The following is a 139,381-nucleotide window of genomic DNA, read 5'->3' as shown; positions in this document are numbered from 1 at the left end:
CCGCTCCACTGGCCACTCTGATTAGTCTGACTGATAGATGCTGGGACCCAGTCTCTTCAATTTGTCTCATCCAGTATTTAATGGAGACAACCATCAACAGAACTCCAGGAAGCAACACGAGTCCAGCCTGCAGGATTGACCTCAATGATGCTCCCCGAGGTCCAGCATCAGACAACTGTGACCACGTCGCGGGGGGAACAGTGGGTCTTATTTTATGCAGCCAGGATGTGTCTACAACCCAAGCAAGCGAGTTTAGACGGACCTGCGGATCTTTGGTGACATTGCCGATAATTACAGGGAGCGATAGATGGGCCGAAAAAGAAACCTCCAGCCTCAGTGGATAGAAACTTTGTGGCCCATCTTCCCCCACATACGAACATGTAACCTGAAGGGACACAGAGCACCCCAGCTCAGGATTTGTTGTGAAACCCACCTTGGATCACCAGCCACAGATTTGGCTGAGGCACATGGGCAGTGGCACCAAGCAGGTGCAGCCTCAGTTGCCGTACATGGCACAGCCCAAGGATGACCAGGTGCCGGGGGAGGCACACGAACTGAGTCAGTCAGCCTGAATCAAGGTTTGTCAGTGTGTGTCTCTGCGCACATAGGAGGGAGGCGCTGTGGACGGCATACCCACACGGGTTTCCTGTTTTCACAGCAGACAGATGAGGATGACACCCAGCAGCAGACCTGAGTGTCAGCAGCAGCTGTTTCTGGACTCAGGCGGCAGTGCTGAATCCAGGGGACAAAGGGAGCACTCACTGTTTTCCCCTTGAGTACTGTGCTCGGGGGCCTGTGGTGTTCCCTCCCCAAGCACTGAGGTTATTGTTGCCCCTGCACGGCCACAAAGTCAGTGTGTCCCCTCCAGGAGCTATAACTTCACCCTTTTGTTCCGTCCATCCCCTATTTGCACCCAGACCTTTCATCCAGAAGAGTCAGGTGTGAGTGGAACAAGGTGATTTTTACATTTTTTGAAACTCATTGTATTTCCTCCCTTGCCACCCATGTGACCACAAAGGGGGTAACTCAGCAAGCAGTGTACTCAACCAAGTGGCCATTATCTTTGTGATCTAGGACCATATCAACCCAACGAGAGAAGCAGGGGGCTGAACCAGAATTAACTTGGAATCTCCAAGGCTCCTGTGGGCTGTGCCAGAGGATGAACCAACCAGGCCGGCCTGGAAATGTTAGTAGGGGAAACGAAGACGCATCATGCCCAGGCCTGGTCAAGGTGGGATTCTGAATTGTCAAATAGGTCTGTATAACCCCCATGTATAGTAAAGAATTAACTTCACCCAGAGACAGGTCTGCCCCTTGCCTGGCTCCTGGGACGTGATATTTAAGCCTTTGGGCTGTCCTGCCTGATAAGAGCATCTTTGTTTACCTGGGGGCTTTGGGATGGGCCAGATAGTCTATGGGGACAATGATTTACAGTGGTGGCTCTGGGCCAATGGTATCTGCTCAGCCTCCAGAGGGGCTGAAGGCCGAGGTCAGCCACACAGGCTGTCAATCATGTCTATGTGACCAAGTGTCAGTAAAAACTCTGGACACTAAGGCTCAGGTGAGCTGGTTGGAAATACTCCGTGATCGTCGTCACACATCCTTGCTGGAAGGGTTAGCATTGTTCACGACTCCACGGGGAGAGACAACTGGACGCTCACGCCTGGTCTCTGCTGGACTCTGCCCCATGCGCCTCATCCCCTGGCTGATTTTAATCTGTTCCTTTCTCTGTAATAAACCATAACTGTGAGTGGAACAGCTTTCCATGAGTTCTGTGAGTCCTTCTAGCAAATTGTCCAACCCGAGGGTGGTCTCGGGGACCCCCCAGACTTTACAGCCCATAATCCCCCACCATTTTGTCGTGATCATTGTCCAGGAAATGGCCAAGGAGAGATGACCCCTTTCTGGGAACTGCTGCTTTCAGTGGTCAATCTGTCTTCCTCAGGTGTAGACGCTAGGAGAAGTTGAGGGGGGTGAGTGGGGACTCTTTCAGAGCTGGTTTTGAAAGCTGTTTCAGCACTTAGCACACCGCAGGCCCGTGGACCACAGGGAGGGAAGGCCCACCTGGACTGTCAGTCCACTGTTGAGTGAGTTTGCAGTGAAAGGTGCTTCACCGTCAGACTGAAGACAGTTGCAAAAGCCACCGTGTAGTGGGCAGAGTCAGCAGGTCAGGCTGGACCAGCAACGCTGTAACCTGAAAAAGTGTCAAGAGCAGGGAGGTGTCGTCATGGGTTGAACTGTGGCCCCCAAAATTGTGAAGACCTAACCCCCAATACCTGTGAATGTGACCTTGTTTGCTAACAGGGTCTTTGCCGATGATCAAGTTAAGATGAGGTCGTTAGTTCTCTATATCAATTACACCTAAATAAAACTGTTTTTTAAAAAAGATGAGGTCACTTGTGTGGGCTCTAATCCAATATAACTGTTATCCTTATAAAAGGGGGAAATTTGAGGAAAGATGGAGAGTGACGTTACCAATGTGACAGCGTAAGAATTTCCTACCGTCCACACCCAAAGGCGCTGCTTATGACTGTGAAAGATGACGAGAGTGGAGCCATATTAAAACAGAGCCAGAGCAGCCACTTCAGAGGAATGGCCTTCCACATCTTGTTTTCTTTATCTTCCAAACTGGACCAAACCGCCAACATCCCAAGAAGTCAGTAAGGACAAGAACATCCTGTCTGTGAGAAGTGATGGAACTGGACTTTGCTGATGGCTGAATCGCTCACCATCCATGGGGTACCAGCCTAGCCTCTTGCCTGATGACTAAATCTCAAGCCAGTCTACGAAGTACAAACCTAGCCTCACCTCAACCCGCACCAATGAACTCTTCCCTAATACAATTTGCTTCATCTTCCTCCTTCTCCCCATAAAAGCCCTGAGCCCTCTCCTGTAACCAGGACGCTCTTTGGGTTTCTCCCTGAATCTGTGCTCCCCAATTGCAATTCTTTGATCCCAAATAAACGCTTTGCCCCTTAAACGGGTTTCTGTTTCTGTAGAGTGAAATAACGGTCACCTGTGGAGGAGAGGGCCCTCGTGGGAGTCAAGGAGTCCAGCAGAGAAGTTCCAGGACAGCACTGGGGCAAAGCAATCTGAGACTGGAAGCCCTGACGAGGGTAAGAGAACAGCTTCACTTTAGACAGACACCCCCGCCCCAAGGCGGCACAGCTCAGCGCCAAGAGAGGCCTCCTTGGCCCCTGACTTCTCCCTCAGAGGAAAGTTCATACCAAGCAATGGGCTCACCCTGCTTGCTGTGATCTGAGCCAATGAATCACAGTGAGTTAGGGATCGAGAGAGGAAGTCTAATTAGAGTAGATCAGCTGGCAGATCAGAAGACAGGTGACTAATGTCTCAAAAAGCCATCTGCAAGGACTCCAGAATCTTGAGGCAGTTAGAGAGGGAAAATGGGCCACGAGGAGGGGTCCAGGGATGCTGGGCTCCAGGCATCACACTGTTCCATTCTTCTGTCAGCTGCAATGGACACCTTGTAGGTGTGTTTCTCGCGTGTGGTCAGCCTGTTCCTGGAAAGAAGCTAATAGAACAAAGTTTTAATTTATTAAGCTCTTGGGGAGTCCATGCGTAATCAGAGGCCATATATCAGGACAGCATGTGGGTTTTTTGGGTCCCAGCTCTATGGAGGAGTGAGTGGTGAGAAGAATCTCAAAGGGCCCGTCCATTTGGGTGACGACTGGTTTTCGAGTCCCTGGTCTTTCCAAGTTTTCAGTGAAACATGATCATCAGGTCGGAAGGCATGTGGAGGGACGTCAGACAGATAAGCAAATTCATGGACAGAAGTTAATGCCGAGCTTAATGATTTAACGTAATTAGCAATCGTGACGTCCCTTAAAACATGCAGAGATCAGTCCCAGGGGAAGATGCCTGAACGGGTCTCCCATATGGAATTTTGAAAGGACCGATGGGGAGCTCCTGGAACCCGCGGCAGGGCTGGGGGCAGTGCCTCACGCCAAGTTAGCTGTGCTTCCTGACAGATTCTGCACTGGTTCGTCTTCTCGTCTTTCCAGATGCCTGGGGTCTCCAAGCTGAGAGTAGCGTCCATCAGACGGCTAAGCTTCTGGACACTTGCTGCGTCATTTGGGAGACAAAAGCTGGTCCGTTATCGCTCTGCAAGGCCTAAGGCAGACAAACCTAGCGATGATTTCTCAGCATCGTGCAAGTGACTTCTGGTGCTTTCTCAGTCCTGGTGGCAAAGGCTTCTATCCACCCGGCAAAGGTGTCCACAGACACTAACAAAAACCTAAAGTTCCCAGCTGCCCGGGGCATCTGGGCAAAGTCCATTTGCCAGGCTTCAGAAGGCCAATTCCTTCATGTCGGGGGCTGAGGTGCGGGGGACCAGAGCGGTCTTGGGTTGTTCTTTGCACAGATTATGCAGTTTTTGCTCACCTGTCGTATGGCCTTTTGCAGGTGGGGCCCTATGATGCACTTCTGGACCCACTGGAGGGCAGCATCTCTTCCACAGCCATGCTCTCATGTCCTCGTCTCAGGATGGGGTATAAGAGGGCCTCGGGTATTAGGACCACCCCGCGGGCACCCCGCTTCCTGCCTCCCGGGCGTTCAGTGTCGCATCCCCATCCTTCAGCCCCTTCCTCATCCTTTTCAGAATACATCGGCTTGTGGGCAGCGAGCTCCAGCTGTGGCAGTGGGATCCCGCCACGGCAGGGGTGTCTGTGCTAGCAGCCCGTTTGGCCGCTTGGCCAGCCAGTCTGTCTCCTTGGGCAACAGGTGTATTGTCCCCCTGGTGGCCAGGGCAACGCGTGATGGCTACCCGATAAGGGTCGTGAACCGCACCAAGCAGCTCTAGCGTTTCAGGGCGTGTCTGGTCTCCTCTGTCCCTGCTGTTGGGAGTTCCCTCTCCTTCCAGGTGGGCCCGTGAGCATGAACTACAGCACAGGCACAGCAGGAATCTGCGTATATTTACTGGATGTGCAGACAGAGGGGGGCGAAGATTTCCGCCTCTGGAGCCCGCGTCTCTGGGGGAGGGGCTTTACCCTCTACAGTCTCTTGTAAAGTTCTGACCCCGTGTACGCGCCTCTTACCTTGATCCGTGAAGCTGCTGCCATCTGTGCAGAGTTCCAGGTCCAGCTCTTCCAGTGGACAGGCCAACAAATCAGGTCGGCTAGAATGCGCGGTCTCCATGACTCGTGAGCGGTCATGTTCTGAAGCTCCTGACTCTCCTTAGGGAGAAGGTGGCTGGGCTTGGGGAGGACGACACTTGCATCCGTACATTGGGATCGTCCAGAAGGAGGGCCTGGGACCTGCCCATCCGTCCTGCAGGGAGCTGGTGTCCCCCTTTCTGTTCTGATACTGTGAGTACTTGCTGTGGCACAGATACCGTAGTCGCTTGGCCCAGGGTGAATTTTCCAGCTTCCTGCAGGATGTCACAAGCAGCAGCCACCGCCCTGAGGCAGGGGGCCAGCCTTGGACAGTCTGATCCAATTGCTTGCAAAAATAGTCCACTGGCCTGGGTGGGGGGGGGCGGGGGGGGGTCACGCCCAGGTTTTGAGTTAATACCCTCGAGCTTATTCCCTGCCTTTCACATGCTTACAGGCTGGAGGGCTTGTCCAGGTTAGGAAGCCCCAAGGCTGGGGCTGAAATTAACTGTGCCTTGATGGCATCAAAGGCCACCTGACATTCCTTTGTCCATCCTAGTGGCTCCTGGTCGAGCCCTTTTACAGCCTCATAGAGGGCCTCTCCCATGAGACTATAGTTAGGGATCCAGATGCGACAGAAGCCAGCCCTGCCCAGAATCCCCACAGCTGTCACCGGGTGGTGGGAGGGTCGGGCACGCTATGGCTGTCTCTCTGTCTGGCAGCAGGTCCCTTTGGCCTTTTGATAAGGTCAACCCTAAGTGCGTAACTTTTTGTTTGCAGATCTGTGCTTTCTTTTGTGAGGCCTGATAGCCACATTCAGCCCAATGATCAAGGTCTTGGTTGTGTTGGCAGGAAGTTCTCCTAAGTGGGGCTCGCGATGAGCAAGTCATCCCCGTACTGTCACAGCCATCCTTCTTGTGATTTAACCGGCTCAAGTCTGCAGCGAGGGCCTCCCCTAACTGCGCCGGGAGTTTTGAAGTGCTGGGGGAGCGCTGTCCAACAACATGGCTGAGCGGCCGGAGGGTCTGGGTCACACCATTCAAAGGCACAAAGTTGTTGCGATTCTTCTGTGAGCGTATGCAGAGGAATGCGCCCTTTAAGTCCAAAACTGAAAACCAGCCAAATTCCCCCGAAATGTCGAGTAGCAAGGGGAAGGGCTGGGCACCACAGGGTGCAGGTCCTGAACCACCTCATTTACGGCACGAAGGCCCTGAAGAAACCGCTGTTCCTCTGAATTGGGTTTCTCGACCAGGAGAATAGGAGGATCACATGGCGACTGGGGAGGTCTGATTAAGGCCGCAGCCAGGAATTTCTGCAGCGCTGGCTGGACGCCCTTCTGAGCCTCCTGTCTCCGCAGATATTGCTTCAGGCTGTGTGTACTGGCTGAACAGTGTTTGCTTTCCCAGCTTTCCCCTCCGCCCACGCGTCCGGTCTCACCTCCTTGAGGAGCTCAGGTGGCAGTGGGTCCAGCGGTGGTGTTTGAACATCAAGCAGAACCATCTGGAACCAAAAGGATGATTGTTCTCATGGCACTTCCACCTCTACTTGGCCTGGAGCAAAGGTCACTTGAGCATTCAGTTTACATAGAAGGTTTCATCCCAGGAGGAGACCAGGGCATTCAGGCAAATAAAATTTTTCCAACTGAAAGATCCAAGGTGGAGAAAGCAGACTGTAGGCAAACGAAGCTGGCCAGTTGCCCTTGCCCAATTATGTCTGTGGGATACTGTCGCAGTGGAAATTGACCCGCCCCGGGGAGGGCCCCCTGACCGACTTTTGTCCCTTGCTGGGTTTGAGAAGGAGAGAGTCCCTCTCTCAGCCCTGGCGATCCCTCAGGCATCTTCCCCTGGGCGAGCGGTGCGCCTGGAAAAAGGGAGGACGCGAGGGGCGGGGACTCCTCGTCCATTGTCCCTGTCCCCTGGTCCACATACAGCAGCACGAAGGCTTGAATATAGGGGATCGCACCTTCCTTTCCTTCCTGCTTGCAGGACAATTCCAGCTGCAACATGGTGTCATAACCGAGTGACCCGTGTGGGGGCCCCTGTCCTCCTGGGCCCAGCGTGTACTGAGGCTACATTGCAGGAAAGATCACTCTTTTCTTGGTCACGGGCTCATAAGTGAAACCAGCCCAAGTGGCCAGCATGCACCCTAGCGGGCCTTTTCATTTTGGGGTCTGGGGGACGGACAGAGTGGAGCCAGGGAGGAAAACTGGCACACAGCCACGTCCCACTACGCCCCAGCACACAGTCCCCCCCAGGGCGACACAAGCCAAAGAGGCCAGAGGGAAGGGTTTGAGGCGGGCAAAGACCTAATCTCCCACCACCATTGTGGGGGTCAGGTGCCTGGCAGAAGGTTCTTACATCTCCTGTTTGGCAGGAAGTCCAAGTCCGGCTCACTTTGAGGCCACACCTGACCTCCACACAATGACAGCAAAGAAGGCGCCGGACAAGACAGACAGAGGGAAAGACGGTCAGGCCGCGCTCTCAGGCTCCTCCACGGGCTGACACACAAACAGCAGCCCCCACTGAGATGTGCAATTCTGGCTTGACCTTGACGGAAAAGGTCGCAGACTTCACGTCCCCACAGAGGACGGAACGAGCCCCAGGAGTCCGCTGTGGGATCCTGACACAGAGAGACACTGGCGCACAGACTGGCGGAGCAACACACACACTCAGGAGAACAGACCTCACGGCCAGGCGTGCGCAGCACAGCAAAGCCAGAGACTAGTCCTCCAGACGATATCCTAGGCAGTCTGTACCTTATCCCTAAACGATGGCGCCTGAACCAGATGGACCTTGGCCTGACCAAGGCCCCCAGACAAGGAAAAAGGGATATAGTACCTGGGAGGTGGAGGCCGGATGCCTCCCCTGGCTGCAGACGCAAGCTCCTCAGCTTAGGATCAGTCATTCTTTGCCCGAGGCAGTCGGCCAGTGAGGCAGCCACAAGGGAAATCCCCTGGGCAGAAAAAAGGAAAAGAAAAAGCTGCCAGCAGCTGTGGGGAAAAATCCCCAAACAGCTTCCTCCAAGTCGACGAGCCACCGGCAGAGGCTGTGGTCCCATCTGGGTCACCAGCATTGATATCCAGCAATGGGCTGGCTCTGCTCCCCTCGATCTGAGCCAATTAATCACAATGAGTCAGGGATCCAGAAAGGAAGTTTAATTAGATTAGATTAGCCGGCAAATGGGAAGACGGGTGAGTAGTGTCTCAAAAACCCATCTTCGAGGATTACAGAAGCTTGAGGCAGTTATAGAGGGGAAATGGGCAGCGAGGAGGGGTCCAGGGACGCCGCGCTCTAGGCGTGCCAGGCTCCGGCCATCACATGGCTCCATTCTCCTCTCCGCTGTGATGGACAGCTTGTAGGTGTGTTTCCCGCCTGTGGTCAGCCTGTTCCTGGAGAGAAACTCCTAGAACAAAGTTTTGATTTATCAAGCTATCGGGGAGTACATCCGTCAGCAGAGGCCATGAATCAGGAGAGAATGGGACTTTCTCAGAGCACATGCGGAGCAGGAGGGGTCACACAGAGCAGGGGCCGGGCCCTCTAGCTCACACGATGGCCCCCCTTGCGCTCCCTTACAGAGAGAGGGGGTGCTGAGCGCCTGCCGCCCCAGCCGAGCCGGACTCCGCCGCGCAGGCCCGCGTCTCTCTCCGCATCCAGAGCGCGGAGCCGTGAGCTGCGCGGGCCGGACGGTGGGCGCCGGGAGAACAGCAGCCCGGGCTCCGCGCAGAATGGAGGAAAAGGAGGCAGATCCCACTGACCGTGCGCACACGCCATCAGAAGGCCACCCGTGAGCCAGTGAGGACTCCTATAGGACCTGCGGATGCCCCCAACTGGCCCGCGGCACCCCCGACATTCGTGCACCTCACCCCCACACAAGCCCGCCCCCAGGCCGGCTCCCTGTGCGGCCCCCCAGGGCGGGGAGAGCGAGCCTTCGCAGGAGCCTAGTGCGCGTGCGCAGAGCAGACCCGGCCCCGCAGGCTCCTGGAGAAACCGCAGCACCCACAGCGCGCGCGGCACCCGCAGCGGAAGGGGTGCCCGCGCCCGGCCCGGCTCTGCAGCATCGAGGGAGGGCACAGGCCCCGAAGACTGACTCCCCGAGAGACAGCCGGAAGCGGGAAGAAGCACATCCGTAGAAAGGTCGAGAAACGCTCAGAAGCCCACGCAGGGCTGATGGAAGGTATTTCCCTCTGCACCTCGGTTGCAGCCTCGTGAGCGAGTCTGGATCGGAGCCCGCGAATTTGTGCCCGGATTCCCGGCCCGAAGAAACTTCGGAGGATCATGAGTGCTGTTTGAAGCCACTAACTGCCATCCAGCAATAGATGAACAAGACGCTTAAGTTTAATTCCATCCTCTTTTTCCACCTTCTTGACATGGAGCATCAAGAATCAATTTTCTAATGTATGCATTCCTTTATAATATATGCATTTAAAGCCACAAAATTTCCCCTAAGCGCTGCTGTAGGTGTATCCCACACGTTCTCTCGTGTCATATCGTCCTTTTCATTCAATTCAAAACATTTGCTAAATTTCAGACCTATGGATTCTCTAGAAATGTGTTACTTAATTTCCAGGCAATTATGGATTTTCCCATTTCCTTTTTACTACTGATTTACAGCTTGATTCTGTTATGCTCAGAGAACATATTGCTATAAGTGACTTTAATCTTTTGAAACTTTTGAGGACTTCCTTGTGGCCTGGCATAAGGTTGATTTTGGTGAGAATTCCGCGTGTATTTGGAAAGGAGTTGGTCACGGGTGGTACACTGTTCTAGTTACATCAATGAGGTCTTGTTGATAATTATGTTGTTTGAATCTTCAATGTCCTTTCCAATTACTTCTGCTTGTCCTCTCAGCTATCAAGAGAGAAAGTCTCCCACTGTGATAGTGGATTTATCTATTTCTCCCTCAAATTCTCCCATTTTTCGATGTAGGTATTTTAAAGCTACGCTACGGGGTGGGCGGGTCAGGACCGTGGCGTCTTCCTGTTGGGTTGGCTCTTCTGTCCATGAGGAAATATCTCCTTTAATTCCTGTTTGTTCTTCTTGCCTTGAATTCGACTCTGTCTAACGCTAATACGACTACCCCCGCTTTATTCGGTGAAGGAGTGTACGGTGTGTATTATTCCATCCCGTTACTTCTGACGTTTCCAGGTGCTAATGCTTTTTTTTTTTTTTTAAGATTTTATTTTTTTCCTTTTTCTCCCCAAAGCCCCCCGGTACATAGTTGTATATTCTTAGTTGTGGGTCCTTCTAGTTGTGACATGTGGGACTCCGCCTCAGCATGGGCTGATGAGCAGTGCCATGTGTGCACTCAGGATTCGAACCGATGAAACACTGGGCCGCCTGCAGCGAAGCGCACGAAGTTAACCACTCGGCCACGGGGCCAGCCCCTCCAGGTGCTAATACTTAAATTCTGTCTCTTATAAACAACATGTAGTTGGACTTATTTTCTCTTCAACCCAGCGTGACATCCTTAGTCTTAAGCTTGCAGTATTTAGTTTAATACCACAAACTCAATGGCTTAAAACAGCAGAAATTTACTCCCTCACGGTTCTGGAGGCCACACGTCCAAAATGAAAGTGCCGGCAGGACCACGCTCTCCCTGGAGGCTCTTGGGGAGAGTTCGGTCCCTCCCTCTTCCAGCTGCTGCTGGATGCTGGTCTCCTTGGCTTGTGGCTGCCTCGCCCCATCTCTGCCTCTGCCTTCACGTCACCTTCTCTCCTGTCTGTGGCCAACATCCCTCCGCTCCCCTCATGAGGGCACATGTGACTGTACTTAGAGCCGAGCTGGGTAACCCAGAGTCATCTCTGCATCTCAAGATCCCTCACACAATCGCGTCTGCAGAGTCCCTTTCTGGGGTTGGTGTGCTGCCGTATAAAGCAACGTGCACAGGTTGCGAGACTAGGATGTGGATGTGTTTGGGGGGACCATTCTTCAGCCAATCACAACAATTATATTACACAGCCTTTCAAAGATACACGAAACACAACAGTCCTAATGAACTGGGAGGTCATAACAAGGAAATAGTGAGAATCAATCTAATTGACAGAGAGTCCAAGGGGAGAAGAATTTGGTAAGGGGGCTGGTCTTCCGTGAGGCTAGTTCCAGCGGCTCAGCGATATATCACGGATTTACTTTCTCCATCTTCTCTGCCTTCTGGAGTGCTGACCGCACTAGCTGTGGCTTCCCTCGTGGTTGAAAACTGGCTTCCGGAAGCTTCCATGGTTAGAGGCGTCCTCTAAGAGTGTCGTCCATCCCGACTCCATCTCCCTCTCTGCTCCCAGGATGGTTTCTCAAAAGTGCAAAGTGGCTCCCATCGCTCCCCTCCCTCCACTCTCTTCCGTGGCTCCCCAGTGCCCACGGCCTGGAGTCAGACCCTCCCTGTGCTAAGTCCCGGCGTGGTCCGGCTCCCCTGACCTGCCCCCCCACAGCCCTGGTTTTCACACCCCAGCAGCATCACCCTTCGCTGTAGCTCCACGACGTCCCCCTGCCTCTCCTCTCCTCCGCGCCTTTGCTCTCGCTGGTCCCTCCGCCGCCACGGCCTCCTCTCCCTGCACCCTGGCTCATGGGGCCTGGAGACCCGGATCTGAGGACTGAGGTGCTGTGTGACCTTCGACGTCGACATACACTCGGGAACTCGGCTGTTCATTCTCCATAGTGCGGTTGCTGTTACTGTCATGAGGAGCAACCCACCCCGCGGGAGAGGCAGGGCCCCTGGTCAGTCACAGAACAGGACCCTGCGCGGCCCAGGCCGCCCTGTGACCACCGGACCAGAGAGGGAGCGCGGGGAGCGGGGAGGATGGAGGGGACCTGCGCCCTCTGGCGGCGGAAGGGGGAACCGCGGAGAAGGGGGGCGTGTCCTCCCCAAGGTCGGAGCTGAGGGTGATGCTCCCGCGCACCTGGTACCTGTCAGGCACCACACTAATCGCGTCACCCACGTGACACGTACTATACCTATCAAAAAAAAAATAGTTATTAGTTTCTTTATTTTCTGCCCGTCCTCCCCACGAGCCCTGTTTTGTTCAGGGCTGAATCCCCAGCACCTACAAGTAGGTGGGGCACGCAGCAGGTGCTCAAGAAATTATGCGGGATGGAGTTAGCGTCAACGCTGCCATTAGACTCAAGCTGGAGTCTCTCCCCAAAGGGCAAGGGATCCCCAGGAGCAAGATGGGTCCCCACCTCTGGACATGCCCCGGGACCTCAAGACCCCAGAATTCCCTGAACAGGCCGCCCTCGCCTCCTCCCAGAACCCTCAGGGGCCTCTTCCGTGAGTCAGGGGTGCAAGGGGTCAGGCGTGCCCCCCTCAACCCGAGGGGCCCCTGTCGCTGCGGCTGTGGGCAGAACTGGGCCAAGCAAGCGGGGCGCACAGGGGGCCCCGTGGTGGGCTGGGGAGGGAGCTTAGAAAAGCAGAAGGGTGGCTGCGAGGCCGGAGCCTGTGGCCTGCTCTCCAGCAGCCTCCATGTTCCGGGGCAGAATTCCAAGGGCTCTGAGAATTCTAATTCCAAAGGGGCCTTCCAGCCTTCGGTTCTTCAGAGGAACTTAAAGGGGTGTTGGCTACAGGGTGGGGGCGGGGAGCACCTTGTGAAGGGAGGTCGCCTGAGTTAGCCCAGGTGAAGGGAGAGCTACCTACAGGAAGTCCTGGGTGGGGTGGGGGAGGAGCAGTGGTAGAACGGTCCCCTCCCCCAGTAGAGAGGAAGGAAAAATGCATGTGTATCGCCCGAGTTTCCCCAATCACTGACAGAAGCTGGATTCAGCCCGTGAGGGAGCGAGCTGCACTCTCTCCTCCTCCCACCCAGCTCCCCAGAGCAGCCACTGTCTCTGCAGAGAAGGAGTCACACTGGAAATGGCCCTGTCCCAGTCAATCGCTGGGGACTGCCGCCTTGCAGAGATCTTTCCATTTTGCCCTTTGACGGTGTTCTCGTGAAGAGGCTAAATCATATTTTATTTAGCAGCTTTTAACTTGATGTATAAGTTTTAAATATTTAGCAGCAGGGTGTGTAGGCGTCCGTCTGTCCCGTCATCCAGGAACACACACATGAGGGCAGCCCTGACACTTACAACAGCCCTATGAGGTGGGGGGGACCGCCCTTCAATCCATTTCACAGACAGAGAAGCCAAGGGTGGCTCAATGTGTGATGTTCACAGGGATTTATCACCAACCACATGCTATACAGGGTACACAGTGGTGACTGAGAGGGGAAAGCAATGGTCCTTTCTTTGTCTTTAAACGGGGCAATTATACAGCTGGACTATTTGGGACACTCCGGTGTGTGCCTATTGACCCAGCATGATTATCACCAGCTACCTCTTTCACCCTCAAGGATTGTGGTTTGCACAATACATTAAACGATGACCCTACGTATAGACTTCCATGCTTAGTGGGAGAGAGAGAAATTAATCAAAGAATTGCCCAGGTAAGTTCACACCCAGAGCTGTGATCAATACGAAGAAGGAGAGGAAAGGAAATAGCGTGGGGAAAGCAAATAGTGAGATCTGTCCTACACTGAGATACCAGAATGAGGTGTCACCCTGAGAAGGTGACACTGAAGATGAATACTAAGTAACCATTAGGATGGGTCGAGGGAGGGAGGTGAGCATTCCCGGTTTGGGAACATCCAGGAAAAAAAATCACAATTCTACCCTGTGTTTAAACTTGTCCTTGTCACGATCGCCACTATTTTGACTTCTGTCATTGTTGATCCAACAAAGAAAACAAGTGTTTTCTGCTAACTGCAAGAGAATCTGGGGACTTCTTATACTGGCTGAGATAATTATAACAAGACCAAATAAAGGGAGTTGGTAAGTTAAATCTTTAAAAATTCAACTTCCTAAAACACACAGGGAGCAAATCTAATTTCCTCCTATCCAAAAAGGAGGCAAGTAACACAGCCTCAGGCTGAAAGGCAGTATAACAATTACAGATTCAAGTTGCAGGAAATTCTCTCAAGGGCGTGTCTCCATATTAGGCTGACAAGAGACAGAATTAATAAAATTCTAACAAGGGAAGCCTTCACCCCACCTGGTTAATGGGTATATTTTTAGTATCATTAAGGAAGCTGAGGTGTAAACATGCCTGTCTTTTTACAAAAGCCTAGCTGAGTGTTTTGTAATCTCCAAGCGAAGGTACAAAGTTGCTGAATTTCTGAAGGTTCCTCTATTTAAAACTGTACAGAGTGTGCCCAAAGTCCCCTGGGGTCAAGGAAGTCAAAGCATCTTCAAGGGCAGCAAGAAAGGCAGGGTGGCTGGGGACTCAGGAAGAGGGTCTCGGGAGAGAGCGAGGTGAGGCTGGGGTGGAGGCGGCCGGTGCTGGCGGCCTCGGTGATGAGCTTGGGACTCCCCCTGAGAGTCATGAGAAGCCATGGAAAACTGGTTCACTTTTTATCTGAGCTTTGTCCTCACAGGGGTCCAGGTGCATCTTGGGATGTGACTGAGGAGGTGGGAGCAACAAGCAGGTGCGACGAGATGCTGACTGGACCAGAGTGCAGAGAGAGGAACAGACAGGAGTGGTCTCAGCCATAAGATGTTGACGAGGGGGCAGCGACACGACTTGGGCGTGGCTGGGATATTCATTCAATCATTCTGTTACTATTGATTGAGCACCTGCTATGAACTGAGCATTGTTTTGGGTGCTGTTTGAGGGGAAAAAAATTAAAATCTCAGCTATGAACAAAAAGCAGCCCAAGATGTATGAGTTAAATGGTGCTTGTCTGGGAATGCAAACTGGTGCAGCCACTATGGAAATCAGTATGGAGATTCCTCAAAAAACTAAAACTAGAAATACCATACCAGCCATCCCACTACTGGGTATCTACCCAAACAACTTGAAATCAACAATCCAAAGTAACATATGCACCCCTATATTCATTGCAGCACTATTCACAACAGCCAAGACATGGAAGCAACCCAAGTGCCATCGGCTGATGACTAGATAAAGAAGGTGTGGTGTATATATACAATGGAACACTGCTCAGCCAGAAAAAAAGACAAATTCATCCCATTTGCAATAACATGGAAGGACCTGGAGGGAATTATGCTAAGCGAAATAAGGCAGACCGAGACAGACAAACACCAGATGATTTCACTCCTATGTGGAATATAAACAAGCACACGGACAAAGAAAACAGCTCAGTGGTTACCAAGGGAAGGGGGGTGGGGAGTGGCACAGGGGGTGAAGGGGAGCACTTATGTGGTGACGGACAAGAAATAATATACAACTGAAATCTCGCATTATGTAAATTATTATGAATCAATTTAAAAAATAATTGATATTTTTAAAAAATGGCCCTGTCGCCCAAGTTTCTCGAGTGGAACAAACTGGTCACTCTCCAGTGGCCTCAACAAAAACCGAACGAGAGCACACGGCCACATCTTTAGAAAGCTGCTTCATGGTGTATGTACATTTTTGTATCCTGGTTTGTTTCCCTTAACATTATATTGTGAACATTTGTCATAACATTAAAACATCTTTGAACTCTATAAAAATATATAGATGTTGGATAAATACATTTTGGTACATTTGGTGGCTGAGGCCATTATCTGGATAAGATCACCTGTAGCACAATGGTCATGGAGGGAAAAATGAGTCTGAAAGGGAGAAGAAAAGCCCAGCCAGAGAAGCAGAAGGACAATCAAGACGGTCTTATGAAACAGAAGCTCAGGGAAGGGAGCATTTCGAGATGAAGGAAGTGGTCAGTGGTGTCAAATGCTGCCCAATTGCCCAAGGTCATCCAGCTAATAAGTGTCAGGGCTAAAATTTAAAACCAGCTCTAACTATTTAATAAATGGTGCTGGGACAAGTGGTTCACCATTTAGAAACAGATTTAGACCCCTACCTCACACCATAGCTATTGTAAATTCCGGCAAAGGTAAAGGATTGAAAGCAAAACACGAGATAACATTTTTTAATAGAAGATGTTTTATAATCTTGGTGTGGAAAGATCTTCTCCGAGACAGGAAATGCAGAAAACATAAAAGGAAAAATAATATTTTTGGATAGATTGAGGAAAACATTTGCAGCATATTTGACAGACATGGGGTTAACATCCCCCATATACAACAACCTAACAGGAAAGTGGCTAAAAGAGATGGACAGACAGTTCACAGAGGAAGGATGGGAACAGCCATAAATATGCAAAAGGACAATCACGGGTCTGATGTTTCAGGAAATATGGATAAAACAATAAGGAGGGACCAGTCCTTGGATTGGTAAAGCATTTTAAAACTGATTACATTAAAGGGGAAAAGAAAAACTGAAACTCTTTTGGAATGGCATTGGGCAATATCTAATCAAATTTAAAACGTGGCTCTATTTCCTGATCCGGGTGCTGGATGCGTGGTGTATTCACGGTGTGAAAATGAATGGAGCTCTCCACTCTATTCTAAGACTTCCATAAAGTCCATTTATTAATTCTAGCAACTCTATAAAAGTGCCTTTGTCCACTTTTCTGTATGTATGTTCTTCTTTCCTGCTTTTAAAAAGGACTGAGAGACACGAAATGTACACACTCAACAACACAACAGTCCCATTATGGGTTTTTTTCTTCACTTTGAAATTGATAATAAAAGACAAACAACCCATTTTTTTTAAATGGGCGACGGAGATGAACAGGCAATTGACAGAAAACAGATCCAAGTGACAAATCCAAATGGGCAGCAAACATAGAAAAATGCTCAACCTCCTGAGTGGTCATAAAAACACCAATTAAAGTGACACAGAAATGTCACTTTATATCCATACGTTTAGGAAGTGAGAACACCCCCTTCTGGGGGGAGTGGAAGCTCCGTTCCTGTAGAAGTACGGACTGTTACAGCTTTCACACAGAGAGTCTGCATTTATAATTTATAAAAGCTCCAGTGTGTCGGGCTGTATGTGTGATAATATTTTGTGCAGCATTGGGGGAAAGAACTGGAAAGCTTCAGAAAAAGAAAAGATTATGTCAAAATGGTGACCCTGTATCAGGAAATAGTATGCAACTATTAGTAAAAATAAATTAGAATTCGATGTATAGACCTGGAGAGATGCACATGAAATATTAGGTGGCAGAGGGCAAATTGAACTTATTTTTAAACATGTGCCCTTACGTGTGTTTGTGGGAAGCAGAATATGGCTTAGAACTTAATCTCTGGAGCCCGGAAGCCTGTGGCTGAGCCGACGTCACCACCTTCTCCCCGTGTGTGATAACCCTCGGGCCTCAGTTTCCTCGGTGGTAAGAGCAGGTTAATGACACGTCTCCCGCACAGGCCTGTGGGAGCTCGTGAGGAGATGACTCGCGGAAGGTGCTGGAGCTGCCCGCTGCGCTGTGCCATGACACCGTGAGTGTGAGCGTGATCCACCTGCGCGCGGAGAATACCGGGGAAGGAAACCCCACGCTGGCCTCCACGGGGACCTCAGGGGGCGGGGCTGGACCGAGTGGACACAGGTGATTAACGTTTCCCGTCGATTCGACTACTCACAGCCGGCACGTGATACTTTTGTAATCTGTTTAATCCACTGAAGCAGAAGGAAAGGAGGGAGAACAAACTGGGCCGTCCGCCCTGAGCGCACCAGGTGCTGAGGAGGCAGGAGGAACGCCCGGGCAGGGCAGGGGCCCCAGGAAAGCCTTCTGCCCCAACAGCTGACCCCAAGCCCCTGAGTGGCCCTGGGCAGATGGCTGTCCCTCTCTGAACCTCAGTCCCCTCCTGTGCACAATGGAGCTGCCAGTGGCCCCCACGGAAAGCACGTGGCTCACACCAAGGGCAGGTCTCAGTCCCTGTCCCGGGGCGCTTGTGGGGCAGCAGGAGCCGACGTCTCAGTGCTCCACCCTTTCAGCCCATTTGATCCCACACCGACCTGCGAGTCAGGGACTTTCCATTATCCTCCCATTTTGCAGTGGGGAAACTGAGGCACAGATTGGTTAGGTCACTGGCCCCAGCTCACACCCTAGAATGGGGCCGGAATTCAGTCCCAGGCAGCCCGGCCCTGAATCAGGCTCCGACCACCAGGTGCCACCATCTCCCACGTCTCAGCACCGACGTCCCCTCTCTGGGCCTCAGACTCCCCAACCGTGGAGCGGGCTTCCCAGGGCTCGGCTCTGCAGTCTGCTCAAAGAGTTAGGGACATGGCGTTGGGACCTGGGAGGAGAGTTTAAAACCGGGACTCTGGTGACCTCAGTCCCCGTGGGCGGAGGGAGATGAGGCCCGGCCCTTTCTCTGCTGTGAGGTTCCTGTTGCCAGAGGCCGCCCGGGGGCAGGGATCCAGGCGCTGGTCGGCCAGAAACCGCAGGGTGGGCGCCCAGGGGCCTGTGTGCACCAACCCCACCCCCGCTGATGGCTGGATGAGGGGCACCCGACTTTGTCGTGGGCTCCCCCGCCCCACCTCACCTGGACCAACCACACCGCATCCGCTTGCGGTCCTGCCAGAGGAGGAAGCAGATTCTTGGGTCCACTATGACCTGTCCGGGAAGTCCTGCCAGGGTGTGAAGCAAGGCCTTTCCTGCCGCTCCGCCCCAGCATATAAAGGCGGCCTGGCCAACCGCGAGCTCCTAGACGTCCCTGTGCACCCCGCCAGCCATGTCTCTCCGCTGCGCTCTGCTCGCCTGGGCCCTGTTCACCCTCCTCAGACACGGAGCGGCTCAAAAAGCTTCGGACTGCTGTGGCCCCATCGTGCCCCGGAGAGAGTGGAGGGGCCTGGCGTCCAACTGCGACCGGAAGCTAAGCCTGCCCAAGAGCTACGTGGTGGTGTCACACACGGCGGGCAGCCCCTGCGACACACCGGACTCCTGCCTGAAGCAGGTCCAGAACGTGCAGAACTACCACAAGGGGACTCTGGGCTGGTGCGACGTGGCCTACAAGTGAGTGCGGAGGGGAGGCCGGAGGAGGGGAAGGTGTGCAGGCCCCGGAGACACGGGGGACCCGTTCTAGAGCCGCCGGGCTGACGCCCCCGGCAGCTTCGTTTCTCCGGGGTCACCGCCTAGGGCTGGGCACGTGCAGGCAGCACGAAAATGCTGGAGGAGGGGAAGGGGCTGACGGCCAGCTCTGCTCCCCGGGGAAGGACAGACTTTGCCAACACGCACCAAGGTGCCCTCCACCCTGGAGTCCCGTTAGACTGTCTGCGCCTGTGCTGGGAGGCAGACAGCAGGCTGGGTGAGCGCGGGGCTGGGTCCCTGTCCCAGCTCCCCTGCTGACGGCGGAGACCCAGGCCGGTCACTCAGCCTCTGAGCTGCAGTGTCCTCCTCCTGTGCACAGTCAGCGGATGGTGCCCACGTGATCGCCAACCGCCACTGCGGGCAAGACTCCTAGGACACCGCCTGGCACAGAGTCTGGGCCCCAGATGCACGGACTATTGCCATTGGCACCTTCTATGTGTCAGGCCGAGTGCCGGATGCTGGCATGGGGACACAGCCTCGAACGGTAGGAATGCAGCCCAAAGGGATTTCAACACCAGCAGGCAGAAACAAGCAGAGTCAACCGGATGGATTCACAGGGTGACAGGAGTGACAATAAAAAGGAAGAGGATGGGGGAGCTGAGGGAAGAGTGCAGTGAGCTGGGGGCACAGCGGGGCAAAGGCCCTGAGGCTGAGGGACAGAGGCCAGGATGGCTGGAGGAGGCTGGGAGAAGGGATAGCATGAGGAGGGGTCAGAGGGCGTAGTGGGGCATGGGGAGGACATGGCTCTGCACTGGGAAGGCGGGAGGGACGGGAGCCCAGCAGTGGAAGGAGCACCCTCATGAAGTCAGCAGAGCCAAGCCTGTGCCGCAGCCTCTGACCTCAGTCGTGTCACAGAAAAGCAGACAAGTCAGCACTCAGGTTTTAGGACTCAAGAGTCTGACTCTAACGTTCTGAATGCCCTCACTCGTCACATCACATCCTCTCTGAGCCTCAGTTTCCTCACCTGTAGAATGAGCCCCTGACCGTGCCTCCTGCTGTGGGGCTGAGGTTTCGGGGAGATGCCTCCGTGAAGAAATGCACAGGGAGCAGAGATGCCTTCCAGGGGCTGCGGCTGTAGCAGGGCGGTGACCACCCAGTCCGGGGGGGTGGGGGAGGCGGGGCGGGGCTGGGGACATCACTGTGGCATTTCTAGTCTCTTCACAGCCAGATTCTGAGAGTCTGGCTTCTGAAGTGGCAGGTTCAGGACCCAGAGGGGAAAGTTCCGACATTCTGTGCATCACTGGGGACCCTGGGGGCCGAGGGCTGGGGAAGCAGACACTGCGGCTCACGTGCTGCTCCTCTGGCTCATCCACATGCCAGGCAGACTCGCTCCACCGAGACCAGGGGGACGAGGGGTCTTAAGGATCGCCTGCTGGGACTGGAAAGCTCACAGGCGGATGCTGGGGCTCCAGGGTCTGGTCTGCTTGTGGTGCCAGCCCTTGAGTCCCTGATCCCGTCACTCAGGGGACTCCAGCACGGAGCAGGAAGCAGGAAGGGGCTCAGGTGACGGTGGAAGAGCTCCTTGTTGGCGAGTTCTGAGAGGCAGGGGTCATGGGGCGTGACCTCGGGCAAATCACTTCTCTTCCTACGTCTCTGCTTCCTCAGCTTAAAGTGGGGATGACACAGGGCCTGCCTCGGAGGACCGCATGTGAGGACTCATCGAGAGCAGGACAGATTCTCCAGGGAGGCAGGAGAGAGCAAGGAGTCAGACCGTGTGGGTGGGAGTCACGGGGACCTGGGTGAAAATCCTGACTCTGCCCCTGACCCGCTGTGTGACCGTGGGCAGCTCTGCACCTCTCTGATTCTCCATCCGCAGAATAGAGGCAGTAGTGACTCAGGGTTGCTGAGTGGAGGAGGGACAGGGGCTCCTTCCCCAGGAAACCCCTCCTCACTCCTCAACCCCCCACCCCACAGCTTCCTGATCGGAGAAGATGGGCTTGTGTATGAGGGCCGGGGCTGGGACACTCAGGGCGCCCACGCAGGAGGAGGCTGGAACTCCAAGTCCATCGGCATCAGCTTCATGGGTAACTACATGGGTAAGTGACTGTCCAGCCGTCGGGACAGGCGCGGACATGGGCCTGGGGGACCGCAGGGCGTGGTGGGTGGTGGTTCAGAGGCTCTGCCACCTACAAGCTCTGTGACCTCGGGCTAGTGACCTGCTTTTCGGAGCCTCATTGTCCCCTCTGGACATGACCGTTTCCAGCCCGCGGTCCTGGGGAGGATTCGGTCATCTGTACCAGGGTCTTGGGTCCGTCCACGGCCCCGAAGGAGCACAGGGTGAATGGCCGCTGCCCTGTGGGCAGGAGCCCGAGGTCTGGAGCTGAGAAAGGAGGCTCAGCAAGGATCTTGACAGCCGACCCTTGCTGAGGGCTTCCTCTGTGCACAAAGTGACATGTTATCGTCCCACAGCCCTGGGGCCAGCTGCCATGATTCTGTCCTGTCACAGTGAGGAAACTGAGGCACAGAGAGGTGGAGCCACGGCTAGGGAGTGGCAGAGACCGATCTGGGCCCCAGAGGGCCAGCTGGGAGGGCACCATGGGAACCACTGCCCCCTGGACCTCTGCTTGTCCAGGGCCCAGCCTGACTCCTGCCTCTGCCTCCCCAGATCGGGCACCCCCGCAACGAGCCCTCAGGGCAGCCCAGAGTCTGCTGGCTTGTGGCGTGGCTCGGGGCGCCCTGAGGACCAACTATGAGGTCAAAGGACACCGGGACGTGCAGGACACACTCTCTCCAGGTGACCGGCTCTATGAAATCATCCAGACTTGGCCACACTACCGATACTGAGGCCCTGCCTGCCCACTCCAGTCAGAAACCCCCTGCCTCCCCCTCCAATAAAGATGCACTCACTGTGACCCTGTGTCCTGCCACCTGCCTCCCTTCCTCTCTGCCTCCCTCATGACCCAACCACTCCCCCAGCTCCCAGCACTCTGTCCTCCCTGGTGCCCAGAACCCAGAGACCCAAACCATGAACCAAGACCCCCGAGATCCCAGCTCAGAAGCCACGTCACAGCTCAGAACCCAGAGGTTTCCGGGCAGAGGGCAGAAATCAGCACCAAGTCGACCCACGAGTCACTCACAGCAGGTCGGGGTCCCCTGGGGCAATGAACCCTGCTGCAAACACCTCCTCTCCACCACACAGCCAACGACGTCTGTGCCTCTCTGCATGGACTCCTTTGGGGACGGGCTGCTCACTACCATTGCTCCCCACTCTCATTGCTTTAGGGAGGTCGGGACTTCTTCCTGAGCCTGAACCCCAAGCTGCCTCCCAGGCACAGACGGGCCCAGAAACACACACAGGTCCCAATGCCACCCGCACCCATTCCCCACACCTCCCTCTCCTCCGCCACCCTTAGTCATAAGCTGAGGGATCCCAAAGGAGAGTTTATTTACAAAATGCACCTACCCCTCCCCCCCAGCAGGCAACGCAGGGGGAGGGGGCGGGGTCAGGGCCTCCAGTCTGAGACCCGGAGCGGACGGGCGGGGCCTGGGCGGGGCCGGAAGGACGCAGGCCCCGCCCCCACGCCGTCTCCCGGGGGATGGAGATGCAGAGGCCGGCTCCCCTACCCGGTCACGACCGCGTGTTCAGCCGGCTCATGTATTCCTGCAAGGCCTTCAGGCGGGCGTCTATCTCGGCCATGTCGGCCGCCTGGTGGTCCGAGCTGTAGTCTGCGAGAGCAGGGGGCGCTGGGGCTGGGAGGGGCCTGAGCCCCGGGAGCTCGCGGCCAACCAGCGCCCTGGGCGCCATCCCAGCCAGCCCTGGGGCAGGTGGGGGGGAGGAGGAGGCCCAGGCTCACCTTTAATGGGGACCCAGCCCCCCGAATGGGCCAGGCGTCTCTGATGGCGGCCGCGTTCCAGGGGCGTGGCCTTCTGCTGCTGGGGGAGGCACGAGGGGGTGAGGCACCCTCCCTCTATTCCTGCCCCCTACATCCTACCGGAAATTCTGAACCTAAAGACCTCAGAAAAAATGAAGGCTGACACCTAAGGGGCACTTCCTCTGTGCAAAATGACCTCCTCGCATCTGCCCCAGAACCCTTGACGTGAATAGTCTAACCAACCCCACTTCACCGATAAAGAAACCGAGGCACGGAGAGCTAAGTAACTACCGTGAGTCAGACGTGACAGGATGGGGAGCCAGGTTTGAGATCCGGCAATTCGAGGCCAGAGCAGGTGCTCTGACCAGCGTCCTCTGCCCCCAGCATCCCCCCGACCTGGCTTCCGGTGGTGTCATGCCGCCCCACCTCCTCCAGGGCCCGAGAAGGACACGCACCCTGCTGGACCCGCTCCAGGTGGTGGGGCTGGGCGGCTTCCCGCGGCGGCCAGCGCTGGGGGAGGGAGGAATCAGGGACCATTGGGGGTCTTTGGGCCCTCCCACCCCGCCCTCCGTCGTTTCAAGGCTCCAGCACCCAGTTTCCCCGCAGAAGACTGTTTCCAGTCTCCGCAGACACCCGCTGGAGGCGGTCGGTCCCCAGCCCGAGTTTTACCCTCTAGGCAGCGATTCCGAGAAATCCTCCAACTCGCTGCAGGAGCTGGCGGACGAGCCGCGGCTGCGCACACTGTCCACTAGGGGGAGAAGGACGCGCTCAGCCTCCGCCCCGCCCGCCGCCCCGCCCGCCCGCCGGCCGCGCTCCGCCCCGTTACCCGAGGAGGGGCGGTTCCGCGAGCGGGTGGCCGCGTCCCCTCGGCCGCTCACGGCGGCGGGGGCCCGAGTCTGGCGAGACCAGGAGATGGACGGGCCGTCCCCGCTTCCTCCGCTGCCCAGTCGGTTCCGCTGCTGCTGCCTGGGGAGCGGGAAGGAGACGCCCGCCTGTGCGCCCAAGCAATATGGGGAAGGGCGGCGCTGCGCCCCCGGGGACCACAGCCAAGGCCGCTGACCCACCTGAGGTCACGTGGCCTAAGTAGGGAGAAAGCATGCGGAGTCACAGACCGTGCCAGGGGGGTGTCAGGTGAGAAGAGGGAGCCGCTAGGGGAAGGGGAGAGATGGAGCAGGCGACAGGTGATGGAGACAGGTGATGGAGACCGGGATAGATGAGGGCACAGGTCAGGGGACCAGGCAAAGGGGCGGGGTATGGGCAGGAGAGGGGAAATGCGCGCTAGCTTCATCTTGATCTCTCTCTGCTTCTTCTCCTTGGCTTTCACAAAGGCTGTGGGGTCGAAACGGGGCACGCGACCACCTAGGACGGGGGCGGGGCGGGGGTGGAGAGAAGAGGAGGCGGGGTTACGGGATGGCTCCTCCGCGTTCTAGTCCGTTCCACCCCCTCCCACGGGCGCCCGGCACACACCTGTGGGCGAGGGCGAGGGGCGGGCAGGGCGGCCTCGACCCCGGCCTCCGCGGCCGCTCTCTCGGGAGGACGAGCGGGCGGCGCCGCGGCCACGCGACGTGGAGCGCTCCCGGGACGACGAGGCCCGATCCGCGGGCGGTCCCACCGGCGGAGTCCGTCTCCTGCAGCCCAGGACGCACTGTCGGTTTCCCGCCGGCCAGGACACTCGTATCCCAAGCCCCTTCCTGGATCGAACCGTCTCCGAACCTTCAGGTCCAGCCCCCCATCATCTCCTAGCCATTCGCGCCCTTGCACACCACCCTCATAGACACCGTCTCTCAGGCTGCGCCCCTCTCGGAGCCCCACAGAGCCCCCAAAAGGAACCTGTCACTTCTCTACATCCTAGCACCCCCTTGCATTGGACCCTTCTTCCTGAGGTTTCCCCCAGCGCCCCGGAAACCCTTCCCAATTTTCCACTACCCACCCCCATAAACGCCAGCTGACCTCAACCAGAGCCCCATCTCCCGGGCCCCGCCCTCTCGCTCCACTAGACGCTGAGGCCCCGCCCCTCTCCTGTCCCCATCTGCAGGCCCAGCCTCCTGAGGCCGCCTCCAGCCCTGCCATCTCTCCACCGGCCCCGCCCACCGATTCCTACTAGGTATCGGAGTCCTTCCCTATGTCCCATGCAGTCCCTTAGATCTCTCCATAATCATGGAAACAAAAAGTATTTAAAATTATTTATTTTATCATTACGCACATTGAAGGAAAGCATAACAGATGCCAGTGGATTTACCCACCATAAAATTTTTTGAACCCATTTCATAAGCTAGAAACACCAGCTTGAAGAGGTACCGGCATGTTCCACTTGGGATAATATCTCTTCTGCAAACAATTGTCTTATATTTGCAGCATGTTGAAAAACATATTGTCTTGTAAGTCCTTTGTTCTTCTGAGTCGCGATCCCTAAGAGTTCAAGGTACTTTGGGGGAATCCTGGATGACCTGATGAGTGCATGAAAATCAAGGTTTGCACTCTGAAAACACTCTTAAATACACACAAGTGTTGTTTGGGTGTGGAGCTCAGATTCCTCCTACTGGCGCTAGGACGTTTTGAGGACGCTTTATGAAAGTTTCAGGTCAGTTTCGATTGTTCCTTTTTCCTTCCTCCTGAGCTTCCTTTTCCATTTTCTTCTGTTTTTTGCTGCTCTCTGTTCTCCATCTGCTACTTTCTGCTGCTACAGAACTTCTGCTCGCCAGGCCACACCTTCTTCCCGTGCATTGGTATTTTCTTGCCGGGTGCATCTGTCACCTAATTCTGGAGATGGATGCATAAAAAGAATATCTCATGTAGCTGCTAATTTACTAGAGAATCTGTGCTACCAATTGACTAGTGAAAATTTAATGGTTCACTCTTCCCAATACTGATTTTCTGAGGGTTTTTTTTTTTTTTTGGAGTTTCATGAAATTTTTTTTTCCAGTAATTTTATTGAGGTCATAATGGTCTATAACATTGTGTAGTTTCCGGTGTACATTATTATTTATCAATTTCTGAATAGACTTCATTGTGCTCACCTCCAGAAGTCTACTTTTTGTCTGTTGCCGTACTTATGTACCCATTAACCCCTTTCACCCACCCCTAAACCCCTTCCCCTCTGGTAACCACAAATCTGTCTCGTTGTCCATGTGTTTGTTTATCTTCCACACATGAGTGAAATCATGTAGTATTTGTCTTTCTCTGTCTGGCTTATTTCGCTTAACATCATACCGTCAAGGTCTATCCATGTTGTTGCAAATGGGACAGTTTCGTCTCTTTTATGGCTGAGCATATTTCATTGTATGTATATACCACATCTTCATTATCCATTCATCCGTAGAAGGGCACTTGGGTTGCTTCCACATCTTGCCTATTGTGAATAATACTGCAATGAACATAGGGGTGCATAAATCTCTTTGGATCGTTGATTTCAAGTTCTCTGGATAGATACCCAGTAGTGGGATGGCTGGGTCATATGGTATTTCTATTTTTAATATTTTGATAAATCTCCGTGCTGTTTTCCATAGTGGCTGCACCAGTTTGCATTCCCACCAGTAGCACATAAGGGTTCCCTGTTCTCCACACCCTTTCCAACATTTGTCATTTGGTTTTATGAGTTTTCCTTCTAGTTGTTATCATGTCCTTAAAATTGTCGGGTTCCACTGTGTTTCCTGCTGTTTTTCGTAGTGTGGCCACATTCCCAGTCCCTCCTTCTGTCTTTACACGTGTGGGTGCATCTTCCTCCCGGGAGGTCCATCTTCAACGTCTGTCTGCTCAGGAACTTTGAACAATTAACTGTAGTTGGCAAAGTTACTTGATCTCCACTTAATTATCATCCTCTGCCAGATCTGCATATTAATCCCTTTAGGAGTGAGAATGCTGTTGCTGGGCACGCACAGACTTCAAGTAGCTGAAACTGACAGCTATGGTGGGGATCCAAACCCGCCTCTCCCGCTCAGAGCTGCCACGGGCTGCTCTCAGACACAAGGCGCGGACACTGGTGCTACACTGATTGACTTTTGAAGGTCAAGCACACCTGTGCTGCTGGGTTAAACCTTATATGGTCATGGTATACATCGGTGGGTTCTGTTTCTTCATACTTTGTTAGGAATTTTTGCCTCTATTTTTGTGAGGGTTCTTGGTCTGTTATTTTTTCTTTTTCTGTAATATCTTTTTTTCTGGTTTTGGTATCTGGATTATGCTGGCCTCATAACATAACTTAGGAAGTATGCCCTACCTCTATTCTCTGAAAAAGCTTGTATGAGGTGGTTATTTCTTCTTTGACTATTTCATAGAATTCACCAGTAGAACTGTCAGGGTCTGGGAATTTACTCCATTTACAGGCCAACAAATTATTCTGAAACTGTCTCATAAATGTTGGGAGAAGACACAAAATACCAGGTCAGAGACAAAGGACTTTGGTACTCACAGCGCATCAAAAGTAGGAGCATTAGCATATGTGTTTTCTTTCCTCTTTTCCCCCCAAAACAGTGGGGTTGATGCAGAGGGAGCCAGAGTCTCACACCACACATGCATTAGGGCTATTTCCCCCTGGAGAACACAGAGCTTGGGGAATCCTCCACTTTTACAGAAGCAGTAGGGAGCCTGCTGGATCTTGGGGGAAATGTTAACTCACCCTTCAAGGCTGCTTGCTGTAAACATAACCCTAAGAAATGGCCTGGACCAAGAGCAGTCAGGACAAAGATTCTAGTCATGCCCGTGAGAATACACAGGGAGGCTCCATTCCTATTGCAGGTTGCCTCTCTCGACAATGAACCCCTTGGCATGACACATTTTTGGCCAGACTTGAATTTTCACATGAGCATGCCGCTCCACTGGCCACTCTGATTAGTCTGACTGATAGATGCTGGGACCCAGTCTCTTCAATTTGTCTCATCCAGTATTTAATGGAGACAACCATCAACAGAACTCCAGGAAGCAACACGAGTCCAGCCTGCAGGATTGACCTCAATGATGCTCCCCGTGGTCCAGCGTCAGACAACTGTGACCACGTCGCGGGGGGAACAGTGGGTCTTATTTTATGCAGCCAGGATGTGTCTACAACCCAAGCAAGCGAGTTTAGACGGACCTGCGGATCTTTGGTGACATTGCCGATAATTACAGGGAGCGATAGATGGGCCGAAAAAGAAACCTCCAGCCTCAGTGGATAGAAACTTTGTGGCCCATCTTCCCCCACATACGAACATGTAACCTGAAGGGACACAGAGCACCCCAGCTCAGGATTTGTTGTGAAACCCACCTTGGATCACCAGCCACAGATTTGGCTGAGGCACATAGGCAGTGGCACCAAGCAGGTGCAGCCTCAGTTGCCGTACATGGCACAGCCCAAGGATGACCAGGTGCCGGGGGAGGCACACGAACTGAGTCAGTCAGCCTGAATCGAGGTTTGTCAGTCTGTGTCTCTGTGCACACAGGAGGGAGGCGCTGTGGACGGCATACCCACACGGGTTTCCTGTTTTCACAGCAGACAGGTGAGGATGACACCCAGCAGCAGACCTGATTGTCAGCAGCAGCTGTTTCTGGACTCAGGCGGCAGTGCTGAATCCAGGGGACAAAGGGAGCACTCACTGTTTTCCCCTTGAGTACTGTGCTCGGGGGCCTGTGGTGTTCCCTCCCCAAGCACTGAGGTTATTGTTGCCCCTGCACGGCCACAAAGTCAGTGTGTCCCCTCCAGGAGCTATAACTTCACCCTTTGTTCTGTCCATCCCCTATTTGCACCCAGACCTTTCACCCAGAAGAGTCAGGTGTGAGTGGAACAAGGTGATTTTTACATTTTTCGAAACTCATTGTATTTCCTCCCTTGCCACCCATGTGACCACAAAGGGGGTAACTCAGCAAGCAGTGTACTCAACCAAGCGGCCATTATCTTTGTGATCTAGGACCATATCAACCCAACGAGAGAAGCCAGGGGGCTGAACCAGAATTAACTTGGAATCTCCAAGGCTCCTGTGGGCTGTGCCAGAGGATGAACCAACCAGGCCGGCCTGGAAATGTTAGTAGGGGAAACGAAGACGCATCATGCCCAGGCCTGGTCAAGGTGGGATTCTGAATTGTCAAATAGGTCTGTATAACCCCCATGTATAGTAAAGAATTAACTTCACCCAGAGACAGGTCTGCCCCTTGCCTGGCTCCTGGGACGTGATATTTAAGCCTTTGGGCTGTCCTGCCTGATAAGAGCATCTTTGTTTACCTGGGGGCTTTGGGATGGGCCAGATAGTCTATGGGGACAATGATTTACAGTGGTGGCTCTGGGCCAATGGTATCTGCTCAGCCTCCAGAGGGGCTGAAGGCCGAGGTCAGCCACACAGGCTGTCAATCATGTCTATGTGACCAAGTGTCAGTAAAAACTCTGGACACTAAGGCTCAGGTGAGCTGGTTGGAAATACTCCGTGATCGTCGTCACACATCCTTGCTGGAAGGGTTAGCATTGTTCACGACTCCACGGGGAGAGACAACTGGACGCTCACGCCTGGTCTCTGCTGGACTCTGCCCCATGCGCCTCATCCCCTGGCTGATTTTAATCTGTTCCTTTTTCTGTAATAAACCATAACTGTGAGTGGAACAGCTTTCCATGAGTTCTGTGAGTCCTTCTAGCAAATTGTCCAACCCGAGGGTGGTCTCGGGGACCCCCCAAGACTTTACAGCCCATAATCCCCCACCATTTTGTCGTGATCATTGTCCAGGAAATGGCCAAGGAGAGATGACCCCTTTCTGGGAACTGCTGCTTTCAGTGGTCAATCTGTCTTCCTCAGGTGTAGACGCTAGGAGAAGTTGAGGGGGGTGAGTGGGGACTCTTTCAGAGCTGGTTTTGAAAGCTGTTTCAGCACTTAGCACACCGCAGGCCCGTGGACCACAGGGAGGGAAGGCCCACCTGGACTGTCAGTCCACTGTTGAGTGAGTTTGCAGTGAAAAGTGCTTCATCGTCAGACTGAAGACAGTTGCAAAAGCCACCGTGTAGTGGGCAGAGTCAGCAGGTCAGGCTGGACCAGCAACGCTGTAACCTGAAAAAGTGTCAAGAGGAGGGAGGTGTCGTCATGGGTTGAACTGTGGCCCCCAAAATTGTGAAGACCTAACCCCCAATACCTGTGAATGTGACCTTGTTTGCTAACAGGGTCTTTGCCGATGATCAAGTTAAGATGAGGTCGTTAGTTCTCTATATCAATTACACCTAAATAAAACTGTTTTTTAAAAAAGATGAGGTCACTTGTGTGGGCTCTAATCCAATATAACTGTTATCCTTATAAAAGGGGGAAATTTGAGGAAAGATGGAGAGTGACGTTACCAATGTGACAGCGTAAGAATTTCCTATCGTCCACACCCAAAGGCGCTGCTTATGACTGTGAAAGATGACAAGAGTGGAGCCATATTAAAACAGAGCCAGAGCAGCCACTTCAGAGGAATGTCCTTCCACATCTTGTTTTCTTTATCTTCCAAACTGGACCAAACCGCCAACATCCCAAGAAGTCAGCAAGGACAAGAACATCCTGTCTGTGAGAAGTGATGGAACTGGACTTTGCTGATGGCTGAATCGCTCACCATCCATGGGGTACCAGCCTAGCCTCTTGCCTGATGACTAAATCTCAAGCCAGTCTACGAGGTACACACCTAGCCTCACCTCAACCCGCACCAATGAACTCTTCCCTAATACAATTTGCTTCATCTTCCTCCCTTCTCCCCATAAAAGCCCTCAGCCCTCTCCTGTAATCGGGACGCTCTTTGGGTTTCTCCCTGAATCTGTGCTCCCCAATTGCAATTCTTTGATCCCAAATAAACGCTTTGCCTCTTAAACTGGTTTCTGTTTCTGTAGAGTGAAATAACGGTCACCTGTGGAGGAGAGGACCCTCGTGGGAGTCAAGGAGTCCAGCAGAGAAGTTCCAGGACAGCACTGGGGCAAAACAATCTGAGACTGGAAGCCCTGACGAGGGTAAGAGAACAGCTTCACTTTAGACAGACACCCCCGCCCCAAGGCGGCACAGCTCAGCGCCAAGAGAGGCCTCCTTGGTCCCTGACTTCTCCCTCAGAGGAAAGTTCATACCAAGCAATGGGCTCACCCTGCTTGCTGTGATCTGAGCCAATGAATCACAGTGAGTTAGGGATCGAGAGAGGAAGTCTAATTAGAGTAGATCAGCTGGCAGATCAGAAGACGGGTGACTAATGTCTCAAAAAGCCATCTGCAAGGACTCCAGAATCTTGAGGCAGTTAGAGAGGGAAAATGGGCCACGAGGAGGGGTCCAGGGATGCTGGGCTCCAGGCATCACACTGTTCCATTCTTCTGTCAGCTGCAATGGACACCTTGTAGGTGTGTTTCTCGCGTGTGGTCAGCCTGTTCCTGGAAAGAAGCTAATAGAACAAAGTTTTAATTTATTAAGCTCTTGGGGAGTCCATGCGTAAGCAGAGGCCATATATCAGGACAGCATGTGGGTTTTTTGGGTCCCAGCTCTATGGAGGAGTGAGTGGTGAGAAGAATCTCAAAGGGCCCGTCCATTTGGGTGACGACTGGTTTTCGAGTCCCTGGTCTTTCCAAGTTTTCAGTGAAACATGATCATCAGGTCGGAAGGCATGTGGAGGGACGTCAGACAGATAAGCAAATTCATGGACAGAAGTTAATGCCGAGCTTAATGATTTAACGTAATTAGCAATCGTGACGTCCCTTAAAACATGCAGAGATCAGTCCCAGGGGAAGATGCCTGAACGGGTCTCCCATATGGAATTTTGAAAGGACCGATGGGGAGCTCCTGGAACCCGCGGCAGGGCTGGGGGCAGTGCCTCACGCCAAGTTAGCTGTGCTTCCTGACAGATTCTGCACTGGTTCATCTTCTCGTCTTTCCAGATGCCTGGGGTCTCCAAGCTGAGAGTAGCGTCCATCAGACGGCTAAGCTTCTGGACACTTGCTGCATCATTTGGGAGACAAAAGCTGGTCCGTTATCGCTCTGCAAGGCCTAAGGCAGACAAACCTAGCGATGATTTCTCAGCATCATGCAAGTGACTTCTGGTGCTTTCTCAGTCCTGGTGGCAAAGGCTTCTATCCACCCGGCAAAGGTGTCCACAGACACTAACAAAAACCTAAAGTTCCCAGCTGCCCGGGGCATCTGGGCAAAGTCCATTTGCCAGGCTTCAGAAGGCCAATTCCTTCATGTCGGGGGCTGAGGTGCGGGGGACCAGAGCGGTCTTGGGTTGTTCTTTGCACAGATTATGCAGTTTTTGCTCACCTGTCGTATGGCCTTTTGCAGGTGGGGCCCTATGATGCACTTCTGGACCCACTGGAGGGCAGCATCTCTTCCACAGCCATGCTCTCATGTCCTCGTCTCAGGATGGGGTATAAGAGGGCCTCAGGTATTAGGACCACCCCGCGGGCACCCCGCTTCCTGCCTCCCGGGCGTGCAGTGTCGCATCCCCATCCTTCAGCCCCTTCCTCATCCTTTTCAGAATACATCGGCTTGTGGGCAGCGAGCTCCAGCTGTGGCAGTGGGATCCCGCCACGGCAGGGGTGTCTGTGCTAGCAGCCCGTTTGGCCGCTTGGCCAGCCAGTCTGTCTCCTTGGGCAACAGGTGTATTGTCCCCCTGGTGGCCAGGGCAACGCGTGATGGCTACCCGATAAGGGTCGTGAACCGCACCAAGCAGCTCTAGCGTTTCAGGGCGTGTCTGGTCTCCTCTGTCCCTGCTGTTGGGAGTTCCCTCTCCTTCCAGGTGGGCCCGTGAGCATGAACTACAGCACAGGCACAGCAGGAATCTGCGTATATTTACTGGATGTGCAGACCGAGGGGGGCAAAGATTTCCGCCTCTGGAGCCCGCGTCTCTGGGGGAGGGGCTTTACCCTCTACAGTCTCTTGTAAAGTTCTGACCCCGTGTACGCGCCTCTTACCTTGATCCGTGAAGCTGCTGCCATCTGTGCAGAGTTCCAGGTCCAGCTCTTCCAGTGGACAGGCCAACAAATCAGGTCGGCTAGAATGCGCCGTCTCCATGACTCGTGAGCGGTCATGTTCTGAAGCTCCTGACTCTCCTTGGGGAGAAGGTGGCTGGGCTTGGGGAGGACGACACTTGCATCCGTACATTGGGATCGTCCAGAAGGAGGGCCTGGGACCTGCCCATCCGTCCTGCAGGGAGCTGGTGTCCCCCTTTCTGTTCTGATACTGTGAGTACTTGCTGTGGCGCAGATACCGTAGTCGCTTGGCCCAGGGTGAATTTTCCAGCTTCCTGCAGGATGTCACAAGCAGCAGCCACCGCCCTGAGGCAGGGGGCCAGCCTTGGACAGTCTGATCCAATTGCTTGCAAAAATAGTCCACTGGCCTGGGTGGGGGGGGGCGGGGGGGGGTCACGCCCAGGTTTTGAGTTAATACCCTCGAGCTTATTCCCTGCCTTTCACATGCTTACAGGCTGGAGGGCTTGTCCAGGTTAGGAAGCCCCAAGGCTGGGGCTGAAATTAACTGTGCCTTGATGGCATCAAAGGCCACCTGACATTCCTTTGTCCATCCTAGTGGCTCCTGGTCGAGCCCTTTTACAGCCTCATAGAGGGCCTCTCCCATGAGACTATAGTTAGGGATCCAGATGCGACAGAAACCAGCCCTGCCCAGAATCCCCACAGCTGTCACCGGGTGGTGGGAGGGTCGGGCACGCTATGGCTGTCTCTCTGTCTGGCAGCAGGTCCCTTTGGCCTTTTGATAAGGTCAACCCTAAGTGCGTAACTTTTTGTTTGCAGATCTGTGCTTTCTTTTGTGAGGCCTGATAGCCACATTCAGCCCAATGATCAAGGTCTTGGTTGTGTTGGCAGGAAGTTCTCCTAAGTGGGGCTCGCGATGAGCAAGTCATCCCCGTACTGTCACAGCCATCCTTCTTGTGATTTAACCGGCTCAAGTCTGCAGCGAGGGCCTCCCCTAACTGCGCGGGGAGTTTTGAAGTGCTGGGGGAGCGCTGTCCAACAACATGGCTGAGCGGCCGGAGGGTCTGGGTCACACCATTCAAAGGCACAAAGTTGTTGCGATTCTTCTGTGAGCGTATGCAGAGGAATGCGCCCTTTAAGTCCAAAACTGAAAACCAGCCAAATTCCCCCGAAATGTCGAGTAGCAAGGGGAAGGGCTGGGCACCACAGGGTGCAGGTCCTGAACCACCTCATTTACGGCACGAAGGCCCTGAAGAAACCGCTGTTCCTCTGAATTGGGTTTCTCGACCAGGAGAATAGGAGGATCACATGGCGACTGGGGAGGTCTGATTAAGGCCGCAGCCAGGAATTTCTGCAGCGCTGGCTGGACGCCCTTCTGAGCCTCCTGTCTCCGCAGATATTGCTTCAGGCTGTGTGTACTGGCTGAACAGTGTTTGCTTTCCCAGCTTTCCCCTCCGCCCACGCGTCCGGTCTCACCTCCTTGAGGAGCTCAGGTGGCAGTGGGTCCAGCGGTGGTGTTTGAACATCAAGCAGAACCATCTGGAACCAAAAGGATGATTGTTCTCATGGCACTTCCACCTCTACTTGGCCTGGAGCAAAGGTCACTTGAGCATTCAGTTTACATAGAAGGTTTCATCCCAGGAGGAGACCAGGGCATTCAGGCAAATAAAATTTTTCCAACTGAAAGATCCAAGGTGGAGAAAGCAGACTGTAGGCAAACGAAGCTGGCCAGTTGCCCTTGCCCAATTATGTCTGTGGGATACTGTCGCAGTGGAAATTGACCCGCCCCGGGGAGGGCCCCCTGACCGACTTTTGTCCCTTGCTGGGTTTGAGAAGGAGAGAGTCCCTCTCTCAGCCCTGGCGATCCCTCAGGCATCTTCCCCTGGGCGAGCGGTGCGCCTGGAAAAAGGGAGGACGCGAGGGGCGGGGACTCCTCGTCCATTGTCCCTGTCCCCTGGTCCACATACAGCAGCACGAAGGCTTGAATATAGGGGATCGCACCTTCCTTTCCTTCCTGCTTGCAGGACAATTCCAGCTGCAACATGGTGTCATAACCGAGTGACCCGTGTGGGGGCCCCTGTCCTCCTGGGCCCAGCGTGTACTGAGGCTACATTGCAGGAAAGATCACTCTTTTCTTGGTCACGGGCTCATAAGTGAAACCAGCCCAAGTGGCCAGCATGCACCCTAGCGGGCCTTTTCATTTTGGGGTCTGGGGGACGGACAGAGTGGAGCCAGGGAGGAAAACTGGCACACAGCCACGTCCCACTACGCCCCAGCACACAGTCCCCCCCAGGGCGACACAAGCCAAAGAGGCCAGAGGGAAGGGTTTGAGGCGGGCAAAGACCTAATCTCCCACCACCATTGTGGGGGTCAGGTGCCTGGCAGAAGGTTCTTACATCTCCTGTTTGGCAGGAAGTCCAAGTCCGGCTCACTTTGAGGCCACACCTGACCTCCACACAATGACAGCAAAGAAGGCGCCGGACAAGACAGACAGAGGGAAAGACGGTCAGGCCGCGCTCTCAGGCTCCTCCACGGGCTGACACACAAACAGCAGCCCCCACTGAGATGTGCAATTCTGGCTTGACCTTGACGGAAAAGGTCGCAGACTTCACGTCCCCACAGAGGACGGAACGAGCCCCAGGAGTCCGCTGTGGGATCCTGACACAGAGAGACACTGGCGCACAGACTGGCGGAGCAACACACACACTCAGGAGAACAGACCTCACGGCCAGGCGTGCGCAGCACAGCAAAGCCAGAGACTAGTCCTCCAGACGATATCCTAGGCAGTCTGTACCTTATCCCTAAACGATGGCGCCTGAACCAGATGGACCTTGGCCTGACCAAGGCCCCCAGACAAGGAAAAAGGGATATAGTACCTGGGAGGTGGAGGCCGGATGCCTCCCCTGGCTGCAGACGCAAGCTCCTCAGCTTAGGATCAGTCATTCTTTGCCCGAGGCAGTCGGCCAGTGAGGCAGCCACAAGGGAAATCCCCTGGGCAGAAAAAAGGAAAAGAAAAAGCTGCCAGCAGCTGTGGGGAAAAATCCCCAAACAGCTTCCTCCAAGTCGACGAGCCACCGGCAGAGGCTGTGGTCCCATCTGGGTCACCAGCATTGATATCCAGCAATGGGCTGGCTCTGCTCCCCTCGATCTGAGCCAATTAATCACAATGAGTCAGGGATCCAGAAAGGAAGTTTAATTAGATTAGATTAGCCGGCAAATGGGAAGACGGGTGAGTAGTGTCTCAAAAACCCATCTTCGAGGATTACAGAAGCTTGAGGCAGTTATAGAGGGGAAATGGGCAGCGAGGAGGGGTCCAGGGACGCCGCGCTCTAGGCGTGCCAGGCTCCGGCCATCACATGGCTCCATTCTCCTCTCCGCTGTGATGGACAGCTTGTAGGTGTGTTTCCCGCCTGTGGTCAGCCTGTTCCTGGAGAGAAACTCCTAGAACAAAGTTTTGATTTATCAAGCTATCGGGGAGTACATCCGTCAGCAGAGGCCATGAATCAGGAGAGAATGGGACTTTCTCAGAGCACATGCGGAGCAGGAGGGGTCACACAGAGCAGGGGCCGGGCCCTCTAGCTCACACGATGGCCCCCCTTGCGCTCCCTTACAGAGAGAGGGGGTGCTGAGCGCCTGCCGCCCCAGCCGAGCCGGACTCCGCCGCGCAGGCCCGCGTCTCTCTCCGCATCCAGAGCGCGGAGCCGTGAGCTGCGCGGGCCGGACGGTGGGCGCCGGGAGAACAGCAGCCCGGGCTCCGCGCAGAATGGAGGAAAAGGAGGCAGATCCCACTGACCGTGCGCACACGCCATCAGAAGGCCACCCGTGAGCCAGTGAGGACTCCTATAGGACCTGCGGATGCCCCCAACTGGCCCGCGGCACCCCCGACATTCGTGCACCTCACCCCCACACAAGCCCGCCCCCAGGCCGGCTCCCTGTGCGGCCCCCCAGGGCGGGGAGAGCGAGCCTTCGCAGGAGCCTAGTGCGCGTGCGCAGAGCAGACCCGGCCCCGCAGGCTCCTGGAGAAACCGCAGCACCCACAGCGCGCGCGGCACCCGCAGCGGAAGGGGTGCCCGCGCCCGGCCCGGCTCTGCAGCATCGAGGGAGGGCACAGGCCCCGAAGACTGACTCCCCGAGAGACAGCCGGAAGCGGGAAGAAGCACATCCGTAGAAAGGTCGAGAAACGCTCAGAAGCCCACGCAGGGCTGATGGAAGGTATTTCCCTCTGCACCTCGGTTGCAGCCTCGTGAGCGAGTCTGGATCGGAGCCCGCGAATTTGTGCCCGGATTCCCGGCCCGAAGAAACTGCGGAGGATCATGCGTGCTGTTTGAAGCCACTAACTGCCATCCAGCAATAGATGAACAAGACGCTTAAGTTTAATTCCATCCTCTTTTTCCACCTTCTTGACATGGAGCATCAAGAATCAATTTTCTAATGTATGCATTCCTTTATAATATATGCATTTAAAGCCACAAAATTTCCCCTAAGCGCTGCTGTAGGTGTATCCCACACGTTCTCTCGTGTCATATCGTCCTTTTCATTCAATTCAAAACATTTGCTAAATTTCAGACCTATGGATTCTCTAGAAATGTGTTACTTAATTTCCAGGCAATTATGGATTTTCCCATTTCCTTTTTACTACTGATTTACAGCTTGATTCTGTTATGCTCAGAGAACATATTGCTATAAGTGACTTTAATCTTTTGAAACTTTTGAGGACTTCCTTGTGGCCTGGCATAAGGTTGATTTTGGTGAGAATTCCGCGTGTATTTGGAAAGGAGTTGGTCACGGGTGGTACACTGTTCTAGTTACATCAATGAGGTCTTGTTGATAATTATGTTGTTTGAATCTTCAATGTCCTTTCCAATTACTTCTGCTTGTCCTCTCAGCTATCAAGAGAGAAAGTCTCCCACTGTGATAGTGGATTTATCTATTTCTCCCTCAAATTCTCCCATTTTTCGATGTAGGTATTTTAAAGCTACGCTACGGGGTGGGCGGGTCAGGACCGTGGCGTCTTCCTGTTGGGTTGGCTCTTCTGTCCATGAGGAAATATCTCCTTTAATTCCTGTTTGTTCTTCTTGCCTTGAATTCGACTCTGTCTAACGCTAATACGACTACCCCCGCTTTATTCGGTGAAGGAGTGTACGGTGTGTATTATTCCATCCCGTTACTTCTGACGTTTCCAGGTGCTAATGCTTTTTTTTTTTTTTTAAGATTTTATTTTTTTCCTTTTTCTCCCCAAAGCCCCCCGGTACATAGTTGTATATTCTTAGTTGTGGGTCCTTCTAGTTGTGACATGTGGGACTCCGCCTCAGCATGGGCTGATGAGCAGTGCCATGTGTGCACTCAGGATTCGAACCGATGAAACACTGGGCCGCCTGCAGCGAAGCGCACGAAGTTAACCACTCGGCCACGGGGCCAGCCCCTCCAGGTGCTAATACTTAAATTCTGTCTCTTATAAACAACATGTAGTTGGACTTATTTTCTCTTCAACCCAGCGTGACATCCTTAGTCTTAAGCTTGCAGTATTTAGTTTAATACCACAAACTCAATGGCTTAAAACAGCAGAAATTTACTCCCTCACGGTTCTGGAGGCCACACGTCCAAAATGAAAGTGCCGGCAGGACCACGCTCTCCCTGGAGGCTCTTGGGGAGAGTTCGGTCCCTCCCTCTTCCAGCTGCTGCTGGATGCTGGTCTCCTTGGCTTGTGGCTGCCTCGCCCCATCTCTGCCTCTGCCTTCACGTCACCTTCTCTCCTGTCTGTGGCCAACATCCCTCCGCTCCCCTCATGAGGGCACATGTGACTGTACTTAGAGCCGAGCTGGGTAACCCAGAGTCATCTCTGCATCTCAAGATCCCTCACACAATCGCGTCTGCAGAGTCCCTTTCTGGGGTTGGTGTGCTGCCGTATAAAGCAACGTGCACAGGTTGCGAGACTAGGATGTGGATGTGTTTGGGGGGACCATTCTTCAGCCAATCACAACAATTATATTACACAGCCTTTCAAAGATACACGAAACACAACAGTCCTAATGAACTGGGAGGTCATAACAAGGAAATAGTGAGAATCAATCTAATTGACAGAGAGTCCAAGGGGAGAAGAATTTGGTAAGGGGGCTGGTCTTCCGTGAGGCTAGTTCCAGCGGCTCAGCGATATATCACGGATTTACTTTCTCCATCTTCTCTGCCTTCTGGAGTGCTGACCGCACTAGCTGTGGCTTCCCTCGTGGTTGAAAACTGGCTTCCGGAAGCTTCCATGGTTAGAGGCGTCCTCTAAGAGTGTCGTCCATCCCGACTCCATCTCCCTCTCTGCTCCCAGGATGGTTTCTCAAAAGTGCAAAGTGGCTCCCATCGCTCCCCTCCCTCCACTCTCTTCCGTGGCTCCCCAGTGCCCACGGCCTGGAGTCAGACCCTCCCTGTGCTAAGTCCCGGCGTGGTCCGGCTCCCCTGACCTGCCCCCCCACAGCCCTGGTTTTCACACCCCAGCAGCATCACCCTTCGCTGTAGCTCCACGACGTCCCCCTGCCTCTCCTCTCCTCCGCGCCTTTGCTCTCGCTGGTCCCTCCGCCGCCACGGCCTCCTCTCCCTGCACCCTGGCTCATGGGGCCTGGAGACCCGGATCTGAGGACTGAGGTGCTGTGTGACCTTCGACGTCGACATACACTCGGGAACTCGGCTGTTCATTCTCCATAGTGCGGTTGCTGTTACTGTCATGAGGAGCAACCCACCCCGCGGGAGAGGCAGGGCCCCTGGTCAGTCACAGAACAGGACCCTGCGCGGCCCAGGCCGCCCTGTGACCACCGGACCAGAGAGGGAGCGCGGGGAGCGGGGAGGATGGAGGGGACCTGCGCCCTCTGGCGGCGGAAGGGGGAACCGCGGAGAAGGGGGGCGTGTCCTCCCCAAGGTCGGAGCTGAGGGTGATGCTCCCGCGCACCTGGTACCTGTCAGGCACCACACTAATCGCGTCACCCACGTGACACGTACTATACCTATCAAAAAAAAAATAGTTATTAGTTTCTTTATTTTCTGCCCGTCCTCCCCACGAGCCCTGTTTTGTTCAGGGCTGAATCCCCAGCACCTACAAGTAGGTGGGGCACGCAGCAGGTGCTCAAGAAATTATGCGGGATGGAGTTAGCGTCAACGCTGCCATTAGACTCAAGCTGGAGTCTCTCCCCAAAGGGCAAGGGATCCCCAGGAGCAAGATGGGTCCCCACCTCTGGACATGCCCCGGGACCTCAAGACCCCAGAATTCCCTGAACAGGCCGCCCTCGCCTCCTCCCAGAACCCTCAGGGGCCTCTTCCGTGAGTCAGGGGTGCAAGGGGTCAGGCGTGCCCCCCTCAACCCGAGGGGCCCCTGTCGCTGCGGCTGTGGGCAGAACTGGGCCAAGCAAGCGGGGCGCACAGGGGGCCCCGTGGTGGGCTGGGGAGGGAGCTTAGAAAAGCAGAAGGGTGGCTGCGAGGCCGGAGCCTGTGGCCTGCTCTCCAGCAGCCTCCATGTTCCGGGGCAGAATTCCAAGGGCTCTGAGAATTCTAATTCCAAAGGGGCCTTCCAGCCTTCGGTTCTTCAGAGGAACTTAAAGGGGTGTTGGCTACAGGGTGGGGGCGGGGAGCACCTTGTGAAGGGAGGTCGCCTGAGTTAGCCCAGGTGAAGGGAGAGCTACCTACAGGAAGTCCTGGGTGGGGTGGGGGAGGAGCAGTGGTAGAACGGTCCCCTCCCCCAGTAGAGAGGAAGGAAAAATGCATGTGTATCGCCCGAGTTTCCCCAATCACTGACAGAAGCTGGATTCAGCCCGTGAGGGAGCGAGCTGCACTCTCTCCTCCTCCCACCCAGCTCCCCAGAGCAGCCACTGTCTCTGCAGAGAAGGAGTCACACTGGAAATGGCCCTGTCCCAGTCAATCGCTGGGGACTGCCGCCTTGCAGAGATCTTTCCATTTTGCCCTTTGACGGTGTTCTCGTGAAGAGGCTAAATCATATTTTATTTAGCAGCTTTTAACTTGATGTATAAGTTTTAAATATTTAGCAGCAGGGTGTGTAGGCGTCCGTCTGTCCCGTCATCCAGGAACACACACATGAGGGCAGCCCTGACACTTACAACAGCCCTATGAGGTGGGGGGGACCGCCCTTCAATCCATTTCACAGACAGAGAAGCCAAGGGTGGCTCAATGTGTGATGTTCACAGGGATTTATCACCAACCACATGCTATACAGGGTACACAGTGGTGACTGAGAGGGGAAAGCAATGGTCCTTTCTTTGTCTTTAAACGGGGCAATTATACAGCTGGACTATTTGGGACACTCCGGTGTGTGCCTATTGACCCAGCATGATTATCACCAGCTACCTCTTTCACCCTCAAGGATTGTGGTTTGCACAATACATTAAACGATGACCCTACGTATAGACTTCCATGCTTAGTGGGAGAGAGAGAAATTAATCAAAGAATTGCCCAGGTAAGTTCACACCCAGAGCTGTGATCAATACGAAGAAGGAGAGGAAAGGAAATAGCGTGGGGAAAGCAAATAGTGAGATCTGTCCTACACTGAGATACCAGAATGAGGTGTCACCCTGAGAAGGTGACACTGAAGATGAATACTAAGTAACCATTAGGATGGGTCGAGGGAGGGAGGTGAGCATTCCCGGTTTGGGAACATCCAGGAAAAAAAATCACAATTCTACCCTGTGTTTAAACTTGTCCTTGTCACGATCGCCACTATTTTGACTTCTGTCATTGTTGATCCAACAAAGAAAACAAGTGTTTTCTGCTAACTGCAAGAGAATCTGGGGACTTCTTATACTGGCTGAGATAATTATAACAAGACCAAATAAAGGGAGTTGGTAAGTTAAATCTTTAAAAATTCAACTTCCTAAAACACACAGGGAGCAAATCTAATTTCCTCCTATCCAAAAAGGAGGCAAGTAACACAGCCTCAGGCTGAAAGGCAGTATAACAATTACAGATTCAAGTTGCAGGAAATTCTCTCAAGGGCGTGTCTCCATATTAGGCTGACAAGAGACAGAATTAATAAAATTCTAACAAGGGAAGCCTTCACCCCACCTGGTTAATGGGTATATTTTTAGTATCATTAAGGAAGCTGAGGTGTAAACATGCCTGTCTTTTTACAAAAGCCTAGCTGAGTGTTTTGTAATCTCCAAGCGAAGGTACAAAGTTGCTGAATTTCTGAAGGTTCCTCTATTTAAAACTGTACAGAGTGTGCCCAAAGTCCCCTGGGGTCAAGGAAGTCAAAGCATCTTCAAGGGCAGCAAGAAAGGCAGGGTGGCTGGGGACTCAGGAAGAGGGTCTCGGGAGAGAGCGAGGTGAGGCTGGGGTGGAGGCGGCCGGTGCTGGCGGCCTCGGTGATGAGCTTGGGACTCCCCCTGAGAGTCATGAGAAGCCATGGAAAACTGGTTCACTTTTTATCTGAGCTTTGTCCTCACAGGGGTCCAGGTGCATCTTGGGATGTGACTGAGGAGGTGGGAGCAACAAGCAGGTGCGACGAGATGCTGACTGGACCAGAGTGCAGAGAGAGGAACAGACAGGAGGGGTCTCAGCCATAAGATGTTGACGAGGGGGCAGCGACACGACTTGGGCGTGGCTGGGATATTCATTCAATCATTCTGTTACTATTGATTGAGCACCTGCTATGAACTGAGCATTGTTTTGGGTGCTGTTTGAGGGGAAAAAAATTAAAATCTCAGCTATGAACAAAAAGCAGCCCAAGATGTATGAGTTAAATGGTGCTTGTCTGGGAATGCAAACTGGTGCAGCCACTATGGAAATCAGTATGGAGATTCCTCAAAAAACTAAAACTAGAAATACCATACCAGCCATCCCACTACTGGGTATCTACCCAAACAACTTGAAATCAACAATCCAAAGTAACATATGCACCCCTATATTCATTGCAGCACTATTCACAACAGCCAAGACATGGAAGCAACCCAAGTGCCATCGGCTGATGACTAGATAAAGAAGGTGTGGTGTATATATACAATGGAACACTGCTCAGCCAGAAAAAAAGACAAATTCATCCCATTTGCAATAACATGGAAGGACCTGGAGGGAATTATGCTAAGCGAAATAAGGCAGACCGAGACAGACAATCACCAGATGATTTCACTCCTATGTGGAATATAAACAAGCACACGGACAAAGAAAACAGCTCAGTGGTTACCAAGGGAAGGGGGGTGGGGAGTGGCACAGGGGGTGAAGGGGAGCACTTATGTGGTGACGGACAAGAAATAATGTACAACTGAAATCTCGCATTATGTAAATTATTATGAATCAATTTAAAAAATAATTGATATTTTTAAAAAATGGCCCTGTCGCCCAAGTTTCTCGAGTGGAACAAACTGGTCACTCTCCAGTGGCCTCAACAAAAACCGAACGAGAGCACACGGCCACATCTTTAGAAAGCTGCTTCATGGTGTATGTACATTTTTGTATCCTGGTTTGTTTCCCTTAACATTATATTGTGAACATTTGTCATAACATTAAAACATCTTTGAACTCTATAAAAATATATAGATGTTGGATAAATACATTTTGGTACATTTGGTGGCTGAAGCCATTATCTGGATAAGATCACCTGTAGCACAATGGTCATGGAGGGAAAAATGAGTCTGAAAGGGAGAAGAAAAGCCCAGCCAGAGAAGCAGAAGGACAATCAAGACGGTCTTATGAAACAGAAGCTCAGGGAAGGGAGCATTTCGAGATGAAGGAAGTGGTCAGTGGTGTCAAATGCTGCCCAATTGCCCAAGGTCATCCAGCTAATAAGTGTCAGGGCTAAAATTTAAAACCAGCTCTAACTATTTAATAAATGGTGCTGGGACAAGTGGTTCACCATTTAGAAACAGATTTAGACCCCTACCTCACACCATAGCTATTGTAAATTCCGGCAAAGGTAAAGGATTGAAAGCAAAACACGAGATAACATTTTTTAATAGAAGATGTTTTATAATCTTGGTGTGGAAAGATCTTCTCCGAGACAGGAAATGCAGAAAACATAAAAGGAAAAATAATATTTTTGGATAGATTGAGGAAAACATTTGCAGCATATTTGACAGACATGGGGTTAACATCCCCCATATACAACAACCTAACAGGAAAGTGGCTAAAAGAGATGGACAGACAGTTCACAGAGGAAGGATGGGAACAGCCATAAATATGCAAAAGGACAATCACGGGTCTGATGTTTCAGGAAATATGGATAAAACAATAAGGAGGGACCAGTCCTTGGATTGGTAAAGCATTTTAAAACTGATTACATTAAAGGGGAAAAGAAAAACTGAAACTCTTTTGGAATGGCATTGGGCAATATCTAATCAAATTTAAAACGTGGCTCTATTTCCTGATCCGGGTGCTGGATGCGTGGTGTATTCACGGTGTGAAAATGAATGGAGCTCTCCACTCTATTCTAAGACTTCCATAAAGTCCATTTATTAATTCTAGCAACTCTATAAAAGTGCCTTTGTCCACTTTTCTGTATGTATGTTCTTCTTTCCTGCTTTTAAAAAGGACTGAGAGACACGAAATGTACACACTCAACAACACAACAGTCCCATTATGGGTTTTTTTCTTCACTTTGAAATTGATAATAAAAGACAAACAACCCATTTTTTTTAAATGGGCGACGGAGATGAACAGGCAATTGACAGAAAACAGATCCAAGTGACAAATCCAAATGGGCAGCAAACATAGAAAAATGCTCAACCTCCTGAGTGGTCATAAAAACACCAATTAAAGTGACACAGAAATGTCACTTTATATCCATACGTTTAGGAAGTGAGAACACCCCCTTCTGGGGGGAGTGGAAGCTCCGTTCCTGTAGAAGTACGGACTGTTACAGCTTTCACACAGAGAGTCTGCATTTATAATTTATAAAAGCTCCAGTGTGTCGGGCTGTATGTGTGATAATATTTTGTGCAGCATTGGGGGAAAGAACTGGAAAGCTTCAGAAAAAGAAAAGATTATGTCAAAATGGTGACCCTGTATCAGGAAATAGTATGCAACTATTAGTAAAAATAAATTAGAATTCGATGTATAGACCTGGAGAGATGCACATGAAATATTAGGTGGCAGAGGGCAAATTGAACTTATTTTTAAACATGTGCCCTTACGTGTGTTTGTGGGAAGCAGAATATGGCTTAGAACTTAATCTCTGGAGCCCGGAAGCCTGTGGCTGAGCCGACGTCACCACCTTCTCCCCGTGTGTGATAACCCTCGGGCCTCAGTTTCCTCGGTGGTAAGAGCAGGTTAATGACACGTCTCCCGCACAGGCCTGTGGGAGCTCGTGAGGAGATGACTCGCGGAAGGTGCTGGAGCTGCCCGCTGCGCTGTGCCATGACACCGTGAGTGTGAGCGTGATCCACCTGCGCGCGGAGAATACCGGGGAAGGAAACCCCACGCTGGCCTCCACGGGGACCTCAGGGGGCGGGGCTGGACCGAGTGGACACAGGTGATTAACGTTTCCCGTCGATTCGACTACTCACAGCCGGCACGTGATACTTTTGTAATCTGTTTAATCCACTGAAGCAGAAGGAAAGGAGGGAGAACAAACTGGGCCGTCCGCCCTGAGCGCACCAGATGCTGAGGAGGCAGGAGGAACGCCCGGGCAGGGCAGGGGTCCCAGGAAAGCCTTCTGCCCCAACAGCTGACCCCAAGCCCCTGAGTGGCCCTGGGCAGATGGCTGTCCCTCTCTGAACCTCAGTCCCCTCCTGTGCACAATGGAGCTGCCAGTGGCCCCCACGGAAAGCACGTGGCTCACACCAAGGGCAGGTCTCAGTCCCTGTCCCGGGGCGCTTGTGGGGCAGCAGGAGCCGACGTCTCAGTGCTCCACCCTTTCAGCCCATTTGATCCCACACCGACCTGCGAGTCAGGGACTTTCCATTATCCTCCCATTTTGCAGTGGGGAAACTGAGGCACAGATTGGTTAGGTCACTGGCCCCAGCTCACACCCTAGAATGGGGCCGGAATTCAGTCCCAGGCAGCCCGGCCCTGAATCAGGCTCCGACCACCAGGTGCCACCATCTCCCATGTCTCAGCACCGACGTCCCCTCTCTGGGCCTCAGGCTCCCCAACCGTGGAGCGGGCTTCCCAGGGCTCGGCTCTGCAGTCTGCTCAAAGAGTTAGGGACATGGCGTTGGGACCTGGGAGGAGAGTTTAAAACCGGGACTCTGGTGACCTCAGTCCCCGTGGGCGGAGGGAGATGAGGCCCGGCCCTTTCTCTGCTGTGAGGTTCCTGTTGCCAGAGGCCGCCCGGGGGAAGGGATCCAGGCGCTGGTCGGCCAGAAACCGCAGGGTGGGCGCCCAGGGGCCTGTGTGCACCAACCCCACCCCCGCTGATGGCTGGATGAGGGGCACCCGACTTTGTCGTGGGCTCCCCCGCCCCACCTCACCTGGACCAACCACACCGCATCCGCTTGCGGTCCTGCCAGAGGAGGAAGCAGATTCTTGGGTCCACTATGACCTGTCCGGGAAGTCCTGCCAGGGTGTGAAGCAAGGCCTTTCCTGCCGCTCCGCCCCAGCATATAAAGGCGGCCTGGCCAACCGCGAGCTCCTAGACGTCCCTGTGCACCCCGCCAGCCATGTCTCTCCGCTGCGCTCTGCTCGCCTGGGCCCTGTTCACCCTCCTCAGACACGGAGCGGCTCAAAAAGCTTCGGACTGCTGTGGCCCCATCGTGCCCCGGAGAGAGTGGAGGGGCCTGGCGTCCAACTGCGACCGGAAGCTAAGCCTGCCCAAGAGCTACGTGGTGGTGTCACACACGGCGGGCAGCCCCTGCGACACACCGGACTCCTGCCTGAAGCAGGTCCAGAACGTGCAGAACTACCACAAGGGGACTCTGGGCTGGTGCGACGTGGCCTACAAGTGAGTGCGGAGGGGAGGCCGGAGGAGGGGAAGGTGTGCAGGCCCCGGAGACACGGGGGACCCGTTCTAGAGCCGCCGGGCTGACGCCCCCGGCAGCTTCGTTTCTCCGGGGTCACCGCCTAGGGCTGGGCACGTGCAGGCAGCACGAAAATGCTGGAGGAGGGGAAGGGGCTGACGGCCAGCTCTGCTCCCCGGGGAAGGACAGACTTTGCCAACACGCACCAAGGTGCCCTCCACCCTGGAGTCCCGTTAGACTGTCTGCGCCTGTGCTGGGAGGCAGACAGCAGGCTGGGTGAGCGCGGGGCTGGGTCCCTGTCCCAGCTCCCCTGCTGACGGCGGAGACCCAGGCCGGTCACTCAGCCTCTGAGCTGCAGTGTCCTCCTCCTGTGCACAGTCAGCGGATGGTGCCCACGTGATCGCCAACCGCCACTGCGGGCAAGACTCCTAGGACACCGCCTGGCACAGAGTCTGGGCCCCAGATGCACGGACTATTGCCATTGGCACCTTCTATGTGTCAGGCCGAGTGCCGGATGCTGGCATGGGGACACAGCCTCGAACGGTAGGAATGCAGCCCAAAGGGATTTCAACACCAGCAGGCAGAAACAAGCAGAGTCAACCGGATGGATTCACAGGGTGACAGGAGTGACAATAAAAAGGAAGAGGATGGGGGAGCTGAGGGAAGAGTGCAGTGAGCTGGGGGCACAGCGGGGCAAAGGCCCTGAGGCTGAGGGACAGAGGCCAGGATGGCTGGAGGAGGCTGGGAGAAGGGATAGCATGAGGAGGGGTCAGAGGGCGTAGTGGGGCATGGGGAGGACATGGCTCTGCACTGGGAAGGCGGGAGGGACGGGAGCCCAGCAGTGGAAGGAGCGCCCTCATGAAGTCAGCAGAGCCAAGCCTGTGCCGCAGCCTCTGACCTCAGTCGTGTCACAGAAAAGCAGACAAGTCAGCACTCAGGTTTTAGGACTCAAGAGTCTGACTCTAACGTTCTGAATCCCCTCACTCGTCACATCACATCCTCTCTGAGCCTCAGTTTCCTCACCTGTACAATGAGCCCCTGACCGTGCCTCCTGCTGTGGGGCTGAGGTTTCGGGGAGATGCCTCCGTGAAGAAATGCACAGGGAGCAGAGATGCCTTCCAGGGGCTGCGGCTGTAGCAGGGCGGTGACCACCCAGTCCGGGGGGGTGGGGGAGGCGGGGCGGGGCTGGGGACATCACTGTGGCATTTCTAGTCTCTTCACAGCCAGATTCTGAGAGTCTGGCTTCTGAAGTGGCAGGTTCAGGACCCAGAGGGGAAAGTTCTGACATTCTGTGCATCACTGGGGACCCTGGGGGCCGAGGGCTGGGGAAGCAGACACTGCGGCTCACGTGCTGCTCCTCTGGCTCATCCACATGCCAGGCAGACTCGCTCCACCGAGACCAGGGGGACGAGGGGTCTTAAGGATCGCCTGCTGGGACTGGAAAGCTCACAGGCGGATGCTGGGGCTCCAGGGTCTGGTCTGCTTGTGGTGCCAGCCCTTGAGTCCCTGATCCCGTCACTCAGGGCACTCCAGCACGGAGCAGGAAGCAGGAAGGGGCTCAGGTGACGGTGGAAGAGCTCCTTGTTGGCGAGTTCTGAGAGGCAGGGGTCATGGGGCGTGACCTCGGGCAAAGCACCTCTCTTCCTACGTCTCTGCTTCCTCAGCTTAAAGTGGGGATGACACAGGGCCTGCCTCGGAGGACCGCATGTGAGGACTCATCGAGAGCAGGACAGATTCTCCAGGGAGGCAGGAGAGAGCAAGGAGTCAGACCGTGTGGGTGGGAGTCACGGGGACCTGGGTGAAAATCCTGACTCTGCCCCTGACCCGCTGTGTGACCGTGGGCAGCTCTGCACCTCTCTGATTCTCCATCCGCAGAATAGAGGCAGTAGTGACTCAGGGTTGCTGAGTGGAGGAGGGACAGGGGCTCCTTCCCCAGGAAACCCCTCCTCACTCCTCAACCCCCCACCCCACAGCTTCCTGATCGGAGAAGACGGGCTTGTGTATGAGGGCCGGGGCTGGGACACTCAGGGCGCCCACGCAGGAGGAGGCTGGAACTCCAAGTCCATCGGCATCAGCTTCATGGGTAACTACATGGGTAAGTGACTGTCCAGCCGTCGGGACAGGCGCGGACATGGGCCTGGGGGACCGCAGGGCGTGGTGGGTGGTGGTTCAGAGGCTCTGCCACCTACAAGCTCTGTGACCTCGGGCTAGCGACCTGCTTTTCGGAGCCTCATTGTCCCCTCTGGACATGACCGTTTCCAGCCCGCGGTCCTGGGGAGGATTCGGTCATCTGTACCAGGGTCTTGGGCCCGTCCACGGCCCCGAAGGAGCACAGGGTGAATGGCCACTACCCTGTGGGCAGGAGCCCGAGGTCTGGAGCTGAGAAAGGAGGCTCAGCAAGGATCTTGACAGCCGACCCTTGCTGAGGGCTTCCTCTGTGCACAAAGTGACATGTTATCGTCCCACAGCCCTGGGGCCAGCTGCCATGATTCTGTCCTGTCACAGTGAGGAAACTGAGGCACAGAGAGGTGGAGCCACGGCTAGGGAGTGGCAGAGACCGATCTGGGCCCCAGAGGGCCAGCTGGGAGGGCACCATGGGAACCACTGCCCCCTGGACCTCTGCTTGTCCAGGGCCCAGCCTGACTCCTGCCTCTGCCTCCCCAGATCGGGCACCCCCGCAACGAGCCCTCAGGGCAGCCCAGAGTCTGCTGGCTTGTGGCGTGGCTCGGGGCGCCCTGAGGACCAACTATGAGGTCAAAGGACACCGGGACGTGCAGGACACACTCTCTCCAGGTGACCGGCTCTATGAAATCATCCAGACTTGGCCACACTACCAAGACTGAGGCCCTGCCTGCCCCCTCCAGTCAGAAACCCCCTGCCTCCCCCTCCAATAAAGATGCACTCACTGTGACCCTGTGTCCTGCCACCTGCCTCCCTTCCTCTCTGCCTCCCTCATGACCCAACCACTCCCCCAGCTCCCAGCACTCTGTCCTCCCTGGTGCCCAGAACCCAGAGACCCAAACCATGAACCAAGACCCCCGAGATCCCAGCTCAGAAGCCACGTCACAGCTCAGAACCCAGAGGTTTCCGGGCAGAGGGCAGAAATCAGCACCAAGTCGACCCACGAGTCACTCACAGCAGCTCGGGGTCCCCTGGGGCAATGAACCCTGCTGCAAACACCTCCTCTCCACCACACAGCCAACGACGTCTGTGCCTCTCTGCATGGACTCCTTTGGGGACGGGCTGCTCACTACCATTGCTCCCCACTCTCATTGCTTTAGGGAGGTCGGGACTTCTTCCTGAGCCTGAACCCCAAGCTGCCTCCCAGGCACAGACGGGCCCAGAAACACACACAGGTCCCAATGCCACCCGCACCCATTCCCCACACCTCCCTCTCCTCCGCCACCCTTAGTCATAAGCTGAGGGATCCCAAAGGAGAGTTTATTTACAAAATGCACCTACCCCTCCCCCCCAGCAGGCAACGCAGGGGGAGGGGGCGGGGTCAGGGCCTCCAGTCTGAGACCCGGAGCGGACGGGCGGGGCCTGGGCGGGGCCGGAAGGACGCAGGCCCCGCCCCCACGTCGTCTCCCGGGGGATGGAGATGCAGAGGCCGGCTCCCCTACCCGGTCACGACCGCGTGTCCAGCCGGCTCATGTATTCCTGCAAGGCCTTCAGGCGGGCGTCTATCTCGGCCATGTCGGCCGCCTGGTGGTCCGAGCTGTAGTCTGCGTGAGCAGGGGGCATGGGGCTGGGAGGGGCCTCAGCCCCGGGAGCTCGCGGCCAACCAGCGCCCTGGGCGCCATCCCAGCCAGCCCTGGGGCAGGTGGGGGGGAGGAAGAGGCCCAGGCTCACCTTTAATGGGGACCCAGCCCCCCGAATGGGCCAGGCGTCTCTGATGGCGGCCGCGTTCCAGGGGCGTGGCCTTCTGCTGCTGGGGGAGGCACGAGGGGGTGAGGCACCCTCCCTCTATTCCTGCCCCCTACATCCTACCGGAAATTCTGAACCTAAGGACCTCAGAAAAAATGAAGGCTGACACCTAAGGGGCACTTCCTCTGTGCAAAATGACCTCCTCGCATCTGCCCCAGAACCCTTGACGTGAATAGTCTAACCAAGCCCACTTCACCGATAAAGAAACCGAGGCACGGAGAGCTAAGTAACTACCGTGAGTCAGACGTGACAGGATGGGGAGCCAGGTTTGAGATCCGGCAATTCGAGGCCAGAGCAGGTGCTCTGACCAGCGTCCTCTGCCCCCAGCATCCCCCCGACCTGGCTTCCGGTGGTGTCATGCCGCCCCACCTCCTCCAGGGCCCGAGAAGGACACGCACCCTGCTGGACCCGCTCCAGGTGGTGGGGCTGGGCGGCTTCCCGCGGCGGCCAGCGCTGGGGGAGGGAGGAATCAGGGACCATTGGGGGTCTTTGGGCCCTCCCACCCCGCCCTCCGTCGTTTCAAGGCTCCAGCACCCAGTTTCCCCGCAGAAGACTGTTTCCAGTCTCCGCAGACACCCGCTGGAGGCGGTCGGCCCCCAGCCCGAGTTTTACCCTCTAGGCAGCGATTCCGAGAAATCCTCCAACTCGCTGCAGGAGCTGGCGGACGAGCCGCGGCTGCGCACACTGTCCACTAGGGGGAGAAGGACGCGCTCAGCCTCCGCCCCGCCCGCCGCCCCGCCCGCCCGCCGGCCGCGCTCCGCCCCGTTACCCGAGGAGCTGCGGTTCCGCGAGCGGGTGGCCGCGTCCCCTCGGCCGCTCACGGCGGCGGGGGCCCGAGTCTGGCGAGACCAGGAGATGGACGGGCCGTCCCCGCTTCCTCCGCTGCCCAGTCGGTTCCGCTGCTGCTGCCTGGGGAGCGGGAAGGAGACGCCCGCCTGTGCGCCCAAGCAATATGGGGAAGGGCGGCGCTGCGCCCCCGGGGACCACAGCCAAGGCCGCTGACCCACCTGAGGTCACGTGGCCTAAGTAGGGAGAAAGCATGCGGAGTCACAGACCGTGCCAGGGGGGTGTCAGGTGAGAAGAGGGAGCCGCTAGGGGAAGGGGAGAGATGGAGCAGGCGACAGGTGATGGAGACAGGTGATGGAGACCGGGATAGATGAGGGCACAGGTCAGGGGACCAGGCAAAGGGGCGGGGTATGGGCAGGAGAGGGGAAATGCGCGCTAACTTCATCTTGATCTCTCTCTGCTTCTTCTCCTTGGCTTTCACAAAGGCTGTGGGGTCGAAACGGGGCACGCGACCACCTAGGACGGGGGCGGGGCGGGGGTGGAGCGAAGAGGAGGCGGGGTTACGGGATGGCTCCTCCGCGTTCTAGTCCGTTCCACCCCCTCCCACGGGCGCCCGGCACACACCTGTGGGCGAGGGCGAGGGGCGGGCAGGGCGGCCTCGACCCCGGCCTCCGCGGCCGCTCTCTCGGGAGGACGAGCGGGCGGCGCCGCGGCCACGCGACGTGGAGCGCTCCCGGGACGACGAGGCCCGATCCTCCCGGGCCGCGGGCGGCCCCACCGGCGGAGTCCGTCTCCTGCAGCCCAGGACGCACTGTCGGTTTCCCGCCGGCCAGGACACTCGCATCCCAAGCCCCTTCCCGGATCGAACCGTCTCCGAACCTTCAGGTCCAGCCCCCCATCATCTCCTAGCCGTTCCCGCCCTTGCACACCACCCTCATAGACACCTTCTCCCGGGCTCCACCCCTCTCGGAGCCCCACAGAGCCCCCTAGAAGAACCCGTTATCGCTTCCCTACATCCAGCACACCCCGTCCACAGGACCCTTCTTGAGGTGTCCCCCAGCGCCATGGAAACCATTCCCAATTTTCCACCACCCAGCCCCATAAATGCCAGAGGACCTGGTCCAGATCCCCATCTCCCGGGCCCCGCCCTCTCACTCCACTAGAAGCTCAGGCCCCGCCCCTTTCGGGTCCCCATCTGCAGGCCCAGCCTCCTGAGGCCGCCTCCAGCCCTGCCATCTCTCCACCGGCCCCGCCCACCGAACCCAGAGTACGTCCCTCTGTCCCATTCAGCCCCTTATGCCCCTCCTACCCCTCCATCCCCGCCCACTCTCAGGCCACCCGCCCCCTCCACGCTCCGGGCGCCTCCCACGCCGGAGTCGGCCCCGCCCACCTGCCAGGCCCCGCGCCCGCCCCGCCCTCACCCCCTCCGGTACAGCGCCAGCTCGCTGCTGAGCGTCTTCAGCCGCGTGCGCAGGCTCCGCTCCGACGCCTTCGCTTCCTCCAGCTGCGGGGATGGAACAGGGGCGCAGAGGTCCCCACTGAGGCCGCGGCCTGCGCCCCCACGGCCGCCCCGCCGCCGCCCGCCCCCTCACCTCCTTGGCCAGGCGGCGGCACTCCTGGCCGCGGCGGCCGGCCCCGCGGGGCCCGAGGCCGCGCTCCTGCCGCAGCTCCAGCTCCAGGCCGCGCACGAGCGCGCGCAGGCTCTCGGCCTCCTGGCGCGCCGCGCGCCCGGCCAGCGCCTCCTCGCGGGAGCGGCCCAGCTGCGCCTCCAGCTCGCGCTTCTCGGACGCCAAGCGCGACACCCTGGGTGGAAGAGGGAGAGCCAGAGCTGGGGGGGCGATCCCATCATCCTCACCCCTCCGCGGGGCTGGGCACGCGCCGCTTCACCTCCCCCTTCCCATCCCTCCCAGCTGCCCCCATGGTCCCTGTCCTCCAGCTCCTCCGCGTGAGGCCACATCACCCCAACCCATCCCACAGGGAGGGCACAGCCGTGTGAGTTCAAAATACGTCATCCATCCGTCCTTCTCTATACCCCTGAAAGCCTAGCCCTGAGCTCCTGGCCCCCGCCGCCTCGCTGGCCTCCCAGCTAGGTGTCACCGCCTCCCGTTCCCCAGAGGACTTCTTCTAAAATGCACGTCCGATCAGGTCATTACTGTGCTCAAAACCCTTCCTTGAGAAAAAGATCGACACACAAGGCTATTCGTTGCAGCACCATCTGTAATAGCAAAAGCGTGGAAACAACCGAAATGTGTGTCAACAAAGATAGTTGACTTTCCAAACTGTAGAAAGGAATGAAGATCTCTATATCCTGTCACCAAATGACGGCCAGGATGTACGTTTAAAAACAGTGAAGAACAATGTTTATTACGTCTCTTTATGTGAAAGAAAAGAGGGGAATTATAAGTTATACATGTTCATATTTTCAAAAATATATAAGGATAAATCAAAAACTTTAAAAAGTAGGTTACCTATGACGAAAGGAGGAACAGAGGTGGCAACAGGGCGACAAGTTGGACCCCTCTGAATGTACCCTCTTTTTCAGTTTTGACTTTGGAACTACAAAAATAGTTTACATACATGAATTTTAATAAAAACAATCCCTAAAAATTTTAAAAGTGGCTCAAAAAGATCTAAGTGTAGGGGCTGCCCCTGTGGCCGAGTGGTTAAGTTCACGCGCTCCGCTGCAGGCGGCCCAGTGTTTCGTTGGTTCAAATCCTGGGCCCGGACATGGCACTGCTCATCAAACCACGCTGAGGCAGCGTCCCACATGCCACAACAAGAAGGACCCACAACGAAGAATATACAACTATGTACTGGGGGGCTTTGGGGAGAAAAGGGGAAAAAATTAAAAAAAATCTTAAAAAAATAAAATAAAAAAGATCTAAGTGTATGTCAAACTCGGTGGCATACTGGAGTATTATATCAAGTCACAAAAAAGCCTTCATTTTAGCAAGTAGGACAGAGCCTAAGGACAAAACGAACTGCAAATAAGTCTTAAACTTCATTCACTACTCTTATTATTAGCAGTTATCTTGGTATTAGGAGGAAGCAAATAATAATTATGCTATTATTACTAGAAACTAAGATTTTCAGCATGAAGAAAGACATACAAATCAACGAGGTAGAGAAGCACAGACATCATTTTTCTCTTTCTAAAAATGTGTCTACTTCCTGGCTCTTTCCACCCAAAAAGGCCTAAAAGCAACGTCAACCTAATGGCAATGAGCACCCCTAATGACCAGACTGTGGTCTCTAAATACAATTTCCCACTAAAAGAAACTGGAGCTCCTTGGAAAAATTAATTATACCAGTTCTGAGGCTGGAAAGGCACAAGAACATCTGGGACATCTTGAGATGCGAGAAAACATGGAAGTCATCAAAGATGACTGGAGTCATTTCAAAAGGACCAACATGTAGGAGATAACACGAAGGTGTTCCTAGAGGCCGAAGATAACACAATATGAGCATCAGAAAGAACACCTGCAATGATAACGGACTAAAGCACACCTGTGTAGGCTGAGTAACACCCTCCCAAAATACATCCATGTCCTGATCCCTAGAACCTCCGAATATCACCTTATACGGCAAAAAAAAAAAAAGACTATAGATTTGATTAAATTACGGACCTTGAGATGAGATTATTCTGGATAGAGTGAGCCCTAAATATAATCATGAGTGTCCTTATACAACAGAGGCTGAGAAAGACTAGACACAGAAGAGGAGAAGGCAATGTGACCCAGAGGCAGAGATTAGAATGATGTGGTCACGGCCAAAGAATGACGGAAGCAACCAGAAGCTGAAAGAGGCAAGAAATGGCTTCTCCCCTAGAGCCTCTGTGGGAGCAGTGCCCAGACGACACCTTCATTCAGCCCAGGGAACGGGACTTCAGACTTCGGGCCTCCAAAACTTAAGAGAATAAATTCCTGTTGTTTTACGCCACCAAGTTCGTGGTAGTTTGCCACAGCAGCCATAGGAAACCAACATAACATCAATTAAGTTTAAATTCATGCGTTCATCATACTAAAAACAAAACCAAACTCATTGATCTCCATGGAGGAAGTGAGGGAACCAACTCATTATTCTGAAAAAAAGTTAAATAAAGGAAAAAAATCAAGCATTGATCATGCCTTTACCATAGGAAATGTACCTCAGAGGAACCAAATAGTTGATGAGAGAATGCTTTTCTTTCTTTCTTTCTTTCTTTTGGTGAGGAAGATTGGCCCTGAGCTAACATCTGTTGCCAATCCTCCTATTTTTGCTTGAGGAAGATTCACCCTGAGCAACATCTGTGCCAGTCTTCCTCTATTTTATATGTGGGACGCCACCACAGCATGGCTTGATGAGTAATGCGTAGGTCCGCACCCGGGATCCAAACCCACGAACCCCAAGCTGCCAAAGCAGAGCATGCAAACTTAACCACTACGCCACCAGGCCAGCCCCAGGAAAGAATGCTTTTCTTTATTGAAGAATTCCAGCTAACAAAAGCAAAAAGAATTCTAGAATTAGATCATTACCCATTTCCAACCCCTAATGAAAAATCTATCTAGTACTGATCATCAATAGCTGCTAAAACTATATATTAACACAGCTGTTCCTACTTTGCCTGAAAATCAACATCAATTACAGATCTGAAAAACAAACAGACACCTACATTTTTGGCAAAACAGTGAATTTACTTTTTGCAGTCAAGAACAAGACAAGGATGCCACCTATCACTGCTTCTTCTCAACATTGTATTGGAGGTCTCAGCCAGTGCAACACGGCAAGAAAAACAAATGAAAGCTAAGGATTGAGAAGGAATTAAAAAAACAGTCCTTTGCAGATGAAATGATTATAGACATTGAAAATCAAAAAGAATCTACAGATAAATTATTAGAACTAATAAGCTGACTGAAGTTACTAGATACAAAATCAATATCAATTCTACAAACATCAATATGGTTTATATTTAACGTAAATAAACCATTAACAAAAGCATCCAAAGATGGCAAAAATCTACCAAAAAGTGTGATGCAACAACATTATTGAGACATTAAATAAGACCTAAATAAATGTAGAGAGATGCTCTGTTTACAGATTGGAATACTCCCTAGGAAAATGTCTCTCCCTGAATCGTTCTGTAGAGTCAATGGGATACCAAGAAAAGTTCCAACAGTTTTATGTGTTTGTCTTGAAAAACCTCTTGATTCTAAAATTTATATGAAAATACACATTGGCAAGAATAACCCAAAAATTCTTGAAAAGAAACAACGAAAGGAAGAGAACTTGTTCTGCCCAATATCAGACTAATTATAAAGCTACAGTAATTATAACAGTGCGGTGCCGGCACAAGGATAAACAAATCAGGGACTGCAGAGCACAGAACCTCAACTATAGATAAACAAAACGTGTGATAAAAGTGACAAGAGGGATAGGATGCTCTTTTCAATAAACAGCATTGGGATGACTGACTAGCCATATGAAAAAAATACGAAGGGACAGCTACCTCACTAAAAACCAATTCCAGGTGGATGGTAGATATAGTGAAAAGCGAGACACAAAGAACTGTACAGGATGATATAGGAGGACGTCTTCATGACACTGGGAGGAAGGGATTGCTAAGACAAGACATAAAAATTACTCACTGTAAAGAAAAAATGTATAAATTAATCTACATAAAAATAAAGAACCTGTTTATTGAAAGGCACTAGGATGAGAGCAAAAAGGCCAGCTATAAGGGTGGAGGAGCTTTCTGAAACACAAAATTAACAAAGGGCCCAGAATGTATGAAGAACTCTTGGAAATCAATGAGAAAAAGAGGACCACAAGCAAAACAGACAAGATAGGAGAATAGGCAATCACAAAGGAGGAAATGCAACCCCTCGGTAATTAGGGAAATGCAAATTACAAGTACCAAGAGATGCCACAAAACGTTATAAGCACTCTGACAAGCAGTCTGGGTTTGGCATTATCTAGTAGCTTAAAGATACATACGGCCTAAGGAAAAGCAACTCCACTCCTGGGTGTCTCCCCAGAGACACGTGCTCATTTACACGGAGATGCACGTCCAAAGTACTCTGTGTGCACGCAGGTGGGTGTCACAGACCCAAATTGGAAATGACCAATTTCCATGGGATGTTTACTTAAACTGTGGCAGACTCCTTCAATGAGATAATATTCAGCAATGAAAATGAGTGAATGACAGCAACATGAAACAGCATAAATCAATCTTAAATATGTTAGGCAAAATTATCCAGATGCAAAAATCCAGGACATAATCATTTCACTTATATAAAGGGCAAACAGAGAAAACTAAGTCATATTGTTTAAGGATGCATAGTTTCGCAGCAACACCAGGAAGAAAGCAAGAGAGTGAGAGTCAGAGCATTTGGGACAGTGGTGACCTGGGGGCGAGGCGGGGGGAGGTGTCTCTCCTGGGAAAAGCCTTTCAATTTCTGAACCTGGTAGTTAGACGGATGCTGGCTTTATGACAACTTGTAAAGCTGTACATCTGCATTTTATACTCTTTATTTTGTGTGTATGGCTTTTCGCGATATAAAAGTCAAGTAGGAAGAAGCCTGACTTGTAATGTCACAAAGTTTCAGCAGCCCAGCAGAGGTCCACTGTCACCCCCGAGAGCCTGATGGAAGTGCTCCGTCTCGGGGGCAGCAGGAACACAGGGATTTTTCAAAGCTCCCGGCTGATTCTAACGGGCAGCCAGGGTGAACCACTGCTGGGCTGCTGGGCGCTTTATAAGACAGGGATCCAGCTGTCAACATCGGAACTCATCAGCCCCAACGCCCCGGGACAGTAGGCAAGGACACAGCACCACCGAGGACGGTGTCTCGCCAAACACCTGACTCTGATTAGCCTATAGGTTTAATAACCATGGAAAGAAAATCAACAAAATCCAGATGGTGGGAAACTCCACCAGACAAATAATCTGGCTTCTTCCACAAGTAAGTAGCACGAAAAAAGGGGGAGATTGTAATCAATTAAAAGGGATTTGAGAAACGCATCCATAAACTGCAATGTGTGGCCATATGTGGATTCTGAGTCAACACAAGCCAATTCCAAAAAGACATTTGCCAAATAATGAGAGAAGGGTCAACACACACACACTGGGGATCAGATGACATCAAGGAATTTTGTTAATTTTGCTGGATGTGATAACAGAGCTTGTGTTTCTTTTTAAACGTCTTTATATGTTAAAGACATATACTGAAGTGTTTACAGAGAAGAAATGATGTCTGCAATTTGCTTCTCGGGAGTGGAGAGCGTGGACGAAACAAGATGGACACAATGTGGATGACCATGGAAGCTGGCGCATAAGTACAAGCGCGTTAGAATTGTCCACTTTTGTGAGTCTGGAATTTTTCCTAATAAAATTTTTTTTTTAGTCTATGGCTCCCCCACGCTCTCCAGGGAGCTTCCCATTCAGCCCCTTCCGGCTGACTTCCCTCCTCCCCTCCTCTCCTCCCCGCTCCCTCTCCCACAGTGCTCCAGCCAAGCTCCTCTTTGCAAATGTGATTCCCGCCTTCCAGAACACTCTCTCCTCCTCCTCTGTGGCAGGAATGACTCCACTCATCCTTCAAACATCACCCTGAGCCAGACTAGGCTGGGTCCCTCTGTTCTCTGCTCTCCGGCCCTCTGCACCTTCCCTCCTAGCTTCCTAGCTGGCATTTAGCGTTGTGTCTGTTTTCTGTCCTCACTCCGTGCCGCGTCTCCAGCTGTCTGGTCACTGTGGAGGAACCTGCGCTGACTGTGTCCAATTCTCCTCCACTTATCACAGATGGGTGACCTCGGGGAGCCGCACTTCACACCTCCAGGAAGTGGGAGGATAACAGCTACCATTCAGCGGGTAGGGGTCCATGAAGAGCGCTCAGACCATCTCTGGCACTGCGTGAGGGCTCAGTAAACACTAACTAGTGCCGGCAGGGTGCCTGGCGCACAGTGCGAACTCGATAAACGCTGGATGAATAAACAAATGAACCTTGGGGTCTTCCCAAACTCCCTAACTCCACACTGGGAGAAGGGAGAAGCCACTGGCCAGCTGCAGGGCAGAGGGCGCCACCTTGTGGCCAGCCTGGGGGAGACACACACTCTTTCTCTCTCAAGACTCAAGGGCAGATCCGAAGAATGACCTGAGGATGAAGGTCATCCTGCCTGCCAGGGGAGCACAGCCAAGCTCCTCCAGGAAGACCCACAGGGTTCCCCAATGCCGTGGGCTCCCTCCCACTCCCGGGACGGGAGAAGGCTGGTCCTCTCTGTCGGCACTGAGCGCTCAGTCCTGCAGTGCACAGTGGCTGGGGAACCACCGGATTCAAGGTCTAGCCTGGCCATATTGCTCCCTGTGTGACCCAGGGCAAGCTCTCTAACTTCTCTGGGCCTCCATTTCCTCCTCTGGAAAATGGGGATGATAGCGGTGCCTAATTCGTGAGGATTCAAGGAATTAAATCCTACAGCACAGAGCAGAGGCCCTGGCACACAGTTAAATGCTCAACAAACATTAGCTACTGGTGGTATTATTATTACTAAAAATAGTATTAGCCCTCCCCAGTGGGCAGGGCTTCCTCCAGGCGAGCCGGAGGCCCCAGTTCAGCTCCCCACAACCCTCTGCACCCAGCAGACCTCAGTGAACAGGCCAAGAGCCTCTGCTTTGCCCACTTCACTCTCTCCATCCCGTCTCACCACATGCTGCCTCATACAAGGCCTTTACACATGCCGTTCTCTCTGCCCGGAACACCCTTCCCCACCCCCTCCGCCTGCTCCACCCCAAGACCCCAGCAGGTTCCTGTCCCAGCAGCCCACAGCACAGGCTCCCTTTCCTGCATAACCCCATCTCCGTCTGCAATGACACACCCAGCGGCGATGTGACCAACATCTACGTGCCCCCTGGGCTGGCCACCACGGGGGGCAGGAGGGGGCTAGCACAAAAGGGGCGCTGAACATTGCCCTAACTCCCACCCCATCTTTGCACATGTTCCGTTTGCCTGGAACAGCCCCCCTTACCAGGCAGGGTCCCCCGCCCTGCCCACTCTGAGTCTTCGCTACCTACAGACAGCTCTGTCTCCCCCACTGGACTGGGAGGCCCAGGAGGGCAGGCCCAGGACGGTCTCGGTCACCACCGTGTCCGCAGAACCACCCACCCCAGGCAAGCATGGAGGAGGGGCTCAGAATTAACAGTGGGTGAATGAACACGGCCACCCTCCCTATAGGGCTGAGACAGGGCCGTCACAGCGCGTGACAGGATGCACCCCCAGAGCCCCCACCCCGCCCCTCCCAGACTCACTGCTCCCGCAGGTGCCAGAGCTCCGTCTCCCGGGTGTCCCGAGCGTCCTGGCCATCCAGGCCTCGAAGGCGGCCCAGCTCCTCCTTCAGCGAGCGGATGACGCGCTGCAGGACCACGGGGTCCGGCTTGCCCTGGTACGGGAGGGGCAGCGGGTAGTGAATCCTGAGAAGGAGGATTAGAACCGTGGCATCTCAGAGGCCGAGAACCATGCCGAGGGCAGCCGTCAGACCCTGAGAGCCTCAGAGAATGCTCAATTCCAGGAAGCTCACACCCGCAGCTTCAAGCCCCACCCGGGGCCCCATACGCCGTGCACCCATCAGCCCCCCCAAGACCCTCTTCAGTAGCAATTTAGGGACCACTGGGATGGATGGCCCTGGGGGAACTTCCTTGTCACACACTGCTGGTGGAGTGGACGCTGCCGTCATGCGACTTGCAGCCAAGCACAGCCTAGTTCAGATTCCACAGAGGGAGACTCTAGACCAGGGTCAGGGTCACCCCTTGGCTGGGGGAGGCAGGACTCCTCGATTAACTGTCCCATCAGATGCTATTCAGAGATCGATAACTTGCCACTAGAAAATCCAGGAGCTATTAGCAAGCGGGGCAGACACTGTGCCCGGCTATCCAACAGCCATTCCCAACTCCCACCTCCCTTGCTGCCTCCCACTGTCAAGGCTAGAAAGCCAGATATTCATTTTCCCGGCTTCCCTTGCATGTGACCACTTCTGACCAAATATTGTGGGAAAGGACATGTGAGCATTTCTGGGCAAATATTGTAGGACATCTGTTGGGAGTCTTCTGGGAACACTTTTTTTCCTGATAAAAACAGTAGATGCAAATAGCAAGCACAGCCCTGTTCCTCTTCCTCTTACTTTGATACAGGTGCAATGCCGGAAGGTTCCGGAAGCCATTATGTGCCCATGAAGAGCTAAGGATGAGGTCAAAAAGCCAACAAATTAAGGATGACAAAAGAAAAAAAACAGAAGGAGCCTGAGTCCCTAATGAAACTGTTGAGTGACAGCCACCTACATAGACATCTTGTTTAAGGTACTGGTGATGGCTATTCTGCTACTCGGTGGCCAAACACGATACAAACATCAACACTGAAGATGCCAAAGGCAAGGCTTAAGCAACCTCCCCACCGTGCCCCGGGCACCAGCGGCTCCCGAGGCCTCGCCCATCCTCTCCCACCGGCCCGCCAGCCCGGCCCGGAGCCAGCCCCTGGCCCCACCTGTCAAACTCCACGGAGTAGATGAGGATCAGGTAGCGTTTGGAGTTGAGCTGAGCCGACCTCGAGGCCTGGGCACCTGGGCGGCCCCCCATCTTGCGGTTCCTCAGGGACTCCAGGTCCGTGTAGGTGAGCAAGTCCAGGGTGACCGACTCACTGCTCTGTCGGGAGAGGGGAGGAGGAGCTGCCTCGTGCCATACCCAGAGCACACACGCCACACACCTGGGCCACCACTCGCCATCCTCTGGGCTAGTTAGGCCTCCCTACACTGAGGCCCATGGTCGGGATGGCCCTGTCCCAGGTGCCAGCACAGGACGTCATCATAGGGAGAAACCAGAAAGAACCTAAAAGCTCAACCACGGGGGCAGCTCAGTGCTGTGGCTCTCCAAGTGTTATCTGCAGACTCCTGGGGGCCCCTGGGGCCCTTTCAGGGAGTCCATAAGGTCAAAACAATTTGCATAGGGGGCCAGCCCCGTGGCCAAGTGGTCAGGTTTGTGCACTCTGCTTTGGCAGCCCGGGGTTTGCCAGTTCAGATTCTGGGCACAGACCTAGCACTGCTCATCAAGCCAGGCTGTGGCAGTGTCCCACATAGAAGAACCAGAAGGACTTGCAACTAGGATATGCAACTATGTACTGGGGCTTTGAGGATTAAAAAAAAAAAAAAGAGGAAGATTGGCAACAGAAGTTAGCTCAGGGCCAATCTTCCTCACCAAAAAAAAAAAAAAAGAACAAAAACAAAAACTCACTGAATATTAAAAAAAATTTGCATAGTAATACTAAGATGCCATTTGCCTTTTTTGCTATGTTGACATTTGCACTGATCGTGCAACAGTAAGGGTGAGTAAAACTGCTGGTGCCCATTAGTAGAAATCAAGCCAGTGGCATTAAATGTACAAGCAGTCGTTGTATTCTCCATCACCACGCAGTGTCAGTGGGTGGCCGGGAGGGAGGGAAAAACAAACATACAAACAAATCAATCAACCAGAGGAAATGAAGCGTAGGAATGGGCCTGATGAAGCTGTAAAAATTATTACTTTTATTGAATCTCGACCCTTGAGTCCACAGCCTTTTACTCTTGTGTGTGACAAAATGGGAAGGGCGCCTCCCACAGCAAACCAGAGCATGACGGTCATCCTAGGAAAAACTCTTGTGCCATCGGGTTTCGAGCTAAACCAGCCACTTATTCAGGGAAAGCTATTTTGACTCAAAAGAACGACTGACAGACAAAACCATGGGTATTCAAACTCATAAGTTTGGCAGGCATTTTCTCAAAAATGAACAAAGTGAGTCTGTCACTTCAAGAAAAACAGCTAGCCGTATTTGTTGCCAATGATAAAATTCAAACTTCAAAGCGAAAATGAGAGTTTTGGACAGCCTTTCCCCGCCACCGTGCGCCTGAGTGACAGCTTCTCAAAGCCGAAAGACTTGCCCGGGGAGATGAGTGAGGATACGAACAGACGTGACTTCCCGATACCGTACAATGAGGTGTGTCAACATTGGGAAGAGCTCCACAGTTGAGTGAACATTAGTTCCCAAATGAGCGACCCGTGACGTTACAAAATGGGCAAAAGACCCAAGCAAACTGCAAGTCACCTCAACAGATTTTAACGTCACAGAACGCAAAAAGTTCACCGATATGGTTTCAGATTCCACAGTGCAACAAACCTTTAAGAAACGACCACCTGTCCAGTTTTAGTGCGTTAGCAAAGACAGATATGCATGATTATCGGAAAAAGCTATGAAAGGATTCCCCTTTCCTTTTCCTTTTTCTGTGTGAGGCACATTTTTCTGCATCTACTTCAACCAAAACCTATCACAACAGACAGAATGCAGAAGCACAGAGAGAATCCAGAAGTTTCCTGCTAAGCTAGACATTAAAGAGATTTGCAAAAAGGTAAAACAATGCTACATTTCTTCCTGATTTTTTTTGTTTTAGAAAATTTACTTTTTATTAAAATGTGATTTAGGTTAACATAGAACAGATTTATTATCATTATTTTCAAATGAATTCCTAGCTTTAAATTTTTCTCAGTTTTAAGTTCTAACATGGCAAACCAATATTGACAGCTATAATCTGCATCAACAAAGCTCTGTGGTGTCCTCAATAATTTTGAAGAGTATAAAGGGGGCATGAGACCAAAAAGTTTGAGAATCTCTGGGTCAGATAAACCATGATGCATGGGTACGATGGAATAGTAAGCAACCACTAACAAGGACGACAAACTCAAAAGTTGATAATGACAATAAAAACAGACAATACCGTACAGCACATACTATGAGCTGGGCACTATTCTAAGCTTTTTATGTATAACTTATTTAATCTTCACAACACTATGAAACAAGGACTACAATCGTCCCCACGTTACAGATTGGGAAACTAAGGCCTGGAAGGGAAGTAACTGGTCCAGGCTCTTAGTTAGTAAGTGGCAGTGGTAAGTCTGAATTCAGAGTCCGTGCTCTTGGCCTTTATGCCATTCTGCTGATAGATACTGAAATGTTAACAGTCTGGGGTAGGGGACACAAAGGGGATCGTGAGGGACTCTCACATTTTTTTTCTCCCCAAAGCCCCGGTACATAGTTGTATATCCTAGTTGTAAGTCCTTCTAGTTCTTCTATGTGGGACGCCACCCCAACACGACTTGATGAGCGGTGTGTAGGTCTGTGCCCAGGATCTGAACTGGCGCACCCCAGGCCACCAAAGCAGGGCACACAAACTTAACCACCCCACCACCAGGCCGGCCCCAGGACTCTCACTTTCTAAGTCACACATTGCTATTATCACAATTTTGTGAGTGCATAGTTTATCTGTAATCAGAAAAATAATGTAGTTCCTAGCTTCAAAATGATGTCTAAACAGCATCCCTGTCATTCTAAGTTCCAAACTGGTTTTTTTTTTCCTATTAATACTTTTAACTGCTTGACCTTATGTGTTTGTTCAGCTGTCTGTCTCTCCCACTAGAATGTCCGCTTCATGAAGTCAGGAATTTTGTCTCTTTTGTCCCCTGCTGCATCCCCAGCGCCAACAACAGTGCCTGGCAGACTGCAGATGCTCAGGAAACGAAATGAACGATTCGCTATATTCACTGATGCGACAAAATGTTTATGAAATATTGCTGCATCTTTTAAAAGCAGGTTACGGAGGCCTTTGGGAGATCTATCAACTATATAAAATTATAGATCTGCAAATACACGCACACACACATACTCACAAATGCACAGAGAAATGGAGAAATGGCTGGAGTGATTGTCACCAAAATAGTAAGAAAACATGAACAGGACTGAGTATTAAGAGTGGAGTGATTTTTACTTTCTTCTTCACATTTCTCTATGACTTGAATTTTCTAAGTGAGAATAACTATTATTAGAATAAGTCATTTACATTTGGGGAAAAAGAGGACAGAAAGACAGCCCTGTCCCTTCAATGAAAGAGAAGGTCTAGGGTCTTGTATACATCAGATGGGCCTCTACCCCCCCAGGGGTCCAGGGGACAGAAACCTCCTCCAGCCCCCAACCCTGGCCCCTACCTGAGTGAGGGCCGACTCCAGCATGTTACAGAAGATGTTGAACTGTTTGAAGTTCCCTGTCTTGTGAGTCAAATCTTCGATGACTGGGTAGGGAGAAAAGTCCTTCCTGAGGTCTGACCACCTGCTCAGCCCAAGAGCAATGCATCCAAGCTCTCCAGCTTTCCCCAACTCTGGGGCCTCTGGCCAGAGGAACGAGCCCTACACCCCCTCCCCACCTTAGTTTCTGGTCAGGTAGAAGAGGCAGGTGGCAGGATCCTGGCTGGCCTCATCTTCTGGGAGAAGCTGATCCGGGGGGAGGACAGGCCAGCCCACCCAGGCAGGCACACTCACAGCTGGCATCGAACTCGCCCCGCCACTGGTCGGCTGTCATGCGGTCCTCCACCTCCAGCTCCAGCACCTGTCCAGATACCACCACCCGCACGGCGTGCTCCACGCCCCGGAAGACGTAGTCCACCTGCAGGCCGGCTGGCTGGTCCATGGCCAGTGTCACTGGAGAAGGGGAGGAGACAGAGACGCAGAGGGGCTGAGAGCCCAGGCTCAGGAGCTGGAAGGCCAGAATTCATATCCTGGCTCCACCATTTACCAGCTGTGGCACTTTAGGAAAGAGACTTCACTTCTCTGGGCCTCAGTTTCCTCATCTGGAAAATGGATATAACAATGGCACCTACCTCATAGAGTTGTCATACGGATTAAATCGGACAATATACATAAAAACACTTAAAAGTGTGCCCTGCACAGTGCTATGCCCAATACATGCTGGCTAAAAGAAAATATGATTTCCAACAAGAGAATCATGATTCATACTATCGATTATTAATTGATGAGTCCTTACACTCACTACATATTTATTATTCATTCATTCATTCATTCAGCAAATGTTTGTGGAGAAAAATCTAGCTGGAAAGGAGGACAGAGAGGATTGAGGTCAGGTGGGGCACAGATTTCAAACAGAGGATCAGGGCGGGCCTCCCTGAGGAGCTGACATTTGGGCAGAGAATGGAAGGAGGTCAGAGAGCGAGGCACATGGCTGTCTAGGGAAAGCGGTCCAAGTCAAGAGAACGGCCAGTGCTCTCCATTATCAATGACACCCTGAAAGCATTCACACCAAATTCCTAATTGATTTTATTAATTAGTTCTGTCGTCAGCCTAAGTACCTTCTCATAGCCAATACAGGACTACACACTGTTGGTTCCAGCAGGAGCCGGAGGAGAGGGCCAGGCCTCCGCCCTCGCCTGGATCCCGGGGATGGTTCAGAATGGGAGCCCCAGGCTGCGTGGCTCAAATCCACGTTCAGCTATGTGCGCACACACGGGCAAGTCATAAACCTCTCTTGGAACCAGATTCTTCATCTTTAAAGCATGTGCCATCCTGGGTGCTGGGGATATGATGAGAAACCAGACTATGTCCCCATGCTCGAGAGGGTGGCAACAGGCAGAGGTAGAAAAATGTCAAGCAGTGGGGAAAGGGGGTGCTGGGGTGGGGGTTGCCCTTTTAGCCAAGGTGGCCGGGAAGGCTTCTCCCAGCAGAGGCCTGGAGGGAGGGAGGCAGAAGGTGACTATCCTAACACACCGCAAGCACTCCACACATACTGGCGTCATCATCCCTATTATTATTACCTTGTTGTTGTTTCTGAGCTTGAAAGGGGCTACAGAGATAAGACAAGCCCATTCGCTGCCCCAGTGCACAGATGGGGAAAATTGAGGCTCAGCAAGAAAAAGGGCCCTCTCCAGAGCCCCAGAGCTGCTCCAAAGACAGGGCCACCCAGGGCTGCACCCAACCCAGATCATGGGGACCCCTCCAATGCTTGGTCTCCTTCTCTCTCCATCATCTCTTTTAGTCTGCTCACTTTCCCCAGGAAGTCCTTCCTAAAGTCTGATTTGTCGTTGTTAGTGACATCAAGTTGATTTCTACTCCTAGCGACCCACCCTGTGGACAGCAGAGTGGAGCCCTGCTTGGCCTTTCTGTGCCATCCTCTCCCCTTCCAGCGCTCTATCAGACATGCTCTGCTTCTATTTATAGGGTTTTCATGGCCAGTTTTTTCGGAAGTCAGTGGCCAGATCCTTCTTCCTAGTCTGTCTTAGTCTGGAAGCTCCACTGAAACCTGTCCGCCATGGGGGACCCTGCTGGCATCTGCAATCCCAGCTAGCTTTCAGCATCCCAGCAACACGCAGCCCCCACAGTGTGACGACCAACAGGCACGGGGTGTGGGTCCCTGACCGGAACCGACCCCGGGCTGCGGCAGTGAGAGCCTCAAATCTTAACCACTAGACCCCCAGGGCTGGCTAAAGTCTGATACTGGAAAATATAATATTGCGAGGCAGAAAAAGACGAGCCCTGAAACTCTAGGTCAGTGATTGTTACCTTTTTAGAGCCCTTGAGCGCTTGAGAATCTAAGATCTCTGAAGTCTCCCCAAATAGAGGAATAGGCCCATAACCTTTTGCAAGTAATTTCAGGGGCTCCCAGATACCACCCCCAGGCCCACCCACAGATCCCTTACTCAAAGGCCCAAGGATAGGCGCCTGAGCCTCAAACGTCCTGACAGGCACCGCTCTGTCTCCTGACCCAAGCTCTTAACATTATTGGGGGGAAGGGTCTTTGGTGCTTTGGAGGGGCTAATGAAATGTGGAGACATCTTCCTCCAGAAAATTCATACTCTCGCAATCGAGCTTTCCTTCTCTAAAGTTCAGAGGTCGAGGTTCATAATCCCTGACCTATGGGCAGACAAGCAGCTCTCCAGACAAACCACTCCCCCCCAACGTGGGTCCCAGGCAGCACTGGCCCCGCCCCACTGGGTTCCTAGACCCCGCCCACAGGCCACGCCTTAGGCGCGTGAGCCAATCAGCGGTCGCGCCGTGCCGGTCACCAAGGCACAGGAAGCAGCAGCGGAACACCTGAGGATACGCTCCTCCGCTTCACGCGTGGTACCCAACTCCCGGGAGGAGACAGACGGGCCCGCCGCAGTCCCCCACCTAAACCCCTCTTTCTCACCCCAGAATAGCAGCCGCATCCAACTGCCCTGATGTTTATTAGCCTCCACCCGAAACCCCACATATTAAGACCCTGAATATTCTCCCCGAATTCAACCCTCCCCTTACACACGTACCTCCCTCACCTCCACAAACTTTGGCCGCTCCCTGTCTCCTCCCCTTCCCATTCCCTCCTCTAAGCAGGTCGTGAGCGCTCAACAACTACTAACGGAATAAATTCCACACTCCTGCCAGCCTGACCCTCCCTCCCTGACCCCAGCTCCCCATCACTCACTCCCCGCATGGCCTCGAGATTCTGGGCTCCCCTTCCCCTCCCCTCTGCAGCACCTCCCTCCCTCCATATTCCAGCCCCGCCTCGGTCATGCTAGTTCTCAAACCAGCCCCTCCTCCACTCCCCTCCCCAAGTCACTTATTTCCATCCGGCTCTCCCAGATTGGGGGTGGGGAGCACACTCCCCCTCTCCCTACGCCAGCCCCCATGTTCTTCTGGGGTTCCCCCAATATTCCACCTGAATTTTGCTCCCTCCCCATTATCCGCCTGGATTCTGACTGCATATTCGCCCAAGATGCTACTCCACACACACCCCATTTTCAGCTGTATTCCATCGCCTGTCTATTTCACCTGGATTCTGTTCCCTCCTAAATTCTATGTAAACGCCCTCTCCCCCACACACATTTTCCACCTCTCTTCCCTGAGGAGAGCCTTCCCTCAACACCCGCCCCCATTCTGGGAGTCCCCAAGCCCAAGCCCCTCCCTCCGCCCCCACCCCCCACCGACTCTATCCCCCTGCCTGCATCCTCCATCCTTGCTCTGTGACCAGTGGCCCATCCTGGTCGCTATTTCCGTTCCAGTCCCTAGTCTCTCCCAGCTCTTCTTCTCCTTGATCCCGCGTCCCAGCCTTGCCTTCAATGCCCCGCCCTCGCCAACCCATGACATCACCACCTCAAAGGGGCGCGCTCTGCGCGGACACCCCAGCGCCCCACTCTGGCCCACGCAGCTGACCCTGGTTCTCGGGCCTCATGACATCACGGCTTCAGCACACGCACACTCAAGTATCCAGCCCCCAGCCCTCTCATCTTTCACTAAGGTGACCCTCTCTCCATTTCCAGCGTTCCGTCACTGTCCCCGGTTCTTCCTCCCAAATTGCACTCCTGGGATATTTCAGGTTTCACAGCCTTCACCCCAGAGCCGGAGCTGAGGTCCTCCACGGTGGGCTCCCCAAAAACAAATCCGCATCACCATCTCCCACAGCAGACATGGATAAATCACCACCCCAGGAGCCCCCCACCCCTGACGGTTGTTTTCCCCTCTCTGCAGCGCCCCTGCCCCCCCACCACATATGCCAGCCCAGCCATGACCCAGCTGGACTCCCCAGTGCAGCGTACCCCCCCTTCACATACACACACATGCCTGGCCTGAGGGACCCCTCCTGGCCCCCATTCTGAGCTCACCTCCCCACCATGTGGGTGAATTTGAGCTGGACAGAACCCCTCCTCCTTGGCCCTGCACTCACCCAGAACACAGACCGGAGCCTTCCGCAGTGTGCCCCTGGAATGCACAGACACAAAAGCCCTTTAGGACACCCCACAATCCGGACCTCCACAGTGCACACGGCAGCCCGCCCCCTCCCCAGGGTATCCAAACCCCCTCCCTCACTGTCCCTCAAGTGCTTTCTGCCTTAGACAGGGACAATGCACAGCTATAACCAGTGACTCACCCTTAATTCTGCTCTCTGGTCGGGGCCGTATCATCCCCCATTTTACAGAAGGAAACTGAGGTTTGCCTAGGATCCCGCAGTGAGGGACTGGCACGTTTGTCCCCCTACTCATTACCCAGCTGCCCTTCCCTGACCGCCTTGCGTTTCCTCTCATAACTCTGTGCTCCTTTCCCTCTCAACACTAATCTAAACGGGCCTCACACCTTAAACAGGGCACACACGGCAGGCTGGGCACTCCTGGGTTCAGATCCCAGCCCTACCACTCACCACAATGCGACCCCAGGCAAGGCACTTACCCTCTCGGGGCCCTTCCCCATCACTAAAGTGGGGATGATAAGAGCTCCCACCTCACAGGATCGTTGTAGGGGTTAAATTAGTTAATACATAAAGGTGTTTCAACAGTGCCTGGCACTCGCTCAGCTGTTACCATCTGTGCAACCGGCTGAGGATTAGTTGACACACCAGGAGCCCGTGAGGGCAGAGCCATTGTGATCATTCCTGTATCTTCAGCATCCTGGCCCTGGCACCGATCAGGGGCTGCTTGTGAATTAACGCGCGACACCATGAAACGGGGTTCTAGGCACCAGAGATACAGCCAAGGTCTTCTCCCCTCAGCGCACTCCTTGTCATCCTCCAGGTCTCAGCTCCAAGGTCCCCTCGTGCAGGAAGCCCTCCCTGACTCCCAGGCTGGGTGAGGGGCTGTCTCCACACCACAGAGTCCCCAGCAATGCCCAGCAGAGGGCTGGACAAAAAGGAGGAGTTTAATGATGAGAGCTCCAGCCCCAGCCCTGAAACAGCCTGTCTCTCAAAGTGAGGGTCGCACCCACACACAAAGTGGATGAGGACTGGCACAGATGTTAGCTCAGGGCAAATCTTCCTCGGCAAAAAAAAAAAAAGAAGTGAGGGTCGCAGACCTTCAGCATCACCACAGATGCTTGATGAAAACGCAGGATCCTGGGCATGGTTCCAAACCTACAGAAGGGGAATCTCGGGGCGTAGGCCTAGGAATCTGCATTTCCCACCCCTACTTACCCCCCCCACCTCCCCACCCCCCAACCCCCGCCAGCACTAACTAAAGCCGAGATCTTCCGTCCTTAGGCACCACAATCTGCCCAGTTTATTACCCCATCTAGACCCCACCACCCAACCCAAGACTCTCGCAGCTCAACAACCCTGCCCTATACCACAGGGAGACCCCCAAGAAATGGTAGTAAGGGTGGTATATGACAAGTAACACCATGTAAGCACCTATGTGCACTTCTAGGTGCTGAGTTCTATCCATGTGGAGCCAACACTCTGGGGGTGGGGGGTGTCTAAGAAACTGAGTGGATATAAACAAACACTAATACATGTCACCTAGTGGTAAGTGTTACGAAGAAAAAATAAAACGAGGGGGTGAAGGGCCAGGGAGTGACACGAAGTATTTTAGTTTGGATGGTCAGCGAGGGCCTGTCTGCAGAGGTGCCATCTGAACAGAGACCTGAAGGAGGTGAGGAAGAAGCCCTGTAGACATCTGGGAGCAACGTGATCCAGACAGAGGGAACAGCAAGTACAAAGGCCCTGAGGTGGCAATGTATTTGCTACATCTGAGGGACAGCAGGAGCCCAGGGTGCTGAAGCAGAGTGAGCAAAGGGGGGATGGTGGGAGTCAAGGGAGGACTGGAACAGGGGAGAAACATATCTGACTTTTGTTTTCACAGGATGTCCCTGACTGTGGGGTCAAGGGCAGAGGCAGGGAGCCCATGAGGAGGCCACCGCAACAGACCAGGTAAGAGCAGGTGATGGCTTGGATCAGACGGTAAGCAAGGGAGGCGGTGAGACCCGGTTGGATTCCGGGTGTGTTTTGAAAGGCAAGCCAATGAGATTTGCTATACAGGTGAGAGAAAAAGCACGAGTCAAGGACAACTCCAGGGTTTCTGTCCTGAGCACCTCGAAGAAGGGAACTGCCATCAACTGGGTTTGGAGGTTGAAGGCGGGGAACCACAAGTTGGGTTTGGGACAAGTGTTAAAAGTCCAGATAGCAGTTGGACTTTCAAGTGGAGAAGAGACGGCCACTGGATACATGGCTCTGGAGTTCAGCGGAGAGATCCCGACTGGAAAGATCGCTATGTAAAAGACCATCGAAGCCAAGAGAGGGGGAGGCCACTCGGTGAGCGGTCAGAGGAGAGCCCAGGTCATTCTACCGGAGATGAAGCTGAGGCACAGAGGGGTAAACGACTCTGACAGCCAAAGCCACCGTGATGCTGGACGGCAGGCCCAGGGGCAAAGCCAACATTCAAACGCGGGCAACCCAATGCCAGAGCCCGCGCTCTTAACCACGATACGGTTGCTAGGGAGTTCCAGAGTTAATCCACATAACACGCTTGGCAGGTGCCTGGCACAGTCAACGCTACGCCATCACACCTCACCCCTGGAGGTCCCCCTCCCTCCCTCCTCAATGATGCTTCTTCATACGCCCTCCCCCCAAATCAAAGCCGATCACTCACCGCGGGGACCTCTACCCCTCCACACCGCGCTCTAACAACCCTCTGTCCTAAAACCCCCCAGGAAACCGTAAGGCTGTATAACAAGGGCATTTCTAAATTCCACCACCTGCCGTCTCCAGCTTTCCCCCTTAAAGACACCCCCCGCGAAATCCAAAATCCCTCCGACTCACACTGCGCTCGGCCTCAAACCCCTCATTAGAGCCCCCACCAGTGTTAAAGGGCGCCCCCCCACCGACGCCCACACCGCCGGGTCACCCTCTCCCCCAGGGCACCCCCTCCCCCCGGCAAGCCGCCCGTGCCCGCGCACCCGCCGCTCTCGCCGCCTCTCACCTTCTTCTCCGACACCCCTCCTAGCGAGCGGTTCAACCGCCGAAGCTCCGGCCCCGCCCCAGGATCCGGCCTTCCGGCTTCTGATTGGCTCTGGCTCAGACGCAGCCAAGTTCCCATTCGTCAAAACAGACGCTCGTCACTCTGTCCCGCCCCCAGGGAAGAACCCGCCCTCCAAAGCTTGCAATTGGCCAACTCGGAAGAGCGGTTCCGAAATGGGTGGGGTCGTCGGGCTCCTGTCCAATCGCTACTGGATAATCACTACTGCCAGTCATATAAGGAGGGTTGGCCCCAGGAGAGGGAGCGATCCCGGAAGTAGGCCCTTGGCTCCGCCCACCACCCCCTGCGGCGCATAGGCCGCGCCCAAAAGGAGGGGAGTCCTTAGCGGAGAGAGTCCGGCGCGCATGCGCACAGGAAGGTCTTGGCCGCGGGTCCGGAAGCTGCGGAAATGTTGTCAGCGTAGACATGGGGTGACGTTTATTCTCGCTCAGGGCGTAGCAAACCTGCGCTAAGCACTTTGCAGACCTTGGCTTACTGAAAGTTAAGAACAACTCTGTAGTGGAGGCTCTATTGTGTTCCCATTTTGCCATTAAGGAGACAGGCTCAGAGAAGTCCAGCCACTAGCCTGGGGTCACACAGCTTGAGAACGACTCCTATTTCGAGTCAATGAGTCATCAACAGGGAGAATACAGCTTATAAGAATTCTATGGAATTTGATGACGGAGTAGAGGAAGGGAGCATTCTTTAAGAGAAGGAATTCAAAATCACAAACAAAATTGGGTATGAATATGAAAATTTACTTAGAATATGAAATAAGAAGTTTCTCATTTAAAAGAGCTGACAAATACCACAAATATTGCAAAATGCCAAAAAGTAACATGATGTTTTCATTAATTTCCTGCCTGACACACCTCTGTCATATAGTTCCTATTTTTTGGCTGCATATGTTTATTTCATAATATCCTTATCTACAGAGAAAAGTAAATTACCTTTAGCACGCTTGATGGAACTTTCTTTAGTCATTATAATTTGGAAAAAGTTTCAGATTCCCAAATCATGATGATGGTGACATCATCTAAATTTTTCGAAATTTGTGAAAACTTTGATGAAGTTTGTCGTATGTTAGCTGTACCTTTTGGAAAAGCTTTCCACAGGTTAGCTTCTGGCTCAGTCCTTTTGATTCTTGACTCACCCCCGTTACACAGGTGTTTCTGGAGGGGGTCACTAGAGTACACGTTCCTGCCACCATACTCTGTGGCCTGGCACCTAATGAGTTAGCACCTTGGACAGTGGGAGCATTCCTGGGAGTCATTCCTACACCAGGACAACTAGTTAGGTAGTTTGTCTGAAATTGTCTAGGAAACACATCAAAATATCCCACGAAGCCTAACCTAAATTATCCTCAACTCACCATCCCCTCAGCAGGATCCCATAAATGCCCGAGGCCACTGCGGCACCACCCTCGGTCAGAAATGCAACAGGGGACAGGAGAGCTGGAGACAGACAGTGGTCTCTCAACCAATTGCATTTTAAATATCTTCCTTTTGCAAATTTTACAGAAACATCAGACCATGGGAACACATGCTAGAGCCTTCGGGGGCCCTCTGAGAATATCAAGGGCCCTGCAGCTTACAGGAGCTTTGCTATCAACCCAGCCTGCACACCGGTCATCAGGCATTCATTGAGTGTCCACTGTGCACCAGAGGCCGGGGCCCAAAATCCTGCCCTGAAGCATCATGGCCAGTCTTGACATTGTGATCAACTGGTTGTGGGGCCCCTTTCCCTTTCTGGGTACGAGGTTTCCCACCTGTAAATGGAGTGTTGCTGAAAGACTAACATTTAGAGTTGTTTTGAGTTCCAGGTACAAACTTCACAAAACAGTGCAGCGAAGAACTTGGGCTTTGCAGTCGGACAGACCTGTGAGGTCGTGGGGTTTTGCTCTGAGTGAGGTGGGACCCATTGAAGATGGAGGGCGCAATTTTACTCATCTTAAGTGGTCATGCTCGTGCCTTTGTTAACAGGCTGTTTGGGGCCGGCCCGGTGGTGCAGCGGTTAAGTGTGCACGTTCCACTTAGGCAGCCCGGGGCTCACCTGTTAGGATCCCGGGTGCAGACATGGCACCACTTGGCAAGCCATGCTGTGGCAGGCGTCCCATGTATAAAGTAGAGGAAGATGGGCACAGACGTTAGGTCAGGGCCAGGCTTCCTCAGCAAAAAGAGGAGGATTGGCAGCAGTTAGTTCAGGGCTAATCTTCCTCAAAAGGAAAAAAAAAAAAAAAAGGCTGTTAAGAGGGAGTCGAGGAGGACAAAAGGGGTAAAGGGGCACATGTGTATGGTGACAGAGGGAAACTAAACTTCTGGTGGTCAACACAATGCAAGCTATACAGAAGCCAAAATATAATAATGTATACCTGAAATTTACATAACGTTATAAGCCAACATGACCTCAGTAAAGTTTTTAAAAAGAAGAGGCTGTGTTTGGCTAGTACTACTGACGTGGTTCAGTGAGAAGCATACGACCAAACTGATTAACGTTCTCAGTCTCTCCTAGCCTGAGACTTCAGATCCTGACTTATAACCCTGACTTGGTCTTCAAGTTGAGATGCTTAGTAAATATTTTTCTTAAAACAGGGCTATTTAGTGTAGTTTCTTTTTCTTGAGATACACAGTGAGTGTTTTTGATACAAAAACATACATATTCCACATAAGAATAAAAAAAGCAACAAAATAATGATTGTATTTTATATAACTTAAATGACAGTTCTAACTAAAATATGCCCTTTACTTTTTTTTAATGCAACATACTTTTTTTTGCTGTTTGAAGTAAAGAGGCTTAAGCTCTGTAACAGTTTCAAATACACAGAATTTAACCTATCTTAATATCCTGTTATAAAAAATAACTACCATGTAAAGAATTTAAAATATGCAAAAGTACTTAGTTCATTAAAATTTATATTTAATAAAAAAAGAAGAGGCTGTTAAAGATGCCAAATTATAATGTACACCTGAAACTTATATGTTATAAACCAATGTTACACCAATAAAAAAAAACATAGCCTGACATTTAAATTCAATTTCTTTTACGTTAGTCACAAGCCTGAGACAGAATATGATCTTGTTTAGGAATGAGTACAGAAGATAGAAAGAGTTTGAACACGCACGTGCACATTTTTTAATAAAAATAATAGCAAAATTGGTAGCAGCAATGGTGCACATGTTTTGATTAGCTGTGTTTTCATGTGCATTTCACAATCTACTCCTCATCATAACTTATACGATATTTATTTCCTATATAAGAAGAATGTTACTTTTAATGGAGATTTTTAGAATACATTTGGAAGACAAAGATATCAAAAGGCATTGGCAACATTTATCTAGTTAAGAGTTGATCCGTGAGCCATCATCGACATGCGTGACACCAGGGCCACTGGGCACGGAAAGTTTTCCCGCTCTGTGTTGTAGACACAGGCCTTTTCTCTTTGCAGCCACCACGTGAGGGTTTGAGGACTCCCTGGCCTTGTTACATTAATGACAAAGCTGGCGTTGTCTCTATCTCCATATCCCGTTCCTCTCTGTCCTCCCTTCCACTCAGAGAAATTACACACACACACACACACACACACAAACACACACACACACACACACACATGGCCAATAAAAAGGAAGAACAGGCTGTTAAAATAATTCAAATGAGATAAAATGGTGCAACCCATGGAAGACCTTTTGGCAGCTCCTCAAAAAGTTAAACATAGAATTAGCATATGACCCAGCAATTCCTCTTCTAGGTATATACTCAAGAGAACTGAAAACTGATGTTCAAAGAGATCCTTGTACGTGAATATTCATAGCAGTGCCGTTCATAACGGCCAAAAGGTGGCAACAACCAAAGTGTCCACCAATAGATGAATGGGTAAACAGAATGCGGTATGTCTATACCACGGAATATTATTCAGCCATAAAAAGGAATGATGTACTGACACAGGCTACAACGTGGATGAACCTTGAAAATATTACACTGAGGGAAAGAAGCCGGACATTAAAGGTCGCATCTTGTATGATTCCACTCACATGAAATGTCCAGAATAGCAAATCCGTAGAGATAGAAAGCAGATTAGTGGTGCCAGGGGCTGGGGAGGGAGAAACGGGGAGTCACTGTTTGATGGGTGTGGGGTTTCCTTTGGGAATGATGAAAATGTTTTGGAACTAAATAGAGATGATGCTTTCACAACATTGTGAATCTACTAAATGCTTCTGGCTTGTGTCCTTCAAAATGTCAGTTTTATGTTATATGGCTTTCATCTCAATAAAAAAAAATTTAAGGCAAAAGATTCAAACAATAATTCGAGTGAGAGGTGGTGGTGGCTTTCACGAGGGTGGGAGCGGTGGGGGTGGTGAGACGCGGTTAGAATCTGCATGTGTCTTGAAGGTAGAGCTGACAGGATTTGCTGATGGATTGGGTGTTGGGAGGGAGAGAGCGAGAGAAGTCAAAAATGATTGCAAGCTTTTTCATCTGAGAAGCCGCCAAGGTGAGGTTTCCATTTCTTGAGATTAGATGAACAGCAGGTGGGGGGCAGGGGGAAAGTAGGGACTAAGAGTTTGGTTTGGGACGTGTTGAGGTACCTCCTAGACTTCCAGGTGGATGTGTTGAGGGGATAGGTGAGTATACGAGTCTGAATTCAGGGGTGAGGTCCAACCTAGAGCTATATATAAATTTGGGAAGCCATCACCAAAGGAATGAGTGAAGAGCTCCAAGACCCTCCAACGTTTAAAGACCCCCAAAGATGAGGAAGAAACAGCAGAGAAGACTGCGAAGGAGCAGCCACTGAGAAAGGAAGGGAATCATGAGAATGGGTGTCTCGGAAGCCAAAGGGAGAAAATAAACTTCTGTGATACAGCAAGAAGGCTCAAGTAACATGAGGGCAGGTCGCTGGACTGTTGGGTTGAGCCACATGGAGGTCACCGGTTAACCTCAAGAGTTGATTTGGCCAAGCGATGGAGCCAAATTCTGAGTGGAGTGATTCAAGACGAATTGGAGGAAAGGAATCGGAGACATTTGTATGGATAACTTTTTTTTTTTTTGAGGGTTTTGTTGTAAAAGGCAGCAGAACATTGGAGCTGTAGCTAGACGAGGTTAATAAAGCACGCGTGCATTAGAGCATGTTTTTACGCCAATGAGAAGGATCCAGAAGAGAGGGGAGAACTGATGATGCCAGAGAGAGGGAGGTAATTGCTGGATTTATGTCCCCGAGTAGGCGAGAAAGGGTGGGATGCAGGGCGCACGTGAAGAAGTCGCCTTGGCTAGGAGTGTTTCTGTCGTTAATAAGAGGGAAGGCAGAGAACAGGGTGTCAGGTGCACGCAGCGGGGGTAGATGCGTTAGGAACCTACAGAAGTTTTCTTCTGATGGCTTCTCTCTCTCCGTGAAACGGGAGCAGGAACAAGGGCGAGAGTGAGGATGGGGAGGAGGCGGTAGAGGTGGAAGGAGGGAGAAGATGTGAAATAGTCTCCCAGGAGTGTCAGGGAGCGAATGGACACGAATAGAGCTCCCGGGCAGCCCCCCAGGAGAGTGATCATGAAATTACACTGAGCCCAGGCTCGCTGTACTGTGTGTTCTTGTCCAGCCACATTCAGCGGGTGTAAGCACAGAGTAGACAGAGGGTTGAGTGAGAATTGCTCGCCGCTCTCGTCCACGTAAAAGATGGGAACAGGACTTGGTACCCGATGAGTCCCGGAAAGGTGGGCAGCAATGACAGTTGTAAGTGTTTTGATTTGGAAAATGGAGGGACTGGAGTCTTGTCCAACCCTATCCCTTTACAGAGGGGGAAACAGAGGCCAGGTGAGTCCCTTCCAGGTTTCACACACTCTAACATGATATTTTTTTTAATGTGAGGTGCTATTATTATCATGCTTGTAAAATGTCCCAATGGCTAAACCCATTACCAAATTTGCTGAGGCGATCAGGCAACGCTCCCCAAGCCCGCCTGGATGGCCCTGATTATTACGGCTGTGATAAGACAGGGCATCCATTAAGCCCCTGATGCTTTTCCTGCATCACCTCACTGAGAGGCAGTGAGGGAGTTCATGAACCTCTCTGCCTGGGTTTGAATCCCAGCCCCGTTTCTTGTAGTCAACTTCTCCGTGTGTCAGTTTTCTCATCTGTAAAATGGGGATGATAACAACAATGCGTGCTTCATAGCGTTCTTGGCGGGGAATACATGAATTAATACGTGTCAGATACCTAGCAGAGTGCCTGCCACGCAGTAAACACTCAATAAATAGCGGCCGTTATCTCACTGAATCCTCTTAATATAGGAGGGAGGTACCATTATGATCCCTGGTTGATTAAAGAGACTAAAATATTAGCATGTTCGTATTCAAAGCCTTACACACACACACGCACAGGGAGACACCTGTTAGTTTTTACTAATTCTGGGTGGAGAGGAAGCCTAAAGAAGCCCAGAGAAGCTCAACTATCTACCTAAGAAAGTTCATAAAGCAATACTCTCACATCCATTAGATTGGCCAAAATTAGAGAGTCCGAGACCACCAGGTTCTGGAGAAGCATATGGAGGAACAGGTCATCCAGCACTGATGGAGGGAGTGTAAATAGGCAGGCTTTCTGGTGAGCAATCTGGCAATAATTTGAGAAATTAAATATGAGGATGCCTAACAACCCAATTTCCCAACCCTCCAACAAGCCCGTAAATGAGGTATGTGCGAGGCTGAGTGTGGAGCGCGGTTTAGGTAAGGAAGAGTTGGAGGGAATTTGATATCCATCATTAGGGCTCGAGAAGTGGAATGTGGAACATACGATGGAATACTCCCGAGCAATATAAAAGAGAGAGAAGCTAATGTCAGTACAACGCTTAGGAAATAAATACCTAGTGCTAAATGCTTTAAGGTGCCAGCTTGCAATGATCCTCTGAGAAAGATCCCATTATTTAACAATCTCCATTTTACAAATGGAGAAATTGAAGCCCAGAAAGGTTGAGGAACTTGCCCCAGGTCACTCAGCTAGGGAGCAGCCAGGCTGGGACTTGAACCCAGGCAGCCTCTTCAAGGTCTCTAAGCCTCACTCCTCAGGAGCTAGAAATAAGCACAACCACAGAGAGAGCTTTCAAAAGGCACAAAGAAAGGTAAAGAGGTTTGTAGCTCCATGATATTCTTCCAAATTTAAAACACTCATACAGCAAAACTAACTTTAAGGATACACATGGATCTTAATAAAAGGATAGAAGAAGGGAGCGAAAATGAAGCAGGCTAGAGTGGGTGCCTTTGGGAGGGAGGAAGATGAAGCAGGCAAATAGCTAAAATTAAATTCAACCAAAGATGATTGCATGGAATCAGCTCAGATCTATGCACTTGTGGTTCTAAGCTGGGGAAGAAACAAGATTCCCAGGGAGGGGAGAGTTTGAGGGGAGTAGGCAGGAAGCTTGGAGAAACTTGGTTGAGAGAAGAAAGACAAGTGAGAAAGAGAGGCAGCGTGGTAAAGTCATTAAGAGGGTGGCCCCTGCAGCCAGGCTGCCAGGATTCGAATCCCAGCCCTGCTACAAGTGACTTAGGCTCCCTGTGCCTCAGTTTCCCCATCCATAATATTTGTAAAGCCACACCCTGTGGGAGAGATGCACAGAAAGTTCCTTCTTCCTCCACAAACCTAAGGCAAGAAATCTATATTGCTCCTCAATGTTCTTACAGAAATCCTATTTTTATTTCTCTTGGATACAACACAGCGTATGATCCGACTTGCCTTTTAAAAGGATAACTGGCTGCTGGTTGGAAAAAGTGGGCAAGGGTGGAAGCAGGGAGCCCAGGAAAGAGGCTCCTGGAAGGGTCCGGGTGGGAGCGGGATGGGGGCCGGGACCTCGGTGGTGTTGATTGAGGTGGCGAGATGGGATCCAACTTGGCACAGCAGAAAAGGTTTGCTGATGGATTCGACGCGGGTGTGAGGGAAAGAGGGGGTGTCAAGGGCGAATGCAAGGTTTTTGGCCTGAGCAACTGGGAGAGTTTGGAATTTATCCCAGAGGCAGTAGGAAGTCATAGGAAGATGTGGAGGCTTGCAGGGGGGAGGGGACGCAGCCAGTTGCCATAATCACCAAGGAGGCAGCCAGGACCGGGAACACAGGCCCGAGAGACAGGACTCGGGGCATGGATTCTAGCCCTGGCTCAGCCCCCAACTCACTGTGGCCTCCTGAGCAAGAGAAAGCCGTTCCCTGGGCTTCCCTTTCCCCATCCTACAAGAGGCTGCTAGGAATTAAAGACCCCAAAAGGCCCTCTCAGGGCAAGCAGTTCTGCTCCGAGATTCCCGGACTCAAATACCCCCAGGGTCAGATAAACACACAATCATTCCGCAAGGTCGAGCCTCCCCTCTGGCCTCCTGCCAACACCCATCCTTGCCCCACTGGAGAGGGCACAGAATTTCCCTGCTCTGGGAGCCTGGGGCATAATGTCGGGGGTGATGGCCAGCAATAGGTGGAGCGCACTTTCTGTGCCAAGGGCTGTCCACGCTCCATCACACTGAGACCAGACAGGAGCCCAGAGGGGTGGATCCTTTATTGTTATCCCCATTTGTAAATGGGGAAACTGAGGCTCTGGAGAGGGCAAATGACTTGCCCAAAGTCACGTGGGAGAACCAGGACTCCAGTGACGTCTTGCCCCCTGCCCTGCTATCTATCACCCCGGGCCGGCTACCTGCACCTCTCACCTAGATGGCCACTATCACCTCCTCACTGGGCTCCTTACTTCTTCCCCATCCCCAGACATCGTGTTCTTCCGGTGTGGCCAGGAAGATCTTGTGATAAAGCCTAAGTCAACTCACATCCTTCTTCTGCTCAAAACTCTCCCATGGTTCCCATCTTACTCAGAGTCAAAGGGAAGTCTTTACAGTGGCCCTCAAGGCAGACACAGTCTGCTCCCTGACTAATCCCTGGCCTCATCCCTCTGACTATCCCATCCCCTCCCCTTTTCTAGCTTCCTTGGGCTCCTCCTCCTTCCTCCAACATGCCAGGTGTTTTCCTGCCTCAGGGCCTTTGCACCTGCTCTTCCCGCTGCCTGGACCACTCTTCCTCCAGCGATCCACATGGCCCACTCCCTCACTTCCTTCAGGTCTCTGCTCAAATGTCACCTCTTCAGTGAGACCTCCCTTGTCCGCTCTATTTAAAACTGAAGCCCCTTCTCCTCCTTGTACCCTGAGCCCTCACCCCTCTTCCCTGATGTATTTTTTCTCCATGTCACCCCTCCTCCCAGAACCTGTTCTGGCTCCATCCCAGCCTCCAGTCTGGCCCCTACCCCTCCATCATTCCTTCAATGCCCGTGTCACTCCTCTGCTTAAAATCCTCCAATGGCTCCAGGATTCCACCTCATAACCAGCACACCAGGGTTTTTCATACTGTCGGTCACAACTGGTTAGTGGACTGTGAAATCAACCAGCAGTTTTGAATAGAATAGAAGAGGCTCAGAGTCTGTGCACAGAGTGTAGACATAGCATAGGCTAAGGTATAGGGAAGTATGCTTTCATGAAACTTTTGTTTCAGTGTTATATGCATTGGACTGTGATGTAAGTGTCTTTCCTCCATGGGTCAAAAAAGTTTGCAAACGCTGCCTTACGCAGTCCTGCCTCTCCTGAATCCCACGTGCAGCCTGGATGGATGATATTAATATCAGCTCAGACTTCTCTCTTTGCTGGGACCCACGCCAAGTGGTTTCACCTGTCTTGGTTCTTGCTTTTGGTTCTCGCCCGACCTGAGGCACTGTTATGATTCCTACTTGACAGACAGTGAGAATGAGGCTCAGGCTGGGAAAGCCCCTGCCTGGGGTCGCCCACCTGGGAAAGAGACGAGCCAGGCTTGAGTCCCAGCCAACCTCCCTTCTGAGCCTGTGAACTTGCCCACCTGCCCTGCCCCTCCCAGTCTGTTCCCCACCAGCGTGGAACACTCAGGTGTATCAGCCCATCCTCAGAGACCCCAGGTGCAAACTGCCCCCTTTTGGCAGTAGCGTTTGAACCCCCATTTTGCAGGCTAGAAAACTGAGGCCAGAAAGCATTTCAGAGGATCCACCATTCCATCCTCCTCCTCCAAACTCCCCTCTTTGAGAGGCAAGAGAGAGAAAGGGCCAAGGACATGCCTTTGACATGGGTCCAAATCCCATGCCTCAAAGCTTCATAGCTGTGTGATCCCAGGCAAGCTCTCTGAGCCTCAGTTTCCCCTTATGCAAAATAGGAAGAATAATAGTACCCGCCCATAAGGTCACGCTTCAAACTTAAGTCAGATTGCATGCGAAGTTCTTAGAGCAGTGGCCGCACCCCTCTATTGGGAATCTTCCCAACAGCCCCACGTAATTGGACTGCTATTTGCCCCCAAGCTTTGTGGCAGAGAAGGCGAGGCCCTTGCCAGGGTTCACACAGCCAGACTGTGGGAGAGTCGCAATTTGGATGCAAATCTGCCTGCGCTTTTAACCACCAAGTCGCTATAGTCATTTGGGGTATTGGTGTCAACAGCAACAGCAGCAACAACATTTTCCAAATTAAGGAATGTGAGACTCAGAGAGAGTAAGGACATGCCCAAGTCACACAGCAAGTAGATGGCAGAGCTGGGATTTGAACCCAGACTTTTGTGTGTCCAGGTGCAGGCTGACCTTTGCCCCATGAGCCCCTCCACACAGCTCTGATGGAGCAGGAGGAAAAAGCAGGCTGAAAGCTGTTCTCGTCCCAGCTGGGGACAAGCCGGGGGTCTTATACTCTTGGCTGAAGCCCCTGCCCAGCCTAGGGTGGCCGCTCCCCTGAAGCCTCTGGAGTGGGGGTCCTGGGGTGGCACGCACAGTAGCAGAGGGTGCGGCAGCCCCCTCCGCCAGCCTCTGATTGGGGCCCTGCAATCCCCCAGGATTTGGTGCTTGGAAAGCTGACGTTGGGTTGCTATGGCAATGGGTTTGGGGCGGTTGCCATAGCAGCAGAACTAGCCTGGGTTTAAAAATATCTAGGAGGAGGTTTGTGTTTGTGTGTGAGTGTGAGTGCGTGACCGACCGTGCTGTTGTGTGTCCAAATGGGAGGGCCTGGGGTGGGGGGGTGTGGAGCTGGGGCTGCAGGCATGACTTGGGGATGGGGCCTGAACAAGCACAGGGGACTTTATGTGTGTGTCGCTGAGTGACCCGTGAGGTCCCACGCATTGTGTGCATTAGACTATGTGGGCCGCGTATCGAAATGTGTGTGGTTACCCAATTTGTGTGGAGGACACGATTGAGTCTGTTTGTCAGTCTGTATATCACATGTCACTAACACGTATGCCTTATGTAACATAGGCTGTGTATGTCTTGTGGCTTTGCTCATGTACTTGTAACTTCTCAAGGTGTGTGTGGCCAAGTGTGGAGTTGTTTTGGCTCTGAGTATGTGCACCTGGGACATACTCGGATATTAGATGTGTATCTATCTAATTGTGTGTGAGAGCCTGTGGTGTGGCTTTGGGTCTGCATGACTGAAGGTGCGTTATGCATTATGAGTGAGTGAGTGAGTGTGTGTGTGTGTGTGTGTGTATCCCCCGTGAGTCTTCTTCATACATCAGAGTGTGCCTGGGTAAAACTGTTGAGTGTGCACCTGTGTGTCCGCGGAAGGGCCTGTGTGACTCTGTGTGTGTGTTGGGGGGGAGTGCACCCCCAACTCCACAGATGTTGGGATATGTACCTGCGTGTTGTGAGCATATGTGACTCAAAGGGTCTAAGGTGTGGATCTCAGCCTGACCCCAGTATCTCCCTGCATCCCTCTCTGCCTCTTCCTGTCTCCATGGCAACCAGCTCCTCAGCTCCCTCCAGGAAGATGGAGGGGGAGGATCCGAGACTGCAGTGGACCACAACCCCCTCCCATTCCCCTTGGTTCCGGGGACAATGGGGGGGAGGGGACAGATGGGCGGCCACCCCATCCACCCCAGGCCATCTGCTACCCTCCCCATCCTGGGGACCTAGGATCATGGCAAGGGAGAGGCTGGAGTGGGATGGAGCAGAGGGAGGGACCCCCCACTGCCACAATAACCCCCATCCACGCCCCTGGGAGCCTACTCCTGCCTCTGGCTGACTTCGGAAGGAAGGAATCCTTGGAGACTGAAAATCCAGGAAGAAGAAAATTCACGTATCAGAAAACATTGAACATTAGCGACGATCCATCCCAAGGAAGGGCCCCCTACTTCCAATGACTTCAGCCTCTAAAACTAAGCTCGCCCTGGGTTCAAATCCCCGTTTTCCCTCTGTCTACCTGTGTGCCCCGAATAAGCCAGACTCCACCTTCCTGGGCCTCCACTTTGTCATCCAAAAATCAGATTTCCTTAAAGACACGAATAGTAATACTTCTTCCGCAAGGGCCAAGACTGTCCTGTACCCCGTTGTATCCCAGCGTTTAGGACAGCGTCCGGCACTTCTTAGCGGGTTCAAAATTGCTGTTGATTTGAATTCAGCGCCAGTGGGACGCTAGGCTCAGTGTACAGGCTTTCACTCAGGTGTTCATTGAACTCAGTCCTCTGAGCCCTTGTAGTAACGCTGTGTCGATTCTTCAAGGGATGAATGAAAGATCTGAGGGGGAACTTCCCAGCTGCCAGGGTTTGGGAAGCACTGTGAAGCTTGCATTTCTTATCTTGACCAAGCGATGGCAAGTCGCTGAGGGTCAGTTTCGTCGTCTGTAAAATAGGGATAATAAGGGTACCTTACAGAGTTGGTTGCTCTGGGGGTTGAATGTGAGGATTGTGAAGCGCTTCCTTAGAGCCGGACCTGCCCCATAGTAAGTGCTCAATAAACGCTCACTATAGGTGAGGAGGGGAGAAGGTGTGGATGAGCCCAAGGACCTTATGGTAGCCTGGGGGAGCCGGGTCTCTCCCGCAGCTGCGGGAAGGGGCGTGGCCAAGACAGAGGGGCGTGGTCCAGGATTCAAGGGCAGACCAATGGGGGCGCCGAAGGGCGTGGCCCTGGCCGACATGGGCGTGACCTCGCGCGGGTGGGAGGGGCCAGGCCGCGGTGGGAGCCGCCGCGAGGAAGATGCTCGGGCCAGCAGCCACCGCCAGCCCTGCCGCCGCTGCCGCCCGCGCCGGCCGCCCCCCGGGTCCCCACTAGCGGCCGCCTCCGCCTCCCACCTCCGACCCCGCTCCTCCGGCCCCCCGCCCCGAGCAGGGTCTGGGGGGCTCGGCCCTCCGCCCGGGGCAGCAAAGAAGGGGGTCCCGTCCCCCCAGTGGTGCGGCCAGTCCCCGGCCTCCGTGATCTTGAGAGAGACCCCACCCCTCAGTTCTCTCCGGGCCCTGTCGGAGACCCCTTTGCCCTCCCATCCTGCTCACATCCGCCCTCCAGGCTCTGTCGGCCCCCCAGATCCAGCTCCCTCCTTCCTTCCCTCCCCGGGGTTCCCCCTCCCCCATCCCGCCGCCGCCGCCCCCTCCCCCTCCCACATCCCCTTCCCTCCCCCTCCCCTCCCCCGTCCCCCGCCCCCCCCCCCCACCATGAGGATGATGGCCGCCGGCGCGGTGCACGGCCTCTTCACGGCCTCCGCGGCCCCGCAGCCGCCGCCGCCCCCGCCGCCGCCGCCGCCGCAACCCCAGCCTCCCCAGCAGCCGTCGCCGCCGCCACAGCAGCCGCCGCCGCCGCCGCCGCAGCCGCCGCAGCAGCAGCAGCCGCCGCCCCAGGCCCCCCCCATGGAGCCCGAGGCCCCGGATTCCCGCAAGAGGCCCCTCGAAACGCCCCCCGAGGTGGTCTGCACCAAGCGCAGCAACACGGGAGGTGAGAAAGGGCTGCGGCTCGGTGTAGGGAGCGGGCAGGCGCCCTCGCCTTTCTCTCTCCTCCCCCCCCCCCATGGCAGGTGCAAGGGCTCTGGGGAGGGGAAGGGCGCCCCTCCCTAGCCCGGGGGACGGAGAGGGGAGTTGGGGAGGGGGCCGGACCCCTTGTCCCTTTCGCCGCGGCGCCGGGGCTGCGAGCTTTGTCTGGGATGAGAGGGGTTGAGGGGGAGGGGGTGGTAAGTGTCCTTGGGGGGGGCGCAAAGGATGGGGGGCGTGGGTCCCTCTGGGCGGGTGTCTCTGTGTCCTTGAGGGGTGTGTGATGTGACCCCTTGGGGCAGGGGTGTCCTCGGGCTGGCGCGTCCTGGCCAGTGTAGGGGAAGGAGTAGAGGAGGCCTGTGGACCCGGAGCTTCCAGCCTCCCTCCCTGGGGATGTCCTGAGCAAGGGTTGTCCCAGAGGGAGGCATGTGTGGGTCATGGGCGGGATCGTGCGTGGGGACAAGCTGGGTGGGTGTGTTGGGTGAAACAGAGGAAAGGGTGGGTGTGTAAAGCTAGGTGGGAGAATATGTAGGTGGGACAGGTGTGTGTGTGTGTGTGTGTGTGTTCATGTGCGCCTGTGGGCCCTGTAAGGCCTGAATGTGTGACATTAGAGATTATGGATATGACAGGAAATAGAGTGTCTGTGTGTGCAAGAGACAGGGTGAGGTGAGAGGGACCAGGCTCCGTGTGTGAGACCCTCTAAGGGGTATGTGTGATGAGGGAAAGTGTGCATGTCACCCCAGAGGGGGCTGTGGCAGAGGGTGACACATGAGTGAGAGGGTGTGTGTGACATGCAAGGGGGTGTGTGGAGGACGCCGAATGGGCCGTCTCTGGGTGTGAGCTGTGAGAGGCTGTGTGGATCAGGGGGAGGCAGTTGAGTGTGTGACACAGGCGTGTCTGAGGTGGGGTGGGACCAGGAGAAGCTGGTGAGGGTATGTGACAAGAAGAGTGTGGGTGTGACTCCAGAGACGCTGTAGCTGGGTGTGACACATGGAGGTGTGCAACAGTGACATCAGAGGGGGTGTGTGCAACAGGGAAGGTGGGCGTATGACGAGGGAGAGGCTGGGGCTCTGTGGGTGAAACACATGAGGGTGTGTAATAAGGGAAGAGAAGGATGGGTACCCGTGTGACAGGGAACATGTGCGTATGACACCCAAGGGGGATGAAAAGGGAAGGGGGGTGTGTGTGTGTGTGTGTGACACCCAAGTGTGCAGATGTGTGTAACAAGGGGAGGGGTGTGTGTGTGAAATGGTTGAGTGGATGACACCAGAGATGTGGGGATGATTGTGTGTGTGGATGATAAGAGAGAGAGAGAGAGTATGTGTGTGATGGCTGAATGTTGGACACCACAGAAGGTGTGTGTTTGTAAGACAAGAGGGACCCTCACTGCGTGTGTGGCCTGCCGAGGTTTGTGTACCGGAGAATGAAAGACAAGCTGGGACCTCTAGATGTACGTCTGTGGTGGGGACTCAGGGAGAAGATTGGGTTTGTCCAGGATCCCAGAACCCAGCCCTTTAGCTCCCCGGAAGGAGGGAGACCCCAGAGCAGACACGCCCCTCCCGGCGGTCACCTTGGCCAAAATCTCCACTTCCTCCGGCCTTTTCCTCCGGACGCGAGAGAGGGATGGCCTCAGGCAGAATGCACCTTGTCCCCTCCACCAGGCGCTAGTTAGGGCTGGCGGGGGGACCTTCCACCTTCTCCCCTCCGATGAATACAGGCCAAGCCTCTTCTTCCCATCCCAGCCCCTGCCCCCATCCAGGTGGGACAGGAATCAGGGACCCCCTGGCTGCCCATGAGGGTGTCCAGCAGAAATGGGAGGAAAGGGAAGTTGGGGGAGGGGTGGGAGGGAGTTTCCTGTCCTTCTTCCTGCTTCCCCACCCCCAGCACACACATGAATATGTCCCCGCCAGCTTCCTTCCCGCCTTCCTGCCCCACTGCCATTCCCAGTCCCTGAGAGGGTCCGGGACCCAGGCAGTCCCTGAGCCCAGCCTGCCAGTCCAGCCCCACTCCCCCTGCGGAAGGGTGGGGAGGCGGGGAGGGCTCGTCCTTCTCTTAAAGGGGCTGAGATGCTCAAAGTCTGATCTCTAAGTGCAGCACCCCTAACAATGGCGATGCTGCCAGGCGCGGTCAGGTCCAAGTTCCTGACACCTACTACGAGCCAGGCTCTGAGACAGGGGATCCCTTCCCGATACGACCCTCAGGGGAGACAATTTGAGCTGCTTTTTCAGGGGAGGAAAACCGAGGCTCGGTGAAATGAAGCCTCTTGCTCAAAGTCACACAGCTTGGAAGTGGTGGGGCCGGGATCCACCCAACACTGGGCTGCCCGGTTCCAGAGCTCATGTGCTTAACCGCTGTGCATCCTGCCTCTCCCTCAGCAGCGGGGAAACTAGGATGAGCCCTTAGGGACTCTCTCCTCCAGACTTTGCCTCCTCCCCTCCCGTTGACCCATGGGGAAACTGAGGCCCTGAGATGCGAAGGGAAAGTCCTCCATTTACATTTACAAAAACACTCCGGGGCAGGGCTAGGCAAGGGTCCAGGACTTTCATCTCAATATTGAGGTCTCTTTCCAATAAGACATTCACGACCGTGGGACGCTGGGTCAGCCCCACCCCTCTTCTGAGCCTCAGTATCACCATCTGCCAAATGGGCAAATGACGACAACCACAACTATAATAGTAACAATAGCTACCAATATTATCGCTTCATGGCTTCCATGCAATATTTGATTTCATTCTCCCCATACCCTATGAGGAAATAATAATAAATTATAAGAATGGCTAACATTTATGGTGCCACAGTGTGCCAGAAAGTTATGGAAAATGCTTGGCACGGACCAGTCATTTGATCCTTACAATTCTATTATATTACCCACGTTACAGATGAAAACTGAGGCACAGAGAGGTTAATTAGCTCAAGGCCCGTCAGCTAATGAGTAGCCATGATTTGAAAGCGGGAGGCCAGCTCCGTTGTGTGGGTAGATGCTATAGTGAACCCCATTTTCAGGTGTGGAAAGTGAGGCTCAGAGGGGTGAGGGACTTTTCTGGGGTGTCACAGTAAGACGTGGCAGATTGGGCAGAGCGAGCTGCTGCTCACGGTGCCAGCCTGCCACTCCTGCCTGTTCTTGGGGGCTGATAGAGGAGATGGTGTCTGTGACAAGTGGCTCCTGGGCGCCATGACTGGCAGGCAGATGCCATTAGGAGGGTGACAAGGACAGGAGGACTTGAGTGAAAGGCTGGATGGAAACTCCAGTTAGGAACTCGTCGGCGAAATAGTTGACCCTAGTCTGTGGGACAGTAACAAAGAATGTCCCCCTTGAGTCCGGATCATAACTTAAGGTGTCACTAGAATGAGCCTTGTATTCTTGGCTATTCCCACCTCTGTCACCCACAAATATACAGAAACAGCAGCTTCCCCTCACACACACACACACACACACACACTTCACACCCCAAATGCAGCTTACACACCAGCCGCATCTTGCGCCCAACATCGCTCACTCTTTGACACAAAGACACTGTCGCCAGAGTTAAGAGCCCTAGAGTACGACCTTCTGGAGTTCATCTCCTCACTGCCGTGAGCTTGGTGTGTGACCCTCAGGCAAGTTGATTCACTGCTCTGAGCCTCCGTCTCCTCATCTGGAAAATGGGCACCGTAAGCTCTCCCTCCCCTCTCCAGGCTGTTGTGTGGGTTAAATGAGACTATGTATGCGAAGCAGCCAGCGTGAGGCCTGGCAGCTGGTAAATGCTCCATAAACAAGAGCTAGCAGCATCATTATTCTTATTAGTGCCACTGACAATGTCATAGTCCCGTTTCACCATCCGATGGTGATTCGCCCCAAGGACGTCGTAGCCGGTCCGCCTTTCTCTCCCTCAGAGACGGTGTCACAACTAAAAGACAGCTTCACACCCTTCGGCACCTCCTCCCTTCAGATGCTTCGGAAGCCCGCTCCGGTTGGATTACACTTCTCACAGGAGCGGGCAGCACCATCCTTCACGGAAAGACTTCCCGTACCTGAGGTCCGCCCCACCCCCCAGCGAGGCCCCTCCCACGCCACACCCCACCATCTCTTTTCTTCCACCAGCAGCGTCCCCACACGCTCCCCATGACGATGTCAGCATCACACGCCAGCCTCCTCACACCTCCATAGAACATGCGACTCTTTCACCTCCGACCCCCAGACAAGGGCAGATACCATGGGTACCACACTCCAACTTTGGTCACCCCCAGACATACTGTCACCACCAACAACACCTCTACATCGTCCACCCCTTCAGCTCTCCCTTGCTTGTTCATGACCCTCCTCCAGATCAAAGCCATCTTTCCCGGCCAACTCTCTGACAGTAAAAAATGCCACTCTTACCACATCACTCCTAATCTCTTGGGTAGGTAAACATTATTTATGGAGGGGGTGGGAGAGTATGGGTTGCTTTTTGGAAGCCTCCAGAAGCATTCCTGAGAAGGTGGGAGCAAAAGGGAGGGGGAGACCAGAGACTCATAATGTCTAGAAGAGGATAAACAGCCCCTTCCCAAAGTGGAAATGCTTAAAATTGCATCAGGAGAGAAACCAGGTTAATTGGGAGAGCTGATGTTTTCCTCTTCAGTTCTTCAGTCCCTGTCACTGAGTAGAGGTTGCTGCCTGGACCCCAAAGGAAGAGCTCAGAGCGGGGTGGAGGGTGGGTGGGCGGAAAGTTCTGGTATCTAGATTCTCCTTCAATAGAAGGAAGAACTTTTCCACAAGTGGAGCCTTGGTTGTTCCAACAGGGTAGGATGTGTGAGGTCTGGGGGGGTCCGGGTTCAGCTGAGGTCATGTGCCTGCCCCTTGCCGCAAGGCAGGCTGGGAAACAGAGGCCTGGCTTCCCCCTGGGGGAGGTGGGACTCACACGGTGGGAAAAGCCCCCAAACGAGAGGGACGTGACGTGCAGAAGACTCTAAAAAGGACCAGAGCAGACTGGTGGCCACAATAGGAACTCCTGGGACCTAGAGTTGTGAGCTTCCACAGGCAGGGGTCTCAGTGGGTCACAGTCCGCAGGACACTGGCCTGAGGAGAGGGCTCCAGAATTCACCAGTCTGTTGCGGGAAGCACAGAGCACCCACGAGGTGGTTTAAACGGGGTCCACGGACAAACTGTTTTTTTTTTCTTTACTTCTGTATGTTTTTATTGACGTGCTTTGGACGGGAAAATATAACCAGCCCTTCAAACTGAGTATTAGCAATGATTTTTCAGTGTCCTCTTTAAATGGGTGCTTTTCCATTTTAAAAGCGAGTGGCCTTAAAGGAAATGTGCTGTCTGCCTTGTTCCCCGCTGTGTCCCCAGCACCTAAAACGAGGCACAGTTGCGGGCGCTCAGGATGGATTTGTTGGAGGGAGGGAGAGAAGAAGGAAGGAAATAACAGCAGAGAGGGACTTAGAAGGGCAAAATTCAAGAGGGTGGCATGAAGGGAGAGATGCTGAGGCCGGAGGACCCGGGAGGAAGGGTCTTCTGTCAGTGAAAGGACATTCCTCCTCCAAGAAGCAAGGAAGAGACTGAGGCAGCCCCGAGAGGGAGAGGCCATGAAGACAGCGGGGTCCCCCCTCCTGCTCTTTTCTCCCGACAAAGCCCCAAAGCTTCTCTAAGCTCATTTCCCCATTTATAGAGCGCTGACCGTGTGCCAGCCATTGGCATGAGAACTTGTGTTTATGAAATAGGGAATAATAATAATGCTGATGCTGAATACATCTAACGTTTCTCCAGTGCTCTGTGTGCCCGAGACTTTACAGTTTATCATTTAATCCCTCACAGTAACCCTGTGAGGGAGCACGATCACGTCCCCATTTCACAGATGAGAGAACTGAGACCCAGAGAGGGGAGGCAGCTTGCCCAACACCACACAGCCTGTCAGTGACAAAATTCACACTCAGTCTAGGGTTGTTTCTGCCATTGCCTATGATGATTCTCGGATGAAACCTGGGAAGTGTGAGAGAGAGGGTGCAGAAAATGGGGTGGGGCATCCCCAGTATTCTTCAGAGCAGGTGAATACCTTCTGTCTTCTAAAGGGAAGTGGGGGTCCCCAGCCCGGTAGCGCAGCAGTTAAGTGCGCACATTCCACTTCAGCGGCCCGGGTTTGTCGGTTCGGATCCCGGGTGGGGACATGGCACCACTTGGCAAGCCATGCTGTGGTAGGCGTCCCACGTATAAAGTAGAGGAAGATGGGCATGGACGTGAGCTCAGGGCCAGTCTTCCTCAGCAAAAAGAGGAGGATTTGGCAGCAGATGTTAGCTCAGGGCTAATCTTCCTAAAAACAAAAGGGAAGCTGGAGAAGAGGCTCTGACTGAAGGGAAGATGGGGAGTGAGGTCAGAGAAGGAAAGAGGACGGAGTCTTAGTGGGACTGTCTTTCTGAGCCTTCCAGAGATGGAGAACTGGGCCCCCATCTCCTTAACAGGTTTGGGGGCAGGGCAGGCAAGGGGCCACCTCCGTGAGCCCAGGGAAGAAAGTGAATTCCCCCCGGGGGGGGGGGGTCAGGATGATTCATGGGAAGTCACCCTCGTGGGCTAATTATCTAATAGGCTTAATAGTCTGATTAGGCAAGTTTAAGAGGATTGCCTTGGGCTCAGGGAAACCCCTTAATTCTGGACCCCCTCCCCGGGCCTGCAAAGCCACATCCAGCCTCTTGCCTCCATACTCCCATCTTAACACATCAGGGGACCCAGAACCTTGTCTTAAGGGACCAGACGGTGATGGGCAGGACTCCCAGTGCCCCGCCCCCCACCCTTCCCCCACTTTCACCAGAGCCGTTTCTCTTTTATCTGCTCTGTATGCTGGCGTTTCATGTGAGACATTGAAGATAGGTTTCCTTTGCTTTAAAAGAAAAAGTTGAAAAACCACGGGGGGATGGTTTGGGACTTTAAGCTTGGGAAGCAGAATGGCCTGGCTCCTCCCTATCTTTTCCCAGAATTTACGGCCTGCCTACTCTATGTGCTGGCCACTGAGTGAGTCCCCAGGACACAAGGGTGAGCTCTAGTGACGTGACCCACCATACACCTCTGTGCCACACCGCTCTGATGGCATGAAGCAAGGGGTCCATCTCTTCATCAGAGTTCAAGGAAGGCTTCCAAGAAAAAGGGACGTTTGAGTGGGGACCCAATGGACAAGAGGAATTCACTGGGGGAGGGGAGTTCCAGGCTCGGAGTATGTGTAAAGGCCCTGGGGTGGGTTGGAGGAGAGGACTTTGAGGAGTGAAAAGGAAAGTGTGTCCGGTGCCCAAAGGGGAAGATGAGGACTCAAAGCTGGAAAGGTGGGCAGGGCCAGATCACAAAGAGGCTTGTAGTGAGAAGGCTCCAGAATTTTTCCCCTAGGAGGTCTTGGGGGCAACAGTTTGGCTAGAAGGTAGGAGAGGCTGGACACTTGCCTTGAGGCTGCATTATCAAAGTGCTTGACACGTGACCAGGGACATTGGTCCATAGCAAAGAAGGGCCAATGCCGCGCAAAGGACCCTTGGCATCACCCGCCGCCTCTAGGTGTTCGAGGCTCTGTTAGCCACCTGCAGGGGAGGGTGTTAAGCAAGGGAGGGCCAAGAATGAAGCAGAATTGCATGTGAACCTCAACTCGGCAACTGGCTTGGTGCCCTCGGGCTACTGACCTTGATTCTCTCGGAGCCCCTCTGTGCCTCAGTTTCCTCTTGTGTAACAATGGAGCTCATTCTATGCACCTCACTGGGAACTTGTGAGGAATGCATGAGCTCAAGCTTGCAAAGCACTCGACACAGCGCTGGGTCCATAGCGAGTGTCGAGAAAATTTCCAAAGTCCAGCCCTCCGCCCCCCTCGCTGCTCCCACCAGTCATTCTGCCGTCACCTCCTGCCTGGACCATGGCAGTCACCTCCTCGCTGGGCTCCCAGCTTTTCCACTCTTACTCCGCAGTCTGCTCCCCTCGTGGTGTCAGAGGAATCTTCTTGAAACCTAAGCCAGCTCCTGCTCTGTTCAGAGCCCTCCCGTGGCTCCCACTTCACTTACAGTAAAAGCCAAAGACCTCACCACGACCCTTGAGCCCCGACACCCCACCACTCCCACCACCCCTCGCAGCCCTCATCGCCTCCCACTCTCCTCCTCCCTCACTCAGCCCCAGTCACACTGGCCACCTCACTCTCCCTCAGACAACCCAGGCACAATCCCACCCCAGGGCCTTTGCACGTGCTCTTCCTCCACACAGCCACGTGGTTCCGCTCCCTCCTCCACAGTCTGGAGACAGGTTAGGTTCCCATCTCAGCTCTGCCACCTCCCAGCTCTGGGAGAAGAACTGGGGCAACTTCTTTCCCTTTGTTTCCTCACCTGCAGAATGGGTTTATGAAAGTACCTCTTTCATAGCATCAGTGTGAAAATCAAAAGAACTGGTATTTGTAAAGTACTTGGAACGCAGTCCAGCGCAAATGAGGTGCTGTAGAGGTGTTTGATAAACAAAGAATGCCACATCCTTGGGGAGGGCTTTCCTGGCCAGGGATCTGACCGTGCAGCCCTACACCCCAGTCCCCTTTCCTGCCTGTTTTTGTTTTCGGAGTACTTGCCACCATCTGACATAAAACATACTGTCTGTCTCCCCCTTCTAGAATAATGTAGCTGTGCGAGCTCTTGGCTCAATCACTAAAGCTCTCTGGCCTTATTTTGCCTCAACTGCCTGCAAAACCAGGGAGCTTTGTCTGTTTTCTTCATGGCTGCTTCACTAGAAGGTTCCACGCAGGTGCTCAGGAACTGTTTGTGGAATGAATGCATGAATGAATGAATGAATGAAGATCATGATTTGTAGGATTTTCCTTTACTGCTGTTCTCATGGTCGTTGCTCCTGTTTGTTACTGTGGTGCCAACGGTTTCCTCGCCCACCCCCTGCTGGCGCCCACCCCCGGGGGTACGGTCCAGAGAAGAAGACCCCTTCCCCTGACTCCCCTCCCCGCCGTGTGCCCCTGCAGAGGAAGGCGAGTACTTCCTGAAGGTGCTGATCCCCAGCTACGCGGCAGGCTCCATCATTGGCAAGGGCGGCCAGACCATCGTGCAGCTGCAGAAGGAGACGGGTGCCACCATCAAGCTCTCTAAGTCCAAAGACTTCTATCCGGGTGAGCCCCGGCCCAGCGCTCGGCCCTCAGCCTCCCTCCTGTCCCACCCACCTGGGCCCTGGATGAGGGGGCAGGGCCGCCCTAGGGGCAGTGATAGTGGTGGGGGGGACTCCCTCAGCCCCAAGGGCCAGGCCCTAGCAGATGGGGGTGGGGGCAGGGCAAGACAATGGGCCTGCTGCATATTCATGAGCTCATTTGCATGATGTGCTGGCAGATGTGCCCTTTCCCACACACCTGCCCCTTTGGGTCAGTTGGAGGAGCTGGGTGGGGGGGGGGGGTGGGGAGCCGGCAGGGAGGCAGGTGTCAGGGTGTCCCTCAGGGCTTGGGGAGCAGCCGTCTGTGTTACACATACCCCACTGTTTCCCTCTGGATTTCTCTATCACCCCGTCTTGCCCAATGTGAGTCTCATTGGTTTTCTGTCTGTGCCATTCTTTCTGTGTCTCTTTCTCGTCTGTTTCCGACTTTCCCATCTTGTGTCAGTCTCCGCTCCCCTCGGCCTCTCTGTGGCCTCCTGCTCTTCTCTTTGCTTCTGTCTCTCTGGTTCTGTGGGGATAGCTTCCACCTCTTGTTCTCTGAGTCTCCCATCCCACTGTCTGTCTCTGCTTTTCCCTCTCGCTCTCCTCCTCTTTCCCTCCCTTTCTGTCTTCCCATCTCTCTCCAGCTTTTCATTTCCCTCCACCTCTCATAGTCTCATATTTTTCTTTCTCTTGCTCTCCCAACGCTCCTTTCTACTTAATCATTCAGTCAACCAATCTTTAGCAGCCCCCCTCAAAGAGGTCATTCTCTGCTGGGGTTGCCCCTCATTTCTTTCTGCCTCTGCTGGCCCATCTCTCTCTTTGTGTTTCTTTCTTTCTCCTAAGTGTCAGCTCCCTTGTGGGTTTTTGCACTGTCTCCCAACCCAGCCCTTTTTCTGCCTCTCCTCCAGCGCTCTCTCTCCCCCCAACCATAAATTTTCCAAGGCCCCTCCACTCTCCCTAATGCCCCTCAACATCTCTCATTCCTCCACATCTCCCCCCCAAGACCAGTGCCCCAGCTTTGACGTCTAGGGATCCAGGGAAGGCCCCTGAATTGCATCTTTGGTCCAGCGCTGCTTCTGGTTCATCCTTAATCCCCTTGGATTTTTTAGGTCAAACACCAGAGCTGGAGCCGGGGGTCAGGACACATTCATTTCCTCTCTCTCTCTTTCTCTCCTCCCTCCCATCTCACTAAGCAGCTTTGGCAAGAGGTTTAGAGAAAAGTCCAGGGAACCAGACACACCTCCCCCTTTTCTCTTCCACCCTGGCCCGGTTTGCCCCACACCCCTCTAGCCTACAAGATACGGACAAGACCTCTGCTTGGGACACGCATCCCAGGACACTTGGTTCCTTGCCTCTGGGTCACATTCTGTGACGTGAGACACGTCATCCCCTCCCAACTCAGTGACACACCCCACAGGCCAAGCAGCTGAGTACCCCAGAGGATGGGATAGTCATTGACTCTCCTGGGCCAAACAAGCCATGTGAGCCAGCATCTCTCAGCCCCGGGACGTGCATCGAGCCCCTCTCCTCACTCCTGATGTGGAACTTGCAGATCACACAGCAGGTGTCGGCTCCTGACTCAGGACGCAGCCCCCCACACCTAGTCCTGTCCCTAGGGCCTCCCAGGAACCATAGGAACATAAGAAATGGAGATGCTGCTGCACGGGACAAAGAGCGTATTTCCCTCTGCTCTTGGCTGACACCCTTTCATTCATTCATTCAACACATGTTCTCTGAGCATCTCCTCTACACCAGCCCTGTGCTAGACGGAGACGGGAACACACAGTGACTGAGATGCTGGTCTCACAGCCCAGTAGGGGAGACAGACGGAACACCAGTGACGATCAAGTGTGGCCAAAACTGGGAGGGGGAAGCCCAGACTATGGTTGGAGCCTAGACAGGGCACCCGACCCAGCCTGGGGAGGTCTGGAAGGGCTTCCTGGAGGAGGAGCCCAGAGCAATAAGTAATAGTGAGCTAGGTAAAGAGCAGTGACGGGTGGTCCAGAAAGATGAAATAGCATATGCAAAGGTAGGGGTGGTTTGATCAGTGTGACTGAAGCATACAGAACAGGTGAGAAATGACAATGGAGAAATTGAAAGGATCCTCTGGGCCTAGTAATTACACACATACACACACACACACACACACACTGCACTCGTGTGTCTACTATGTAAAACAAAAACCTACCTGGCTTTAACCCCACGGGAGCGGCAGAGCATACAGAGGGTTTCCCCTCCTTGGTACAGGAAACCCCAAGCTGCAGATTCAATCCTTCTGGGTCATACATGGAGAAACCGAGACCCAGCAAGAGGCAGGTCGCTTCCCATGGCCACACAGAGCCCCGTGCCCTCACTGTGACACCCTGGTGATCCTCACCTCCTCCGGATTTTGAGCATCTGCCTGAAGCTCTGGACTCTACCCCCAGAAGAAAAGCATAGACACACACATTTTTCTAAATTTTATTGATTTATAACGTATATGTGCCAAAGTGTGAAATCTTAAGCAACTACTTAATATGTTCATACATATTCTTTTTTACTATCAAAAATACAAAAGCAATGGAGCTGGCCCAGTAGCATAGCGATTAAGTTTGTGCACTCCACTTCGGCGGCCGGGGTTCACTGGTTCGGATCCTGGGGGTGGACCTATGCACCGCTTCCATGCTGTGGCAGGCATCCCACATACAAAGTAGAAGAAGATGGGCACAGATCTTAGCTCAGGGCCAATCTTCCTCAGCAAAAAAGAAGAGGATTGGTGTCAGATGTTAGCTCAGGGCCAATCTTCCTCAAAAAAAAACAAAAACAAAAACAAAAACAAGGGCAATCATTCTATACCTCCACCCAACACACACACCACACCCCCCTAGTTTAGCACTGGGTGGTGCAGTGGCTAAACGCCCAGACTCTGAAGTTCAAAAGCCTGATCTTTCACTACCGGCTGAGTGAACTTGGACCAACCTCGAATCTTCTCTGTGCTTCAGTGTCCTTAGCAGTAAATCAGGAATAATCATATCTTAATATGTGCCTCAGAGATGAAGTGGACAAATCTATATAAAGTGCTTAGAATGGTGCCTGCTGTGTGCCATTATGTAAGCACCAGATGTTTTTGTTGGACATTCTTTCAGGGTTTAACTGAGCCCCTCAAAGTCCCTGTGGACCCCAGTAAAGAACTCCAAGGGGGTAAGAGATCACAGACCCCCTGAGCTGGAAGGAAGCCTCGCATAGATGGAGAGCTTGGCCACTTCAGCCAGGCTTTCCCTGGGGCCACCCAGCCCCACCCCCAGTTCCCACCCTGACCCACACCCTTTCCTATTTACACCCAGACGGAGGCAGCCTGCACGCTGACTCACCCTTGGCTCAGGCCAAGCCATTGTTCTGGGGTGAGGGGGAGTAAGAGTGAGGAACAGTGGCCCAAAGGAGATGGGGAATGTCAAGTCCACAAGTGGCCCATGACAGTGACACCCAGACCCATGGCGAGACTGGCAAGCGGGGCTGAGAGATGGCAAGCGAGGGGTCAGGGTGGTGGCACCAGCATGCTGCACTGAAATGCCCACAGGACACGGGACACTCACCCCTAAGTGTCCCGGACACACGGGGGCATGGAGCCTGGCACACACTCAAGACCTTTTCCAGACCCAGGGAGCTCACTGGTCCTGCAGACAGACTCCCACCCAGGGAGAGACACACACACGCTCCACACACCAGACATGCCCGGCTCACCCAGGCACCCACATGCTCGCACCAGCCAGTCGTAGTAGAGTCTCCTTTGTCTGGCTGGAGTACATACACTCAGACACACACACAAGTATATCAGTCGTCCCGTCTTACACACGGACGCCTGGGTCTGCCTGTTGATCTCTTTCCCTTTCTCTTTCACATCATTCATAGAGTCTTATCTGTCTGTTCCCTATACACACACACATACACGTACACGTACACATGCATACCAGACACCGGTCGTCCAAATCATCTTTTGAACACCTAGAGGTGTCTGGCTGTCTCTTTCCCTTACTCACATGCATACACACAGACACACGCTGTCATCCAGCCTCAAAGTGGTGCACCTTCAGTGTACAGCCTCGATGCTGCTGCGTGAGATTCTTTCTTTCTCTCAGACTCTCACACACACAGCTCAGTCTCACAAATAGTGTACGTAACCTTGAACATCTCAGTGACACCCAGCCTCTTTCCCACACACAAGAGTGCACACAAACATCTTTACTAGAATCACTCCATCATGCGGTGTGTTTATATCTCAGTCTGAAGACAATTTAGGCAGATCTCTCAAGTATACACGTGCACGTGTACACATACACACACACCCCCCCAAACAGCCTCACAGATAGATTCACACTGGTCGCCGTGTCACCCACTCTCTCTCCCACACACGTATCCTAACACCACCCAGATTTAGCTCCTCTTCCCCCACCCAGTACACACACACACACACACACACACACACACACGTAGTAAGGATGCCCAGGTACGAACCACAGCCACTATCTGGAGTGTCTCCAGCAAAGGCACCCATCCCACCCTCCTCCCTCTGTCTCCTAGTCCCCACTCTTCCGTGGGTTGCCTTTGACCACTCTGCTCTCCCCTCTGCACACCTCTGTCCTCCCCCACCCCTCAGCCCTCCATCTGGTGGGTCCAGGCAGGCGCTCAGGCCTCTTCTGTCTCCCCCATCCCCCAGCCCTGCCCCATCCTCTCCAAAAGCCCGGAGGCCGACGCTGCAGGCTTTCAGGGGTTGTCATGGCAACGAGGCCTCGTCCCTCGTCCCCCTGGGGGTGGGCTGAGGACCCGGCCAGCCAGACCGATAAGGGGGTTCCAGTTACTGTGGCAACCGTTGCAGGCCTGAGCTCCCGGCTTCTGGAAGGGGGGGGGAGCGAGTGAATGGTTGCCAGAGCAACCGGGAGCCAGCAAGGACTGGGAAGAAGCAGCTGAGCCCTGTCTCCCCTGCCCAGGGCTGCTGTGGGCATCGCAAAGCACTTAAGCATCGTTCTTCCATCCCCTGGGGTTGTTTTAAGGGAGGGCGATGAAGTGCAGATTATAACACAGGGATTCTACTGACTTCCCCAGCCACCCATCACGGCCTGGGAGCACACATCAGCTTGCCTGGGCTCACCATGTGACCTGGGGCCAGTCAGGTCTGCTGTCTGGACCCCACTTTTCCCTTTCCATTAAATGGGGCCTGTCTCTCAGGAATGTCCCCATTCCCGTCTGACGAGTGTGCCCTCTCTTTTTCCTTGCTCAACAGGAACCACAGAGCGAGTATGCCTGGTACAAGGCACAGCAGAGGCCTTGAACGCTGTGCACAGCTTTATTGCCGAGAAGGTCCGAGAAATCCCACAAGCGATGACCAAGCCTGAAGTGGTCAACATCCTTCAACCCCAAACCACGATGAACCCCGACAGAGCCAAGCAGGTCAGCAGGGACAGACACTGGGTTTCTGTAAAACTGCTGAGATCTGGGATAAGACACGTCTCCCACATCGCTGGAGTACTGTAGGGGTTCAATGAGATAAATGCTGATAAAATGCTTATCAATCAAATACACGGTAGTGGTTAGTAGTATGATTAGGCAGTCAGCCTAGGGAGTCCAGACCTCTAGGAGTGGGCTTGATTCAGAGCAAGCGGGAAGGTCTGGGAGAAGTTAACCAAGATCCTCCTACTTATCCCTCCTTCCTGGGATTGTCTACATCCTCTCCTCCCTTCCACCTCATCCCATTGTCTCTCGGAGCAGCCTGCCTCCCCCTTCCTGTTCTCACCGGAAGTGATCTCAGTGACAGCCCATCCTATCCAAAAGAGTTTAGCAGTGGCCTCTCATGCTCCCCTCTTTCCATTAATTACTGTATGGGAGCAGCCACCGTTTGGGAAAATGGTGTTTCGTTAGCGAGAAGAGGGACTGGTCCCTCTCCAGGAGGGATGGAAGGAGGAGGGCAGCGCCTCTGCGTTGCCTCAGTGACGGGGAAGCAGCGCGTATGGGCGTGGCAGGGAGCCGACCAATCGCTTCCCGGGACTCCCCGGTTGCCACGACCACGGTGCACGCGGGGCAGGTGGGCTCGCTGCAAAGCCCCTGGCAGCACGGTGCCCCGGTAGGGAGCGAAAGGGAAGGGAACGCGGGGCTGGCTGCGCACGCCCCGCGATTTCTCTCCCCTTCCCCGCTCCCATAGACACGCACACGCGATGCAAAGAGGCGGGAAGCCCGGGGCGGGCGGACAGGCCACTGGTGAGGGGTTCTTACGTCTGCCTGGAAGCAAAGATGAGAAAGAGAGGGCCTCACTAAAAGAAATCTGGAATTCTTGGGAATTCCTGTTGCCCTGAGGTGGGGGAAGACCACGGACCTGAGTTCCCCCAAGCTCTTGCGGAGACGGTGGGCGGAAAGCCCTGGAAGCAGGCGCGTGCCCTGCGGATCGCGCCCAAAAAGGAGGCTGCGGGCTCGGCGCGTGGAGCGCGGCTGCTGTCCTTGGTGCTGAAGCGGCTCTGCTCCTCGCGCCCCGCCGGGCCTCTCCCGAGCCCCTGGCCGCCAGCAGGTCACAGCTGACCCACGGTTCCCAGGGAGGCGAGGGGGTTGCCTCGTCCCTCCGCCTCGGTCGCGGCCACAAGTCTGAGACAGTGGAGTGGAAAGGTCATAGGACCGGGATTTTCCTCCTGCCTTATTCCCCAGGGGTTCCAAAGAATGAGCGAGATAATGGCTGAAGGCTCAGGCTCCGGAGTTTCATGTTGAGTTGAAGCAACAACACGGATACTTCTCACCTGTGTGACCTTGAGCAAATGACTTGATTTCTCTGTGCCCAGTTTTCCTCATCTGTAAAGTGAGATTCACTATGGTACCTACTCAAAGGTGGTGGTTAGTGTTGATTGATGTTCTCAAAGCACTTAGCATGTATGCCTAATGCATAGAAAGTTCTCGAAAACTGTTGGCTGTTGTTATTGTTATTATGGGATTTCTGAGTCAGGGAGACAGGTCTGTTCCCTTTTTGCCTTGAACCTGCTGTGTTCCTCTGCGTCTTCTTCCCTTCTGTAAGCCTCAGTTTCCCTTTCTTTCCGGTGTTGGAGCTGGGACGAACCAGGGGTTACAAATTGAAATGCCTCCAGGATTCAGGAAGGGAACACAAAAGATAGGGGACTGTGGCCTCACCGTAGAGATGTCATGCCATCCCTAAGAAGGCAGCTGCTACTCAGCCCCACTTTCGTTTTGCCCTTTGGGAATGTGGACGTAACGTTGCCACATCTTGCAGACTTTTCAAAAGAAGGCGGAAATATTTGAAATCAACTGATTATGAAAGGTTGGCTCTATTTTTAAAACACCGTGTGGCTGTGGGCTGGTGATGGCCTGAGGACCACCAGTTTGCCACCTCTGGGCTAGACCACTGATTCTCAGCCCTGGCTCGTATCTGAATCACGTAGGTAGCTTAAAATGCAGATTCCTGGGTCTCAACCTGGAGCCACTGCATCTGAATTTTTGGAATCAGGCCTGGGAATCTGAACATGGACTCTGGCTCTGCCATTCACTATCTGTGTGACCTTGAGCAAGTTACTTAACCTCTCTGTGCCTCCGTTTCCCAACCTATAAAATGTGGTAATAATAGTGCCTATCTTGCAGAGTTCTTGCTAAGATTAACTAAGTTATTCTCCAAAAGCGTTCAGAAAAGTGCCTGGCACATAGTGAGCACTGTTAGTTGCTGTTGCTGTTGCTTTCATTATTATTATTATTATCACTATTATTTTAAAACCTCCAAACTTGCAAGTCACTGGGACAGATGGTCTCCGAGGTCTTTCTAGCTCTACGCCTCCTACAATTCTATGGCTCTGTGGTTCCAAAATTCTAGGCATATATTATTCTAAGATTCTCCTGTTCTAATTTCCTGGGACTCCAGGATTCTACGGAACTGCTCCTGTGAATCTCTCTAAGATGCTCTGTGGTTGTACAATCTGGGCCTAGCACGAAGGCAGCTACTGTTTTCAGAGGGCTTCCCACGTGCCAGGCACTAGCACTGAATATTTAGTCACTTTAGTCATTGAATATTCCCAATACTTGTCTGGAGGAGCTGTGGTTATGTCAGTTGTGCAGACGAAGAAATAAGCACAGAGAGATAAAGGCATTTATTTTCACTATTGCTTGGTGAACACAGTTGCTGGGATGGAAAGGTTCCATCCTTCCTGCTTCTCTCTGAAATGCTGTGTCACATCCAAAGGATCTCTTCGCTCTTCGGTCTGGTTTTGTACATTCTACTGTTCTGTCCTCTTGATTTGTCAGACTTCTTTTTTCCCTAATGATTTTTTTTTTTTAAATAACAGCTATGTTGAGACATAATTCACATACTACACAAAGTTCACCGTTTTAAAATGTCTAATTCAGTGGTTTTAGTATATTCACAAAGTAGTGCATTAATCACCACTATCCAATTCCCAAACATTTTCACCACCCCACAAAGAAGCCCTACGCCCGTTAACTCTCCATTCTGCCAGCCCCTCCCACCACCAATCTACTTTTGGTGTCCATAGATTTGCCTATCCTGGCTATTTTGTATAAATTGACTGATATTTCTATGGCCTTTTCTGTCTGGTATCTTTTCCTTAGCATAATGTTTTCAAGATTCATCCATATTGTAGCACATATCAAAACTTAATTCCTTTTTTATGGCCAAATAGTATTTCATTGTACGGAGATACCACATTTTGTTTGTCTGTTCAACAACTGATAGAAATTTGGGTGGTTTCTACTTTTTTAGTTATTATGAATAATGCTGCTAATGAACCTATGTGGATATATATTTTCAGTTCTCTTGGGTGTAAACCTAGGGGTGAAATTGCTGGTCCTACGATAAATCTATGTTTAACTTTTTAAAGAACTGCCAGAATGTTTTCCATGGTGGCTGTGTGACAGCTGTGAGACTTAAACCCGGTTCTGCCCCTGGGGGCAACAATGACAATGATCATTTCTTGAGTGCCTACTATGGGCACATATTAATTGCACAGTCATGTGGTACCCTATGCTTGGCACACAGTAGGTCCTCAGCAAATGTTGCTTATTTGAATGAATGGATGATGACATGCCCACAGGGGCCAAGCAGAAACATGACTGAGGGGAGGTAGCCAGGTGTAAGCTGGCAGTGGTGGGCACTATGAGTCACCTGAAGGGCAGCCTTACTCACTTCTGGCCACTTGTGGTCATGCTTGAATTTCAGGCTCATCATTTCATGCATGATCTCAATTAGGCCTCTCAATAATCATATGGAGGCGGTATGAATATCCCCATTTTGCAGATGAGAAAACTGAGTCTCAAAGAGATTAGGCCCAGCATCAGTGGTGGAGCCAGGATTCAAACCTGAGCAGGTGTCTCCAGAGTCCAAGGCAGCTTTTCAGGGATCTGTGTGTACAGACTACAGACTGGTGGCCTGGCTGCTACACAGTGGTTGTGAGACATTTCGAAGAGGTTGCCAACATTTGAAAGCTAGGTTGCTTTACATTTAACAAATGAGAATTTCCAGTTAATCTAGAAAACTCAGATCTCGCTGAGTTTGGCTACCCAAATGCACATCATCTTACCACACACACACACACTCACACACACCACCAGGTGAGATATACCTGGCTGCCTCCACCCAGCCCCATTCCTACTTGGTCCTTTGGCCATGTCATCATTCATTCTTACATCCATCCATTCATTCATCCACCCTTTGCTGAGTATATACCCAGGTCCCCTCTGGACACTGAGAACCCAGTAGTAACCAATACAGATAAAAATCTCTACCCTCGGGGCCGGCCCGGTGGCGCAGCGGTTAAGTGTGCACGTTCCACTTCTCGGCGGCCCAGGGTTCTCCGGTTCAGATCCCGGGTGTGGACATGGCACTGCTTGGCACACCATGCTGTGGCAGGCGTCCCACATATAAAGTAGAGGAAGATGGGCACGGATGTTAGCTCAGGACCAGTCTTCCTCAGCAAAAAGAGGAGGATTGGCAGCAGATGTTAGCTCAGGGCCAGTCTTCCTCAGCAAAAAGAGGAGGATTGGCAGCAGATGTTAGCTCAGGGCTAATCTTCCTCAAAAAAAAAAAAAATCTCTACCCTCGGGGATCTTTCATTCTTTCGTGGGGAAACAGAAAAGAAGCAAGTACATAAGTAAAATGTGTAGGATGCCAGAGTGTGAAGAGTGCTATGAAGAAAAATAAAGCAGAAAAGAGGGGAAGGGAGTATTGGGGCATATATTTTTTTCTCCTAACTTTTTATTCTGAAAATGTTTCGAGAATAATACACTGCACTCCCTGTACACCGCACTTAGAGTCGACACACACACACCTCGGTTGGTTTTGTTGTCTGTTTGTCGTTTGCCATCCATTTGAAAATAGGTTGTAGATTTCATGACTCTTTACCCCCAAATACTTCAGCATGTGACTCCCAAGAACAAGGACACTCTCCTATATCATTGTATTACTATTAGCACACCTAGAAAAATTAATACTCATTCCATACTGTTATTTAGGGAAAAGCCTGTACTCACATTGCCCCAAAACATCGTTTATATCTATAGAGTATTTTTGTGTCCAAGATTCAGTCAAGTCCATTCATTGCCTTTGCTTGTCTGCCTCATTGGTCTCTTTTAATCTAGAATAGTCTAGGGTATATCTTTGGAAGTGAAAGCAACAGAATTGCTGGCTGGATGTTGACTGGATGAATGTGGGGGAAGAGCAGATTCATACTTCTCGGGCCTGAGTAGTGGAAGGATTCATTTTCCAGGTACTGAAATGAGGAGACCCTGGCAGACAGGCATTTGAGGAGCAAGATGAGGAGTTCCATTTTGAACTTTGCAGTTTGAGGTGTCCATTCAGCATCACGCCAGAGATGTGAGGTTAGCAGCTGGCGGCGAATCTGGAGGCGTCCGTGCTGCAGACATAAAATAGGCACATAAACAAGCTTTGATAACTGGGCGGTCAGAGGGGGCCTCTCCGAGGAGGTGCCTTTGTGCAAAGACTGAATGAAGAGAGGGGAGAGCTCTTTTCTGGGGAAAAGTGTCACAGGTGAGGGAACAGCAGGTGCAAAGGCTCTGAGTCTGGACCGAGCTGGGCAAACGGGAGGAACGGCAGGGAGACTGGTGTGTCTGCAGTGGAGTGAGCAAGGGGGAGAGAGGCAAGGACTGAAGTCAGAGAGATCAACAGGGAACAGACCCCGTAAAGCAGCATCTTTCGGCCCCGTCAGACCCCATGACCCCTTTCTCCTACAAATATTTTCCCATGCCCTCTTTACTCTCTGAAATTGTATATATACACCTGTGTGTGTGTGTGTGTGTGTGTGTAATATATCTACATCCATAAGGTTTTTTAATGGTTTTACTGAGATATAATTCACATACACAACACTGGGCCTGTTTAAAGCATGCACTTTGGTGGTTTTATTATACTCAGAGTTGGGCATCCATCACCACAATCAATTTTAGAACATTTCATTTCCTCAAAAAGAAATCTTGATCTCCTCAGCTATCACCCCCCAATCCTCCCAGCTCACCGCCCCCCTTGCCCTAAGCCGTCACTAATCTACTTTCTGTCTCTATAGATTTGCCAGTTCTGGGCATTCCTATAAATGGAATCCTACAATGCGTGGTCTTTTGTGCCCGGCTTCTTTCACGCAGTGTAGTGTTTTCTAGATTCTTCCATGTTGTCACCTGGATCAGTACTTCATTCATTTAAATCAATTGTCAAATAATATTCCATTGTACAGATGTGGGTTTTCTTCATCCAAGAAGACTTTTTTAAATAAAGGAGAAATGAAAGGAAGGTGACACGTTATAAAATAAGATGACTTTTAACATGTAAAATGCTCAGCCAGGACCACAGTAGAAGAAATAATGAAATAGTCAGCTGCTCACACCTAACAGAGTCTAAGTGAGTTAGACAGCGACAAACGCCGTGATCCGGAGTCTAGTATTGGAGACTTGAACGATGCCAGTGGCGTTACTACTGATGTCGTAGTTTTCTAAAATGAACACCTCTTGGTTAAGTTTGGAACAAAACAAAGTAGCGTCTTCCCTTGACTTACCGATAGTTGCATCCCTGGAAAGTTTAGGAGGTCTTAAAACCGTGCAAAAAATAAATACTTAGTACTTACATGGGTCATAGGTTTAGTTCTGGCTCAGGGATTTATAAACAGATTTTTCACCAACATGAATGTCCAGGGGGACATTCAGAAGTCATACAAGGGGGACCGGCCCGGTGGTGCAGTGGTTAAGTGCGCACGTTCCACTTCGGCGGCCCGGGGTTCCCCGGTTCAGATCCCGGGTGCGGACATGGCACCGCTTGGCAAGCCATGCTGTGGCAGGCGTCCCACATATAAAGTAGAGGAGGATTGGCAGCAGATGTTAGCTCAGGGCTAATCTTCCTCAAAACAAAAAAAAAAGTCGTACAGGACCTGGGGCATTCCTCGTTGTGAGGAACTGACTCTCTCATTATGGGGTACAAGCATCTATGGTTCTGCCCACTGAATGCCCACATCCGCCCCCAGTCCTTGTGACAACCAAAACCGCTCCCACAAATTTCCCAAACACCCCAGGGTCTGGCTCGGGGGTGGAGAGGAGAGGATGAGGCGAGAGCTTCAGAGAGAAACTGTACAAGTCTGAGGGGATGTGGGAAGGATGGAGAAGGAGGAATATCTGTGTAGAAATGCTCTTGGAGACCTGTGGTTTTTAAATACTTCCACTGGAATGAAGACCGAACAGATTGGTGACTGCAAAGGATGGTCACTCTGCACCTGAGACGAGGGGTGACCACCACATTCCAGGGACCAGGTTTCTCCCTGCTTCTCAGACCTAAGGTTTTATCATCTTCATTTTGCAGATGAGACAATTGCATTCAATTGCTAGGGCTGTCCTGACAGAGTACCACTAACTGGTAAAATGAGGCAATCCATTTTCTCCCACTTCTGGAGGCTGCAAGTCTGAGATCAAGGTGTCGGCAGGGTTCGTTTCTTCTGAGGCCTCTCTCCTGGCTTGTAGGTGGCTGCCTTCTCCCTGTGTCCTCACCCGGTCTTCCCTCTGTGCGTGTCCGTGTCCTAATCTCCCCTTCTTATAAGGCCACCAGTCACACCGGATTAGGGCCCTAACCCTAATGACCTCACTTAACCTTAATTGCCTCTTTAAAGACCCTCTCTTCAAATATAGTCATCTTCTGAGATACTGGGGGTTGGAAAGTCAACATATGAATTGTGGGGATGGCGGGCACAATTCAGCCCGCGACATTGACAAAGAAGTTAAGTGGAGTGACCATGCCACAGGGTGGGAAGCACAGGGAGCAGGAATCCGTGAGGCTGGATTTCAGCTCCTTCGCTATCTGCGTGACCCCGGGGCAAGTCCCTTCACCCCTTAGGCCTCACGTGTCTCATCTGTAAAGTGAGACTAATGATGCCTTCTCTCGGACTGGGTGTCAGAATGCTTGATGATCTAGGAGGGCACGGGCACCAGTGTGAGCTTGGAGCAGGGTCCCAGAGGGCCCCCACTGGGTCAGCCATTAAGCCTTTAGGAGCTGGATGGAAGGGACGTCCCAGGGGTCCCAGGGGCACGCGACAGGGTGGCTAAGAAGCTACTGAGGCGACTTGGAGTCCTAGCTCTTTTTTTACCAAGCAGTGTGGGAGTATTTCAGTATTTTTAACAACCAGTAGGACCATACTGGTGCTGGGCCTGATTTCGGACGCTTGAGAGCCGGGGGAAGGAATGAGTGGACACTGCAGTTCCGTGTCTGACTGCCACCCTCCCTGTCACTCTCCACGCAGGCCAAGTTGATCGTCCCCAACAGCACGGCGGGCCTGATCATCGGCAAGGGCGGCGCCACCGTGAAAGCCGTGATGGAACAGTCGGGCGCTTGGGTGCAGCTGTCCCAGAAGCCGGAGGGCATCAACCTGCAGGAGCGCGTGGTGACCGTGAGCGGCGAGCCGGAGCAGGTGCACAAGGCCGTGAGCGCCATCGTGCAGAAGGTACAGGAAGATCCCCAGAGCAGCAGCTGCCTCAACATCAGCTACGCCAACGTGGCTGGCCCCGTAGCCAACTCCAACCCCACCGGCTCGCCGTACGCCAGCCCCGCGGATGTGTTGCCTGCTGCTGCCGCTGCCTCGGCCGCTGCCGCCTCTGGCCTCCTGGGCCCCGCGGGGTTGGCAGGCGTGGGAGCTTTTCCCGCCGCCCTGCCTGCCTTCTCGGGCACCGACCTGCTGGCCATCAGCACGGCGCTTAACACGCTGGCCAGTTATGGCTACAACACCAACTCCCTCGGCCTGGGCCTCAACTCAGCTGCGGCCTCTGGGGTCCTGGCCGCCGTGGCCGCTGGTGCCAATCCTGCTGCCGCCGCGGCTGCCAACCTCCTGGCATCCTATGCGGGTGAGGCAGGGGCCGGGCCAGCTGGAGGGGCCGCCCCACCTCCACCCCCACCCCCTGGAGCCCTGGGGTCCTTTGCCTTGGCCGCAGCCGCCAATGGCTACCTCGGGGCCGGGGCGGGCGGTGGGGCAGGCGGAGGGGGTGGCCCGCTGGTGGCCGCTGCAGCCGCGGCAGGGGCGGCCGGGGGCTTCCTGACGGCAGAGAAGTTGGCAGCCGAGAGCGCCAAGGAGCTGGTGGAGATTGCGGTGCCTGAGAACCTGGTGGGAGCCATCCTGGGCAAGGGGGGCAAGACGTTGGTGGAGTACCAGGAGCTGACAGGCGCCCGCATCCAGATCTCCAAGAAGGGCGAGTTCCTGCCAGGCACGCGGAACCGGCGGGTCACCATCACGGGCAGCCCCGCGGCCACGCAAGCCGCTCAATACCTCATCAGCCAGCGGGTCACCTACGAGCAGGGAGTGAGGGCCTCAAACCCCCAGAAAGTGGGATGAAGCCCGTGGTGTGTGCTCCCCCCCTGCTCCCTCCTCCTCCTCCTCCTCCTCCTCCTCCTCTCCCCCAACTCCTGACCTCAGCTCGGTAGTCCTGCTCCTCGTGGGATGGGGCTGGGGTAGGCCTGATTGCACCCCCCCTTCTGGTAGTCATAGGCAGGATTGAGTGATGGCTGGGGACGGGGCCCAGAAGCTCCCTCCCCGGCACTGAAATGACCCCTTCTCCCTTCCTCCCTACGCTTGACTGGGCCTGACCCTCCTGTCCCAGGGCCCAGGTCTGTGTGATATCTGTATATATTGCATTTTGTTGATTTTAATAGAAAACAAAGCGTTATTTTCTCTTTCTTTCCCTCCTTTTTTTTTTTTTGGTAAGGATTTTTCCCCCCCCCTTTATAAGTTTTTGTTTCCATATGGGAGGAGGGGAGGGAGCCTCTGGGTCACCTAGAATGAGGGGCCTCCCCAAAACAACACCCCACCTTTCCTGCTTTCATTTCCAGATCCGAGGGAAGTGACAGGGGTGGAGTAGCAGAGGGGTCGGAGCTGAAACGGGCCATGAGGAGCAGGGGCCCCAGGTTCACAGATTTTCTCGGCTACTCTCTCCCCTCTGGTGTTGCCCCTCGTAGGTGGGACTCTTTCCTCTTTTATTGTGAGGTTGTATGGGGGGCGCGGGGGCGGTGCTGCTGGGGATGAAGCCGCCTCCGGGATTGGACCAGTCCTGTGGGCAAGACTCTTGTGAGAGGCTGGAACAACTTCCTGTGGCATCTCCAACGGCTTTTTCTAGAGTAAGGGGGAATGAAGGTCCCTGCTGTGACATCCCTGAGTCAAGTACTTTCTGGGGTGCTTCCAGCGCTCCTTAGGATGTCACAGGAAGTAGTTCCCCAGACGTCACTTCCTGTGATGATAGGAGAGACAGGTACTTCCTCTGATGTCTCAATGAGCCTTCTTTGAAGGTTACTTCAGTGATCTCATGGGGGCATGTACTTCCGGTGGCGTCTCCAGGTGACTTCCTGTGACGTCATCGGGATGGAGCATGCACTTCCTGTATTGGACCGTGGCCAGTCACTGACCCTCCTCCGCCACCCACACCCCTCTTGGGTGGGTCTTGGCCTGTGGGTCTTCCTAGGAGGAGAATAAGGGGTGGGACTTAGATCTGATCTAAGGAAAAAGACCCAATATTGTCAGGGTCATCTCCATCCAAACGCACCAAGTCTGCGAACTCAGCTGGCAGAGAAGTGTGGGAGATGGAGCTAGTGAAAACTGCTGTTGAAGACCCCCGTTCCCACCCCTGCCTTTTGTGTGCATGCTTGTGTCTGCGTGGCTTTGTTTCATTGAGTCTGGTGAGCCAGATGTGCGGTGGCTCTGTCAGGCCAGCGTGGCCCAGAGTAGAGTTCAGCGAGCCATGGTAGGGTCCCCTGAGCCGGGATGCTTCGTGTGGTCTAATGGATTCCATTGGCTTGTGGTTTCCAGCAAGCTGGAGTATTTTGGTGGTATCTGATGGATCAGAATGTCTTGGCGCTCTCACCACGGGCTCTGAGGAGCCGGAATGTTCCGGTGGAGTCTGCCAAGCCAGGCAGCCCCGAGAGTTGGGTTGAGAGTGGCTCCCTGAGCACTGCGGCTGTGGTCAGCTCTAAGGCCTTGTCGGCAGGCTGAGATTTCAGAGCCTGACAACCCTGTGGACTTAGGATAGCAGAGACCCACCTCTCCCCGCATCCATCTCCCCCTCCGCCTTCCTCCACTTCCTCCAACCCAAAGCGGGGCCCCCAGTGCCCTGGTTCCATCATCAGCATCTCTGGGGGAGGGGGACCCCATGCCCACCCTCTCCTCCATTTGTCCCCCTCCTAGGTCTTCCAGACCCTTGTCTTCTCCGTGGCTTTGGGGGATCCGGCCTCCTCGTCTCTCTCCCTAAAAAGGAGGGAAGAAAAGCCAGAGACGAGTCCTGCCCCTAAAGCCTGGGAGACCCCTCCCCCTCGCTAGAGAGCCACCCCCAAATCAAAATGTGAAAATCCCTAGAAAGCAATAGCCTTCAAGGTACCTTGCACTGAATTCCCCACCCTGGCCCTTCCCCCTGATGGGAGGCTGTAGCCTGGGCACTAGGGTAACTTTTTCCATGCCCTCTTCATCTCCAGGGTGGGGGGCAGGCCCCATTTCCCCAGCCCCCACCTCGCATCGCTGCTGCCCCTACCCCAGATCTCCAGGCTGAACCCAGATGGAGATATGAGTGCCAAAACAATTCTCGATGTAACTTTGTACATATCTTCTGCCGTTGGGGGCTCTTGGGGTTGGAGATGGATGTGGCCCTGTGGGCCATCGCTCCCCTCCACCTCAGAAAGACCTTACAGTATTTCACAGCATCTCCACCCACATGTGGGTATTGCAGTATCTAGCTGAAATATTCCCCCTACAACCCCCCCCCCAGGCGCCCCTGGGAGGAGGGGAAGGAGCCAGGGAGAGGTAAAGTAAGGTCTGGGAGTGGGGAGGTGGGATTGGAAAGTGCTCATTTGCATATCATTTGCATCCTCAGCTGCCCTGGCTTGTCAGATGCTTTCTGTAGACCCATCCATTGGAGTCTGGGTCCCAATCAGCGGGGTCTCAGACTCTGTGTCCACACAGACAACATCTCTGGAGGCTGGGCCTCCTGAAAAGTGTTCCCTTGGGGTATCTGTGTGACAACCCCCTCCCTATTCACATGTCTCGGGGACCCCCGCCCCCGCCAGCCAGGGCTATCTGGAAGCTAGTTTGCTAGCCCAGTGAGCTAGTACACTCACCAGGTTGGTGAGTGGAGAGCCACACCCCTCGCCCCATTTTATCCTAGGAAACTCACTCTTCCATCTTCCCCATCCCTTGAAAGTCTCTCCTGCAATCTGACCTCAGTCTGTCGTGCTGTAGTCTGCCCAGAGGGGACGCAGATGTGCGGTCAGGGATGGGGATCAATGAAAAACCCATCACCTCTTTTTTTTTCCCCTTTTCCCTGTCAGCCAATCAGATCTCAGAGACTCTGAGTGGCCTCCTTGCACCCTGCTCTTCAGCACCCAGTAGGTGCTTAATAAGTGTTTGCTGCATTGAATTGTCTCCCAGTTCCTTCCCATTTGCCCTCCAGCTCCCAAAACCTCCCCCCAGCCCTTCCCACTCTCTTTCTTTCTCTGGCTCCCTATGGCTTTCAACTTTCTCTCCCAGCACCTCCCACTGTCACCTGTCCCGTCTCTATCTTTGTCTAGTCTGTCTTCCCCCCACTCAACTCTCTCCCCTCCCCCATCTCCCCATTGATTAAAAAAAAGTGCCAAACTTCCTTGGAACTGAGCCGCTCTGGGGTGAGGGAACCTCAGATAGAGAGGAGGAAATGGGACCTTCTCTCTATGAGCAGGCCCCTAAGAGGCATTGAAAGAGTCTGTGGACATTTAGCTAAATTGGGTCCCCCTTCCTCACCCCTCCCACCCTGAGTTTTTCTTAGAATCTTTGTAAGAAAAAAAAAAAAAAGACAGAAAAAAAACTCCCCTTCAGCTTAGCCCTAACCTTTATGGATCCCCCTGAATTCCACCAGCCAGGGAGAACCCCACTTGCCTCCTTCGGGCGAATCTGTAGAAGTTGGGGAGGGGAAGACCAGCTCAATCTCTCCTCTGCTGGCCCGAGGAATGGTGCCAGGTGGATTCGAGAGAAGGACCTCAAAGCACTTATGAGGAGAAGGGGTTCAATGTGCCAAATTCACTTCCTCCATCCCCCCTCCCAGGGGGCTCTGAGCCAACCTGCCCCAGCCAGCTGCTTCTGCTCTGTCCCAGCCATCCTCACTGCAATAATTATCAGGGGATCAGAAAACAAAGATTGTGCCATCTTTATCTGCCCTAACGCCTGCCCTGGACTCGTGGGTGGGAATTAGGAGCATCCCAAGTGGAATTTGGGAAGAGCCGACTTATAGACGGTAGGGACCTATCCTCGGAAGAATACGGTACCACTTTTCTCTGAGTGGTATTTCTTCTGCTCTTCTTAACCCCCCAAACCCTCCATACCCCCTTGTTCTGTTTCTCCTGCCTAGTCCTCCATCCCGCACCCTCTTTATTTGCTTTCTGATCGGTGACCTACTGTTTGGAAAGCGACAGGATTTCCCTGCATTGATTATTGCTGTTTCAAAACCAGGATTAGAGGCTCTGATAGACCGAGCGATGGAAAAAGTATTAACTAAGAGTGGCGATGAGAATGGCAATTTTGGTGTCCAGGCTGCTGATGGTGGGCACACCCATCGCGACAGCCAGGCAGGCCTTCGCTGTTGGCCCCACGCACCTGCCGGGCCACCGCCGCCTGGAACCCCCGAGGTCGGCTGTCGCGAAAGCCTGACCTGGATGTCACGATGGGGAGGACGGGATCACGGCGGCGCCCAACTTCGGGCCCTGTGGGCTGGGGACACTGGCTTACGGCTCTCGCAGAGTCGCGACCTCCAGACCCGCTGTCGCGACCCCTCTCCACCGCAGTCAGCTGTCTGGACTCCCGGGGTCCAGGGGGCCTCCTCTCCCAGCGGTGGCGCCGCTGCTGGTGTGTATATGGTCGGTCTCAGTGCCCTCCATCAGTGGCCAGTGGCGTGGGGGTTGCTGGGTGGCACGGAGGGAGATGGGGAAAGTCTCTGTGGGGGTGGGGGTGGTGAAGGCTGCTGATGTTTAACCCCTTCTCAGCCAGTCCAGGACACTCTTGTCTCCCAGAGATAATTGGGGGGGACTGCCTCTCCCCCTCCCCCACCCCCTTCTTTTCCCCCCTTCCCCACCCCCAAAACCACCAACCTCTCATCTTCTAAGTGACTCCATCACCACCGGCCACCGGGACTTGCGGCCTCATTGCTCCAGCCCGCCCCACTCGACCGTCAGACTCGCTCATCGAACTCTTTTTTGATTAACCCTTTCTGTGTTCATCCCACGGAAAACTGTGTGTCCGGCGGGGGGGAGGGGGGAGGCGAGGGGCGGCAGCTACCTTTCCTCCATCTCCTCCCACCGCCCATGCCTCCCCACCCGCACCCCATCCCATGCCCCTCCCCCACCTCTCACCCCTAGGGTCCTCCCCGCCCTGGGGATAGAGACCCTTTATAAATATCTTTGCTGTTTGGCTTTGTCCCTTTCAAAGGCGGGGCCGGGGGCGTGGCCTCCTCTGACTGGAGAGCTCACTCTGACCCCACTCCTTTCTATGCCCCCCCCAACTCCCCACCCCTTCATTGTAAATAGTCACTTTTGTACTGGGTTTGAGCCAGGGGACGTGGGGAGTCATTTTTTTTCTTTGTTTTGGCATCTCAGGCCACTGGAGGCATGGCCCACATCCCGGCTTGATTTGGGAGAATCCCAAGGCGTGTCCCCTCACCTGCCCCCAATGCTGAGGATTTCAAGATATCAGTATTACTCCTAGAAGGATGGTGGGGGGGGGGGGGCCCAGATCCGCTGGCAGGGAGGTGGGAAAGGTGTGGACAGGTGTAGTTTGACAGAGTGACTCAGTTTTCCCCATCTATGAAATGGGTTCGGCCTCCAAGTTCCCTGAGGAGCCTCAGTGAGATAGTGGTGGAGTCGGGGGTTAGAATCTCTCTTCCCCCTTTCTCTGTTTGGGACGGACAGGGTAGGAGAAGAATGGGGCGGGGGGCGGGGGTGCTGCCTTTGGAGGTCTGATTGCTAAATCCTTGTTAGGACCTTACGCTCGCCCCTCCCAGGCTTGTTCTGTCTTGGAAAATGGGGGGACTGCAGGACCTTTAAGGTTTCTTGGGTATCCCCAATTCTTAGGTTAAAGGCCCAAGCCCAGGGCTGGCCCCCGGCCTGCTGCCCCGCCCCCATGTTCCATTTCTTGGGCCCAGACCATCGCCATGTGGCCATGCCTCCCGTGTGCCTCCATCCAACCCTCTAACTGATCCCTTCCATCCTCTGGACCAGAGACGCCGCCCTCTCCTCCCCACCACCTCCAGAAGCTCCTGGCTGGGGCCCACTGCCCTCCCTCTCTCCCTCCCCCCCATTGCCATGCCTGGGCCACGCCCACCCTCCCCACTCACCCACCCACCCCCAGTGTCCGTCGTGTGACCTAGTGCACCATGTATTAGCTTCCATGGCCCCCACCCCGGACCCCACCACACCCCCTTCCCCCCACCCCTTCTCCCTCGGCGACTTCACCTTTTTTTGCCGCGATAAACGCCATCTCAGCATCTGTGTCTAATGTTGTCTTTTTTGCTTGACATCACACACTCCTTCTTAACCCATCCCCTTCCTTCTCCCTCCTCCCCACACCTCCACCCTCCTCCTGAACTCGCCCCCCCCCCTTTCCCCCAGGGCTCTGGGCATCTAGGGGAGGAGGGTGGGGGGGATCCTGAGGCTGGGTCCAGGTCGGGGAAGGAGGGGAGGGGTGGACTGCTCTTTCTGGACTGGGCGAGCACCCGGAGCCAGTGTGTCTCAGGACGGCAGGTCCTCAAGGTTTAGCTCCCAGGGCCTCCGTGCTCAACCAGGAAGATGGACGCCACCGCCACCACCCACACGTCCACCGCACCACAGTCCCGCAGACACGCGCCTGGACGCACAGCCCCACACCCAGCACCGCCAACGCACAACCCCAGGTACCGTCAGGATAGCCTAGGGTCACGGTTCTGAAGTCAGGTGAGATCCGGGTTCAGACACCAGTGCTGTGTAGCCCTGGGACGTTGCTCCTCTGAGTCTGCATCTCCCTATCTGTAAGGTGGAGATTTTTGTAATGCTATTTCTATGGTTTCTGCTAGGACACAACACACCATTCACTTTTAAAAAATTATCGAGCACCTCCTGCGCATGAGGCACTGTTCTAGATGCTGCAGATAAGAGCACTAACAAAACAGACCCAAAGACCTCTGCCTTCACGGAGCATACATTCTACTGGAATCTGGAAACTCCTCCTTAGCAGAGAACCTGGCACATGGGGCTAAGAACAGGTCAGAGCTTGCAAACCATCAGCCAGGCGGTATGTCTGGTGCTCACGCAGTCTCGTTTGGCCTGAACAGTGTTCTGTGTGAATTTGGTGCTGGTCTTTAAATCTTGGGAGACTTATGAAAATGTGGGTTTCAAGCCCCTCTTAAGAAATCAGATGTGGCCTCTCTGGGTGGTGACTGCCACCTGGCCATAATTGGCTGGAGTGGAGCCGTCACTGCCCGTCATCCAGCCTCAGCCCCTCCCCGACTTGCACTGCTCATTTGTGTTACAAGTCCAGCCCCAGGATGCATCTGAGTTTGCAACCCCTATGGTAAATGTTTAATACTAATACTCTTACATTTTGGAGGCATCAAAAATGTGGCTGGGCCGGCGATGATGCGCCAAGCAGGAGAAGGATGAAGTTTGAGATGGAGAGACAAAAGAGACAGGTTTAGGGTGAGGCCAGACACTCTGGTTCTGGTGTGACCAAGGCACCTCGCTTCCTCTCTGGGTCTCGGTCTCCACATCTGGGAAACACCTTGCGAAGCTGGGCTTACCTTCTGGAACATTCCAGAAGGATTCCATGAGCGAATCACCCCATCAGTACCTGACACAAGAGGAGATGCTCAGGACCGGGTGGTCCCTGGAGAGACCCCCTCAACTGAAAATAACAATAACATGATTCTAGAGAAGGACAGAACCCAAGAGACAGGATACGAGGAAAAGGGAGACTAGGACAAGGTAAGAAGGAGACAGTGATAGGGATGAAGAGAAGAAGGGCAGGCGTGGAGAGAAGGCCTCAGCTGCTGGGGGTGTGTTGTTTCATTCATTCACTCATTCATTCATTCATTCTACAGACATTTATTGAGCCCTACTATGTTCTCAGGCAGCAACCATGACAAGTCACTATTCTCGTGTTTACAGCCCACGAGCCAGATCCCAAACTCTTAGCACACAGTAGATGCTCAAAAGTCTGCAATCCCTTGCTCCACAGGCACCTCTGGTCCTGGCCTGTGACCCTCAAGGAGTACCTGGTACTCAGAAATATTGCCAAGCCAGGCCATTTCCAGGAAAAATAGAGGAATTTTCCACTTGGGAGCTTGGAAGGGACTTGGGGAAGAGGGTGGGGTTTAGTCTCTATTCTGCTGTGTGACTTTGGGAAATTCTCATGACCTCTCTGGCCCAGGAGATGGAAAGGAAAGGAGACGAGGTCAGGATGCAGGTGAGTAATGGGGCTCCCTAACTCCCTAAAGGCTTCCAAACCTTCTCCCTTGGTGGGAGGGTGGGGAGAATTGCAGGGGTGGGGGCCTCCGATGAGAAGAGAGCTGAAGAAAGAAGATGGAGGAGTTGCTTGGAGGAGAGAGATGGCCCTGAGGACAGGGCTGGGCTGGGAGGATGGAGGGAGGAGGGGGCTGAGGTGGGGGTGTGGGGGTCTCAGGGGTGGCTCCGAGGGGCCACTCCACATCGGAGCAGGGTCATTAAGAGGACAAAGAAGGCGGAGGTGGACTGGCAGAGAGGTGAAGACAGGCACAAACACGAAACAGAAAAGAGGCAGAAACAGGCCAGAGATGGGGATAAGGTTGCCAGATTTCGCAACTGAAAACACAGTAGGTTCAGTGAGATTTGAATTTCATATTTTTTTAAAAAAAAGAATAATTTCCTTAAGTATGTCCCATGCAATATCGGGGCCCGACTTATACTAAAATATTAGTTGTTGCTTATCTAAAATTCAAAAGTAACTGGGCATCCTGTATTTTATCTGGCAACTGAAGATGGAGAAGAACAGAGATCTGAGGGGCAAGAATGAAGCCGGGAAAACTGGCCAGGAGTGCCCAGTCCTCTGAGTCCACTATCTGGAATCCTAAATCTGCTCTCTCTGCCCCTGGGTCTCTGCTCTCTGCCCCTGGATCTCCCCCTCTCTACCCCTCAGTCTACCCTTGGGTCTCTCCTCTCTCTCTCTCTGCCCCTGGGTCTCCCCCTCCCTCTGCCTCACTCTCCCCAGCTCTCCACCCCTAAGACCCCCTCTCTTTTTCACTCAGTCTCCCCTTCTTTCAGACCCTCCTGTCTTCTGAATTCCTCCATCTTCCTCTACCCTCAGAATCTGCTTCAGACATCAAAAGCGGTTGAGTGCCCGTTCTCGCTTCCCAAGTCATCAAGTGAGCTGGTCTTTGAGGACAAGGCACGAGAAACAAGTGACAGAGAGGCGGGGGGGTGCACTCAGGGACAACCCTCCTTCCTCCTCAGGGCTGTTGAAGCCTGGGGCTAGGAATAGAGGTTGGGAAAAAGAGGCATTCTGCCAGAAGCATGCTCATCAGCGGGCCGGGCCTTGGTGATGCTGGCAAGTCAGGTCCTCTCCAACGTCCCCTCCATCCTGCCTCCAACTGCTATGCCTTCCGGAGTTTAGTCTCCAAAGTAGCATCCCTACCAACACTCCCACTCCAGCACTCTGCGGAGGTCTGTGTTTCCAGCCCCTCTGCCCTTGCCTCTGCTTGCGCCCCCTCTCTGCCTCAGTTTACCTTCAGTATTTCTCTGTGCGCTCACCACACCTTCCTCTTTCCATTGCTTTTTTTTTTTTTTTTCCTTAAATTTCACCCCATTGTATCCCTGCGGGGCGCTGTCTCTCTCCGTGTCTCTGCTGGGTGGGGTCTCTGTGGGCCTCTCTGAATCACTTCCCCTGTTTCTGCCGCGTCTGCATCTCTTTCTCCCTGTGTACCCATTATTGCTCAGTGGCAGCGAACAGAATCCACTCAGGCCAGTGTAAGCGGAAAGCGACTTATTAGGGACACAGAGCCCGTCAAAAGAAATAGACCTAGGCTGAGCCTCCAGGGCACTCCCAAATCCACCGCCAGAATGGGCCGTGTGCTCCCCCTGCGCGATCAGGAAGCCGGCCGCGGGCTCCGCAACCACGCGGGCTCGCTGGGCGGCGGCCTCGCGGCTGCCTTTCTCCCCACTTACCTTGGTTAGAAATTCAAGCTTCCCGCGAAGGCATCTGATTGGTGCAACCTAAACCTCCTCCGGAAGCCTCCGGCCACGAGGCATTCTGGGAAATGTAGTTTTTAGCTTGCCAGCCTCTACAGTCCCAGGAAAGTGCAGGAGGAGAGTGGAAGAGACGCTAAATGGCTTAGATGTTGGGGGCACCCATTTTCCCCCCATTATTGCACGGACTCTCTCTCTGTCCATCCGTCTTTTTATGTGCATATGTTTCTCACTTTCAGTCTTTCTGTTTGTCTCTATCTCTCCGTTTTTTTGTCTCTTTCATTGTGCGGTTTTATTTCAGTCCTTCCATCTCTATGGCTTTCTCTGTCCTCTGTCTTGGACGCCGGCTATATGACCAGTGCCGAGCCTCACAGCCTCCCTGCCTCACCCTCATTTATCCCCAGTTCCAGCTCCAGTACTGACCCTCACCCCATTCTCAGCTGAACTGGAGGCTCAGGGCTGTAAGGGAGGGAAGATACGGGTGCCCCCTGGTCCACGGACAAGCCAGGAAGAAGAACCACGCTTTGGCATTTCTCAGCTGCTCTCCCTTCAGATGGGACAATCCAACCCCTGCACGTGAGCAATGTGAACCGAAAGAGTTTAGTGAGTTCCTGGTCGGAGCTGGAGTGGCCACAGGGGGTGGGGGACAGAGCCAGGCTCTCTGTTGGCCAGATGTAATTGACCACTCAACCTGTTCTCCTGAAAGCTGTGGCTACCTCGACCCCCTCCCCTCTTCACTGCTCTTCCCTTACCCAGTGATCTTAGAGCTGCAGGGAAACGGAGCTGCATCCTTCTCAGCACAAGTCATTCCAAAAAATATTTATTAAGCATCTACTATGTGCCAGGCACTGTTCTAGACATTGAATAACGAAAGAGACAACAAATTTCCCTATCCTGGGGAGCTTATATTCTACTGGAGGAAATAGACAATAAACAACATAAATAAATAAATCATACAGTCCACTAGATGATAATACACATCATGAAGAAAAGTGAGGCAGAGAAGGGAAATAGAGAGTGCTGGAAAAAAGGAGCATTGCAATTTTCAACAAGGTAAATGGAAGGACTTTACTGGAAATGTGAGGTGTGAGTAAAGACCTGAAGGAGAGGCGGGAGCAAACATGTGGATATCGGGAAAGAGCATTCCAGGCAGAGGAACAGCTAGTGCAAAGGCCCTGGGGTGGGATGTACCTGGAGCATGTGTGGAATAGCAAGGAGGCAAGACTGGCTGAAGCAGAGTGAGCAAGGGGAGGGTGGAAGGAAATGAGGTCAGAGAAGAGACAAAGGGGGCCATATTATTTACGGTCTCGGGGGCCAATTTGAGACTTTGACTTTTAATCCTAGTGAGATGGAAGCTGTGGGAGGGTTCTGAGCAGAGGCATGTGAGCTGACTCTGTTTTTAAGAGGATCTCTCCAGTCCTTGTGTAAGGAACAGTCTGTGGGGGATGGGGGCTAGGAGGGGGGGCTAAACAGACAGCGCAGGGAGAAGGTGGCTGCAGAGGTCCAGGCAGAGATGAGGGTGTCTGGACCAGACGGTGGCTCTGGAGGTGGAGAGGAATGGCTGGATACTGACAGAATTTGAAGGTAGCGCTGACAGCATTTCCTGGTAGACGGGTTGTGGGGAGTGAAAGAAAAAGAAGAGTCAGGGATGACTCCAAGTCATATAAAGCTCATAGAACTGGAGTTTGGTTCCAGTAAGGATTAAAAGTTAAGAATCAGGTTATATTAAGGATCAGTATCGGCGGAGTTTCGTTTGGGGTTGAAGACAGGGTTAAGATTCAGGTCAAGGCGACAACTAGCCTGGTGTTTGGGTTATGGCCATGAGGAGGATAAGGGTTAAGCATGGAGGATAAAGTATAGCGTTAAGGCTCTGGTTATAGATAGAATGACAGTCAAAGCTAAGATGGTGTCTGATATCAGGGCTGGGCTTGGATCTAGGACTGGATTGGGGTTAGAGCTCGAATCGAGGTCAAGGTGAATCTCTGGTCCAGACCGCGGTTAAGGTTTAGGACTGGAGTATACCTGGGTCACGATCATCAAATTTACAGTTAAGCGTAGCATCAGGGCCAGAGTCATTAGAGACAGAACTAAGCCAAGACTAGCATCATGGCTAAGAACGGGCCATAGGTTTAGGATTGAGGACAGCGTTGGGACAAAGTCAGAGTTAGGTTTACAACAGAGATAGGACTAGGGATAGAGCTGAGGTCAGAGTCAGGTCAGGCCAAAAACTAGGATCAGGGTAGGGTTACCCTTAATTGGTGACCCAGATTTGGGCAGAATGCGGCTTGGGTTAAAGCTCTGGTTTAGTTAGGACTAATCCAGGTTGGAGACGGGTGTGAGTTGAAGGTTCGGGAATTTTAGTGCTGGGGTCTTGTTGGTTTCTGTATGGGAATGTAGGTTGGGTGTAGTATTAGGTGAGGTGATATTAGCTGCTGTAACAAATAAACATCTCAGTGGCTGAAGACAACAGTACAGCGTGAGGCTAAATCAGGAGATGCCCATATTTTGGCTCCACCATTGTCAATGAGTGCTGCCCCGGGGAAGGGGAGGAGGGAGAAGTCTTCCTAACTTCTTTCTGTCAGCCCGGAAGCGATACAGGTCACCTCTGCTAATCTTCCTTTCGCAGAACCTAGTCCCATGCCCCTTCCCAGTGATGCAGAATGGGGCTCTGGGATGAAGAGTGGGGCTAATAGCCCTGAAACCAAGGAGGAGAAACATGGATTGACAGTCTTTAGCCCTGGGGTTGGAGTGCTGGGAAGGAGGCATGGCCAGAAGTCCAGAGAGATGACAGAGAGAGACTGAGAAACTCAGAGACGGAGAGAAAGGGACAGAGACCAGAGAGAATGAGGGGAGAACTCAGAGACACTAGGGGACAGAGATGTAGAGAGAGAAGGGGAGAAAGATCCAGAACGAGGGAGGACAGAGACAAAAAGAGAGGGGGAAATGGAGACCTAGAGAGATGGGGAACAGAGACCAAGAGGAAAGACAGAGACTGGAGAGCAGAGACAGAGGCCAAGAGGGGCTGAGTAGAGAACCACAGAAAGAAAAGAAGACACAAATCCAGAGAGAGAAGAGAACAAAGACCCAGAGAGAGGGAGGACAGAGAACCAGAGATAGGGAGATGGGGGGAACGGGACAATGGGGACAATAGGGGTAGACGACAGAGACCCAGAGAGAGAGAAAACGAACCCAAAATAGAGAAATCTAAGGAGCAGTAGCTGGAAGAGGAGCCCAAAAGGCCCCTCCCCTTGTCTTTACTTCGTGAGGCCTGACCCTGCCTCTGGGTGGTTCTGAGTGATATCTATATGTAGTTCATTTGTTGATTTTGGTAGATGAAGCATCATTTTCTCTTTCTTTTCCTTCTTTTTTTTTTTTTATTCTTTAAGTTTTGTGCCTTAGAGGCAAGGGGAGGGAGCCTACCCAATTCTGGCCACTCCTCTTTAAACAAACAAACAAAACACCCATACTTCTGTCCTCTCTTGCTGTAGATCCCAGAGAGTGGGTAGAAATGAAGGATGTAGGAAGCAGACAAGTGGCCTTTGGTGAGAGGTACCCCCCATTACCCCAGTGCCTGCGGCTCTCTTCTCCCCACCAGAAGGTCCATCCTTGGAGATGTTTTTGAAAGATCACTTATGACAAACGCGGTGGAGGTGGGCAGAGGTCCACCTGGGTCGCGTGACCTTCATGGCTTCCGCCTACCCCCCCACCCAAGCCCCCATGATTCATGTGGCCCTAGGGCAGGATGTACCTCGCCAACTCCCCATGGCCAGCCCTTTCCAGGCGCTAGATGAAGTCTCCCAGACCCACACCCTGCACAATAGCGACTACTCAAGGCCATGGGCACTGAGGGGCCGGGGCGGGGCGGGGCAGGAGGCGGGGCAGACCCGGTGAGGAGGAGGCGTGGCTAGAGAGGATAGGCAGGGGGCGTGGCGTTCTGTGGGCGGGTCTGGGCGAATCCAGACCGGAAATGACAGGGAGGCGTGGCTTAACGACTTCATGCCCGGGATTGGAGGACTGAGGAGGGGCGTGGCCATAGGCCTGTGGGCGTGGCTAAGGAATGCAGGTCTTTAGGAGGTAGGCAGGTAGCTGATGCTCTTCAGCCCTGGGATTGGAGGGTTGGGGAGGGGGCGTGGTCCCGGGCTGGGCCCGGTTCGCGCTGGTCGAGGAGAGGATGCCAGAGGGGTAATCTTGTAGCTAGTCCCTGGAGGGGAAGATCGGGAAAGCAACGAGGTGGCTCCTCCAGCCGCTCAGGAATACACAGCATGGCAAACGTAATAACACTCAATGGACACACAGCGAAGGGGATGGACTATCACCAAGCACACACTGCGGAATGACACACTAAATCCAATAGGTCGCCCTTGAGGAGACTTCCACCACAGGCTGAGCCCTGAGGCAGCACAGGCACCTGCCAAGCATCGCCTCCTTGAATCCTCACAACGCCTTAAGAAGTAGAAACTGATTATTTCCATTTTACAGACAAGGAAAAAGAGGCACAGAGACGTTAAGTAACCTGCCCGAAGTTGCCCAGCTAGTGAGATGTGAGCTGGGAGTTGGAGCCATGCAACCTTCTTGCCGAGCCTATGCTCTGAGGACTCACGGACTCCCACGGACCCCAGGAGCAGACACAAGCTGAAAAGCAGCAAACGTACAGGATGCACACGCTGACTGGATGTTCCTCTCCCCCACGCCGACCTTGCCAGCTATGGGACCTCAACCCAGTCCACCCCAAATCCCGGGATCCTCACCTGACCCAGCAGCGACAAGCCCTGCTTTTCCCAGCTTGCCTGGCAGAGCTCGAGTCAAGTAACTGACCAGAGTTTCTGACCACTGCGCCTGAGAACCCTTGGCAGACCCAGGATGGACTTTAGGGGCTCCTGGACCCCTGAGATGAACTTGGAAGGAGTCCTGGCCTAATGGCTAAACACAGAGACTCCAGGTCTGTCACCCTCCCTTTGTCACCGCCTACCTGTGCGATGGTGGGAAAGGTAGTAACTCCCTCCAGTTCTCATTTTCCCATCTGTCTAATGGGATCATCCAGGACCTTCCCGTCTGCATTGTTGTGAAGACTGAGTTATCTGCTTAGAGAGCACTCAAGACAGAGCCTGACACGGACTAAGTGCTCTGTGGGTGCTACTTGTTACCAGGCCTGAGTCTCAGTTGACCTGTCTGAGGGACGTGGCATAGACCAAACCAGACAGTCTGAATCTGAGGGTCCAGCGAACCCCCTGAAATTGCACACGAAATTGCATGTGTTTACATACAGCTTTTTTCAGGTTCCCCAATGAGTGCCCCCAAAAGGTGAGAGAAGCACAAAAAAAGAGACAAAGAGACGTCTCTCTCTACAGCAAGAGGTCTCAATTCACATCCCTCTCTGCTTATGCCCCTCCCCGCGCCCCAGTGGCTTCCCATGTAACATCCACGCTCCTCACGTGGTCTGCAAAGTCCCTCTCCACCTGCCAGCCCACCAGCCTGACCTGGAGGGGACCCAGGCTCACTCACTCACTTTCCGCACACCCCACCCCCAGCCCTCTCTCTGCTCATCAAACACACCAAATTTTGTCTTCCTCAGGGATCTTTTACATTTTTTTCCCTTTCTTTCTAACTCAAAAGACCCCTAATTACAGGGGTGTTCACCATCATTCCACTGCACACCCCACCTCACCCCACTCAGAGTCTCTTTAAGGAATATCCTGTTTTAGAGTCTTCACAGCACTTAACACCATTCATTGGTTCATTTCAACATGTTTATTTCAACATAATGCTATTCGTTCATTTCAACACGACCTTCCTGGGTGTAAGTGCCAGGTGCTCTTCTAGGCACAGACAGCGGTAAACAAGACAAAGTCCCTGCCTTCACGGGGCTCACACGCTGAGCCTCTTAACTATTCGTTGATTTGCTGGTCTGTTGTCTTCCTCCCCCACTCGACCCCCAGCTAAAATGTTTGCTCTGTGAGAGCAAGGAGCATTTCTGTCTCCTTCCCTCTGATGGTAGGCGCTTTTTAAAATGTTAAAATGTATCCTAAAGAGGATCTTCACATAGTCTCAAAGTGTTATCCCACCCATTACTTGGTAATTACAATAGGGAGAAGGCACCTTTATAGTGGGGAGACCTGGGGCACACCACCCCAACCAGGGAATCGAACTCGGGATCACTAACAACGAGGCAACTGACATCATGTGCCTCCCAACTGGACACGCTCCCCAGCACGGAAGGACAGGATGGCACCTGTGCACTATGATTGCCCAAAAGCATCCATCTAATCATGAGGAAATATCAGGCAAACCCAAACTGAGCGACACTCTACCAAACTCTTGACCTGTTCGTTAAAAAAATATCAATATCGTAAAAGAAAAAAAGATAGAGGACTGTTCCAGATCCAAGGAGACTGAAGAGACATTATGACCAAATGCAGCGTGGACTCTGAATTGAATCCTGGATTTCTAGAAGAAAAAGAAAAAAAGACACTGCCATAAAAGACATTGTTGGAATGATTATGGAAGTTTGAATATGTATATTTGATAATAGTAGTCTACCTATGTTAAGTTCCCTGAATTGAATCATTGTACTGTGGTTGTTTACGAGAATGTGCCTCTTATGAGGGGTGTGAAGCATGCTGAAACCTTTATCAGAGCGTCTTGATGTCTGGAACTAACTCTCAGATGGTTCACCCAAAATTACAGACGCACACAAACCTGTGAGAGAGAAAGCAAGCAAGTGTGGCAAATAATAAAAATTGGTGCCTCCAGCTGTACTGCGTGGGGTTTCATTATACTATGTTGCAACTTTTCCGTAGGTTTGAAAAATTTCAAACTAAAAGGTTGAGGGAGAGAGAATGAATCAAGGATGCTTACTCTATCAAGGCGGGCTATGAGGGCCCGCCCCATGGTGCAGCGGTTAAGTGCACGTGATCCGCTTCTCGGCGGCCCCGGGGGTTCCCCGGGTCGGATCCCGGGTGCGGACATGGCACTGCTTGGCAAGCCCTGCTGTGGCAGGCGTCCCACATATAAAGTAGAGGAAGCTGGTCACAGATGGTAGCTCAGGGCCAGTCTTCCTCAGCAAACAGAGGAGGACTGGCAGCAGTTAGCTCAGAGCTAATCTTCCTCAAAAAGAAAAAAGAGGGAAAAAAAAGCTGCGCTAAGGTTGTACTTCAGGGCATCCCTGTGCAAAATTGTATTTGGGGGATGGATTTTCCTGGGAAGCGGCCGCTGCTTTCATCAGATTCTCCATTAAGCCTAAGACCCAGGAAGGGTCGGCAGACAGACAGACAGGAGACCTTCTCTTTTGAGGGCATCTCACCTGGGGACCACAGACTTTTAATAAGACAGTCTAGGATCCTCTGAGGTTGTCCACAAAAATCTTGGATGTCCATGAACACTTCAGGGGAGCAGATTCACAGCTTGGAAGAAAATTCTGAAGGGGGGACCCCCACATCATATACCAACTCTTGGTGCATACAAGTGATGTTAAAGTGGGGCGTTCAAGATGGCCCAGAGGGAGGCCAGAAAAAATATAGGAACTTGGTTTCTCCTATTGATTTTTATCTAGTCCTTTTAATTTCTGGATTTTTCCGGGGGTGTAAATTTAGAAGGTAAATAAAATAACAGTAGAGGAAAAAAATATACATATAAATATAATTGGTAAATAAACATACCCCGTGGTGCATGCATGAAAAATTTTTTATTGGATGCCATGGGGATTATGAGATGATTTAGGAAACTTGAAGATTTAAAATGTGAATATTTGATAACATTAAGGAAGTATGATTACTTTTTAGGTATAATATTGTATTGTTATGCTTTCAAAATAATCTTATTTGTTGAGAGTTGTATACTGAAATATTTATGGCTGAAATGATACTATCGCTGGGATGTGTTCTGGGTAATCTGGCAGATGTGGGAGGAGTGATGAGAACAGAAATGAAACAAGATTGGCCACGTGTCAATAACAGGGGAAGCTGATCGATGCGTATGTGAGGGTTTCCTAAACTATCTTCTCTACTTTTGTGTATGTATTAATCTGCTCAGGTTGCCGTAACAAAATATGTCCCGTGGTGCAGTGGTTAAGTCCCGTGCGCTCCTCTTCAGGAGCCTGGGTTCACGGGTTCAGATTCTGGGCACAGACCTACACCACTTGTCGGCCAAGCTGTGACAGCCACCCACATACAAAATAGAGGAAGACTGGCACAGATGTTAGCTCGGGGCTAATCTTCCTCAAGCAAAAAAAAAAGAGGAAGATTGGCAACAAGTGTTAGCTCAGAGTGAATCTTCCTCACCAAAAAAAAAAAAAAAAGATATTTTAAGACTCATCCTGATTCTCCAGCATGGGACCCAGAAGGCTGCATTTTTAACATGCTCGGCAAGCTCCTTCTGATGGCCCTTGGACCACCATCACCCCACTCTGCTCCCAACCTTGGAGAAACAATGCCAAGGACTGAGAGCCAGGAAGTAGGATTCAACACGGTCCCACCGAGAGCAGGAGGTTGGCAGACTCTGGGGGTCCCAGCCGTGCTTCATGTAAACCCGCACTCTGCTGTTTGAAGGCGGTCCCAGTCACCTCATCATTTCATCCATAAATACCCCAGGATGTATCTTAAAAATGAGGACTTTTTAAAACATCACTATAACACTATTATCACACTTAAAATTTTTTTTTTGAATAATTCCTACTATCACTTGATCAAACTGATGTGAGCCTGGTAATTTTGAAAGCGTGAGAATTTCTACTCATGCTGAAGAGTTTCGGGTCGAATTCGTGGTGGAAAATCAGGCCAACGACAAACGACAATTGTTCAATTTCATAAAAACAAAAAGCTATCCAAGAAAAGAGACCTCATCATAGCATACTTTAAGGTTGAGCCGGGGACAGGATTTTACTCAGTCATAATAACACAGACATGAATATTGATCTAATAGCAAATGGGGGGTGTGATTCTCCAGTGAGCAAGGGGAGGGGAGTGTGTTTGAGAGGGGAGCGTGCAAGAAACTCAGCCTTCACCTTCCACAGCGGAAGTCAATGGATAATGGGAAAATAGAAAAAAAGAAGTAGAAATGTAAACATGTTATCTAGAATCCTGGGGGTAAAATACCCAAAGAAACAGCTACAAGAGTTCAGTGGTTTGATATAAATAAAAACTAAATTTAAAAAATAATAATTGAGGGTCTGGCCTGGTGGTGTAGTGGTTAAGTTCGCACACTCTGCTTCCGCAGCCCAGGGTTCACAGGTTGGGATCCCAGGCACGGACCTACACACTGCTCAACCCACGCTGTGGCGGCTTCCCGTATACAAAGTAGGGGAAGATTGGCACAGATGTTAGCTCAGGGCCAATCTTCCTCAGCAAAAAAAAATTAATAATAATAATAATTGATACAGAATGCATCAAGGGCCCTTAGGTGGGAGTCCTTGAGCCACAGGGTTGTGTGTTTGCGTGTATTTTATTCAAGGAAGTGGGGTGCTGGACTCTGGAAAGGGAAGGACCCTCTGAGATGAAGGAATGGGGGGCAAGGGGTGGGCAGGGCCATCAGGATTTGTGAACGCCAGGGCACATGTTCAGGGGGCTTTCATCTCCACGAGGAAGCTGAGGACCCCCCTACACACACACACATACCCAGGGGAGGCCAAAGACTGGTATCCCGGTAGAAAACAGGACACATTCAAATGCAGTCATTTGAGGAGTTTAATTAAGGGGCTACTTACAAAGGTCTGGGCAAGGTGCAGAGAAAGCCCAAACGATAGTACAGTGCCCTGGGGCAGGTAACCGAGGAGGGGTTCTTGCCTCCCCAGGCTGGGACCTGTGACGAGAGGGAACGGGACCAGGACCCAGACATACAGAAGGCTCCGTGAGGGGCCTGGGCAGGAGCTGTGAGCTCTGTGGTGTGGTGGGATAAACGTACCAATGGCTTGACCTCTCTCTCCCGTCGATTCTTCCCATCTCTTGGGACGAGGTGGAGGCAAGCATTGGCTGATCCCAACAGGAAGCCAGAGACTGTTGATGCCACTTGTACGGGTCAGCATCCTGGACAGAGAGAGCTGGGAAGAGATGGGCAAAAGGGGATCTGGAGGGGCAGACGGAAGCTACCCACAGCAAGAGCACAGGGACCGGACGCTGCCAGTGTGTCAATTTTCTGAATGTCATTTTTTTAAGGGGAGAATGGTGATGCCCATACTTGGCTCCCGGAACCTCTCCCCTGCTGACCCCTTATCCCCTCCCCACCCCTCCTCAAGTTTTGCTCTTCACCACCTTTACTCCACCTTCTCTACTTCCCTCAGGGATTCCTGGAAACAGCCAAGGGCCACACTGGACCGGAGAATACAAACGTGACTAAGCAGCATTGGAAAAGATGCTCCGCTCAGAGAACCTGGAAAGTGGGAATGAAAAGACCCTCAGGTGCTCAAGAAAGCTTGTAACCTGGGGAAGTTAGGGTCTGGCCATCATCTTTTTTTTTTTTTTGGTACCTTTTGGTATCTTCTTTTTTGGTACCCATTTTGCCCACTCCATGCCACCTCAGGCCACCACCATCTATTCTCTATATCCATGAGCTCAGTTTTTTGGTTTTTGGTTTTTTGGGTTCCACATATAAGTGAAATCATATGGTACTTGTCTCTCTCTGTCTGACTTCACTAAGCATAATGCCCTCAAGGTTCATCCACGTTGTCGCAAATGGCAGGATTTCCTTCTTTTTTACGGCTATGCCACATTTTCTTCATCCCTTGATGGACACTTAGGTTGCTTCCATATCCTGGCGATTGTAAATAATGCTGCAGGGAACATGGGGGTGCAGGTAATCTTTTCAAATTAGTGTTATTTTCTTTGCCCAAATACCCAGAAGTGGAATTGCTGGATCATAACATAGTTCTATTTTTAATTTTTTGAGGAACCTCCGTACTGTTTTCCGTAGTGGCTGCACGAATTTACATTCCCACTAACAGTGCACAAGGATTCCCGTTTCTCCACATCCTCGCCAACACTTGCTACGTCTCGTCTTTTTCATAATAGACTTTCTAACAGGTGTGAGGTGACATCTCATTGTGGTTTTGATTTGCATTTCCCAGATGATTAGTGATGTTGAGCACCTTTTCATGGACCCGTTGGACATGTGTATGTCTTCTTTGGCAAAATGTTTATTCAGATCCTCTGCCCTTTTTTTTTTTTTTTTTTTTTGAGGAAGACTGGCCCTGAGCTAACATCCGTGCCCATCTTCCTCTAGTTTATATGTGGGACACCTGCCACAGCATGGCTTGACAAGCAATGCATAGGTCCACACTCAGGATCCAAACCCAAGAACCCCAGGCTGCCAAAGCGGAACGTGTGAACTTAACCACCGCACCACCAGGCCAGACCCTCTGCCTATTTTTTAATCAGATTGTTTGAGGGTTTTTTGCAGTTGAGTTGTACGAGCTCTTTATATATTTGAGATATTAACCCCTTATCAGATATATGATTTGCAAACATTTTCTCCCATTCAGCAGGTTGCCGTTTCACTTTGTCGATGGTTTCCTTTGTTGTGCAGAAGCTTTTTAGTTTGATGTGGCCTTCTTCTTAAAGAGAATACGTCTGGGCAATTGGAAAGTCTCATGTGTTTTTTTCTGCTTTGGGTAATGGCAGGCTGAATTCTTCACATCAACCCTCCCTCTGAACACATTGGAAATGCTGGATAATTTCCTTTTTTATCTCAAGAGCATTGACGAGAAAACAGTTTGACAGTTTCTTACAACACCAAACAGGCAATTACTACATGACCCAGAAATGGCACTTGGGACATTTTCCCAGAGAAACAAAAATACACGTTCACACATTAAACTGGTACATGAGTGTTCACAGCAGCTTGATTCAAATAACCAAAAACTGACAACAAGCCAGATGTCTTTCAACAGGCAAATGGCTCAACAGACGGTGGTACGCCCATGCCATGGACCACAACTCAGCAATAAAAAGGAATGGAGTATTGGCACGTACAGCAACTTGGATGAATTTCTGAGAATCACGCCGTGTGAAAAAAAGCCAGTCCCCAAAGGTGATTTGCTGTATCATTCTATTTCTGTAACATTCTTGAAATGACAAAAATCATAGAAGTGGAGAACAGAATATGTTGCCAGGGATTAAGGAGGCAGAAGGAGCCAGGAGGGAAGTGAATGTGTCTATCAAAGGGCAACACGAGCGACCCTTGGGCTGATGGAAACGTCCCGTACCTTCGCGGTGGTGGTACAGACACAGCCTACATGTTACAACATTGCATAGAAACTCACACACACACAAAGGAGTCCAAGAAAATGCAAAATCTGAACAGCATCGACGCATTGTATCAACATCTCCATCCTGCTTGCGGTATTGTATTGTAGTTTTGTAAGACATCGTTTAGGGAAACTGAGTCAAAAGTACACAGGATCTCTCTATTATTTCTTATGACCCCATGTGACTCTAGAGTCATCTCAAAATAAAAGAGTTTACTTTTCAGAAATACACTGTTGAGATGAAAACACAGAGGAGGTAAAAACCTGCAGAGTTTACAGTATAAACAGAGAGGCAAGAAGAATATACAGAAGGTGCTTGTGCCCTGAGAGGGTTTTCTGGGAGTATGACTGGGTTTCATGTTGTAGCCTTCAAGGTCAAGGGTCAGGGCCTGGCCAAGACAGGAAGTGGAAGGGAAGACCTTATCCATACTAAGCTGGGACCCTAAAGGGTGAGCCAGTTGTAAACCTACCCCAAATCTAACTCTGGAGCAGCAGCCTTGACCCTGAGCATAAGAGGAGAAGGAACATTCTTCAAGTCCCTGAGAAGTTGTGGCCTCAGAATGACCCAGGAACACACTGACACCCCTGGGAGACAGACAACGGAGTGAGTCAAGGCACATCACGGCAGAACTGGGTCTGAGGTGGCTCTGACTGGAAGTGTCACCAGGGATCCCTGCCAAAGCAAACGCAGCCTCTGGTGGTGGCACATCCACGTCAGGGCGAGGGGAGATCCCACAGTCAAATGGAAAGGTCAACCATCGTCAATCAGAGATAATCAGGTCACAAGGAACCAAGACAACACCAACAAGAGCTCAGAGAACAGAACAGGTGCGATCAGACTTCGGGTGCCGGAGAGATCGGACAAATGATTTTAAAGGAGTTATGCTTACCATGTTGAAATAAAGACACGCAAACTTGAGAACATCTGCTGAGAACAGGAAACTATAAAGGTCATTCTTTATATGGCTTGGCCAGCCAGCACCCGGCAGCATAGTGGTTAAGTTCACGCACTCTGCTTTGGCAGCCAGGGGTTTGCAGGTTCAGATCCTGGGCACAGACCTAGCACTGCTTGACAAGCCATGCTGTGGCAATGTCCCACATAAAACACAGGAAGATGGGCCCGGATGTTGGCTCAGGGCCAGTCTTCCTCAGCAAAATGAGGAGGATTGGCAGCAGATGTTAGCTCAGGGCTGATCTTCCTCAAAAAAAAAAAAAAGTAATTTCAGACTACAAAATTGAGAGAGTTTATCACCAGCAAACCCTCATTAAAGAAAATTATAAAGGATATAATCTGGGCAGAATGCAAGTATGATCTCAGATAGAAGGTCTGAGATGCAAGAAAGAATGTAAAATAAAGAAAGTGGTAAACATACACAAAAATATATATAAGACAATACTTTCATTTAAAATAGCAATGTTAGGTGCTTCCTGTTTCCTCTTTCACCAGTGACCCGCCGACATGGGCCGCGTCCGCACCAAGACCGTGAAGAAGGCGGCCCGGGTCATCATCGAGAAGTACTACACGCGCCTGGGCAACGACTTCCACACCAACAAGCGCGTGTGCGAGGAGATCGCCATCATCCCCAGCAAGAAGCTCCGCAACAAGATCGCGGGCTATGTCACCCACCTGATGAAGCGCATCCAGCGCGGCCCCGTGAGAGGCATCTCCATCAAGCTGCAGGAGGAGGAGCGCGAGCGGAGGGACAACTACGTGCCTGAGGTGTCAGCGCTGGATCAGGAGATCATTGAAGTGGATCCTGACACTAAGGAGATGCTGAAACTCTTGGACTTCGGCAGTCTCTCCAACCTGCAGGTCACTCAGCCCACAGTTGGGATGAATTTCAAAACACCACGTGGAGCCGTTTGAATCTTTCTGCTATGCTGTAATATTTTCAATAAACCTCGGAAAACAAAAAAAAAATAAAATAAAAAATAAATTAAAAAAAGTAAATAAAATAGCAATGTTAGTATCTAGAGGGGTTAAAATAAAATAGAAGACAGTAACTTATATCTTGGGGACAAATTAAGTGGAGTTAAAGTATTCTAAGGTCCTTATATTATCAGGAGTGGATGAAGAATTAAAATCTAGACTTCAATATTTCAACCATGCATGTATAATTTATAGGATAACCATTGGAAGAACATATAACCTGCAACTCATGTTGGGTGGGGGGCATTCAGTGATTAAAAACACAACCCAGCTAAACAAACAAACTAAAGAGGCAAGAAACATAGGCCAGATGAGACAAATAAAAAGTACAATATAAAACGGTAGATTTAACCTCAAACATGAATATTAGTAATTACATTAAATGTAAGTGGATAAATACTTTAGGAAAAAGACAAAGACCGTCAGACCAAAAATTTTATACAAGACAGCTCACTGGGTACATCTCAATATATAAATGATTGAGATTTTCTTTTTTAAAAACTGTTTCTCTTGAAATAATTTTAGATTACAGAAAAGCTGAAGAGAGAGTACAGAGTTCCCATGTATATGCACCCAGCTTCCCCTAATTTTGTTATAAATTAACATTGACATAGTACCACTAATGAAACTATAAACTTTATTCAGGTTTCACCAATTTTGCCACTAATGTCCTTTTTCTGTTGCACAGTCCAATCCAGGAGACCACATAGTATTTTATTTTCATCTCTCCTTTGACTCCTCAACCTGTGAGAGTTTCTTGGTCTTTCCTTGTTTTTCATGACCTTGACACTTTTGAAGAGTACTGGTCAGGTATTTTTGTAGAATGCCTCTCAAATTGGGTTTGTCTGATGTTTTCTCATAATTAGACTGTAGTTATGGATTTAGAGGGAAAATATCACAGAGGAAAGGTACCACCCCCATCTGTCCTATTGGGGTAGATGATATCTGTGCTGACATCATGGGACACGTCAACCTCGATCACCTGGTTAAGGTGGTGTCTGCCGGGTCACTCCGCTCTAAAGTTACTATTTTTCCCCTTTCCATGCTCTATTCTTACAAGTAAGTCTTTTTAAAAAGAATACTGAAATAATAGTATGACTCTAACAAAAATATTGGGATTTTGGTACTTTAAAATATAAAGAGGTGGGGCCGGCTCCGTGGCCAAGTGGTTAAGTTCGCGTGCTCCGCTGCAGCGGCCCAGGGTTCGGATCCTGGGCGCGGACATGGCACCGCTCGTCAGGCCACGTTGAGGCAGCGTCCCACATCCCACAACTAGAAGGACCTGCAACTAAGATATACAACTGTGTACAGGGCGTGGGGGAGGGGGAGTGTTGGGAAATAAAGCAGAAAAAAAAAAAAAGATTGGCAACAGTTGTTAGTCCAGGAGCCAATCCTTAAAAAAAATTTAAAAAAAGGAAGATTGGCAACAGTTGTTAGCCCAGGTGCCAATCTAAAAAAAAAAAAAATATATATATATATATAAAGATGTCTCAAAATATTAGAATGCTGAAAAGCTGTGTGGTGATCACCACCAGAGTTCCCACACACCTCTTCTCCGCTAGTTTCCCCCATTTCTATCCTCGTCTACTTGATTTTTGCTCCGTCAAGAAGTTCTAGGTGGTTGCAGTGAGCAAGAAGGTGGTTCAAGACGAGTCTGTGGAAAAACTGAGTAACAGTTTCTCAGAGTAAGAGTGTCAGCGTTGTGCAGGAGACAGAGCCCTCAGCTGGGGCAGGCCCCCACCCCAACCCTCCCCAAATCTGTTCTAGTTTTGATCTCATTCATTTATCCCCAAAAAAAGTTCCCTGAGTGCCCGACCCAGTATGCAGCAGCGCTGGGGACACAGATGTGATCAAGACACTCCTGACCCTGCCTTCATGGGAATTCTGGTCCTGTCGGGGAGAAGGACCCATTCCCACACAATGACCACCCAGAGTGGCCAGGGCTGGGCTGCAGGAGCCCAGAGCAGGTCTGGGAGGGCTTCCTGGAGGAGGGAATGTCTGAGCTAAGATTTGAGGGAGCAGTAGGAGTTAGTGAGTAGGAATGCTTCAAGCAGGGGGAGTAGTATATGCAATGACCCAGAATGGAGAGGAAGCCCTGAGTGTTTTCTAAAGCTCAGGTGTGCCCATGGCCCTCTCCTGCTTACGAACCTTCCTTGGCTCCCCAGTGCCCTTCTTAGCACACAGTACAAAGTCCTTAGCTTGGCATTCATACATTCATTCAACAAACAGTTACCTACTCTGTGCTCTCTGATGGTTGAGTGGGAGTTACCAGGCTCTATACTGGGCCACACTGGGGACCCAGTGGTGACTGAGAAGGCCCAGCACTGCCCTTGGCACATGAGAATCACGAGTGTGTCGTGTGTGTGTCTGTTCCATGAGGGAGCCTGGTGGGACCATTCCAGAGCAGCGATGACAGAGTCAGACCAACAGACTTGGGCTCTCCCTTGACTCTGGGCTCACCAACCTTCTCTCCCTGAGCCTCAGTTCCTTCCCCTGGAAAATGGGCTGAATAACAGTACCGCTGCACGGGGTTTTATTCAAACACACACATGATCCTAGAGCCCAGGCTTCCTCGAGTTTCTGAAGTCTGTATATTTGCTGTCAATCCTCCTCACTCCTTGAGAAAAAAATATAAATATCTAAATAATTGCTAATATTTGTTGAGTACCTGCTAATTGTCAGACACTGTTCTAAGTGCCTAACTCCGTTGTTTTTTTTTTTTTGGTGAGGAAGATTGGCCCTGAGCTAGCATTCATGCCAATCTTCCTCTATTTTATGTGGGGCGCCACCACAGCATGGCTTGACCAGCAGTGCTGGATCCACACCAGGGATCTGAACCTGAAAACCTGGGCTACCAGCACAGGAGCACATGAACTTAACCACTATGCAACCAGGCCAGCCCCTGTTAGCTCCTTTAATCCTCATAACATCTCTAAAAGGTGGGTGCCTTTCTTTTTCCTGTTGGAGGCACAGCCAGGTTGAAGAACTTGGCACAGCGCTCACAATAAGGAGAAGAGCCGGGATTCAAACCTGTGACTCTGGAGCTCCTGCTCCATCGTGCGGACTCTCGGTGAAGACGCTGGCTCTGGGGAACTGCGAGGATCCATTGCCTTCACTGACACAGCATTACCCTTCATGACGGGCCAAGCCTGGGAATACAGCAGAGATGTTAGCCGGGCACGGCCCCGGGAGGCTCGTGGTCAGTAAGCTGGTGCACAAACAGGGTAATTACAGAACAAGGAAATAAACAAGGGCGAGGCAGAGAGGACTGGGGTGCGGGAGTGAGCTCCATGGAGAGCATGGCCATGGAAGGCTGATCTGGGCTTGGGCCAACACCTGGATCCTCCTAAGGAGCCAGCCTTACAAAAAAAAAATCAGAGAGAAGGGAAGTTCAGGGAAGGGGAAACGGCAAGTGCAAAGGCCCCGGGGCACATTCGAGGGTCAGAAAGGAGGCCTGGATGGCTAGAGAGGAGTGAGAGATTCAGGAGAGGGTGATAGGAGATGAGGTTGGAGAGATCCCAGTGGGGATGACGGGGAGTGTGGATGCAGCAGTTAGGGACCTGGAGGCCGTGGCTATGTTTTTGGACCTTATTCTGAGGCTCACGGAGAATCAGAGAAGGTTTTAAGCAGGAGTGACACGATCTGATTTACATTTTAGAAATCTCTGCTGCTAGGTAATATTCAACATCCAATCACTGTTCTCCACTTCCTCTCTGCCCACCCCCTGCCCAGCCCCATCGCCTCACGCAGGGACCATACTGGGCTCCTGGCTTCTGCCCTCAACTGCCACAGTCTTTCCCCCACCCAGCAGCCAGAGGGACACCATTAGATCTTGAGTCAAGTCACACCCCTCCTCTGCTCAGAACCGTCCTTTGGCTCCCACCTCACTCAGAGCACAAGCCAGAGTCCCTACAGTGGCCCACAGGGTCCTGCATTCACTCTCACCTCCATTACCTCTCACCTCCTCCCGCTCTCCTTCTCAATCTACTCAAGCCATGATGTTCCTTGAACACACCAGCGTCACTCCGACCTCAGGGCCTTTGCACTGGCTCTTCCCTCTGTCTGGGACCCTTCCTCCACCTATCTACAAGGCTCCCTCTCTCACCTCCTTTATGATTTTTCTCAAATGTCACCTCCTCCGAGAGGCCTTCGCTGATTGCTCTCTATGTTCCTACCCCATTAATTTCTTTCTCTATAGTGCATAGCCCTACCTGACATACTGTATTTCATTTGTCCATCTTATTTTCCATCTGCCTAAAATTTCAGCTGCGTGAGGGCAGGGATTTTCGTATATTTTATTTATCACTGTCTCTTCGGCACCTAGAACATTGCCAGACACATGTCACATCTTCAGTAAATATTTGTTGACTGATTGAGCAAATATTCTTCCATCCATCTGTGCCCCGCAGTCTCCATCTCTCTGCCTAGTACTCTCCCACGAATCCTTTAATGAAGGAATAAAATTAAAAATCCTAGGGGCCGGCCCCATGGCCGAGTGGTTAAAGGTCCGTGTGCTCCACTTTGGCAGCCTGGCTTCACCGGTTCAGATCCTGGACGCGGACCTACGTACCACTCATCAAGCTATGCTGTGGTAAGCGTCCCACATATAAAGTAGAGGAAGATGGGCACAGATGTCAGCTCACAGAAAGTCTTCCTAGGCAAAAAGAGGAGGATTGGTAGCAGACGTTAGTTCAGGGCTAATCTTCCTCACCAAAAAAGAAAAAAATTAAAAATCCTAGCTAAAGCTCACTATGAACCTATTCTAATGACCCTACCTGTGTTGTCAGCTGTCATCCTCAAAACAGCGCCATAGCAGAGGGTCTGTAATGATCTCCTTTTTT

The 139,381-nt window shown here is 52.5% G+C and overlaps 5 protein-coding genes, 4 long non-coding RNA genes and 2 other non-coding genes across 40 annotated transcripts; 6 read left to right on the top strand and 5 right to left on the bottom strand.

Annotated features, from left to right (window-relative positions):
- Window positions 1-18,040: 18,040 nt before the first annotated feature.
- LOC138915736 (uncharacterized) lies at window positions 18,041-20,094 on the bottom strand. Its single transcript, XR_011421916.1, has 3 exons — window positions 19,970-20,094; window positions 18,461-18,545; window positions 18,041-18,178 (listed from the first exon to the last, which is right to left on the bottom strand). It is a non-coding gene; the product is annotated as an uncharacterized lncRNA (long non-coding RNA).
- LOC138915734 (peptidoglycan recognition protein 1-like) lies at window positions 18,580-21,857 on the top strand. The gene is made up of 3 exons (XM_070223066.1): window positions 18,580-18,930; window positions 20,920-21,041; window positions 21,611-21,857. The coding sequence occupies exons 1-3, from the start codon at window positions 18,650-18,652 to the stop codon at window positions 21,787-21,789; spliced, it is 582 nt and encodes a 193-aa protein (XP_070079167.1). The 5' UTR covers window positions 18,580-18,649; the 3' UTR covers window positions 21,790-21,857.
- Window positions 21,858-32,711: 10,854 nt separating this feature from the next.
- LOC138915735 (uncharacterized) lies at window positions 32,712-37,828 on the top strand. The gene is made up of 2 exons (XR_011421915.1): window positions 32,712-32,949; window positions 33,514-37,828. It is a non-coding gene; the product is annotated as an uncharacterized lncRNA (long non-coding RNA).
- Window positions 37,829-45,956: 8,128 nt separating this feature from the next.
- LOC100071026 (peptidoglycan recognition protein 1) lies at window positions 45,957-49,482 on the top strand. The gene is made up of 3 exons (XM_023649956.2): window positions 45,957-46,555; window positions 48,545-48,666; window positions 49,236-49,482. The coding sequence occupies exons 1-3, from the start codon at window positions 46,275-46,277 to the stop codon at window positions 49,412-49,414; spliced, it is 582 nt and encodes a 193-aa protein (XP_023505724.2). The 5' UTR covers window positions 45,957-46,274; the 3' UTR covers window positions 49,415-49,482.
- Window positions 49,483-49,571: 89 nt separating this feature from the next.
- Window positions 49,572-49,664, bottom strand: MIR769B (microRNA mir-769b). Its single transcript, NR_032894.2, is given in 1 exon segment — window positions 49,572-49,664. It is a non-coding gene; the product is annotated as a microRNA mir-769b (primary transcript).
- Window positions 49,665-49,998: 334 nt separating this feature from the next.
- On the bottom strand, window positions 49,999-72,897 carry CCDC61 (coiled-coil domain containing 61). 30 transcript variants are annotated; one of them, XM_070223063.1, is made up of 15 exons: window positions 72,802-72,831; window positions 69,806-69,840; window positions 65,520-65,793; window positions 65,305-65,387; window positions 61,784-61,941; window positions 60,556-60,717; window positions 52,877-53,087; window positions 52,706-52,788; window positions 51,909-52,078; window positions 51,725-51,800; window positions 51,268-51,407; window positions 51,111-51,189; window positions 50,897-50,951; window positions 50,424-50,499; window positions 49,999-50,296 (listed from the first exon to the last, which is right to left on the bottom strand). In XM_070223063.1, the coding sequence occupies exons 4-15, from the start codon at window positions 65,326-65,328 to the stop codon at window positions 50,199-50,201; spliced, it is 1,332 nt and encodes a 443-aa protein (XP_070079164.1). In that variant the 5' UTR covers window positions 65,329-65,387; window positions 65,520-65,793; window positions 69,806-69,840; window positions 72,802-72,831; the 3' UTR covers window positions 49,999-50,198. The 30 variants fall into 30 exon arrangements, 21 of the variants coding, with proteins under 21 accessions (XP_070079164.1, XP_070079159.1, XP_070079151.1 ...); XM_070223058.1 differs by having other exon boundaries at window positions 65,635-65,793; window positions 72,802-72,825; XR_011421913.1 differs by lacking the exon at window positions 69,806-69,840 and having other exon boundaries at window positions 50,424-50,502; window positions 51,268-51,520; window positions 65,635-65,793; window positions 72,825-72,897.
- A 12,183-nt stretch (window positions 72,898-85,080) lies between these two features.
- Window positions 85,081-88,319, bottom strand: LOC138915733 (uncharacterized). The gene is made up of 2 exons (XR_011421905.1): window positions 88,155-88,319; window positions 85,081-85,468 (listed from the first exon to the last, which is right to left on the bottom strand). It is a non-coding gene; the product is annotated as an uncharacterized lncRNA (long non-coding RNA).
- Window positions 85,797-110,852, top strand: NOVA2 (NOVA alternative splicing regulator 2). Its single transcript, XM_070223047.1, has 4 exons — window positions 85,797-86,552; window positions 95,521-95,664; window positions 100,939-101,105; window positions 109,439-110,852. The coding sequence occupies exons 1-4, from the start codon at window positions 86,276-86,278 to the stop codon at window positions 110,519-110,521; spliced, it is 1,671 nt and encodes a 556-aa protein (XP_070079148.1). The 5' UTR covers window positions 85,797-86,275; the 3' UTR covers window positions 110,522-110,852.
- LOC138915732 (uncharacterized) lies at window positions 100,958-101,659 on the bottom strand. Its single transcript, XR_011421904.1, has 2 exons — window positions 101,449-101,659; window positions 100,958-101,183 (listed from the first exon to the last, which is right to left on the bottom strand). It is a non-coding gene; the product is annotated as an uncharacterized lncRNA (long non-coding RNA).
- A 1,233-nt stretch (window positions 110,853-112,085) lies between the features above and the next one.
- On the top strand, window positions 112,086-112,230 carry MIR9090 (microRNA mir-9090). The gene has a single exon (NR_128113.1). It is a non-coding gene; the product is annotated as a microRNA mir-9090 (primary transcript).
- A 21,806-nt stretch (window positions 112,231-134,036) lies between these two features.
- LOC100065786 (small ribosomal subunit protein eS17) lies at window positions 134,037-134,547 on the top strand. The gene has a single exon (XM_001502832.6). The coding sequence runs from the start codon at window positions 134,070-134,072 to the stop codon at window positions 134,475-134,477; it is 408 nt and encodes a 135-aa protein (XP_001502882.1). The 5' UTR covers window positions 134,037-134,069; the 3' UTR covers window positions 134,478-134,547.
- The last annotated feature ends 4,834 nt before the right edge of the window (window positions 134,548-139,381 follow it).

Source organism: Equus caballus, chromosome 10 (genome assembly GCF_041296265.1).
Source record: "Equus caballus isolate H_3958 breed thoroughbred chromosome 10, TB-T2T, whole genome shotgun sequence".
Classification (NCBI taxonomy): Eukaryota; Metazoa; Chordata; class Mammalia; order Perissodactyla; family Equidae; genus Equus; species Equus caballus.
The sequence above is the reverse complement of the archived record's forward strand: the minus strand, read 5'-3'. Positions and strand labels throughout refer to the sequence as shown.

What these genes read in the sequence shown, in the direction of transcription:
- LOC100065786 (XM_001502832.6), top strand. Translation starts at nt 134,070, where the DNA reads ATGGGCCGCGTCCGCACCAAGACCGTGAAGAAGGCGGCCCGGGTCATC.
- NOVA2 (XM_070223047.1), top strand. Translation starts at nt 86,276, where the DNA reads ATGAGGATGATGGCCGCCGGCGCGGTGCACGGCCTCTTCACGGCCTCC. An exon ending in GTCCAAAGACTTCTATCCGG is followed by an intron (nt 95,665 to 100,938) that starts GTGAGCCCCGGC and finishes CTTGCTCAACAG; the next exon opens with GAACCACAGAGCGAGTATGC. An exon ending in ACCCCGACAGAGCCAAGCAG is followed by an intron (nt 101,106 to 109,438) that starts GTCAGCAGGGAC and finishes CTCTCCACGCAG; the next exon opens with GCCAAGTTGATCGTCCCCAA.
- CCDC61 (XM_070223048.1), bottom strand. Translation starts at nt 66,972, where the DNA reads ATGGGCTTGTCTTATCTCTGTAGCCCCTTTCAAGCTCAGAAACAACAA. An exon ending in TGGAGTCGGCCCTCACTCAG is followed by an intron (nt 61,942 to 65,304) that starts GTAGGGGCCAGG and finishes CTCTCCCGACAG; the next exon opens with AGCAGTGAGTCGGTCACCCT. An exon ending in GGGCTGGGTCCCCATTAAAG is followed by an intron (nt 50,297 to 50,423) that starts GTGAGCCTGGGC and finishes CTGCTCACGCAG; the next exon opens with ACTACAGCTCGGACCACCAG.
- LOC100071026 (XM_023649956.2), top strand. Translation starts at nt 46,275, where the DNA reads ATGTCTCTCCGCTGCGCTCTGCTCGCCTGGGCCCTGTTCACCCTCCTC. An exon ending in TGGTGCGACGTGGCCTACAA is followed by an intron (nt 46,556 to 48,544) that starts GTGAGTGCGGAG and finishes CCCACCCCACAG; the next exon opens with CTTCCTGATCGGAGAAGACG. An exon ending in CTTCATGGGTAACTACATGG is followed by an intron (nt 48,667 to 49,235) that starts GTAAGTGACTGT and finishes CTGCCTCCCCAG; the next exon opens with ATCGGGCACCCCCGCAACGA.
- LOC138915734 (XM_070223066.1), top strand. Translation starts at nt 18,650, where the DNA reads ATGTCTCTCCGCTGCGCTCTGCTCGCCTGGGCCCTGTTCACCCTCCTC. An exon ending in TGGTGCGACGTGGCCTACAA is followed by an intron (nt 18,931 to 20,919) that starts GTGAGTGCGGAG and finishes CCCACCCCACAG; the next exon opens with CTTCCTGATCGGAGAAGATG. An exon ending in CTTCATGGGTAACTACATGG is followed by an intron (nt 21,042 to 21,610) that starts GTAAGTGACTGT and finishes CTGCCTCCCCAG; the next exon opens with ATCGGGCACCCCCGCAACGA.